Source organism: Tetrao urogallus (genome assembly GCF_951394365.1).
Source record: "Tetrao urogallus genome assembly, chromosome: 1".
In the NCBI taxonomy this organism is placed as follows: Eukaryota; Metazoa; Chordata; class Aves; order Galliformes; family Phasianidae; genus Tetrao; species Tetrao urogallus.
Window position 1 is genome coordinate 65190283 of NC_136813.1, and position 144179 is coordinate 65334461.

General features: G+C 41.6%; 5 protein-coding genes across 6 annotated transcripts; 3 read left to right on the top strand and 2 right to left on the bottom strand.

The window, feature by feature from the left end:
• Positions 1–6126: 6126 nt before the first annotated feature.
• NIPA2 (NIPA magnesium transporter 2) lies at positions 6127–10203 on the top strand (the record flags this gene model as incomplete). Of its 2 annotated transcripts, none has more annotated exons than XM_079548472.1 (5): positions 6127–6265; positions 7709–7765; positions 8140–8230; positions 8817–8977; positions 9376–10203. In XM_079548472.1, the coding sequence occupies 5 exons, from the start codon at positions 6127–6129 to the stop codon at positions 10011–10013; spliced, it is 1086 nt and encodes a 361-aa protein (XP_079404598.1). The 2 variants fall into 2 exon arrangements, with proteins under 2 accessions (XP_079404598.1, XP_079404599.1); XM_079548473.1 differs by lacking the exon at positions 9376–10203 and adding an exon at positions 9082–9119.
• A 2468-nt stretch (positions 10204–12671) lies between these two features.
• CYFIP1 (cytoplasmic FMR1 interacting protein 1) lies at positions 12672–65466 on the bottom strand (the record flags this gene model as incomplete). Its single annotated transcript, XM_079545387.1, has 31 exons — positions 65278–65466; positions 64113–64236; positions 63859–63948; positions 62685–62762; positions 61903–62004; positions 60285–60466; positions 59504–59600; positions 59236–59364; positions 58437–58541; positions 58152–58243; positions 56942–57059; positions 56197–56319; positions 54721–54846; positions 54259–54425; positions 53106–53253; positions 51072–51225; positions 49694–49850; positions 48980–49076; positions 48201–48277; positions 48007–48115; positions 47313–47432; positions 44974–45173; positions 39023–39110; positions 28530–28673; positions 26605–26695; positions 18969–19099; positions 17245–17317; positions 16041–16135; positions 14230–14468; positions 13241–13388; positions 12672–12836 (listed from the first exon to the last, which is right to left on the bottom strand). The coding sequence occupies exons 2-31, from the start codon at positions 64227–64229 to the stop codon at positions 12672–12674; spliced, it is 3762 nt and encodes a 1253-aa protein (XP_079401513.1). The 5' UTR covers positions 64230–64236; positions 65278–65466.
• LOC306953384 (fibronectin type III domain-containing protein 9-like) lies at positions 33565–34218 on the top strand (the record flags this gene model as incomplete). Its single annotated transcript, XM_079544279.1, has 1 exon — positions 33565–34218. The coding sequence occupies one exon, from the start codon at positions 33565–33567 to the stop codon at positions 34216–34218; it is 654 nt and encodes a 217-aa protein (XP_079400405.1).
• A 17913-nt stretch (positions 65467–83379) lies between the features above and the next one.
• On the bottom strand, positions 83380–105567 carry TUBGCP5 (tubulin gamma complex component 5; the record flags this gene model as incomplete). Its single annotated transcript, XM_079539983.1, has 24 exons — positions 83380–83426; positions 84835–84935; positions 86053–86141; positions 86711–86836; positions 87628–87806; positions 88712–88832; positions 88945–89029; positions 89302–89484; positions 90380–90568; positions 91784–91982; positions 92871–93139; positions 93315–93430; positions 93966–94168; positions 94395–94626; positions 94908–95001; positions 95550–95639; positions 96302–96419; positions 98497–98632; positions 99648–99727; positions 100272–100382; positions 100936–101032; positions 103085–103193; positions 103282–103335; positions 105380–105567. 24 exons carry the CDS (start codon positions 105565–105567, stop codon positions 83380–83382), a joined length of 3216 nt encoding a protein of 1071 aa, XP_079396109.1.
• A 25828-nt stretch (positions 105568–131395) lies between these two features.
• Positions 131396–132799, top strand: CHST7 (carbohydrate sulfotransferase 7; the record flags this gene model as incomplete). The annotated part of the gene is made up of 1 exon (XM_079540603.1): positions 131396–132799. The coding sequence occupies one exon, from the start codon at positions 131396–131398 to the stop codon at positions 132797–132799; it is 1404 nt and encodes a 467-aa protein (XP_079396729.1).
• Between the last annotated feature and the right edge of the window lie 11380 nt (positions 132800–144179).

Here is a 144179-nt window from a genome sequence, read left to right on the forward strand (position 1 = left end):
GCGTTTCAGTCCCGGAGCGTCTTTAGGTTGCGTGGAACGCGAGGCTGCCTGTCTCAAAAGCTCAAGGTGGAACTTGAGTGAACTTTGGTCGCGTGGCTGAGAATGAGGTAACAAAATAGTTGCAGCAGGGATGGAGGAGGTTGTGTCATTGACTGTTGGGGCCGTTTTGATAGACTTCTGGGAAATGCAGGCAGGAGGGCAGCAGCTACGAAACACGCTGTAGTCGCCTAGTTGATGAATAACGCTCTGTTTTAGTGAACATCCTGCCATTGAAGAGTGTTCTCTATATAAAAGAGGATAAGTGTAAATAGTGTAGGAAGAATAGGATGTAGAAAAAGGTAAAGAATGGATTCTTTTCTTGTTTTTCTCCCCCAGTATCTTAAAATTGAATGCTCTTTGTTTTTTTCTTTATTAATGCCGTGTTGAAGGAGTATACTTCCTCACTGTTCAAAAAACCTTCTTAAATGGGCTTTTTGAAACTGGTGTGTCTTTTGCTTTGAGCACTTGTGCCTCTGGTGTGCTATCTATATGCGCACGTATGACATCCTTGTAAAAAAAATAATAATAACATGAAGATAAAGCATATTTCCTTGTTTACCTTGTCTGTGTAATACATAAAAATAAGCATAAGACTGCGCTCTCATGGACAAGGCTGGAAAACTTTATCTCTGCTGTAGGAGATTAGGGGAAAGTTTTTCACACAGAGGGTGGTGACACACTGGAACAGGTTGCCCAAGGAGGCTGTGGATGCCCCATCCCTGGAGGCATTGAAGGCCAGGCTGGATGTGGCTCTGGGCAGCCTGGTCTGGTGGTTGGTGACCCTGCACATAGCAGGGGGTTGAAACCAGATGATCACTGTGGTCCTTTTCAACCCAGGCCATTCTATGATTCTGTGATTCATTCTGTTGGAATTAGAGTTGCGCTACAAAATTGGAGGTGCTCTTTCCTACTTTCTGGACTCCTTGGGCTCTGGATGGCATGCATCTTGGCCTTTTAAAGGTGCACGTGACTGAGATTTGAACCAGCAGCTCTGAAGTCTGAATTGTGTGTTATGTCTGTCCTTCATGTGTTCTCTGCCCCCATGTCTCAGACAGATTTTCATGAGTGCACATAACTGGACTGAGGAGGAAGACTTGGGTTACAGAGTTACCTGTACATTGCAGATTTAAGGAATCTTACTGAGAATATCTGCGTTGTTACTTTTTTCCCCAACCTAAGAGTTCTGTATATTAATATCTTCTAAAAGCTCACTGTACCAAAGCCAATGCTTGAAACTTTAGTTTTTCTTACCATAAAAGTGCTTAGGACTTAAGTTACTGAACAAATATGAAGGGATGACAACAGTATTTCAGTTCAACTTTTAGCATGTTCCCTCCTAAGGAATGGCTTGGATTGCATGCTCATTTCTTCAAGTAGTGAAGTGAAAAGCAAAGGGATGGGAGAACTGTAAGGTTCCACATGAGGCGTTTGAAGGGAATGTTGAACTGGAAAATCTCTCTACTGTGTTACTCAGGCATTTTTAAAAGTGTGAGCTCCCTTTGTGAAGCATAGGTGAGACTGTGTACGCTTCTGTGTGTCGTGTATGAAGGTGAGATTAGCTTTAAGTTATGGACATTGGGGTTTTCTAGCTGAATTCTTAATGTACCAATCAATATTCTTATTAACTTATATTTTAGAAACCTAACACTGGAGATACTTAAGAAGCGAATGCCTCTGGATTTTGGAACAAATTGGTATGTATGTAACAAGCCTTCAAAGGGTACATTACTGAACACTTGTGCTGTTAGGGGGTGTTTCTGATTCCTGTGGATTTATGCCTCTGGAAGGGAAGAAGGGAACGTATAACAGTCACTGTACACTTGTTTAAGCTTTGGTTGCTTGAACCCACTCTTCTTCCACATAAGCCTTTGTGGATGAGGGGGCATTAAGCAGGTGCACTATTTGAAATTCAGAAACACAAAATTTCTTAGGAGCTCTTACAAGTGAGCAGAATTGAAAAGACAGCAGAAAAGTTAAAAAAAAAAAAAAAAAAAAAAAAAAAAAAAAAAAAATGGTGAGCAGCTGTACCTGGGGTAACTCTTAGTAATGTCATATCAAAACAGGCCTGTTGTTTTCAGATCCTTCTGGTGAGTCAGGTAGTGTTGGTGGTGTGGCCGAAACAAGAGTGGTAATTAATGGCAGTGAGCAGGGAAGGGTTGCCAGTGAGTAAATGCTGTTGAATATTTTCAGGAAACATTTCTGTAAAAGGAGATGTTTCTGTAGGAGGAAATGAAAGTTATTACGTCCAGCCAGGTGGAACTGGCTAAACAAATGCAGTTCATAAAACAGTAGTTCTGCAGAAAAGAGTTTGGAGGTTATGCTGTTGGAGCAGTTGAAGCTGACTGTGCAGGAAAAAGACCCACTCATTTTGGATTGAGTGGAAGAAGACATCCACTGTATTGTGGAAGTGCTAATATCTCAGCTGAAATACAGTGCACAGCTTCAGGAGTCACACTTGAGAGAAAAAAGCATGGGCTGTTGAGAGAGGCCCCAGAGGGCCGCACAGCAGAAGGCAGCTAAGCGCCTGACCTGCAGTGACAGAGGGAGTTGCACGTTGTTCCAAGGCCAACGTGGATATTTGTGATAGGTTTTGATAATCAAAGGGAAGATCTAGATGAAGATCATTAGGTAATGAGAGAGTTCCTAACAAATGTCAGAACATCAAAGCACACCTGTGGTGTTTATGTAGTTTCATTCATAAGAATCTTCCTTGGAGAATAGTGTTTGAATTGCCTGTAGTGAGGAGCAGCATTAAGTGATGCTGTACTTGGGCAGATGGTTAAAGTAAATGGCTTGTTAAAGTCTGCCTTAGTTTATTGATATCATCTCATTCACAGTTAAAAAGATCAGGCTTTGGAGAGAAAATCCAGAATTCTAGCATTCAGAGATTTTAGTGTACATTTAGGCTATTTCTCAGAGAAAAGAGAGTCTACTTAGCTCTTGAGGGCTGGTGGCCAAGTAGGCAAAGTTAGAACAATCCACCATGTTAAATTTTACTGACTGTAATTATTGCTTTCATATGAAGTACAACAATTAGAGCTGATAATTAATTTTCTTTGGCTGATAACTCCCTCATACTTTCTTAAGCTTATCTACTTTCAAATGTAAAATATTATTTCATCTCACAAAATCACTTCTAATGTTTCTGAATATGTAGCTAATTTGTTACAATAAATATTTAACATCTTTTAAGCTCCATACCTTGTGCTCCTGTGGAGAGAAAAGGACTTCTGAGCAAAGAGGAAATGTTTCCTTGTGTTAGGCTGGTGACACATTGGAACAGGTTGCCCAAGGAGGCTGTGGATGCCCCATCCCTGAAGGCATTGAAGGCCAGGCTGGATGTGGCTCTGGGCAGCCTGGTCTGGTGGTTGGTGACACTGCACATAGCAGGGGATTGGAACTAGATGATCATTGTGGTCCTTTTCAACCCAGGCCATTCTATGATTCCATGATTCACTCTAGCTTGTCAGCAGCTTTGCTTGTTATTTGTGCTATTTCCCAGATATACTCAGTGTTAAAATCAGTTGTGAATTCAGTTAAAGAATCTTTGCAGAACAGTGCCAAGTCCAAATAAAACCACCACCAACCTTCCTTCCCTCCTGGTGAGCCTCTTCAGTGAGGAGCTGGATTTGCCACAACCCTGCTGCAGAAATGGCCAGTGAAGGGAGACATCAGGGTGAACTATGCATGAAAGTACGGCACTCCAATCCAAGCCAGAACAGGACTGGCCACATCTGCGAGGGCAACTAAGCTTAGGAAAAAACAGCAATGTGAAAAACAATCAGATTCTTCCTCCAAAGAAAGGTGATTTTGTCAGTTTGAGTTCTGTTTTAATAAAAAACTACACCAATAAAATTACTCTCATTGGTAATATAACTGGAGTAGCTTCTGTTGGTCTTCTGAATTCATAGAATCACAAGGTTGGAAAGGACCCACAAGATCATCTAGTCCAACCGTCTTCCCATCACCATTGCCACCACAAGCACTAAACCATATCTCACAGCTCCTCGTCCAGACCCCTCTTGAACACTGCCAGGGACAGCAACTCCACCACCTCCTTGGGCAGCCATTCCAGTGCCTGACTACTCTGAGAGAAAAAGTTCTTCCTTATGGCTAACCTAAACCTCCTGTGATACAACTTGCAGCCATCTCCTCAGGTCCTGTTTATTGCCTGGGAGAAGAGGCAGTTCAAAGCCAGGAAGTGTTTGGAGCTGTTAGTGAGGTGATTTGTTGTGGTCTGGCTCTCTCACTCGTGAGTTTTGTTTGGTAGGTGTCTTTGAGTCATGCATGAATCCACTTCAGGTTTTTTTGTTGTTTGTGTTGGTTTTTAAAGCAGATCTTCGCAGTTCTTTTATTTCACTTTTTCCTACAAAAGAAGATACTGAAACATCTGCAAGGATAATCAGAGAGGGCTGGAGCTTTTTGAACTGCTGATCTTGCAGCGTTTTGGATAGTGCTGTGTTGAGTGTTTATGGAATAAGTTTGCTTTTCTTTGCTTTTTCACAGCCTAACAGGGTGCAAACAAGGGGAGCTGTGTTCACTTTTAATGTTAACCTACCCGTGTTCTCTGCTGGGTTTTCCTAGGAGAGTAGTGAATTAATGGAAGTTGGCAGCAAGAGCATAAAAGGAAAGGTAGTATTGGAAGAAAACAATGAATTTAAAGAAACAAGAGCAGGAGTTGAAGCTATGAGCTTGCCTGGCAGACTTGCAGTGTACTTTTATGAAGTCCAAAGCTTGCATTGGTACGCCCATCTCTGCCAGAGCCTGGGTGCTTGGTATTGCACTGCCTTGATGCTGGCATTGTCTCTCAGTATTAGAATCTGAATTCCATGACTTTAATGAGCACCTGAATGGAAACATTTTTTTCCCTCCTGTTCTTTGCTCCCTTTCCCTTTAAAGTCAAAAGCTTGTTAATACAATGTGCAGCAGCACATGCAGTGCTTCTGATTATGTGGAAAATGATTGCTTGGGGAAATCAATGCAAATCAGTGATTGGTGTTCCCAGGAAATAAAACTACCTTTATCTATAGGTGTGTTTTCTTCCTTTCGGCCAGTTCTCTGAATGTTCATAATAACCAGCAGCCTTAAAATAAAAGCCTAAATATAGTTTCCATTTCCCTTCATACTAGAGGAACGTTAATCTTCTTGAAAGGACTTTGGGTTGGGTTTTGTTTTGGGTTTGGTTTTTATTCATTTTAAAAGGATTTATACAGATATCTTAAATTTAAATCTTACGTATTAGATGAAATCCAGGAGATCTTCATTGCAGTAGATGCCAGGAGAAAGGATGCACTGAAATGACTTTCTGTATTTAGCTAGAGGATGAGTATGTAAAACCTACATTTGTACTCCAGTCTAGTTAGTACTTTTTGCTAAGCTGTCATTGAAGGTCTTACATAACTAAGGCTTAGGTTGGGTGGGTGCTTTTCAGCAGAGAGCACATAGTTGCTGTAGCTGAGCAGAAAAATGCTTCATGCAGGTGTGGGAAGTTCTTTGTACAGTGCATCAACAAACAGAGGCATTTTCTTGTTCCTTGTTTATAGCTAGTACATGCACGTGCTTACATCCAGGCTCATTTGTGTCAGGCAAATTGCTGTTAATCTGACACTTGTTCTGCTCTTCTTTCACTTTCTCTAGTGAGTTTATGTGGAAGAAATGCTGTGGCTGTTCTCAGGCTCTCTGACAAACTAATTTCAATGTAAGTAATTATTTGTTTGGTGTTGTCAGTTAAGTGGTGTGCAGCCCACAGGTCTGTGTACGTAAGGAAAAGGAAAATAAATCACATCACTTAAAAGTTTTCCTTTTCTTTCTTTTCTGGGAAGCTTTTATGTTTTAAGGTTGTCGTTTTTATATTCTGGGTCAGATGAAGATGTTAGTTGCTCATCCGTGAGTCAAGCTTACCCATGCTTCTTTCTTTCCATAGGCCATTCTCAGGAAGAACTGCTGAGGAATCCTCTGTGTGTTACACATTTCTACCATTTTAATCGTGTTTGTTCTGTGCAGGTTTCAGTATTGCATCACCTCGTGTTGAGTAACAGAAGCTCTACTGTTCATTGATCAATGTGACAGTCCCCAGAAGTTTACGAGATGAGCCAAGCCCGTGGGAGATATGACTTCTGCATTGGGCTGGTGTTGGCTATGAGCTCCAGCATCTTTATTGGAGGGAGTTTCATCCTGAAAAAGAAAGGCCTTCTCCGATTAGCAAGGAAGGGCTCCATGAGAGCAGGTAAATGCATGTTTAAGAAGCTTGACAACATTCTGGTTTTACTCCTTAATAGATTACTGAATTTATGATCTCCTTCTTACTTTTAGGTATATGGAACCTAAAATATTTATCCAGTGTGTTTTTGTTGTGTTTTTTTTCCCTCTGGTGTCAAATACACCTAACTCAGCGTGTGACACATACTGCTAGATTTGCATACAGTGCCCTGTAGGGACCCTTACTATAAAACTATTCCTTTCCATGTTAGGTAAGGCTTGAATTCATTTTGCAAATTGGTCTTGGAACCAGCACTCTTAACTGTATCTGTGCTCCCAGGAGGTGGATTTAACTGCATTTGTCAGGAGATGGTGTAGAAAACTCAGAGTCACATGTAATGATATGGTGTAGTGTTGTCTGTTCTCTGGAGCTGCTGAAAGTGTTTGTCTCTCATTGTTGCCTTTTTAAAGCCAGGAACGTTCTAAGCAGTGCTCAGTTTTACTTATGGATTAATATATTACCCACACAAAAAGCCATGTTAATGGACACTTGTATACATTTCCAGCTTTATTTTGTTGAACTGAATTAAACAATATTAAATCACTTTCAGTATAGCCGTTACCATTTTGGGAATCGATTTTTTTTCATCAGTCTGTCAATGTATTGATTGGAACAATAAAATTCTGACCAGCACTACCTAGATTCTTTCTTTTCCTTCTGCCTGTTCCTGGGTTTTCTAAATGAGGCTCATGTTTGCAATGTTTAGTAGCAACCAAGTCTGAGTTCTGCCTGTAGCAGGGAGGGATCCAACTTAAGGTCTTAAAGATTTTAAAGGCCACTTCCCCACACCTCAATGGCTGTAAAGGAGATGAGGGATTGTTACAGTGCATTGGAGCTGTAATAGAATATTGGTTTGAGAGCAGCATGCGATGAGCATGCAGATAGTTGCAGAATCCTTAGATCGTTCAGAAAGCTGAATCTGAATATTTGTAATTCAGTGGCAGTCCTGTCTGCTTTTGAAAGATGGTTGATTCTGTGTGAGATACACAATTCATTTTGCCTGGTTTGGAATGGGGAAGTGTGACTGCATTTCACACTGACGTATGTAGTTGATTGTCTAAGCCACTCCTGATTTCCACAGTGTTTTTCTGAGATGTGTAACTTGGCTTTTTGTGTTGTTACAGTGAGTTGAAAGAACTGTTTTTCATTGTAAAGCCAGTAAGATCATCACTGCCACTTCTAACAAAAAGGAAATAAATAATCAGTTTTCAAAGCAGGCTGTAAGAAGCATTTGCACGTCAGTGCTTGACAATGATTTCAATTCCTCTAGCTCAAGAGACCATATAAAAGAGACAGTAAAGACTGCCTGTATTTTTAAGAGCAAACAAAAATGTTTTGGCAGTGTTATTAGTGACAGAGCTAGCTGTTTGTTGATCTGTATTTTTAATGGAGTAACAAACACTCTTTCAGGTCAAGGTGGTCATGCATACCTTAAGGAGTGGCTGTGGTGGGCTGGACTTCTTTCAAGTAAGTAACTGTGACTTAATGTATGCTGTAGCCTGTGTTTTGCCTTGTAGCCTGGCACTGCAGATTCTTCCATGCGAAAGTTCATGATTCCAGTTAGCAGGCTGGGGAGATACAACATGGACACCAAAGTAAAGCACCTCTTCTAATTTGGCAGAATTCATTTTAGGGCCTGTTGTAGTTCCCCAGCCTGTTTTGTGTTGAAAATAGCAGTGGACACTTTGTGTTCTACAAGTACTGTTAGCCCAACACCACCATTAGATTTTTCCCTTGTTCCCTTACTGCATGTTCATGTGTGCAAGAAGACTTGCATGGATTCACACGTTTGTTGCATAAGACACCCTAACTTCTTTTTTGTTATCATTACTACTCTGCAGTGGGAGCGGGAGAAGTAGCTAACTTTGCTGCCTATGCTTTTGCACCAGCTACATTAGTGACTCCTCTGGGAGCTCTCAGTGTTCTTGTAAGGTAAGAAATACTAACAGAAAGCAGTGTGATTGCAGAGAGTGAAGCTAAATATTTGTAAGTGCCTGAGATATGCTGTAGTAAATGTGGTTTGTTCTTAACTATAAATGAAGAGCAGTTGTAAACGTCAGAAGTAACTTGAAGTTTCTCCAAATTCCAAGTGACTGCTTTAAAATGGTTCTGGCAGTTTGCACTTCAATATGTGAAAAACTGTTGCCTTCTCCATTTTAAAAACACATTGTATACAACACAGGAGTATTTTCAAGATTTTTGTCTTTCTAAAAATGATTTTTACAAGTGCCTCAACACAGAGTTCAGGGGAGGCAGCATAAAAGGGTGCTGCAAAATCCTACAAGTTAGTTCTGCCTGCAGCAAGTATCCTGATAGTGACATAGTTGATTTTCTATTTTGAATAAAAGCTTAACCAGTGAAATTGCTGTAAGTGATTTATGGCTATTAAAGGTGTTCCTGCTCACCAAAAAGTGCACATCATGTATGTAACTGGCATGTATGGTCAAATCAAGCTGTAAGTCGGTGAGCAAATAAATATTACTGATTGCATGTTTTGTTCATTTTTTCTTTTTCTTAGTGCCATTTTGTCATCCTTCTTTTTAAATGAAAAACTTAATCTACATGGAAAAATAGGGTGTTTGCTAAGTATACTTGGATCAACCGTGATGGTAATTCATGCTCCACAAGAGGAAGAAGTAGAAACTTTAGATGAAATGTCCAACAAACTCCGTGATCCAGGTAAGAAAAATGCTGGCTTGATTTCTAAGTAGTTAATACAGAAAGATGTGTACTTACTCCTCTCTAAGCAGAGAGTTTTATTACCACCCTCAGATACCACAAAGATGTCCTGTGTCTGCTTCATGTTGTCACAGCGGAGTAGATTTAGGTTCTGCAGTGTGATTCCATAGAGAGTCTTCAGGCTGACAGAGTGGTAAATGTAATGTGCCCAAGTTTCATTATTTTAGCAAGGTCACACTAAAATCATTTTAACTTCAGTGTTGGTGGAGTGACGAGAAACTTGCTGTCTTTTCTATTCAAGCTGAGTCAGTCGCCTTATTAGTGTGCTTTTTCTTGTTACCCCTAAGGTGTTTGATAGAATACATAAATAACAAGATGCCTTTTCTCCCCAAACGCAGGTTTTGTGGTCTTCGCAACAGTTGTTGTCATTGTGTCTTTAATTCTAATAGTCGTGGTGGGGCCTCGCCATGGACAGACCAACATCCTTGTGTACATCACAATTTGCTCTGTGATCGGAGCATTATCAGTCTCCTGTGTAAAAGGCCTGGGCATTGCTATCAAGGAACTTTTTGCAGGAAAGCCAGTGCTGAAACGTCCCTTGTCTTGGATTCTGCTGCTAAGCCTTACCGTCTGTGTGAGCACGCAGATCAACTACTTGAACAGGGCTCTGGATATATTCAACACTTCAATAGTGACTCCAATCTACTACGTAATCTTTACGACGTCCGTTTTAACTTGTTCTGCTATCCTGTTCAAGGAATGGCAGCACATGGCGGCTGATGATATTACTGGCACCTTCAGTGGCTTCCTTACTATCATCGTGGGGATCTTTTTATTGCATGCCTTCAAAGATGTTAACTTCACCCTAGCAAATTTGCCCGTTTCCTTGCGGAAAGATGACAGAGCAGCAAATGGGTCTTTGCTGAGCACGTATGACTGCTTTAATCACGATGAAGAAAGTTCTACCTGCCTAAGTGAAATACAATCCACAGAGAGTCTCTCAGCCAGGAGAAATGGAAGTCTGTCAGCCTTCTGAAAACACCTACTTGTTAAATAAGAGAAGAACAATTCTGTAACTCTGGATTTATTTCTTTTTCCTGCTGTGAAATGTCTGAGCTTGTCTGGAACCTCATGTACTTCTTAACAGTGTGGGTAGACAATCTTTAAGTTCGGTTAGTTTGGATCACAAACACTGAAGGGGGTTTTAATTTGCCTTATTTTTACTTTACGAAAATACTAAAATGGCCTCAGACCACAGCTGGTGTTGTTGCTTAAGTTAGTTATGTAAATACTTTCATTTCCCTCTTCCGTTTCAAGATGTATTGCACTAATGACAATTTTATCCAAAATAAATGGCTTTATTTCTGCATTGGTGGTAAACGGATTGCAGTGGGCCTGAATCCTTTGTACTTATTGTGCCCCAAATGACTGCTGAATGGCTGTAACATCTTATCACAGTGGGAGCTGTCCCAGCCTTTGGCAGAAGAAAGCTATAACCAAGCAGCAGTAATCCTTTGAAAGTCCTACTTACCTAAAGCTTTGTTAGACCTGGAGGATTTACATCAACAAACCAACCCTAATCACAGAACTGTAGTTCTGCTTGCAGTAATGCACTTGCTGCCTCTGTCAGTACTTCAGGAAGTGGATCAGAAAAAAAACAAATCCAAAATGTCACTGCTTAAACAGTATTCTGGTGGTAATTTTTTTTAAGCAAGTTCACAAAGGCAGAAAATAAGTATTAGTGATGTAGTTTTATAACAACGTTCCTCCTATAGATGGGGAAGGCTAGAGCCAACTGTTTACTGCTCTCATTTTGTCAGTTTCAGTGCTTAATGTTGAAGAGTACAATTTATTACCAGGACAGAAATCAAGCACCTGTGAAACGGACTCTGCTGCCTTCCTTTTCATATGTGGAAGAGACACCAAGATGTCAAACAAGAAAAAAGGTCCTTGAAATTCTGGGTGAAGAACAGGATTTGAATTTCTGTCTGGTTTTAAGGAGCATCACATCTCTACTGTTCAGGTACAGAGCACAGCTCCCTCCAAAGACCCTAAAAACTGCAGGTTGTGCAGCAGTAGCACCAGACTGCTGACTGCCACTTCCAGTACCAAAACACCAGCCTGACTCAGGCTAAAATTTCATGTAACATTTTACTTTATACTGTAATAGATGCTTTGGATTCCAGATCCCCTGTGTTAGATAATTTAAAATAAGACAGTTATGCCTTTTGTGTGCCTTCTTTTTCCCCTTTACGGTGAGCAATTATACGAAGTGAAGAAGGTGGTGGATTTTTTTTAAAACACTTAAATCTGGTTGACGAAATAATAAGCCACTTTTGAAAGTGTGAAACTGACAGAGAAGTAATGTCTGAAAACATATTCATCGAAGGGAAAATGTCATCCTAAATCCACACTAATGCTACTATTTCTAACATGTTAGAGATCAGTCCACCTAATGCTGCTAGTTAACCAGTGAGAATTATAATTTACTTTAATTACACCATAATTAATTATTTTTACGGAGTTCTTAAGCCAAGAACCAAGCTCTATTACTTAACTGCTTATGTAGCACAGGGCCAAGATGAAGCCTCGGGTATGTGAGACTTGGCTCTAAACCACTAATGATCTCAGGAAATTAAGCATTTCTTCAATTCCTTAATTGAAGCCTGAAGCAGAGGGGAATGTGTGACTGACTAGAAGGCTTCCTGGCACTCCACTGTGAGGAAATAACAGTTTTCTTTAAGAAACATTTCTTTATCTAGTAGAAGAAATGCTTGAATCAAGGACAAGCATCTCCCACACACCATGGCAGCCATGTGTGCCTGCTTGCCATAACAGTGGCTCCTAAGCACTGACAGTCTGGGAAAACATGCATCAAAGTAAATTTACTTGCAGACTGCCTGGCAAATCTCTATCTTCTGTTTTGTGAGGAATTTTAGCTCATTTTTTTCTCCTTCCTCAAGGAGAAACAAGAACTCCTTATCACTTGTAAACATGTTTGTACCTCCAACCAAAATACAAGCTGGAGAAGAAGCTCTTACGAGGAAAAAACAGATTCCATTCTAATCAGTTAAAGTTCTGCCACTTAGAAATACCAGAAGTACTATCAGTCACCTCCATCTTAAGTAACTGTAGAGCAGTCCCCCTGAGCCAGCCTTCATTTCCACAATTAATGATCACAGAATACTTTTGTGTAGAGAAAGAAGTCGACTGAAAAAATCAGTTATTCACAAAGCAGCTGCAGAATTCATTGTTTTTTTGTTTTTTTTTTTAATAAAGGCTAATTAAGCAATTAATGCTCTAATACAATTAGGCATTGGTTTCTAAATCTTTCTACAGAGCCCAGTTTCTTAAGCCTCCGCAGCTGTTATTTTGATAGCTTGGGGGAATGTTTATTCTGATCCGGTCTGAGATGGCCACCTCAGAAAAGGAATGCAAAGAGGTTGCAAGAACAAACCCTCTACAGCTGCAGGCTTTTAATCAAAGTATATAAAATTTTAGTCTAGAAAAATAAGTATGGATTGTATACAGTTACTGTGCTTGGAGAGTGAAGAGGACAGTGCATCACTCAGATGGCACAGGAGGACTGAAAAGGGCAGATAAAAGGATTTCTTCAACCTGCTGGCATTTTGTTTTTCTCCTTTCTCATACTTTTAGCCTAACCAGGTGCAAAAAGTATCATTAGGGAGGAAATCTAGTTGCTGGCAAGGGACTGGTGAATGGGCGGCTGGAAGCAGCGCACGTGTTCCACGGGTGTGCTCTCTCCATCTCCAGACTTCAGATACTTGTCCAAAATAGCAATTATTTCATCATTCAAAATCTGGAACTTGCGAATTCTTTCAACCATTTTCTTCAAAGGCTGCAAAATGCAAAAAAACCCAACAATTAGCTCTGGAGATGAAAAGCACCAAATGCTGTGACGTCACTTCGTTACAAACGTTTCCCCATTACTGGTAATGCAATCAAGAAATCCAAGGTGCATTCTGGTTTCTGACACTGCAGCTTTTTGTACAAAAAGGGCAATTTACAACTGCCTTCAAGTAATCATAATCCAAGTGCAAGCGTAGGAGATGAGCAGCGTTCAGAAAATCCTTACAGCCAAGTAATTACAGCCTTCAGGCTCCAGTATTAGCATCTAATCCTTTGTACTCTCATTTTCAACATTTCATTCCAAAAAGCGATCAGTACATCTGCAAAGCACCTGAATACAAACAGCTCTGATTTTTTTGTTCGTTCTGGAAAGAACAAATATTTTCAACATACCACATTCTTTATAACCTCATCTTTGCCATCATGCTTTTGGACTTTCAGCAGGTGGTAGCAGAAATCCAACACGTCAAAGCGACGCTGCTGTCCCAAGAGCACAATGATCATGCAGCCAGCCCAGTGCAGGCCATCTCCAAAGCACTGCCTGAAATAGAAACCAGAACACAAAGAGCCTTCAAACACAGCTACAGGAAACGTTTAGGAATCAGCCATTATAATAAAACACATATTAAATAACTCCAGAATATGACAAACATGAATCTAAAAAATACTGTGAAGTCTAGTAGATCAATTTTGCTTTCCAGGTTCCACAAGTGATGCAAATGAATGCTTAACACACACACACACAAAAAGGAAGCCTCCACCTTCTGCTTTCCTACAACTTACAGTTAGTTACTTCAAGGACATTTACCCCCTCCCCCACTTCGGCTCTAGCAGCATTCATTTCATTTTCAAAGAAAACAAAGGGGGAATTCAGCACTGTCACTCTGCTTTGGGCTGCAGACAGGAAGGGAAGCAAAGGTCATTTCCCCCATAGCTGGTCAGTGAGAAGCACTCGACAGCAGCAGTTTTTCAAAATATGGATATGCACAAATTACCAAACCCAAGAACCGTATTAACGTGTTAACTTCCAAATGCTCATCCTTGCAGAGAGCAGTCAGATGAGAAAGTACTGGCTAGGGACGCTTGCACACGTCCAGCTATTTTATTTGCATTCAGCTTCTGTAATGGTAAGGCTACCATTGAACAACGTGTGCTAGGGCCTGCTTGTCATGGGATCATTCATTCTACTCTGCCAGCACTTAAAATAGAGGGTCATTTTCTTTAAAGATACAATCATCTCTGTGTTCACGCGTTACGAGCCCCTGCCGGCGATCGCATCGCTTCCCTTGGCTTTGCAGTAAGCAGACACACAAACAAACCCCTCTATTTGGTGCAGAAGGAACAAAGGAAGGGCTGTTGGCACAGGTGCTGCCCATACGTACTCCACAGTGAACTCGTGCGTTCCCACGGGGATGCAGTAGACGAACTGCATCGCGCTCCAGAGGCGGTGGAATTCTACACACTCGTCCACGTGCATCACACCATTGCTGGGTAGGGGCCCACGCCAGATGGGATCGTCCAGGAAGGATCGGATCCTCGTCAAGATAACCTCAAACATGGACAGGCCGCAGCAGAGGCGTTCCTTGGTCAGCAAGTCGCCTTCCCTTGCGATTGCTATTTGCTGAGAATGGAAAGTGCAAAATCCCAGTCACACAAAGCACTCAGTTTACAGGCCTTCTTCCACACTGACTTACTTCACACTGAATTACTGAACGAACTGGGGCTCTTTAGTCTAAGGAAGAGGAGGCTGAGGGGAGACCTTATTGCTCTCTCCCAGTATCAGAAAGGTGCTTACAGTGAGAGCGGGGTTGGTCTCCTCTCACTGGTGACAGGTGACAGGACAAGAGGAAATTGCCTCAAGTTGCACCAGGGTAAGTTTAGGCTGGATATCAGGAAACACTTCTGTACAGAAAGGATTGTGAAGCACTGGAATAGGCTCCCCAGGGAGGTGGGTGAGTCACCATCCCTGGATGCGTTTAAAATCTGTTTGGATGTGGTGCTCAGGGACATGATTTAGTGGAGGGTTGTTGGAGTCAGGGTAGTATGGTGAGGTTGTGGTTGAACTCGATGATGATCTTTGAGGTCTTTTCCAACCTGCACAATTCTATAATTCTATAATTTCTAGAAAAGTACCATCCTGAGCTAATAGCACAGCACTGTTCACATAACTGCTCCAGTTCCCACACTGCGCTCTCCTCTGGAGCACACTGATTGGAAAACATTTAATAGGAGCTTTAAAAAAAATAACAACCATAATTCAGTTTCATTTGGTTTATTCTAGAAGTTCCTCTTGTCCTTGAAGTGAAGTCAGAGTTCAGTTCAGTGAAAAAGCACTCAGAAAAATCTAAGGGCCTTTCCTGTCCTAAGGAAGTTTTAAGGGGTTTTGCTTGCATGGACGGATGCAGAAAACCAGAAGAGTGCTCAGTGGCCTGCTGCTAGTATGGGCTGTAGCAGCTGCAGCTGCTAGATGAGAAAGCTCCAAAGACAGTAGAAATGGACTCAGATAAAACCAAAAACTGGCAATACCAAGTCAGTGCTTGTCCCACTTACACCATCACACTGCTCTCTTCTGCAGCACAGCAGCACCCACCACCGTGCATTACAATAGAACAGACTAAAGGCTTTGCTTTAGAGCACTCTGCTCTACACAGTTCACATCTCAATGGCTTGTAACCACTATAGTTCACAGAGTATTACTGTGCCCCCACAGTGACAGAAAAACAGTGCTGAAGCTACAAAGGCAGTGGAAAAAGAATGTCCTCCTTGGTCATCAGTTTGCCTGGAGAACTCAACTCAAACGACCACTCACTTCTAGTGGTTTTCTAATTTACTGGCTGAAAGAGGAAGAAACTGTTTTAAGAAAATTACATACATTAAAATGGATCACAGTGAGTGGAATTTGCATTAGCAGCTCACAGCCTGGCCTGTACGCTGAGCATGTATTACGTAGCAATGTACATGAATAATACAATGTTCCTCCAAACCTGTCACCCCCACCCATCTCAAATATTTTAAACTTCTGGGTTACAGAGCTTTACCAAATCCACAGATCTAATACAATTCCTGTTATGTGAGCAAGCTGGGTGTGCGGGTTGAATTCCTGACACAGCTATCTGCGCTGTGTCAAAGAACAGGCTTCTGAGTGCCCAAAAATGTCCTGAATTGCCTCAGACAGAAATGAGAGCAAGATTACCTGTGGTGTTCCCAGTCTTTCAATGAGAGGGACCAAGTGTAACGGAGCATATTTTGATTCAAGTCTCTTCATTTTAGCATCAAGCCTTTCACCCTCTGAAAGAAAAATAAAAGGAGCATTGATTCATCTGATTCATTTGATTGATATCTGGCAATTTATTCAGTGCAACAGAAAGCTGAGTATGTTTTTATTTTTATAGGCCATTTCAATTCTAAACAGTTGGTTAATCATCAGTGTGGTTTTAGAAAAAAATACATATTTAAATTGTAGATTGGTACATCCAAACAAAAAAACGCCAAGTATTTATAGTGGAATACATTTAATGCATTACTAGATTCAAGACAGAAAGTAAGGCTCTGTTATGCTACTGCTGCTAACATATTTGACTCCCACTTGTACTAACCAACTAAATTGCCTGACTGTAGAAGGTGGGTTATAGTGAGGGTGGAATTCAGTGTATAGTAAGGCTTAAAAAAAGCACTTGGCAGCCCCTTGTCACTGGCAAGTAGGAAATATTCTCTGGCAAGTGGGAAATACTGCTTACAATGGTCTAACAAACGGTTTGCTTTATGTACAGAGATGCAAGAATCTGAAAATATTCTCAAAGATTTTTAGCTGATGAGATTTCTCTGAGCAGAACAGATCAGCTGCTCTGACAGTGAGAAACAGAGGAAATGAGACAGAAGAGCAGCCTGGAAAGAAGCAGAAGAGCAAGGGGAAAAAAGCTCACTTCCTAACAGTGATGGATAACAAAAGGGGATACTCAAGAAAGCAATCCTACAAACACTCAGTGTGCATCAATGTAATAGAAAAAAAAAGTAGAAAACAAACGTATGAAAAGGCTACAGGAACTGCCTGCATTTACTTTATCTGCTCCCAGGCTTCTTATACCTCATTGCGATTGACAGCTATGTACATCAGACAACAGTTTCAGAAAAGCCTCTCACCTTACCCACATTGAGGCATTACTGCTGCCCCAAATACCCCACTCATCTCTGTCAGAGTATTCCTCATCTCCCTCTTGTAGATTGCACTGCAACTCGCCACGAATATATTCTTCAGCCAGGCAACTAGGCTTGAATCGGTTACCTCTACCATAAATGTAACAGCAGTGTTGTAAAGGACTGGAAGTGGTCACCAGCAGTGCAGCAGCACGTAAGGAAAGCAGAAAGCATTGCCCAAACGGGGTGTTTTCATTCCGTACCTTTGACATGAACTCTCGGCAGGATGTTTTGGAACGGTGCTGCATGCAACAGGTCACACACTTCCTCTAGGGACTGGAACAAAATGGAAAGGAGGCAGTTAGGAATAAAGAGTCTCCAGACCACACCAGATACAAAAACTGGGCTTCCAAAAGCATGCTGATGCTGGAACAGCAGAGGGCAGCCAGCCTCTGCTGTCAAAGCTGCACACATAACTGCTCTGGTGCTTTCTGCACAGAAATTCTTCCTAAGACTATATGATTTCACCAGGTTACCTTGGATTGACAAAGCAATCAGCAGCTCTCCTCCCACTCTGAGCTGGCTGTTCTTAAAGGACAGGATATTTATTAAAAAGACTAATTCAGGATGAGTAATTTCAGTGTGAAAGTGGCAGACGGATCCTGAGCAGACAAACAGAACTGTGATGGATGACGCACAGCTCAGCTATTTTTACCAGCACTGCTCCCACAACACATTATCACGTTGGGCACGTCTCTCAATAAGGCAGGCTGAGACACCTCCCAGGAGCTGCTTTACTTCTTCAGGGATGTGGGGAAGGAAGAGAGATGCCTCCTGCTTTTTGGTTGCTATACGTGCAGAGATGACCAGCGGATGACACACAGCTTTGCTGTATATCTGTCTTTCTTGGAGCACATGTTCTGCCTATTTGCAGTCCTCGGTGCTAGTATTAGATGTTCAGCAGTCACAGCCCTACCAAGGCCAGGGTACTATGGCTATGTGCCTTTCCTAGCTCTAATCCTCGATGTCAACAACACAAAAATGGACATGCTATGCAGTAAAGATTAACAAGATCCAGCCACTAGCAGAGATGCACCAAAGACCCTAAATTTTGCACTAGTTATGGTAGATGACCACAGTGGAAAAACACTGGAATACAGATAGGACATCAGGGCACCATTGAGAGCAAAACCAAGAGAAGGGGCAGCAAGCAGGGGTGTGTTTCTAGAAAGTGCCTTCAAAGTCATGTCCCACTGAATGTGACTCCAGCACTGGCATCACTTCAGTGCACCCTCAGCCAATTCCCCCAGGCAGCAGCAGGGCCTTCACCTCTCTGGCCTCTCACCTCGTGCCCTGTTAACCTGAAGCCCACTCCAGGAATCCAGTTTCTCTCCGCTGTGACAGTTACCCCATCACAAGATATGGTTTCACTGCCAGTCACCTGGCCCTCCCATCACCCACCCATCATCCGTAGGGAGGAATGCTCTAACATTACACTGGTCTCCTGAGAACAGTGTGCCTTCATTATCTCAGCTAACATTAACAGTTTTAAACACCTGAGAAAAGGACTCTTACATGAGGATTTATGCTTGTGCACAGCAGGCCCCCAGCCAGCTTACTGAGTGAGCTAATGTCGGGCTGGTTGGCAGTCAGCAAAGATCTCTCCTTGATGGACAGCCCAGCCTCAGCACCTATATACACAGGTGGGGAATCTCTCCCCACCTAGAATGGGCAACACAGGTAAAGAAAGGGAAAACACCACTCTTGTTGCTTTCATTGCTCATAAGCAATGTCCATCTTTCCCTCTGTGAGCACCCAAAAGCATCAAGACCGAGAGATCAGCATAGGAAATTGTTTCTACCTATCTGTCCATCCACAACAGCAATCCTGCAGATTTCAACCTTGTTATTTGTGCCATTAGTAACACAAATTTGAGAGTACATTTGGAGACACAGCAGGGTTTTAAACCAGCACAGCAGGTACCTACCAGGCTCTGCTCAATAAGCAGGCAAAACAGGACAGCATTTCCCACTTCCCGCAAATTCTGGAAACAGACAGTCTTCAGCTCTGCGTATTCAACTATGTCCTTCAGCTGATGATGGAAAAACTCCAAGATACCTGAAATCAACAGAAAAGCAAACAAATGAAAGGAAAAACAATAATCAAAACTCAGGAGCCAGAAAGAAATCTAGCGATGATCACACCAGTACAGCTCTCCATGTATCAGCACGTGAGGTTGTTTTTAATTTATGGACATGCCTCCTAGATGAAACTGAAAGGAGCAGTATTTAAACATATTAACAATCAGAGGTTAATGTTAAGCCAGTGATGTGTTGATCATTTCAACTGCATAAATCATGCAGAATGGAGTGCCTACATTCTGCTGGATGGAGCTGCTAAAGTAGGAGGTAAGAGAATGATTTCCAGACGCAGAAAGACAGAGCAGGGCTCGTCTGCTATTAGTCCTGTTCCATCCTCTTATTCTTGATTCTATTTCTGTCCCCCAGCCTGCTGCACCACCCAACATGTTCAGTTCACAGCTCTTCTTCCCACAGATGACAGAGCCAGCAAGGAGCAGAGCACTGAAGGGAGCACAGGTGATGTCAAAATAGAGCTGCAAGCACCACAGCCACGATCCATAATCTCTCAAGACAAATACAAAAAAGCCAAGTCAAGCTCTGCTGACAAGGATGCACTACATCCTGGCTGACAAGCACAGTCAGATTGGTTCATCTATCAGGTTTTCAAAAAACTGCTGAAAAACAGCTAAACTGTCATTTTTAAAGCCACACAACTTAAAGAATCATCTCAAACCTCTCCAGTAAGGCTTAATGTATTGATGGACTCCGAGCTCCTTCCCCCACTCCAGAGAAAGGCTGCGCCTTCTCCTGGTTTACAAGCAATTTCAGGAAGCCCCTGGGTTCAGGTGGCTCCTGCAGGTCAACAGCACCGAGGCTGAAGAGATACGCAGGGTGGGTGAGGAAGAGTAGAAAACTGCAGTAGGACAGACAGCTTCCAGGCTCTTTATAACATATTTCCATCAGCATTTTTCCATCTGTTTGCATAAATCTGGCCTTTTCAACCTCAAGAATAGTGATAGAAGAAAATACATAATGCAAAGCTTTTGGATTGTATGCTAGATAAAGCAGTTTCCATTACACTCAATGAGGAACACAGAGAGCCTCTGGCACCTTCCCACGTGCTGCTTGGATGCGGATGGAGAACCCTTCCTATATAGAGGATGAGCCTTCCATATTCACCCAGCAAGGCGACAGCCCAGAGGGAGCACATAACACAAAATATACGCTGGAGCGTATTCATGCCAAGGAAATCCCTCAATTTCAGAAGAGCTTAAGTATTTACAGAGGAGGAAAAAAAGAGTATGGCTAACCCACGCGTTTCTACAGAACGTCTCACGCCATTAAATTTAGCAACAGAGAACATCGGTAAAGTGAACAGTAAGGGGAGCCAGAACTGCCTGTGCTACATCTCAAAGATCTGTTTGTCAACAGAAAATGCGCAGTAAAGGAGTGTTCCTCCGTGCATTCAGTGAAGAGAGGTTTCAGACCCAACTTGAGTAACTTAATGACTGAATAGGAAAACAAAACAGACACCCTAACGGAGGTCATCAGTTGTCATGAATGCTTGCTGACTTTGATGGATTCAAAGAAGAAATTGAAATGTAGCTGAAGGGAATGTTATTGATGTTACATAGACAGCTCTGCAGTGAAATCCTGAGAATAACTGATGTCACCTACAGCAAATGTAAAAAAGGAGGGCGACAGCACACAGCGAAACCAAGAGCAGCACAAAGAACAGTGACCAGCAGCAAGGAAAACTATTACCTAAACCCATAGTGAAAGTGCAACAGAAACCAAATGAAGGCTGTAAGTCCACCCAAAAGCAGCAGGAGCCAGAGAAGCAGGAGGTTCACATCATGAACACCAAGTAACTACAGACCAGTCAGTCCCACCTCTGTGCATGGCAAGATCATGGAGCAGATCCTCCTGAACGCCCAACTGAGACACACAGAAAATAAGGATGAGGTGATTGGTGCTAACCAACGTGGCTTCAGCAAGGGCAAGTCACGCCTGACAAATCTGGTAGCCTTCTATGATGGAGTTACGGCATCGGTAGATAAGGAAGAGCAAGTGACGTCACCTACCCCTACTTCTGCAAAGTGTCTGACACTGTCCTGAATGACATCCTGATTGACAAGTTGGAGAAAAATGGATTTGATGGATGGAGCATTTGCTGGATAAGGAATTGGCTGGCTGGTCACGCTCAGAGAGTTGCAGTCAATGGCTCAATGTCCAAGTAGAGGCCATTGATGAGTGGCGTTCCTCAGGGATCGGTGTCATTTAACATCTTTGTAGGCAACACGGACAGTGAGACTGAGTGCACCCTCAGCAAGTTTGCAGATGACACCAAGCAGAGTGGTGCAGCTGACACGCTAGGGGAAAAGGATGCTATCCAGAGGGGCCTCGACAAGCCTGAGAGGTGAGGGTGGTGTGACACTGAACAAGTTGCCCAGCAAGGTAATGAATGCCCCTGGACCTCCTGCCCCCTGGCCTGCATTCAAGGCCAGGCTGGATGGAGCTTTGAGCAACCTGGTCTAGAGGGAGCTGTCCCTGCCTATAGCACAGGACTTGAAGTAGATGATCTTAAAGGTCCCTTCTAACCCAAACCATTCTATGATTCATTCTATGAAAATTACATGTTGTCTTCTACAACTGCTCCAAGTTACCGAGTTCCTTTCAAAGTCCTTAGCAAAGACTTCTTTCTTCCCTGAGAGCTCCCATGGCCATATGCAGATACACAAACGCACACACCCACACACAGGCACTCATGAACAAAATGGTGTCATTATTTTGAGAACCTGACACTCCGTATTTATTACGCAGCTGTTCCAAAAGCCGTATCAACTACCTCCCTTACATGCAGAGCTTGACTTAGGGGCGAAGCAGAGGAAAGTTCACAGAAGTACACAGGCAATTTCTGACGGAACAGAAATGATGCTGGAAGTGCAATCTGTTCCACAGTGGAGACCTGGGGCAGCAGAATATTATCAAGTTTCCATTAATATTTAAACGATGGCGCTCCTGGTTACATCTACTTGTAGTGTACAGCACACAGAAGGGCACTCCTATGGGACTCCATGCGCATAATGAAGCCCTGCAGAAAGACCAACTGTCTTAGTTTCATTTAATTGCATGCAGCCTCCATCCTTCTAACTCTGTGGGTGTGAGCTGTAGGCAACTGAGTTAACATACATCTTGTATTTCGCAAATTAATCCGTTTGCTCCTTCTTTCCAAGAAAGCAACTTTAACTAAACCTCCCTATTCCTGCAGATGGGATGATGCTGGGCGCAGTAATAATTGGTCGTATAATCCCAGTTTCTGATTTACACAGATAGCAGCCTTGCTTCTGCTGAGATCAAACATCTAGTACAGCACAGGAGATTAGTAAAGGATTAGGCTCCATCTCAACTGTGCTCAAACAGCAGATGCCAAGTTTCAGCTGTGCAGGCTGTACACTAATTAATTTAGGAAGTCAGACCAAATCGACACATGGTCAGATTTCTTCACTTTGACCTTCTCTCATTTTCTATAAAACAATTTCAGTTCACACCTAGAGACTCAAATCAAGCATGTTCCAGAGCTTGTAACAAGCCTGGTACCTCAAAGATTAGCTATTGGCTATTAATTATAGACCTAAGGTGCTGACTAACAACAAACCTGATCTTGAAAATAACTCTGGATCTACCCACGATATGGCTTATTTTCTGCACAGTGCTGACTTAACAACTCTGAGCTGAAGTCTACTAATCTGCAGCATCAAAATTGTTCCCAAGAAACCGGGTGATGTAATGAACTTTATGCTCATTCCCCTACAGACCTTCAAGTGCTGTCTATGATTATTTCTTTAGTTCAGTAGAGACATCGTTAATTAGCTTTGCATCTCAGCAGTCACACCATTCCTTTAAAAGAAAAAGGAATTCTGACCACAAAGCCTGTGCACTGCTTATTTTGCTAGAAATAAATATCCTATTGGTCTTCGTATCTATTGTGTTACTCACTGTCCTTTCAAAATCATCTAGGATTTTGTTTTATGTAAATATAACGTACACTTCTGTAGTGTTTTGTCAACAGAGAACCAGGATTACCTTTTTTTCCTCATTAAGTATGGACCCGTGAAGGGCATTTCCCTCACCACCGCCTCTTGAAGTCTTTCAGTGTCATTTCTCAGCTTTCTTTCTGCTTCCAAATCAGACAGAAGGAAATACAGTATGGAAAGCTTCTGAAAGTTTGGCTTTGCTGAATTATCTGATATTGGAGCTCAGAAAATGGCCTCCCCTGTGTTTTTCTGCAAGTCCTTCAACAGCACTCCTATCTTTTCCTGCTGTGCATCTCCCCATGTCCCAACATTCTTTTCCGATGGACAAGTTTCAGAAAAATCTATGAATAAATTTCCTCCATGTTCTCCCCCAGGAGAATTCAAGACATGGCCCCCCAGCAAAATTAACCTACCCTTCCACTGATCCAAGTTCAGTCAAAATACCAGGAATACCTGGAAGCATCTGCAGCCTCTCTGCTATGCCCCAAGCTATCCTTCCCTTTCACTACTACTGCTCTCTTCCAGCCAAGGCTCCCTCCAGTCCTCATTAGATACTCCACAAGATGTACAGGGGTACAGGGGGAGGCAGTTACCTGCTGGGTTGCTATGTTGAGCAGAAAGGAGCAGCCAGCAGCACAACTGGTCAAAGGAGAGACGGCAGCACAGCTGGCAGCCACCTGGAGCCACAGAGCTCTGGGCTTCTCCCACATAGAGGGCAAACACGTGATCACAAGAGGCCACAGCCTTTTGCATGTTGTAATGCACAGTTTGCCTCACAGAAGGCCTCTAAGCCTCATCAAACAGCAGAACTGAGGAACTATTTTCCTTACCACAACCAATGGCATTCCAGAGTGGCCAGGACATGAAATACTTGTTTATGAAAAGAAGGAAAGCTGTATTTAAATTCTAGGAAAACACCAGAAGAAAAATTTTACTTCCAAGATCAAAAGTCAAGTTCAGACTTTTACAAACTATTATTCCTTTCAAGAGCTTCAGAGACATTAACAGGTCCCTTCAAGAACCCTTACACTTAATGTATTTTTAGACAAATTTTTTTATGACTACAAGATGAGCCAGTTCCCCACTGCTGTAAGATTGTTTCTATGGAAACAAATCCATTGGTGAGCAGGAGTCCTGAACAATTCTAATGCCACTGCCTGTACTCTGCTCCTTTTAGCAAGAATAAACCTCTTCAGAAATCCACAGGTCCAGAGGGCTGATCACGTAGAGCTCCCAGAACTGCAATCAGTGGAGTTCAAATAAAGCTCTCCATCAAAGTTTGGAGCACATGAAATAGCTGGAGCCTTACTGAGCAAACTTAAATTGCTTTGCTCATGGAGAATGGACTCAGGAAGTTAATTCTAAATTGATGAACTAATGTTACATCGAGGCAGACGAGAGTCTGTGTACCTAATCCATAAATTGGAGTCATAGCTTTGGTCTTTATGTGTAGGCAGCGGTAGGTACAAAGAAGTGATTAAATGAGTTAGGGATGAAAAGCAGCATACAAACATGTTCTGTAAGATGCAAACTTACTACTACAACTACTGAACACTGCTTCTGCAGCAGGCTGCCAGAGGCAGAGAAGGCAAGAGACAGCAGTTGGCATGCACTTGCATGCATTTTCAGTGTGAGCCAAGTGAATAAGGTGAACAAGTGGCAGAAACCGTACAGAGATTTTAGCAGAGAAGAGAGGACAGTTTTTGAATCAAACGTGGGTTGAGCCTTTTCCTTCCATACTATGACAATTCCTCTCAGCATGCCAGACTGCGGCTAAAATCTACAGCAGGTTGCCATCACAGAGAACATTTTCCGTCACCAATCAGACACGCTCCAAGGGCAGGCAGCTCATGATGGAAGGGCTCCAGAGGCAGCAGTGCAATTCTTCAGTTATGCTACAGTCAGATGAAAACCCCCTGAGTTTCCACACACGTTTTTTGTTTAGTAGCTTCAGTAAGAACACACAGAAAAGCTGTGACTGTGCTACAAAGACTGCCTCTGCCGCTTCTTGGAAGAAGTTATCAAGTGTTCTTTGCTAGAAATATTTCAGCACAGAAAAATACCCATCGAGACAAAATCAGCCTGTGCACCAGCCACAGACATGCTTAGGGGACAGAATCAAGTGGGTTTTTTGAGATCCATTCCAATTCGAGTTGCTGTCTTCTACCGTAACATGAAGAACTCTGATATCTCAGGACAGCAGGAATCCAATCATAGCGGATTTCTTTTCAAGTAGTAATTATGAGGTTGAAGTTGTTAGTGTTCTCTAGAAAACCAGAATGTTAAGAAGATTTTAAAAGGTTTAGGTCCTACAGCAAGAGTAGATAATCTCTGTGAATAGTTGCACAAGTAATGTTTTGTCTTTCTTATAGGATAGATTGCCTTTTTATCTCAGGAGAAAGTTTCTGTTTAGGTCCCTAATACTTCTTAAAGTTGAGGATTTCTGGCAGAGAACACAGGCTTCCTAACCTCACCTGCAGCTCACCTCAAGCCTCAGTGATGCAGATTCTGTATCTGAGAATACATGCTATTGTGGCCAGGACTTAATGAGTGGCTAAAATTCTCAGAAAGATTATTTTTAAGCTGCTAAGTACCATGAGTCATCCATTTCTATGCTCCAGGGAGAAAAACAGGAAGGAAACACTTAGTGAGTCCTCGATTTCGTTTAACATTGGTAATGAGTGTCAAGCAAGCTGTGGGAAGCAGAAAAAACAACCTTACTCCATTTGGAGTGGCATTTAATAAACCTGAAGAACTCTGAAATAATAAAGATATGCTCAGAAGGTGGGTGGCACATGGAAAGATTAAAAGATTAATTTGTGTTAATTAGATATGGTGGAGGAGGAATATTTTGAAGGGGGAAGCAGTTTCAAAATTTCAGAGAACAATGTGATAAATACTAATTAGCCAATTATTTCCCCACAGGGGCATGTAACTTTCAAAGACGTTTCTTCTTCTCCAACTGTCATACTTCCTGTTAAGAGGCCGAGGTGCTCCCTGCACAACCTTCTGACACAACTGCTCTGGCAGGACCAGTCTGCCCCTCAGCAGTAACCTTCCTTTTACCTTACATTTCATAAGGGCAAAGCAAGAGGAAATGAAGGCTTTCCTGGAGAGTCAGGATTATCTAAATGAGACATTTTAACAGCACTGGTACAAAGGGCTAACTTGCAGAGGGAAAGCTCAACGTGCTTGAGATAAAGAGCAGAATGAGAAACTATAGCGAGTATCCCAGCTCAAGGTAATCGTGTCATAAAGCTATCTATAGACAGACTGCCATCCTTTCATTTTCCCTAAGGACTGAAGTTGTAAAACACCATCTAATCCTTTATTAAGTATTTTCAGAAAGCTCAGCCCTTAACGATACTTGCTATGAAAAAAATGACTAAGTTCTGTTTAATGGGACAGAGAAGAGAGGGAGAGACAGACAGAGGTACATATAAGCCAGAAGACGGTAATTAGTATCATTTTATTAAGTTTGTAGTAACACCAAACGTGAACTAACCTGGAGAACCATACTCGTGTCTTGGCAACCTACAGATCTTAGGCATCACCTCCATCAGGGTCTTGACGTACTGAAGAATTGTCCCTTGTAACTAAGAGAAAAGAGGCACTTGTTAATGTGTCAGTGTTACTGGAGAAAAACAAAAATTGTGTTCAAGCCACATACAGATTGAATGTGGTCTTGAATTTAGCCCTGTGCCAGCCATCATCTTCAAAAAAGGTCACTCTTTCAAATGAGGACAGCTGCATTTTCCTTCACATGGTATTAGCTGCTTTTTGCTACAGGAAGAATGGCTCGACAGCTAAAGCCAGGAAGGAAAAAAAAAGTACAGGAAATCACCAACTTTTCTTACAGCCAGCCTCGACTGTCCAACCAACTTTTTGATGTTAGTAAACAAGTTCATCAGAATGTTTTCAAAAGCAGCAAAAGAATAACGCTTAGTATGAGACATGTCTGTAACAGCTTCAACTGGCTATTCTAGGCACACCAGTTAAGACACAGCTCCAGTCCATAGTCCTACCTTCCTGCCATAGACACCTATCTCCCAACATCTGAGCATTCAGATCACGCATCCCCCCACCTTGAGGCTTTTCAGCCACCTTTACTAATGCTTACTTGTTCCATGCTGCCTTTAATAAATTGAGGTGATCTGCAAAAAGTAAAAATAATCCCCCTCAAAACAATAAACCAACACTCAGCTCCAAAGCATGAAAATTACGTTTCCATCTTTCCCTGAAGATTATACCATAGAATCATATAGAATCAAAGAATTGTAGATGGCCTGGGTTGAAAAGGACCACAGTGATCATCTGGTTTCAACCCCTGCTATGTGCAGGGTCACCAACCACCAGACCAGGCTGCCCAGAGCCACATCCAGCCTGGCCTTGAATGCCTCCAGGGATGGGGCATCCACAGCCTCCTTGGGCAACCTGTTCCAGTGTGTCACCACCCTCTGAGTGAAAAACTTCCTCCTAATATCCAAACTAAACCTCCCCTGTCTCAGTTTAAAACCATTCCCCCCTGCCCTATCACTATCCACCCTTTAAACAGCCATTCCCCCAGCACTCCTTCAAACAGGCTCCATCTTTTCAGACATTTCAAAAACATACTTAGAACATTGTTGGAATGACAATAAACAATTTGTCAACTGCCTGAAGTGAGCTTAAGAATAGTACAGCTATGCACCTCTTACATTTGGACTAAGTTGGCAGCATGCTCCTTACAGAAACACGAGCTGGAGAGGGAAAAACCACTCCTGTAGCTTAAACTTACTAGCAACACATTATGATTGTATGCAAAGATGTTCCTACAGTAAACAAACAGCCTCTCAACTCCTAGTACCAAAAAAGGTTGTTTCCAGTACTAGTATCCATAGGCTGTATGGGTAACTCCTCCAACATCTGATGGTCTGAGCACTCCTCTGAATAGGCCTGATACTACCCACTTCTAGATAAAGCACTGAGATTAAGCCTTCCTTGTGATTAAGGCTCATCCATCAGTGACATTATTAATCAAAGCCCTGAAGTCACAGAAGGCAGAAAGCACACTCCAGCTGCTTTAAAGCATTCTGAGAGGGTAAATTTATGGTACATTTTTTAGTTTCAACCAACTCAATGGAAACATTTATACTTTTCCAGAGTTTATCTAGGACCCAGCAGCATAGATCTCCACAAATTGAATGAATCCCCAAAGCAGAATTCAAGATTTTCAAAACACTGCTCAGCTTCCCAAGTTATATCTTCTATTGCTTTCACGAGACACCAGGCATTCCCAAATACAGCTTGCATTGAACTTCAGTGGGTGTAACATTTTAATTTAAGCTGAAATCTTAGTTTCCTTAGACATCCTACTTCCATTTTATTTTTCTTAAGATATTTCCTACCAGAAGCTATTCGGAATAGCAAAACAGACAGACAATGGCATACCAGGCTCTTGACGACTTTCAGCAGCTCCTCCATCACCACAGCAATCCCCTGATAGCCAAGAAGCCTACAGATGACTTTAAAGTGAGGGGGGCCAACAAAATTCCTATAGTTGCTGTAGATGCTTGAATATGCCAGATTCAATGCCTGAAATGAGGAAAAACAGATTGCATTAAATGAAAAATCTAAGCTGACTGCATCTTACAAATAATCTCATTTAAACACCACTTTGTAGAGTATTAAAAACAACGTAAATCTTGTATCTCACTCTCTATCCAGAAAGTTAAAATATAAAGCTTCATTTTCGGAAGGCAGGAACTCTCTTGCTAAGCAAGAAAAGCCCATAAGAAGTATTTACAAAAAAGTATTTACTCACCAGACATTTTTCACTTGACATTTATAAAGTCACAAACATTACCTCATGTATTTTTCTGTCTACACAAGTAGAAAAGGATGATGGCTGAACGAATTTGAAGCACAACCTCTATTCCTACGCAGTCCATTTTACGTACAACACATCTTAAAAGAAGTGACTTCAATTTTCAGCTCACAACAGGTGTTGTAAACCTCTGTAAGAGGACCCCCTTACAGAAAACAGCCTTTTGCAGTTACTGCTCTCTCTAGCTAATTAATAAGGATCTCTTCTCTGCAACCCCCTTAGCTGTACACAAGATTAAAGCAAATCCAAGCACCCTCACAAAAATTCTACTGGAGTTTATAAAGAAACACAGGATCAAGTTAGAAGGGACTCTTAAAGGTCACCTAGTCCAACTCCCCTGCAATGAACAGAGACACACCTACAGCTACATCAGGTCACTCAGAGCCCTGACCAGTCTGACCCTGAGTGTCTCCACAGATGGGGCTTCCACCACCTATCTGGGCAACCTGTATCTCATAACTCTTATTGTAAAAAACTTCCTTATATCGAACCTAAATATCCCAGCTTTTGGTTTGAAACCATTTCCTCTTGTCCTATCACCACAGACCCTCCTAAAGAGTCTGTCCTTTTCTTTCTCAAGCCCCCCTTTAGATACTGAAAGGCTGTGCTCAGCTCACCAGGCTGAACAGCCCCAGCTCTCTCAGCCTGTTCTTGGAGGAGAGGTGCTCCATCCTTGGGTCATTTTTGCGGTCCTCTGGACATGCTCCAACAGCTTCATGTCTATCCTGTACCAAGGACTCCACATCAGGACGTGGTACTCCAGGTGAGGCCTCCCCAGCTCAGAGCAGAGAGGCAGGATCACCTCCCTCACCCTGCCAGTCACTCTTCTTCTGATGCAGCCCACAATTTGGTCGGCTTTCTGTGCTGATTTACGTCCAGCTTCCCATCCACCAGTATCCCATGTTTTTCAGCAAGGCTGTGCTCTATCCTTACATTCCACAGCCTGTACTGGTAGTGGAGATCAGGGCCTTGGATACACCAAAGAGTAAGCAGAACTATACAAACGGATGCTGGATTGGGATTTAGAAAATGTTTGCTAAAGCTATGGATCAAAGGGGAGTTGGCCAACTTCACCTGGGGTGCAGCAAAGGACCACAAAGAGAATTAAGGGCTACAGCATCTGTTCTACAAGGAAAGACAGAGCTAGGTTGGTTAGCCTGGAGAGAAGGCGGATCCTGTCCATGTGTAAATGTACCTGGTGGGGTAGTAAGGGAGCTGGGCTCAGCTCAGATGTGCTCAGTGCCAGGACAAGAGGGCACAAACAGGAAACTCCAGTTAAACACGTTATTACTGGAAGAGTGGTCAAACAGGGAGGCTGTGCAGTCTCTGTCCTTGAAGATGTTCAAGGCTGCAGCCCTGAGCAACTCACTAGAGGCGGCCCTGCCATGGCTGATGGCCGACGTGTCTTCTGCCACCCTGTGAAGACAATGCTAACTCCAAACTCCCAGTGACTGGACAGCACGAAGCTGCAGTCCCTCGTGTACAACAAACCTATCTGTGCAGATTTCTGCTCACACTGAGAGGATCTGGGACACTGAAGAGGATGAGAACTGGTAAAATATTAAGCGTGCAGACAAATGTCCCAACATATGAAACATTTTATAGAGTCATCCCAAAAAGGAAAGACTCCTTTTCTTTCTCCTGATGTTCCCAATCAGGTAAATCTACACATTAAACACGTCCAAAGTATTTCAGCCACAGCACAAAGAGAATTTTCCTTCACTGGCTTAAAGCATCCCACTGCCACCAGCTCTCTCGTATGCTGGTTAGAAGGGAGCTCCCTTCATACAGCAGAAATCTGTCACAGAAAGGCAAGCCCTAAAAACATGGTTTCATTATAAATAGCTCACCAATGCATACCAGTAAGTCTGCCAATCTAATAATACACCTTTTTCCAAGTAACCTTTGCAGAGAAGCACCTGACATAATCTACCTGTAAGCACGGGATCGGCAGTAAGCGAAGCAGGACCGAGGATTCAGAAAACCCCATCACACAGCATTGCTGCTTTCCCCCCATGGTTCACTAAACCATAAAACACCGAGGGAAAATGCCACTAACACAGAGGGAGGGGAAGGTAGAAAGAGGGAGCTTACGTTTGTTCAGCTACGCCTTGCTCCCTCCCCTCCTGAAAGTGAACAAAACAACAACAACAAAAAAAAGAGTTGCTGGTTGCTGATGTCATCCAAGAGCTAACATAAATCACTCACAGCACCACCAGTACAGGCACAGGAGCATATAACAGGGATGTGCAGGCAGCGTGCTGCCCAATGTGAAGCAAGCAAGGGAGGGGGGGGAAAGGACATGATTTTTTTCCTCTATGTTCTTTGAAAACCAAGGCAACAGCACCTTTAGACAAGATATGGCCCTGCCTGAATTTAAGTAGAAGAAACAAAGAAACCATGCACCAGCAGTGCCGTGAGGAAAAAGACAGGAGCGAGCAGTGAGAACTCAGTCCCAGGAATCTGAAGGGAAGAGAAAGCAAACTGGCAACAGAGAGCATGAAGCTCCAGTAACTCCTGATGAAAACGATGCAGAACGTTTGGTGCCTGTTCATTCATTTCCTCGGCATCACCACCCGACAGTCCTGGTCTGACATTTCTCCCAGGAGGCAATGGTAAGTACTGACTTCAAAAAACACCAGATGTGCTTTCCAAACATTTACTTGTCCTAATTACGCATCTTATAACAAATGATGTGTTATAATGACAGAAAAAAATAGTATTACTGTTATTTAGTAAAGCACCAAATACTCTACTTAAAAAATGCTGTGATGAATAAATGTTTCTAGACAGTATTAGGAAGTGTTCTATAAAAAATAATTACATTTTTAAATAATTGGGATTCACCAGCTAGAAAGGAGACAATTGAACAATGAAAAGGTCAGCTCCTACCAATGTTCAGAAGTCAGTTACGTGTCAAAATGTGTCTCTCTGTTAAGCTTATCTGATAGAAAACTCAGTTCCTTTATCCGGCTGCTGTACCGAAAAGAGTGCACTTAACTTGATCAGGAAGGCAGCACCATAGCATCACAGAAACATTAAGGCTGGAGAAGACCTCTATGATCCCCCAGTCCAACCATCAGCCCATCCCCACCATGCCCACTGACCACATCCCTCAGTGCCACATCCACACGGTTCTGGAACACCTTCAGGGATGGTGACTGCACCACCTCCCTGGGCAGCCTATGCCACTGCATCACCGCCCTTCCTGACCAGACTTTGCATAGGAAAGAATATTAGCAATTAAAAAAATAACATAAAAAAGCACTACAATGATAAAAGCTGTATTTCATCAACTAACCCCAGCTTGAGAAAGCTCTTCTGGAGTGCATCAGGGCTAAGCACCGTGACTGATGGCAACAGTGTGCGGCCATCACAGCAGCTGCCTTAGCTGTGGATAGAGAGGTGCAAACTCACCGGCAGGAAAGGAGAACAGCAGGGAACACGCAGTTAATGTAAAACACGATGGGAGACAAAAATACTGGCTGGTGACAGCTCTGCATGCTGTTTTGTTTTCAGTTAACCATGACTGGAAGAAATCAAAGACTTGTGGGTGGCGGAGGAATTTATCACTCAATTGCCACTCTTACCATCCCTTGCCAAGTAAGAAAATCAATTGCTCATGAATTGGATCACAGAAATCACCATATAAGTAGAATAAAATGCTAGATACTCAGTGAGAAAAACAAATGCTGCATTTCTTAAAACAAAACAAAAAACAATACATACAAAACCAACCCAAACCCCACTTATCAACACACTCATCAGGCAAGAAGTAACCTCAACAGGTAAGCAGTTCATTAGTTGGGTGGTTCATCTGGCTGTCTTCAGTCTAATGACAATTGAGACAAGAATTTCAGTTTGATTTAAGGTTCAACATTACTTTTTCGTAACAGAGTCCCTTAACATAAGATTAAGCTACGTACAAAGATTTTTTTCCTAACAGAAATGTTTGGTTTACTAACCAGAATACTCCAGCACTGTTCCAGAGAAGAGATGTATTAATGCATGCGTTTAAACTTCTGATCATTCACTTTTTCCCTGTTGGATGGCTGCATCTTTCACAACTGTAAAGGATGTTTTCAATGTTGAGGAGTTTTTGTTTTATCTCATGTCACCTGAATACAAACTCCTCTGGCCAAAATACCCACAGACTTTATTCTAAAGACTGTATCACATTTATGCACCTAAAAGAGAGCAGGCAAATTCTGAACGGGATACTGAGGGCTATTACCCCTTGCCTCCGTGTTATGAGAGCACAGTAAAATGAAAATCCCTTTGGAAGAAAGTGGCTCCCCAAAGCCAAACCCAGTAGAATACAGCATCTCTCAGAGACAAGATGCAGCTGGTCACGTGGACAGGCAGCAGCTATGGCTGAAATAATACAGGCACATATTTAGCCTTTAACCTGCGAAGAACTATGTAGTTTAAAGCTGAGAGCATTGTTTCCTAACAAATTCCTTCTTTGAATTACAGAGTGCTATGATCCCCACAGCATCCCCTGTGCTGCAGCATCTCAGCTGCCATTCTGGGAAGCAATAATTCCTTTGGGAAGGGGGATCACTGCTGGCAAAGCCAATACACCACAGCAACACCACAATGGGAATAACTGTCCAGAACATCACAGGGAACACAGCGATGGTGATTTGGCCCAGAATGGCCAGCTGTGCCGACAGCTTTTACAGTGTCATGTATCACCCCAACTGGAACAGCATGCTGTCCAGCTACTCCAGGAAGAGTTTCCAGAAGGAGGAGAGGGTGCCTGCCAGCCGCTCCTCATTCGTGGTGGAAAACCTCACCCCGCTGACCACGTACCTCCTGTGCGTCACCTGCCAGTCCGCCAGCCCTTCCAGCGACCAGTGCCAGGTGTTCAACACGCTGGAACAAGACCCAGCATCTGCTAACACCACCAAGAAGGAGCTGGCATTGGGCATCTGGCTGGCCAGCAGCCTCCTGCTGCTCATCATTGCCGCAATCCTCCTCTACGGCTGCCTGCACCTGCTGTGCCGCGCTAGGCGTGAGCAGTCACAGGGCCAAGCCGGGGCCTCCCAGAGGGAGGCACATGACTTGGAGGAGCCCAGCAGGCAGAGCCAAGTGCTGCAGGACAGACAGGAGAGGCAGCCAGATGGCATCCAGCTGGCCACCATCATTGAGAATCCTGCAGTCTGCAGGGAGTCTGGCCAGCCAGTCTCCAGCAGCCGGGAACGAGCACCAGCAGCAGGACAGTGCCCTGCTGTCAGTTGCGAACCATAGGTCACGGCAGAGCTGTACTCCCATCTGTGCCTGCTACCTTTGTGGCCCTTTCCAGTGCCCTACACAGCCACTGATGCCCAGGGCGAAAGCTGAGGTTCCCCAGAAGTTTGCTAGTTAAAAAAGAAGCATGGAGCAAGCCATTGGCTTGCATCTGGGGGCAGATTTGGTTGCTTTCCTTTCATAGAAATGAGCAAACAGACATCAAAACAAACATAGTGACCAAGTTAATTTTTTTTTCTTTTTTTTCTTTTTTTTTTTCTAAGAAATACAAACAAGAATAGAAGTTTCCACACGAGAGCTCAGTTTGCCATATTGAAGCACACGCCCTGAGCATGAGAGCTTGCTGGTACACGTGTCACTGCCCAATTCTGACCACTTCTCACTCGCTCTCAGTAGTGCCCACTCTCAGCAATGGCTCAGTCACAGCACATCAGCTACACTCATTGGGTTTTCATGGTGTCCTTTCATCTCTCAGAAATCTCCACTCGGCTGGACACACACAGTACAGCACCTCTGCAAGGACAATTCCACACAGGCTAAGAGATGCTCCAGGCTAACCTTACTTGGCACTCTGTGGCTCCCACCAGAGGCTCCTTTCCGCAACTGCAGGCAAGTGACTTCCTGCAGGGGCAATGCAGTTCAGAGAAGCAGCTCCTGGTCCTTCCTCCTTTTTTGACAACAGAACTCATCCAGCAGCTGCCAGTTTCCAACCACACTCAAAGTTTTGTACAGCCAAGGGGCAAGGAAGTAAAAACGTGCTGAAATGCATTTCCTGTTTGTAACAACCAAATCTGCTCCTCATCTCACTCTGCGTTGGACTTCATGGCAAAGTATCAAGCAAAGTCCTCAGACAGAAACCTTTGCAAAATGATGAATCTTGTCTCGTTTATGTGTAAAAGTCACCCTGCTTGAAATCTCTTTACATTCCCTAAAAATGTAGTAAATCTTTGCATCGCTGTGTAACCCGGTCTTTCTGAAAGAAGGATGCACTCACTGTGCCTGCAGGTATTTTAAGCAGCCACTGGCACAGACATCCACGTACAGCCTGCCCCACTGACACAGCCTGGCTATGCCAGCAGAGGTACAGGGTGGGCAACCACTGGGCCAACATGCATCCCAGCAGGCAGTGTGGCTCAGCAGCTGCTCTGTTTTGACCACAACTCCCACAGCTTGTGAAAAACCTCAACCCTCGTCTTGCTGGAAATAGATGCGCACACCTAAGCGTCAGGCTTCTTTACTTTTTTCTCCCAGGACAAGTGAAATATGGAGAAAGGTGTGCCAAAAAAAAAAAAGGAGAGTATTTCTTCTCCAGAAAAAACCACCTCAGAAGGCATCTTTGTTGCATTAAGTTGGCAACGTGTTCTCCATCCCTGCACAGCACCTCCTACAGCTGACAAGTGTTTGTCTGACACCAATCTTAAATAAACCATGAAGATGACAGCACTTCTCTGTTGTTTGAAGTCAGGGTGAATCATGAAATGCACTGATAAACTCTTCAGAACATAAGGGAAACACCACAGGTTTGCTTCCAAAAAAGGGTAAGGGTGGTGGGCAAAGATTTGAATTAATAATTCAGCTGATAACAAGATGCGGCACAGTGCAAACTGGTGCCTATTTGCACACCAACATAGATAGAAACCATCATCTTTATACTGAGAAGTATTTTCCAAAGGGCTGAGGTTTTTTTCACTAAATAACTCAGCACATACAAAATGCAGAAGACATACAAGTGTGAAAATGTTCCGTAAGCGTTGTTTAAGGCAGAAAGCTGACTATTAAACTCTAGTCTACAGAACCAGGCACTTTATAATCAGGTACTCTTGCCAACAATGCTCTGGAGGTGCTGCAAGCACAGCACTGACAGCCAGGCAAGGGCAGCCACCGTCACAGCGAAAGAACATAAACCTGTTAAAGAGTGTCCAAAGGAAGACTACAAAGATGGTGAAGGATCTGTAGGACAAGGTGTATGACAAGCAGCTGAGGTTGTGCTCAGCGCAGAGCAGAGGAGCTGAGGGGAGGCCTGATGGCGGCTGCAGCTCCTCACAGGGAGCGGAGGGGCAGCGCTGAGCTCTGCTCTGTGTGACAGCGACAGGGCCCGAGGGAACGGCATGGAGCTGTCAGGGGAGGGCAGCTGGGGGTCAGGGAAAGGGGCTGCACCACAGCGCGGTGGGCGGGGAACGGGATGCACAGGGCTGTGGGCACGGCCCCGAGCTGCTGAAATTCGAGGAGTGTTTGAACACTGCTCTCAGAGACAGGGTTTGATTTTTGGACTGGTCCTGTGTGGAGCCAGGGGCTGGACTTGTTGATCCCTGTGGCACCCTTCCACCTTGGGGTATCCTACAATTCTACCAGTCATTCACATGTAATGTTAGTTCCGAACGCCCAGAACAGACTATTTCTTATACCTGCATTACTCTTTCCTGCATCCAGCCAACAGTGCCAAATTTCAGCTGACATTCATTTTGCTAATCCTACACACATTTCAGTGGTGTAATGTCAAACACTCCTGCTTACTTGCAAGGCCAATAGCTCCGTCCTGTCTCCAGCTCTGCTCCCAGCTCAGCCAGAATAAGTCATACCTATGGTCTTCTGTTTTGATAATGAAGATACTGCTAAGAAAACTTTGGATACAGTAAAGAATGCGGACACAACTGTCTACGCTGAACATGAATACACATTAACATAGACCAAATGATTTAACCCATGTAGAAATATATGAGAATGAGTGAACCCCTTGAGATCAAAACTAGAAATATCATCAGTGGTTCACAAACAAGTTCTGTGCTTGTGCAAAAATTCTGCGCAGCAAGTGTGTAACTATTACAATCCCATGCACGCCTAAGTATTTGCATGCACAGGGAGCCACCATGCCTCAATCCTGACCTAAATAAACACCAACAATTGCTTAAAACCAACCAAACAAAAAATCCAGTTAGAAAAAGAAAAAACAAAAAACCACACACACATTCCTTGGGTATCTAATCAATACAAAGTGCTTACCTGAATATTCCGAGTAGTTCAAATACTCAGAAAGACAGCAAAAATAAATACACAGCTGTTCCATATTCCTCCATTACCTGTTCCACATTCCTCCATTACCCACACATGTAGCAATTGAACAGTTTAACAGTTAAAAGACTCAAAACTTGTCACAGAGTGCATCTACTGGCTGTGCAGTACACAGAATAACATCTCATGGTAATATCACTGTGGAATTTGTAGCACCCATCATGTAAGAAACACCACCTGTTACTTGCCGTGTACATAGAAATCTCCTTACAATTCCATTCTGATATTCTCAATTCCAAAACGCACTGGAGTCAAGAATAAAATATATACTTCTGTAAAAGTTCAGAACTAGTAAGGAATCCTTGCTAACACAGGTGCATCTAGTTACAAAATTTGCTCCAGAAACACATAGAACAGCTTGGGTTGGAAGCAACCTCAAGGATCACGAGTCTCCAACCCCCTGCCACAGGCATGGCCACCAACCTCCCCATGTAATACTAGACCTGGGGCCCCATGCTAGTATTAACCTAATTAGGCTAATACTAGGCTGCCCAGGGCCCCATCCAACCTGGCCTTAAACACCTCCAGGGTGTTCAACCTCCACAACTACTCCGGACAGCCTGTTCCAGCACCTTACCACTCTCTTGAACCAAACATCTAAGAAGCCCTTTGATGGCTTCTCTTCATAGCACTACAGAAAAATATTCAGATATCTAAAAACGTATGGCTTTCAGAGTAAGGATTAGCGAACTCATTTTAATAATGTAACCTTACTGATAAAATGTTCCCCGGCAAATCCTCCTCACTCACCCCACTGTGTCATCATTTAGATAAATTACGTTAACAATCTGCACTAAATTCAGTGAGCTTTCTGGTCTTTACACAGCATCTGGTGAATTCCTAAAATAGTAAAGAACACAATAACTCTAATGTAAGAGAATCCTGCGCTCCTATAATTTACCATTGCCAGCTGGAGAACAATTACATAAAAAAAACTTTTCACAGGACCAGATGATCACTTGTTACTGTTCCATATTAAAAATAAAACTAAAAGGTGAAGCTTTCCAATTCTTTTACATGCTAAAGCATGAAAATTTTAAGGGAGCAGCACATTCATTATGTCTAAGATGTGTAACTGCACAGAGTAAACAACTACAAATCACACAGGCTTCTGTGGAAATCCTGCACGAACCTGCAGAGCACCATGAGGTCAGTACAAGATGAAGAGATGAGCTGACCAGAATGCCAAGCTCATCACAGAGACTGTGACATCCTCAGTTTGAAGTTGCCAAAGATATGGTACATTTTCTCTATAATAATTCAAGCAGTTTAGTATCTGATAGTTTGTCTATAGAAGAGTGTCTATATTCCTGCTATGCCAGACAATAACTGAAGCTGTTTTTCCCACCTGTTCTTGTCTTTCCTGCTACACCTTTAGCAGCATAGCAAGGAAGTGGCCGCACTCAGGACGGGCTCTCATTCTCCCTTCCCCAGCTGACTACTCTCTGAGCCTGCTCTGCCACTACAAGCAACTGCAGTGCAAGGTGGTTGAGAGCAGGAGCAGATAAGACTAACCATCAGACTAATCACTTTGGCTAAAATATACTGTGGACTTCATGGCACAGCCTAAAAACAAAGTGTACATTGAATTCAGCACAACCACAGAATGTACTTGAGTCCATCTCTAGTATAACTTTCATATGCATAAAATATATGAATATTTTTGGTAACATTCATGTGAAACAATACCCTTAAATACTGGCAAACCATAAACGTAAAGGGAATAAACTCCAACCTTTGATCCGTAGAGATACTGGGGCTGAGCATTGGGCTGCTTATCTCTCTGGAACTCCTGAGAAAATGGTAGCACAGTCCGAACAAATCTACAATAATAAAACAAAGACGTAATTATTAACCCTTTAATTACTAGGTGTGTGTCTACTGCACTTTATCCTGTACACTACTGTTGTCTATGAATAACATCAAAGCCAGGCCAGTACCCTTTCAGACCTGAGGATGGGAAAGCACAGAGCCTCCAAACACCTAAGCACAATGCAAAACTCTGTGGCCAAACTAGTGTTTGAATGTTTCATCATACTTGACTGATGTTCTATTATGTACATAGCAACAGAAACCAGGCCTAACAAACAGCGTTACTGCTGTACATCGCACAAGGGGAAAAGAACTACAAGGACTTGGAATGCTGCAGAAGATGTGAACAAACATCCCCTCCAAACTGAGGGCTCCAAGAGCCTGAGAATCTGCAAGTCTGAATCCTCTCCTAAGCTATCAGCCCTGTGATAGTGCTGTGTAATCACAGAATTCACGTTTTACAGCAGTATGGTTTTAGTGGAGGAAGAAGTTAGTCAGCACCTACTACAACTTTAATTCTGCTTTAAATTTAAATGAAGCAAAATGAGGGACAGGATGGGGGTGCTTGTGGGTTAGGCATTTCTTGGTAAATGGCACAAAGTTGCACAGGCATAGGGAAGCTGAAAATGAATCATTTAAGAACTGCACATCAAGTGTTTGCATCCAGTCAAGCTGTTCCAGCTGACAGTGTCCAAAACAAATTACATTTAAGAAAAGGTTTCAGAAGGGGAAGTTTGCAGCATGTTATAACATTGAAAAATAATACCGTACTTGCATGTGTTTTTGTTTTAAATATGTCCAAATTGAATTGAAACGCAAAATAAATGATCCATTAATCATTTCTCCTTGTAAATACCTAGGTATTCTATTTATGACAATTTTGTAGCTGAAAACAGGAACAGCTACCTAAACAAAATCTGTTCCGCCCAAGCACGTACAAGTTGTACCATTCTGTTCAAAATTATTTGTACTACTTTTATTTCTGAGTAATCTGAATTTTTCTTCTGAGAATTTATAACTTCATATAAACCTAACTTGAATTAGATGTTAGGAGGAAATTCTTCACTCAGAGGTGGTGAGGTGCTGGCACAGCTGCCCAGAGAAGCTGTGGTGCCCCATCCCTGGAGGCACTCAAGGCCAGGTTGGATGGGGCCCTGGGCAGCCTGAGCTGGTGGGGGGCAGCCCTGCCCACGGCAGGGGGTGGGACTGAGCGGACTTTGAGGTCCCTTCCAACCTAAGCCATAAGTGATTTTTTCCCACAACACTAAAAGATATACATAGAAAACATTAAGCCCAGCATCACTTGCACTCTTCAATCTTTTTCAATGAGCAGGTATGTTCTCTTTCTGACATCCTGCAGGTTGCCTTCCTCCTGCTCCTCTTTCAAGAAACAGAAGTACCACTTTCAAGGACTGAGGAATCAACTCTCTCTCAATCAACCTATGACAAAGCGAGACAGGTTTTACCTTCCCTCCAGCGCTGCTGGCTGCAGGTTTTGGCACATTACAGGATCACCAGTTCTTTTCATTTTTAATCACTGTTGATGATCTCAGTAATTTATCCATTTTAATCAACACAGGTTGTAAGCAGCCAAAGTAGATTAAGTGGATGAAAAGCCTGCTGGCTTAACAGAGCTTTGCAGCAGTGATTGCTAAAGGATGACACGAGCCCTGAAGTATTTTCAGGATCAAATCATTTTATGTCAGTGTCTCTGTGATACTTCCCAGGAAGGAGTTCACGGTGAGCACTTTACAACCGACTGCCATCATCTATTTAAAAATATAAAGAGAAAACTGAAAAGGACCACTACGGTTAACGATCCCACTTCCTTGCTGCCACAGGCACCAGATCAGGCAACCTCATTCATAAACTTACTGAGCTTCAACTCACAGCAGTCCCTCCCTCTCTCCTCATGAAGTGTGCTTCTGGACTTCCCTGTCCAATGGATAGGGATCTTTTCAATGCCCAGCCTACCAGCTCAAAGCACAGTCCCTACTCCCTTCAGGAATGCTAGATCCAGTGCACTCTTCGTGAATGTGAATGTCAAGCATACCTATCTGCACATTATATGGTACAATGCACCTTAAAAGCATTTGCATGACATTGCTAATGAATCTTGACCCCTTCTCCAAGCTGCTGAGTAAAACAAAGCCTGCTATGGGAGCAGCACAGGGATGAAGTGATTGCTTTGGCTTGATCAAAACTGCGGCTACTACAGTTCAGCTCTGCCACTGGGACAAGCTCTCTGTTTAGGCCACGGTTTCTTTGAGCTCTGAGGATTTAAGACCACACTGCACACAATCACCACTACACAACCCTTTAATCTGGGTTTTCTGCAGCTTGCCCATCACTGCAGTACCTAAGCATGCTGCAGTGCGCTGCTGCATGAAGTGCCAAGTACCATTCAAAAACAAGACCAGACCAATTGGGAAGATAAAAGCTACAGGAGTGCACAAAACGTTTCTAAGTCATCCACACCGTCTGCTGTTTTACAGGGTTTTTTTTACAGCTGTATTGCCAGTTGCTTAGAAATTGCGTGTGTGGCAGGGTTGGGGGTTGTTATGAAGGACGTAGCGAAGAAGAACTGGCTGACACTTAAGGATGGTGCTACTGGAGAAAAAGCAAACAAAATGGGGGACATATTTAGCTAGAAAACAAGGCTTTAGACCTTGGATTAGTACAAAAATGCTATGTCTTAATCTTTTCAAACAGCAAATGCCTGAGTATCACAAAGGAAATATCAATGTTCTTTCAAAATATAGTGGTCCTGGGCTTGGTGTGATTAAAGTAATAGTTGGACTCAGCCCAAAAAGAAACTGATAAAGAATTTCTGTTCCAAAATCAGGATCACATTAAAATCCATCAGTAACTTAAAGGGTCATTATAGGCTTATGTGAGATTCCCCACAGAATTCAGGATTTGTATAATATGTTGAGAGGAGATAGGACACCAGGACTGATGGCTATCCTGGGAAGCTTGCATCAGTGTTTCAAGAAAATTCAGAAACCCTTAATCCCAATAAGCATCCAGATTGTCTTACACTTGTCTCACTTTCTTAACCCTGAACATGAAACACACTGTCAGCTCAGAAATAAGGTAGAAAACATGGCAGAAAAGGGAACACTAGCAGCAATACTTGAAAAGGAACAAAAAGGAAAAATCCGTAAGTTGCCCCCGAGCCTTCTAAATCTTCTGGATGGCCCAGTCATCCTAGTTCCACAAGTACAGAGGGAAAAAGCACAGGCATGGGCTTAAAATATGAAACAATTTCATGGTGCAGAAAGCCCTTTGGCTTGGAAAAGCAGGGGCAACTGGGAGCAATCATGAAGAGAGCTCTTAAAAGAAGTCCCAAGCAACACAGAAAAGACAAGTGAGAAATGGCTGCTCATGATCACTCTCAGAGTAAGAACTGGCCAGAACAGTTCCAGAACAAACTGAAGAGAGATCCCTTTTCCTACAGCATACAGCTTCCCTGTGAACCCCTCACAAAGCATCTCATGAATGTGAAAGCTTCACATAGCTTTTAAAAAGGACTGGATAAAGCAGTAGGAAAAAAAATAAAAAACAGTCTGCAAAGGGTCAGAAACACAATAACATTCAGAAAAGCAGCAACTGCAAAAATTAAATTCCTCTATCTTTTGATAACAGCTTCATTGTTTTATCTCAGTATATTATCACGTATGAAAATATTCCTAAATCCTAAATAATTAAAGATGCCACATGTTTCAATTACTTCTGCACGAATAACGGCAGTCTGAACAAAACCCACAGGCTCTGCTAACATTTCAACTCTTACAAATGTTTGAAATCACCAAGTTCCAGCACTGCTAGGAAAAAAGCTTAAAAAAAAAAAAAAAAAAAAAAAAAAAAAAAAAAAAAAAGATGCTGGGCACAAATCAATCTGCCAACACACTAACTTTAAAGGAACAATCCTCATGCCTCAGCTCCACTCAAATTAACAGAAGGCAGGGCACAGGGACTTCATTGTCTAGGATCTCTGCTTCCAGCTCCTCACCCCAAGCACCTCCATGTCTATTGTCCACCATACTCACTGCTCTTTCTTCCAACCTTTCACTGTTCCATTGCTTCCCTTGCTTCCTTCCTACCTACCTTCCTACCTTCACTACCTGTCAAGAGTTTAACTGACAGCTCACACAGAGCATGTCGCTGGGTGCCCATGTACTTGTGCACAATTACTTGTGCTCAGTTAAATACACTGATAACTCATCAATCGAAAGCCCATGCAAGGCAGTAACAGAAATAATGACCATGCTGGAAATGACCTGTTCCTCCACCAGCAAAAATACCAATGGGCACCATAGTGTGTGTCTGTAATTCTCACCACACTCCCATTTTCGCCTGAAACCACAGCTACTTTGAGATGAAAACAGATCTGCCCAAGATTAATAACTAATAATGTAATAAAATATTATTATTATATTATTAATAATAATAATGTAATAATAATCGGGATACATTAATTATCCTGAATTAACTACCTAACCAGCCTGAGGACCAGCCTAACTCAATTTGTGTGCAGTTTTTAAATAGGCAAGCAGCTGTCCTATCGGTACCATGGTCTTTATAGCCAAAATGAAAAGAGAATAACTAATTCTAGGAGCTACCAAACAAATTTTCTTAAAGCTGCCACATGAAATAGTACCTTTTCATGAAAATTTTCCTTTAATATTATGCTTATGTGATTCTTAACGCACCACACTGAACATTCCAATACTGATCTCCAGACATATCAACATGCACAGTTCAACACTGCTGTGCAAACAGATGCGTGAAATAAAAGCTTCTTGGTGAAAACTTAAACACAGCATTCACTTTTTTTTTTCCCCAGACAGAATGTTGGCTCTAAACCACAATAAAACCATCAAAAAGAATATGTCAGACAGAAGAAGCATTCCAAGGAGAGCAAAAGATGAGAACAGGCTTCTCTTCCTGCCATAGTTCAATATCAGTATTGCTTTACTGACTCTTCACAATGCTTTAATCAGGTTTTGCTTAAAAGCCAAAAGCAAACACAAAATCAGGATGCCCAAGTGCTGTGCCTTCCACTCATTCAAACTTTGAATCCTATCATTTGCTTCCTATTTCCATTACTCACTCTCCTTCAAGGCTGCAACAGCAGGAAGGAAGTACACCTGGAACAAAGCTCTAACACTACAGATACACACTGTTCCACTGCCATAAGCTAAGCAAAACAAGAAAAGCTCACCAGCAGAGAAGATCTTTTAAAAGTAACACTAGCCACCTGAGAAAAAGAAATGAGAAGAAATACAATTTACAGCTTCTCTGAATGACCTAGGATGAGTTTCCTCTGCTCAAAAAGACACATGCTTCAAGGTAAGACTTCCCTGGCTAACGAAGGCTTAGTAAGACACAACCATCGGCCACGAAACAGCCACAAGTTCCAGAAACATGGCAGACAGCAGCAAGGCAGATAAAACCATACTGAGCAAGCACTGAACTCTTCCCTTTTTCTTCTTATCAACGCGGAAACAAGGAATATAATTTTACTTTCGTCATCGCACAGTTGAGGATCCTGTTTACCAAATGTCTTTCTGACATGCACGTAGCAGTATTTTTGGACACACTTTATTTTCAGCATATCATAGCTAAGTCATAAAATGTCATAAAATGTAACCTCAGCAACCAAATTCTATTTCTACTGCGGACTAATAACAGTCTTTCATACATTTGACAGTACTTAGTAAAATGACTCATTTTACCTCATTTCAAGAAAAGCACCAGCAGTGAAAAATACACTAAATGAATGGTGATGGAATTTGTTAGCATTTGCTGTGAGAGAAGTTGCAGGAGAGCAAGAGAACTGCTGCCAACAAAAGGCTACACCATGCCAACCTGTTAGTGGATCCATTGTAGCAGTAGTTTGGAAGGAAATCGTAATTGAGTTCCCAAAATACATGAAGAGTGATTCGTCCGTAAGGGGCTGACACATTGTGATTGGCTTCCCTGAACATGGCATCGAAACTGTCCAAGGTCATGTATCTGCTCAGAAGTTTGTGAGTCATTTTGTTTATTTCTATCAAGCCGTCCAGCTCCTACAAAAAAATAAATCAAGAGGAAAGAAAACAAGCAGTAAATTTAACAAAGGAGAGAACCTCAGCAAAGTACATAAATAGCCTTAATTGAATAGGAGACTATCAGTGAAAAATGGACAGCTGACTCCTCTCCAGTCTCTTAGTTCAGTGGCAAAGCTGGAAGGAATCTGTGTTCCCAAGACTGCTCTGTGTCCGTATCCCACCAAACCCTCTGAGATGCTGAGGGCATGACCTGTCTGCACTGCTGGCAGGTGTCTCAAACACAGACATGGGCCAACTAAGCTAAAGTTAGAATTCTAGCACTTAACTGGAGTCAGAAACAGATCGAGAAACAGCTTCTGCATTTCCTACATTACAAGCATCTGCAAAGTTATTTCTGCTGGGCAGAGCAACTGGTGACCGAACTTATGTAGTAGTACTGCTAGGGATAATACTAGATTTATCATAAATCCTTCTCGTGGTTTAGTCAGGTAAAGAGCTTACTAAGAGGCAACAAAAGATGAGCCATTTACAAATGGAGTGAAAGTACCTACAGAATCACAAGCTGTGGATTATACATATGGGCACTGCCTTTCATAATGTTTTTTCTGTTGACAAGATATTTCCAAGTACGGTTTCTGGCACTTTCTTTTAAATAAATTACAATAGAAACAATGCATCTTTGACACCGGACACTGAAACACTCCTACTTATGGAACAGAGCACTGAGCTCATTAATGACCAGAGTTGATCTAGCAATTCCAAGGCGAGTTACAGCACAGCCTCTAACCAGTATGTACCAAGGAAAAAAAAAAAAAAAAGGAAAAAAAAAATTAAAAGCAGAGAACACAACCTTTCATTCCAAAAACCACCAACGAGCATTGCTTATAGTTGTGCAATGACATATGAAAGAATAGCCAGGGGAGACTGGTCTTCATTTGGCTATGTAGATATATTCCCATACAGTGCTATCTGATTCAACTGCTCCATTTTTCAAAGGATTTTCAAACTTGTGAGTGACAGTTAACTTAAGAAGACAAAAAGAACCACTATTATGGTTGCAACAGCACTGAGTCCAATCTGAGAGCAGAGATAGATTGATCTTTTAATTGCCTTCATTTATTTAGCTTCAAAAACAGCAGAAGTTATTTACAAGTTAAGCTATTAGTACCAGTTTCTCATAGAGAAAACTAAGCAGTTTTCAGCAGAAGTGATTCTGTGTAAAACCAAAGAAAAAAAAGGGAAGATGGCAACAGGGCAATGGATGGCAACTTAGCCCTGTCAATCTCTACCTCAAAGAAGAGTAAGAGCCTATGACCTAAGAATCATCAGTGGCTTCTGTTCACTTAGCCAGTAACAAAACTACATTTAAGTAATTCAAATGTTAGAACACCATGCTCCGAAATGTCATGAAAAACCTGACTCCTACCCATTTCAGGGCCTTAGAATTCTATTTATCCCCCGTAAAGGATGACATGAAATTGGGTGAGTTAATACATGTCAAAATCTCACAGGTGAAAAAACAAACATATTACAACAAGACTGACAGTAAACTTTCATTCCAGCAGAACAGAATATAGCTTACAGCTGGCATTTCTGACTGAACATAAAGTTGTCAAATTCATGCAGTTTAGCAATAAAAATTGCCCACTAACATTTTCATCAGGAAACTAACTCAAAAAGACACTTCAGTATTGCACAGATGCTCTCCTTTCACATGCCAGATCTCACCCCTTCACAAGAAAAGCTTACCTTGATTTTGTCATGCTACAAAAAACAAGCTGGTGGGCTAAACAAACTCCTTTTGATTCTACCAGGCGCAGTGTTGTTTTGTTTTGGTCTGCAGTATATGTACAAGCACACACAGAAGTGGGCATTTCCAAAAACTTAAGTCATGAGAGTGCTTACTCTCCTTGCCTGCTCATAGCTCCTAGAATACACTTTCTCTACAGGTGCTGTTTACACTTACAGCTCCTGTGGAGCTCAGCCTCTTCCCCTCTCTGCAGGTGTGACCGTGCAGTTAATCACTGAGAGAACACCTAGAGGGCTTCCAGCCAAACTTGAGATTGCTTTTTTCTTTTTTTTCCTTCTACCATTAAAAAAGGAACACATGCTTTTAATGAGAAAAGTAAAAAAAAAAAAAAAAGGTGGAACACTCACCACAATGGAAGTCAAATCCTCACTTTCAAATCGACCAATTGCCAGCTCCATTGATCTGTACATAGCTGCTGAAATTCGCTGAGTGATCAATCGGTTCAGGTCTATTGACCTACCAAGAAGCTGAGGAAAAACTGCCATTAGGCTTTGAACTGAACATCAAATCACAAGACAAGCTGTACACGAACTACAAGGTTCCACAAATTAATAGACTTTTAAACAGTGGATTTGCATTCCAAACACACAGAAACAAAGTATATGGATAACATTTATAAATCCATGAATAAATGAGGTGTTAATTTTATATCTAATTTCTCATAAAAAGAAGTAATACCACATGCGGTATTCTTATCTAGGTATATATATATCATCATTTAATGCCTTCATTACATTGTGCCAACAACACATTAAAAAAAAATGTTGAAAGATGTTATTAGGAAGACAACATTACTACACACATTTCTCCTATTTGGCTTGCATTTGCTTAACTTCAACACATACTTGCAACTAAAATGGGGTATTTTAAGATTTTAGTTAGTTTATTCCTCCTACAGACAAAAAAACCTTATCTCAAATGTCACTTCTGCCACTTACAAAGCAGAACAGAAAGCACAGAAATAGTTTTGCGTATCTACATAAATCAACACCGCTGGAAAAATGCCGAGCAATGCAAATACAAGAACATGAGTTCACTCACTTGGACGTGTCTTTGCTTCAGCAGCGTCTCATAGCGGTTGGACTGCAGCAACTGAATGGTTGCTCCCTGATTCTTACATTCTGAACGCAAACGTTTATCCAAAAGCAGGCTATCAAGAAAAGAAAGCAAAGAGAAAAGTATAGCAAACAGCAAACCCAAGCACGAATAAAAGTTCTTGCTACTGAAATATCTACCTGCCAGCCATTGCCTTGTAGTATGCAAATATTTGGTCTGCCAGCTTGTAGACAAATTGGTCAAAACACAGGTTTACCTTAGGAGAGAGGAAGAAAAGTGTATTTATGGCTACTCAGGAACTTCTCCAAGACTTCCCACCACTTAGTAAATACAACTAGAAGAGTTAACATTTCTAAAGATCCTTGCACAAGAGAAGATGACATTCAGCCTTCATCATTAATGTGAAGGGTTTTGTAAAGATCTACACATGTCCTTGCAATGCATCAGCAAATCAATCATCCATATTCTGTCTTTGCAACTTGTTCCTCATCTGTTATTAATCTTTTGCAGTAGGTCTCATCCTTTAATTCAGCTTCCTTAGAGAAGGCTGAGGGAAAACCTTATTGCTCTCTTCCAGTATCTGAAAGGTGATTACTGCAAGAGTGGGGTTGGTCTCTTCTCACTGGTGCCAGGATGAGGGGAAATGGCCTCAAGTTGCACCAGTGGAGGTTCAGTTTGGATATCAGGAAACACTTCTGTACAGAAAGGGTTGTGAAGCACTGGAATAGGCTCCCCAGGGAGGTGGGTGAGTCACCATTCCTGGATGTGTTTAAAATCCGTTTGGATGTGGTGTCAGGGACATGATTTAGTGGAGGGTTGTTGGAGTCAGGGTAGTACGGTGAGGTTGTGGTTGGACTTGAGGATCTTGAAGGTCTTTTCCAACCTGAGCAATTCTAGGATTCTATAATTCCACATTAACATACAGACTACTTTGCTCCTGTAGGTAAGGTTGCTTTACCTCTGCCTCAATCTCATCGTAGAGGAACTGCTTCTTAAATTTAGTAAGCGCATAATGAGCACTATCATTATAAAGGTCCAAAGAATACAGAACATACCTGAATGAAAACAAACAAACAAACAAAAATGTTACATATCTGTAGAGATGCGGCTCTTCAAAATGGTTAAGTCAACATACTTAAAGCCTGTGAATACTATGACCTACATGTGTGTCATGTAAACAAGATTTTTTGTTCTTGGAGTTTATATAAAGATTCATACTTGCTGATTTAAGAAAGTCTTTCGTTAGTTTAATAATTTTTACAGATAAGTTTGCAGTCTGAAACTTGCTTTGCAGATACAGTTTTTCATCAAGTGAAACCATGCCGGCTCTTAGTACCCTAGATTATATTGAGTAGGTAATCAATTATGTTGATTATATTGAGTTATTAATAACATCTACTGCAAAATAAGCATAGAAGGAGAACTCATCCAGGGAACAACACATTTAGCTACTGCAATTACATTTATATTAAATACTTAATATTTTATTCACTTTGAAAAAAAAAACCAAACACTGTGAGTTGTGGAAGTAAGCAAAGAGGAAAATTGTATGACGGTTTAGAATACCTTCTCAGTGACTGCTTGTTAAAATCAATTAAAGCAGTAACATTACAATAAAGAGTGGCAATCATTAAGAGTAATCATTCAGTGGAAGAGCACGAGTAGGTCTTACTCCATCATTGACGCCTCTTTGGTCTCCAAAATATGGTCTGTCAGAATCCAAGGCATTGACATCTCAATGGGAAACTGGATTCTTCTTCCCATGGTCAGCTCTAAGAAGAATTCCCTGAACCACAGCTGGGACAGATCACAGCACTGCTGCAGGGTTTCTTTTGGGATAAATAAGGCAGAATTACACTTCTTACAGAAGTACGTCAAGGAGAATACAACTGTGATTCTGATGATGCAAGGTGAAACAAATAAAAGCAGGCGTTGAGTCATACACAAGCCAAATGTGTAAATTCAATTCAAAATGCAGAGCCCATGACTGTTTGAAATAGTTCTGAACTCCATGTTGGCCCCCAAAGAGGTGCCTTATTACAAAAAATACTGTGGGAGTGGACCAGACTACCAGTTAAATGGAAAAATTCTGCACACCATTATGGGGGGGTTCTAATTTAATTTTTCATTTAGGGTCTGCTCCTCGACAGTGCACTGAACTTGGGAAGTAGCTGGTGAAGGAGACAACACAGTACTGGGACCGTTAGTACTATCCATCCTTATGGAGGACTGAATCTCTGTTCATCAGACAGGTCGTAAGTGACACACAGACACATGAAGAAGGGATTAAAACAAAAAGTTTCTAAGGCCACTGTCAGGGACACAGATGTACGTTTTCCCACCTCTCCAGTAAACACTCAGCACAAGCCTTCATTTGTGTAAGGCTTCAGAGCCAAAAGAAAAAATAAATTTTTTACATTAAAATCTCCAAAACTGAATGTGCTGCTCACCAGCAACATTATAACAGAAATTAACAGGCTCCCCCTTCTTTGAGGGTAAAGGAGTCCAGTAACAAAGCAAAAATGAAAGACAACACAGCATGGTGATGACAAAGACTAAATACATTCAATGTCAGTAGGTGAATTCTTTAGGACAGCATGTTTCCGATTACAATTAACTGAATAGTAAAAGTGGTGAAATGACATCAATTTACCACAACAGAGAATCCATTTCCTCTGTACTTGGGGGAAAAAAAAAAAAAAGAGAGAAAAAAAAAGAGAAAAAAAACCCAAAACACAAAAACGACTTTCTTTTAAAAATTTCAATGCACAAAGAATTATCTGTCCCTTGTTTGCATGAATACATTCGAAAAAAAAAAAAAAAATGAGGCAACAATATGAAATTTGACCCAGTATAAATGAATGTGTTACGAGTCAAAATAAACCTACCACAATAATGAATAACACATCTCAGAAAACGTTTGGACAGACCAAGGTTTTTTGACCAATAAAACAACAGTAAGTTGGCTGAGGCAATCGGAAACATTTCCCAGGTTGTGTTAGAGGTGTTAGGACATGCTAAGCTGGACACTGATCATCTCCATATCTTACCACTGAAATTTATCAAATGAGTGTAGAAGAAAGACTCGCGATGGAATTTTTCTATGTCCAATATGGTGGGTCCCTCAAGGCTACTTCTCAAGGTTTTCTTGGAACCACTTTTGTCAGCAATGAGGGACTCTAACATAGTTCTCACCATGTAAAGCTGTATCATTAAAGGAAACAATTGTGGTGGAAGGGGGGGAAAAAAGGAAAATACACATGGCACATTAGTTGAGCAACACTGAGAATGACTATCAGTAAGCGACTGCTCCACTTCAAATTGAAAATTGGCACTGTGTGGGCAAAAGCCTTCAGGCAAGAGGAACGGATGCAGCGCTAACCTACCCAGCAGCACAATGCCTACCCATGCCAAGGGGCCTCCACCGACTCTGAGCAGCAGACCATTTGCAGTGGAACAGTTCACATCACCACAAGAGTAGAAGTAATAAGTAACGTCTTACCACCAAAGTTTAACAGAGGCGGATAGATGTAGGACTGCCTCAGAAACTTGTGTGTCATTTGCAATAGCTTTTCCAGTCCCAGAGCCTTGAGCTGCTTCAACAGCTCAGCAGAGTTTAAGGACTCTGTCATAGTGCGAACCATGTAGAGCTAAAAACCAACAGACAGGGGCAGGCAGGGGAGAGAGAATCCGTTAATAAAAACACACAGGTAAATAAGGAAGGGGAAACAGAAGCAGAGAAACTGTGTTAGTTTGTTAAAAATGAAAAGCAGCACGGTAAGCATGCAAAGGAAAATAATACACTTCTAAAGCAGAAAGGTTTCTTCCTTCAGAATAATTGTTGCCATCCAGTGCTCCCTGAGGCGAATGGAAAAATCACCATTCACCTCAGCAGATGTGGAGCCAGGCCCACAGCTGTTGGCTTCTCAGAGTATTTCACAGAGATTTCCAAGCATATCCAATTTGTAAATAGCCATTTTAGAACTGCAGGAGATTGAGAGAGAAGTACCTAGAGCGGATAGCTTTGATCTCCTCCCCTCGGCAGAGACAAACAAGTGTGCCACCCCAAGAGCAGAAATGACAACAGAACTGTATGCTCTAACAAGCCTGTAGCTGCCACTGAAACAAAGCTCTCAGACACACCAAGCGTAGAGAAACACACTGATGAATATATATATATATATATATATATATTATTTTTTTTTTTAAGGTGATTGTATTTCCCTCAGAAAATTAGAAATCAAAACAAAATCTTCATTAGAATCATCCTAGTAAAACTTAGGCAGTCTTTTACTACCCAAGAGTGTTATCCACATGGGTTCTCTTCCCCACTGATGTATATAAGAATATTTGATTTACAAACCACAGTGGCCTTCAGTTTTTCACCCAAAGTGCTTGGTACCTCATTTTCTCAGTTGGACTATGAATACTCAGGCCATACACTCTCCAAAACAAATTTACAAATAAAACAGAACAGGAAATTACACAGAGAAAACAAAAACAGCATCTAGCTATGGGATTTTGATGACATTTTTGATGCCACAGAAAATGCACTTGAAATACTATTAATAGTAGCATAATATTATGCAGATTTTAGGGAGCAGTTTCTTTATTCATTGCTGAACAAGATGAGGGATCTTGTCAAGATTCAAATATTCTCCCTTGCTTTATATTTAAATTCTAAATATAATTTAAAACTATAATTTAAAACAATGTAATTTATGAGATTTAACTGAAAGAACCAGCCACATGAGGGAGAATCTAAAATGGAAACAGTTAAGAAATAATCAAATCATTCCAAAATATTGCATTAAAACATTAGGAGCTCAAGGAGAAAATATTTCTTTGAAGTGAGTCAAATTACAGAGGTGGAACACTTGGAAAACCACACATCTGAATAGAAAGTGACAGCAACCCAGACAGATGATTTGGTTAAGTATACGTCATTCTGTAAATATAAAACTAATCAAAGTAGATTTTGAACATTCCAAAAGAAAACTGCACTTTGAAGTAGTTTAGCCAGAGAGAAAATGTGATGTGCCATCATCACTGACAAGTATCACAACCATTAGACGGGAACATACCTGAGTACTGGAGGGACCCACCGCACGCCTTGGGACTTTGATATCAAAGCCACTTTTGGGGTCTTTTTCCCCCCTTAGAGCTGGGTCATTGAATGGTTCATGACCTGCTTCCCAGTCACAGACTGTCTTTCTGATGGCCTGCAAAACACTGAACAGAATTCACACCGCTTCAGACTTGCACGCATCCAAGTGCGCAGAAACTCTGCAACGATGCTCTGGAGTTCAGAGGAACTCAGAGGAAAAAACAACTTTGCCAACAACTTCAAGATGGCCAGATCCACGTGATAATAATTCTACACTGTTCCCTCAAAAAGAATAGTCCAGAGTGCTCCTCCTTTGTCCCAAAGTTGACCTATGAAACTGGTTCAAAACCCAATTGTCAGAAATTTGCCTTTGTGATCCTTAGTGAGTGCATCAAGCCATTTTGTACTCGTGCACCATGAAATGCTGGCAAGTTAATCAAATAAAACCACACTAAAACAAGACAATTTGAGCTTGAATTGAAAAAGAAGAAGGTACTTCCTGTTTCCTGCAGAACTCCTAAATTCAGCTGGATTTTATACAAACGTTATACTTTAACTAAATTGAGAGTAAACAACTGATAAAGAAGTTAAGCTTAAAATCAAACAACTAGGGACACAAAAATACAGTGAAAAGTTATAGCAATCAGTGTGGGACAGAGCATTTGGAAAAGAAGTGGAAGGCTAATAAGGTAGAAGCAGAAGAAGTGAAGAAATAAGCCAAGATGCCAAGAGGGCAGAGAAAAGACTATGGGATGTAAATATCAGACACAAGGAAACACATGAATCATAAGGAAGGTGGACAGCAACAATTTTATTCAAAATAAAAATACTGGTCTTTCTTTAAATATTACAGTACTTATCTTTCCTTAGGATAGAAATAAACTACAGGCAATCCTGTTAGAAGAAATCGTGAGGTAGTGCAAAGAAGCTCAAGACAACCCGGACTCCTACCTTAGCCATACTGGCAGTCATCCACTCTGACTCCCAACATACAGTCAGGCAAGCTAACTCTGAATACCGTACAGACTACAAAGGGAGCGTGGATTCAAGAGGCAAAATTTATCAACTGTGCAATTTTAATAAGAGTTGGAGAAAAAAAATACAGGGAGAGATGAGAAGAAGAACATTACCTCTGAATGACATTTTTCTTTTTTTTAATCGCTTGTCTTAATGGCTCTCTAAGCGTGACCTGGGCAAAGTCCTGAAGAGCTGCATAAATGGTATGGCGAATGGCATGATTGAAAACACTTTCCATCCTTCCCATCAGCACCTGAAGACCTTTGATCATGGCAATCACCTGGAAAAAAAAACACAGTTTTTTTTTTTAATTTTGTTTCTATACTTGTTCAAAAAGTCATTTTTTTTTCAATATAGAAAATGAAAGAAGAGGAATTAACAAGTTCAAAAGGTAGAGGAGAAGATCAGTCTGAAGAGGCTAGTTTTCCTGTACCCCTTCTGTGCTTTGAATGTAGGAAAACATGCACTTTCAGAGTCAACACGGGCATAGAAAATGCTTTCAGAGAATGTTCTCTCTTTTGTATGGAATTAATCTTTGGGAAATCCGTCTAAAAAGAAAAAGGAAAATTTCTTACCTCAACCAAAGCAAACTTCTCCTCACTAGTATAATTGTATCTTGTTGCTCTTTCATACTCTTCTGCATTGTCAGGACAATCTTTATTAGAGTATTTGTCAGTTGGGTGTACCAGCTTCCATGAGTACTGCAGTTCACAAAATGGAAGAGGGAGAAGAAAAATGGAAACAAAAAAGGCCTGATAAACAAAACATATCTGAGCACAAATAATATGCTTATAAAATACTCTGATGTTTTCAAGAACATCTGAAAAATATCTGGTACTATTCTCAAAACCTGCATAAATTCTGAAACAGAACATGATGTATGTAACAAGGTTATGGATACTGAGTTACTAACAAGATTGATGGATACTGAGTGTGTTCAGAAAACCAATCAGTAAGTGAGATACTCCATGCCAGGAGAAAATCTCAGTGCGAGGGCAGAAGAACTTATGTGACAAGCACTTGAGGGAATCCATACGAATCAGACACAGAAAAGCACGGACCTAAAACTGGCAGTGGTAAGAGGTAAAACAAACAAACAAACAAACAAACAAAAAACAACCAAAAAGCCTACAAAAGTAAGCCCCAACAAAACAACTGCTGTGGTTTGTTCTGGAACTGGGAGTATAAAGACAGAGGTAAAAATGAGAGATTTCTACAGAGGTATAACAAATAGATCAAAGGATCAAATCTGTCTTCTCTCATACAATATATCACCTGTTTCAACCCCTTCTAAGTTGTGCTTTGCCATAGGTAAGACACACAGCCTTTATCTAAGTAAGAGTCTGGAATGTATGAAGCATTCCCACAGTCTCCTCTTCAGTTTCTGCATTAAACAGTTTCTGATTGAAAAAAAACATATAAATGGCTACTTTTCTAACTAGCATCTGTTTTTAAAGTAAGTTATTAAAATACAAACCACTTTGCAGGTTATTTTCTCTCCCTCATCTCTTCTCAAATTTTATATTATCTACATTTATCAACTAAAAGTCTTCCTTATTCTTCTCCCGTTGGCTAATGGAAGCCCTTCCATCTTTTCTGTGTGTACAGTTAAGACGTCCCACACTTCAGTTTACTAAGTGACAGCATCTAACCATAGCCAACTGAACACACTGGCTTCCTATGTGACTGCATGTAGGTAATAAATGACATATATGGAAAAATAAATGAAGTCAGTCTACGAAACATGCACCAAGAGCAACATAAAAAGCAACTGATCAAGGGTCACAGGTGAACACCTATCCAGTAAATGTAAAAAGTTAAATGTAGTGTATGAGAAGGCACATGCTACTGGTTATTTCAAGCAGTAACATTACTCCTAGACTTTGAGAGCTGAGGTGCCGCTTTCCTCTGGGAACAGTCTGAATCAGGAGAAAAGGAGTGCAGGAAAAAAGAGAATTAAGAGAACAGTACATAACATGCATTTTTTGTTCTCTTAAAGCAAAGCCTGTCCAACCTCATTTTCATCTGCTTTCCTTCTTCAGAAAACATACCACTTCCATGACATGTGCACTCCACTGAGAGAGAAGCTGCAAGCCTTGGAGAGAAAGATCAAAGAGCTTCCGATACTCTGCATCTGTTTTTTGAGCTTCCTGTCGGCCAGAACCAGTCACCACCTATGTTTTTAAACAAGCAAACAAAAAAAATTAAAACACCTTGAGTACAACATTTAAAGTCACATTTCTCAATATTTTTTTAAGCATTACACAGCATCACTTATCAAGACTTGGGTACAAAAGACCAGTAAAAGTTTTTTCTTTTAAAGAATTATCTCATTACATTTCACAGACTTTGGTCAAGAGATAGAAACCACAAGGACTCTGTATCACCAAAATATCACTGCAGACAAACTCAAGACACTGATTATATATTATATATGCATGTGCACTTGATTTTAGTTTTCAACTCATCTCTTAAATTATAGCTTCACTCAAAGCATTATGGGCACACATTTGGAGTAAAGGTTAGACAACCTATTCCCACAGAGACATGTCAAAAATTTCTGGGATACACAGACAAACAGAAGATGTCTGCAGTTTGTATGATGTACCAGAGTTTAAGATTTAAAATTTAAATAATATCATGCTGGGGATGGGTACCAGCCTTGCAGCCAGCTTTTCTTGAGTCAGGTCCTTGAGCTCTATCCTTTACCCAGCCTGAGATTTGCCTACTTTTTAGATGTTTTACAATAACTGCTAGTGATGTAAAATCTGCGCAAATAGCTCTAATCTCCCACACCTCACTGTTGCTGTAGCGAGCCAGTTCAGATATGAAACGCATATGGTCTTCTCTGATTTGGATCATCTGCTCACATATATTGTACTGGGGACTGCTGCTGGAAGACGTGCACGTCCATCTGTTGCAGAAGACAAAAAAATCTTCAATCAGTTGATGCAATAAAGAGTACAGCTGATACTAAAAAAGAAAGAACAAAAGACGTGTGACTCATTTTTTTCCTTAAATCTTCCTTCTTATCCACGTGAGGCCTTTCCTCTCCTCTTTCACTCTGCTGCTGCTGTGAAATACAAACTGCCATCTCTCTTCAAAAGCACACACTTAGGGACAGGACCAAAAAGGAGTGAAAGCCAGGGCAGAGGGACAAGTATAGGAGGCCATAAGATGTTTAGCTGCTTTCAGCTTGTTTTTCTTCATTCATGTTTAACTAAGAAGAGCTTACAGTATGCTCCAAATATAAAAATAGTTATTATTAAATACTATTAACATGTTATCAAGAGAGACACAAAATACATGCTACCAAATATTGTGTTAAACAGCCTCATACTTTTAGTAGCACAGCAGGTTCGCTACTATTGATTTTCTCTTAGCAATTACATGCAAGTTACATTTTTTTTTCTGCAGGAATTAAAATGCAAAGCACTACATTCTAAATTCACATAACTGCACGGAGGGAAGGTCTCAGAGGAGCACAGGAACATTTGCTAAAATAAAGCAATAACCATAAACCATGGAACAATTTATATAAAACATCTGCATTTTCCAGCCATTTTGCTGTGTTGTACTCCTACCAAAACAAAGAGGGACACAAGCTAAGTTTCTGCTCCATGTACAATATACACATGCACTACTGCTCACCTTGCTTAGTATAATCCTTCATTTCTTTTAAAGAAAGTTTCATATTTAAAGGAAAAAATAAAAATTACATTAGTGTAAGATAAATTTTACATCCTCCAACTCAGGTGAAAAACAATGCCACTGAAGCAAGAAATAACTCAGCAGCACAGAAAGATTTTTAAATAACCTGTCCTTTACATTGTATCTACTATGTGAAGTACATTAATAGTGAAAAACCCACACCAAAAAACGGACCAAGGTGAAGATCCTATTAATGTAATTATCACAGATTATCAGGTGATTATGAAATTATACTTTATGGGTCTGACCTTCCCCAGCCCACATGCTCCCCTCTCTGTATCCTCGTCCTACCTACCTGGATTTGTTTTCCTCATAATGGGCACTTGTCTTGATGTATCTTGCAAGTTCAATCTGCATATCACCAAAGAGCGGGACAACCTGCAGCTGCTGTACACAGGGAATAAATCAGATTAGATAAATGATGAAATATGCGCCTTAGTGAAAGGAAACTGCTATTTACCCAATGATAGTTTCAAAGTCATCTTTGTTTTATTTGATTTTATTAATCTGGGTGTATATTTAAAACGCAGGGGGAATTGCCTTCTACATTACATATCAGGAAATGCTTCTCTTAACCAACCTTGAAGAATTTGTCAATCTTGGCTAAATTTATCCTCTTTTTTGCATCCAGCTTGTAGATGTTACTGACGCTTCCATCCATCAGGTACAATCCAAAGCCCATAACCTGGCAAAAGGAAAAAACCAAACCTCTCTGCAAAAGGAGTTCAGGGGTATAAACATGCTGAAAATATTTGTCATGAGACAAACATTCAGTGTTTACTCCATACTTTTTCATTCACTGCAAGACACACAGTAGATAATATCAACCAACTTCACATTACCTGGCACTCTTTTATTAGATGTACTTATACCTCATTTTTTCTGCTTACTAACCCTAATTTTTAAGTTACTTGCTTCCTCAAAGGTTTGATACATAGCATTAGCTTCAGAAGCCTTTTGCACAAATTTCCCACCTATCTAGAACTAAAATTTCCTAGTTCCTTTCTGTTGTTGCTATACTTCACAGAGACATTAGTATAATCCTTCATTTCTTTTAAAGAAAGTTTCATATTTAAAGGAAATATGCAGCCTTGTTAGGAAACACAGCATTAGTTTCCTAACAAGTCTGCAGTTCAGTTAGACTAACTTCAATTTATGAAGAACAAAAATGGATTAGAAGTTTTCTTAACAGATTTAGTGTTTAAAATAAAAGAAAAAAAAAAAGAAAGACAAAGACACTGAAGAATAAAAACAAAGGGCAACATTTGAGTTACATGGTTCATGTGGTTCTGGCAAAAGGAAACAAAAATCCAACAAGAATGCAAACATCTTTGTTCTGCTTCAACCTTTTTTTAAGTTTGTACTGAAAAGAAACTCACTTTCAACAGCATGTGTTTCTCGCTGGGGGTTAGATACATTTTGTTTTCATAGTAGTCCACACACAAATTCACAATATCTGCAAGCAGTTCTTCATAGCCAACAATCACCTCCAACTGCTGCTGTAATGACTGACAAAAAAGAAGAAAAGGACATGAGTCAAGAAGTTACAGTCCCACAGGATCAGCAGCTACTACCGAAGTGAAAGGGTTTTCTTTTAAAGGCTTCATACAGCATTCGGTATTTTGGAAAAAGACAACTAAAGCTTACTTGTGTTATCTTGTTGTGGTTAGCAAGGAACATGGAGAGATTCTGGGACTCTTGAATGGATTGAGGATCTGCCATTTTCCGTAGGAACTGAGCAGCTCTTTGCAAAAAGAAGAAAACAACAACCGTACTTCCTTTCAGTGGCACTGCTTGTAAGCAAATTCATCCCCGCTCAACAGAAACACATTTGTCTCTGCATCTACCAGGTAGTCAGCAGAACTCCAAGACATCAGCAAACCTGAAACTGTCAGTACAACCAGTACAATGGCAATGCCATTTGTTGCTTTTACAAGGTTGTTGACCTTAGCATTGCTACCTCCCATCTCATGAATAAAGCAGAAAGAGAATTTGACACATAAGGCCAGTGCCTTCTTGCCACAGCTTCACAAGAACATATTAGCCAAACCTACCCTCTTATTGACAACCTCTTAAGAGCAATGCTGAAATATCATAAGAACAACTTTGATTTACAAGCATCAAAACTGGATGCCAAAAACTGGAATAGAACAAAAAGTCAGCTTTCTCTGAAACATGAAAAGCAGTACTGAGCAGTGCGTATCCAATAGATGTAGTTAACACCAAGATAGAAGTATTTGCCTGTTTTGCCTTAAAAGACAGAAGAATCTTTAGTTGCTGGAAGAGCAGCATAAAGAAAGTCAATTCAGTCAACAGTTTAGCTGCAGTAACTGCAGAAAAAGCTGCCCAAAAAGGAGCTACTGCTGCCATCTTGTGGGAGCTCTGTCTCCCCACAGCATAAATCCTGATCCCGCCCTGAACAGCTTACCTCTTGTAGGCTGAATGGTCGTTCTTCACACTGCACTTCATATTTTTCAGCTCATCCAGTACTGCAAACATGTTGATAAATTTGCCCAGTGTGATCAGATACGCTTCAGAGACAAAGTCTTTTCTCCTCTCTGCATGGCACAAGCGTCTCACCTCCCCACAAAACCGTTCAATTGCATTTCTCTAACAGAAAACAAAAGAGACGAGTCAGGGAGTAAATGCCAGGATGTTTCCAAGAAAGATTTATCACACACAACTGGAGATCTGACACCTGTCTGTCCTCCCCTCTAGGTGAGGTCTTCCACTGTCACAACGGTCCACTTTGGTGCACCTGCAAGAGCTAATGAAAAGCACCAATGAAGCAGAAAAACATTTAAGGCATGTGAGGCCAACAACACACCAACACAGCCTTTCTAGTTTCACCTCTGTGTACTACAAGTGTCATAAAGAATTTTAGCCTGGCACAACTGGAAATATGATTTGCAATTTAAAGTCAGAAAAAATAAATCCCTTTGAAACAAGTGATTTTATGTCAGAATAGTGATTAATGCTAGCACACGCCAATTTGCAAAACCATGCTTGCAGATGGTTATTTGAGGGCTTATTTCCAAGTGTACACCAGGACCCTCTGAGATTACAAGTACAAATAGAAACTTCGGACACAAAGAGGAATCTGTTCTGAGTTTAGGGCAATAACCTCAAACGAAAGGAGATTTTTGTAGTCAGTAAGATCCATGAGTTTAGGAAGATGACAGAAAATGCTACATTGCATTCATTCTCCTGTGTGCTCCATGGTTTGCAAGCTCTAGTTGCTCTGGCGTCCTCAGAAAAATGCCAAGAAACATCCTCCATTCATTGAATAAAGTGGCAAGCTGCTTGCACAGGAGGAGAGAGCAAGACAAATGGCTGTTCTCTAGTCTATATTTAGTTTGGGTGGCTGGCAGGTCAGAAAAACTGGGTTAGCTTGCTTCAAGGATGAATTTCTGCAGCTAAGTTGCACTGGGTGCTACGATGTCGAGGCTTGTAGAACCCTCAACCACCCAACAAATGGTCTCTGTACCTTGATGGCCTTATGTATACACATGAGATGTGTTTTATTTCTATTTCCTTTCCTTCCAAGTGTCAGGAACCATGTGCCATTATCTTCTATTTTATGCTCAAAGTCTTAATGGAGGAATCTCTTTTCGGTGGTGTGCAGCAATAGAACAAGAGGCAATAGGCAGAAAGTGGAACACAGGGAATTCCATACAAACACAAGGAAGAACTTATTTACAGTGAGAGTGGTGGAGCACTGGAAGATGCTGCCCAGAGAGGTTGTGGAGTCTCCTTTTCTGGAGATACTCAAGAACCACTTGGATGCCTCCCTCTGAAACCTGCTGTAGGGAACTGCTTTAGCAGGGAGTAGGATTCAACAATCCCTAGAGGTCCCTTCCTACCCCTGTAATTCTCTGATTCTTTGAAACTCCTGAAGTTGTTAAAACAGGCATTAGAAATGCTGCCCTTCTGACAGACCTTTTTTCCCCCCAAAATATAACAATTAGGTTGAGTGACCGAGCATACAATATTAAGCATACAGAATAAGCATATAAGCTTGCTAACAAATTTTCTATTCCTTTTACCTGGAAATACATAAAATTCATCAGTTTTGTGACTTCTGGCTCCAGCACTTCCACAGTTTTCTCATAAATTTCTACTCTGTTAGGCTGCTCGTTGCACTTAACCTGAAGACAATTAGAGAGATCGTTACACTTACAGCTTTCCCCAATAAAAAATTTCCCTCAGAAACTAAGATCCCAAATGACAAGCTGGTAAATGTATTATTATCATCTTGACAATACAAATTTAAGGCATCTATTGCTGGCTTTACTAAATCTATGCCATTCTTCTAAGATTCATTATGAGTTTAAATATATGAATTGAGATTTTTTCTTTATTTTCTCTATTCTTTGCGCTTTAGCATAAAAATATTTGCAAGCTGTTGCCAATTCACAGTTTCACTTTTGGTCAGTTTCCTGATGCATCTTAACATTCTTCCCATCCCATCACCATATCACCAATCCCAGACACGTATTCACAGGATTTAATTTTTGTACACAGATCAAGAAAACTCTGCATAGCTCTGACAAGAAGAGAAGAACCATCTAAAAACCTAGAATGTTTAACACAAATGCTAATTATTACATGCTATATCACCTGTTAAACCTGCTCTGAATTTAAATATCTGGGGGAAAAAAGCAAGATGTCCAACTAGTTCTCAAGTGTTAAAACATTATTCTAAGCATGCACAGCTTGCTAATTCAGGGATCAAAGCAAACTTAATTTCAGAACTCATTACTAAATCTCTAACCAAAACAAGATGGAAGTCCACATGCTGCAAGAAGGTTTAATTTTGATCCTTTACCTGGGGAATGGCTCTTGAGCAGCTCCTCCATGTATATAACATGACAGCATATTCCTGGCCCTCTTCTAACATTTCATTCTGCAAGAGAGACACTTGATAATAATAAGGCATTGTAAAATAAAGGAGTTAAACTCACTTCTCTGCCATCATTCCAAAGCAAACTATTTTTCTTATTCGAAAGTGTATGTGCAAACATATATTGCAAGCTAAATGATATACCTTACTGCATATATGTGAAGTAACATTACAATAATACATAGGTGCAAACTGGCATACTGAATGCATCAGTGCTGTTTCTACCATTAAAGAAACATAACAGTTGAATTGATCAGCTACAGATGCCCAGCTTAGGCAACAGCTAAATTTTTCTATCTACTTACAGTCATGTTTTAACATTCAATCTAATTCTGAGAAAATCCTTATCACCTGGGGACTGTATGTAATCAAAACAATCAAAACAAGTTAAGAACTTGCCAGATAATTTTAAAAGCAGATTGATGTAAATTGACGTAATTTTCAGTTCCATGTAACCTATGCAGTTTGTGAAATGGCTTTTAGAATGACAAAATGTATTAATCCTCATTTTTCAAAAATGCATAAAACAACCAAAAGTTCAAAATGGAACAGTATTTGCAACCTGCAATTTCCTTTGTATCCCAAAACAGCAATACCACCAGCAGAGGTAGTTATGAGTAAGAAGTCTCATCTTCCATTGTACAACTGTTAAAAACCACAAAAGACCTTACACAAAACCATGCCAACAAACAACTAATGTATACATTACACAGTGAGGAAGCCAACGAAAACCCTTACTACCACTAACCTGACAGAGAAACATTGGAAATTTGGGAGGATGAAAGGTAATTTTTTATTCAAGTTACAGCCGAAAGTCATCAATAAAACTAACCCATCTCCAAATACTGAAAGAAATGCACAGTGAAAGCAATAAACTTTTGAACAATACTGGTTGATCAAGAAAAAGGACAACTTTTAAAACTACCAGCAATTATACGCAAGAAAAGAAGTGCCACACACTTTTGTGTTACTGCCTCTTGGAAATGTTACAGACAACTTCTTTTCTGTGACCACAATTCTTTCAATGAAATGCAAAATGACACATCGTTCCCCTTTTATTCTAGGTAGCAGAGAAGTATCTACCTGGACACCTACTTACCATACTAGAGTGGACTGTAGCTTGCTCAATGTATCTCGCAATGCCAGTGACAAATGCATTTCTGTCCTCAAAGTTAGTGTTGAAGTTTGGCTGCAGAGAAAGCAAAATATCGAATCAAATTCTTGGTAAGGAAAATAATTCATGCATATCATAAAAGTGAACACTTTTGTGATTGTTGTTTTGTTTGTTTGCCTTTTGAGAGTACATATTCTTACAAAAGAACTGCAATATTTTTTTCTGAAATGACAGCAGACCTGGTAAAGCAGAGATGATGGTGGAGGTTCAATACACGGTTGCTGATCTGGCAATGGTAATTCTTCCAAGAGATCCACATTGGATAAGGCATCCTCCAGTGTTACTTGAGCAGTCATTTTGCACCTGTGGTTAAAAAAATACATACATATATATGTATGTATATACATATAGGTGTGTATACATACACGTACCTGTAGTTGTTTTTTATATATATACATTTAACTATATAAACAGAAAACGAACACCACAAAGAGCAGGGAACCATTACTACTGTGGGAAACAGGTAGTTTCCCTTTGATGAGGACATATCCTAGATATCATAATGGAAGGGGACACAGTCAAACCAAAACCCACTTGGTTTCAGTATGCAAGTTTAAAATGAATATTAGGATAACATCCTCCTCCTTACTTTTTGACTTCAGAAATACTTCTCTTCCTCCCTGCTGCACCAAAAACAGAGAAAACACTGACATCAAATTCACAGGAAAAAAGGACTGCCCTCAGATGTAACCACGAGGACAGTAACATCAATCTGAAGTTAAAAATAAATAAATGAAGAAACCACCAAAGCTAACGCAGTAAAAGCAAAAACCAAAGCAAAGGGAAGGAAACACTCAGAACTGATACGCCACCTGCCCTCAGAGGCCAACCAACAAACCACACACACAGAGAGCTCACCAACAATTTCTAACAACTACTGTCAGACAGGTCTGCAGGCATTTTGCTTCTTGAAACCATGGCTCCAGCTTTGCTTCGAGCCTGAGCAGGTTAGTTTTCATTACAATAAATAAATGAGCAGTGCACATGTTGTGCAACTTGCAATCCCTGTTGAAAAATGACGAAGGACAGGACTGACAGGAGTGCTTGCTGACAGAGCTGCCCACACTGAGCACAGCTCCTTCACAGCTAATGTGGTTATTCTTAAATGATGGGCAGGCAAAAGCCATGTCATCTTCCCTTCAATAAATAAACAAATGCCAAAAGAATTCCGTATCTGGGCACAAGCCCCACAAGGAAGTTGAACTGTCAACAGTGTTAGCTTGGAGGAAAACAAGAGAGAGTTGCTAAGAAGTTAGAGCACCACAAGCAAACATTACTTTAATATTTTTGTTCTGAGTATCTATAGGTCAAGCTTCAGCTAAAATAAAAACCAACACACTTTACCTGGGATAGTTTAACTGAGAGGCTTCTTCCAACTTGAAACTTCTCCTCCCTGTAGGCTCATGACCAAAACAAACTCCCACTCACAGCTCCCCTGGGCCTCACACCCATGGGACAGATGCATGCACAGCCACCCCACGCTGCCACAATGGACAGGCAAATGGCCACAAAACACTGCTCCATCCCTACTCCAAAACCCAGTGAAAAAATGGTTGCCTCTTATACTCTGAAAACTACTGCAGTTATTCACACAAAAGGGAGTTGTCATTTAATGGAACAGAAATGGCCAGGTCTCCCCTCACCAGCACCAGTGAGGCTACACCCAAAGCACCACGGCCACAGCTGGAGCAACGTTTCTGGACCCCGTGGTGGAAGAGGGACATAGATATATTGCAAAGAGTCCAACATTGGCCCACCAAAATGCTGAAGGCACAGAAGCACCTCTCTTATGAGGAAAGAGAGCTGAGACTGTTCAACCAGGAGAAGAGGAAGCTCAGGGAGATCTCATCGATGCCCTTAAACACCTGAAGAAAAGATGCACAGAGGTCAGGTCCAGCTTCCTGTCAGTGGTGCCCAGTGCCAGGACAAGATGGGCACAAACCAGCACACAGGAGCTCCCTCTGAATGCCAGGAGCACTCCTGTGTAGGTGACGGAGCAGTGGCACAGGCTGCCACTGTGGGGGCAGTGGCTGTGGGGTCTCCTCCTTGGGGGCTGGAGCAAGTGGGCCCTGAGTGCTCTGTCAGCCTCAGCCATGCTGTGATCCTCGTCCCGCCTCCTCAAACACAGCCCAGATCCCCAGTGTGGAAGAAAAGCCAAGGATGCTGATGCTAAAAAAGTAGTTAGAAAATACGAACCAAAGGATAAGCAAAACCCAAACTCCCTCTCACTTACTCTGCTGTCTTTTTAACAGCACTAGTCTAAGAAACTCCCCTCAGCAGGATGGATGCACAGGCTACAAAGAAAAGACTCCCTGCTGCCCCTTACACTGTGAGAAGAAACACAGGAGAGTACATTTTTTCCAAGCCCTTCGGCATGATTTCACAAAGATAGAACGGCATTTTGTGAACTGGAGAATGTAAGCAAATGGGTGCAGACTGTTACAAAAGCCCTCTTGTTCTAAGGTTGCTGACAGATTCCCTTGGTAATTGCCATCCACACAGTTGGTGTTTGACTGGCCAAGCCATCATTTTGGCACGCCAGCCCTTCACTTTTCCTATCCTGCTGTCTAGCAAGACATGAAAGAAGAAGAAACTCCTTCCTGCCCAGCTTTGACACATTTGCATACGTTGAGAGCAGCAGAGGAAGGGCAGCTGGAGCTCAGCTTGTTCTCCCCACCAGCCCTGAGACCTTGGTGGGAAAGATTTTCTTCAAGGTTCCTTTTCTTTTCCCCCCCTAAGTATAATGAAAAGTCATTTAAGTAAACTAAAATTCCCAAGATGCAAAACTGAACAGTTTTGCCTCCTTGAGACTGATCAGTATGAGTTCTTATACGTGAAACTACTGGGCAGCAGCACTACTACTTCAACAGACTCCCTTCTGGCAAAGAACACAAGAAACTTCAAAGACCTCCTTTAAAAAAATCACAAACCACTGTCTGATTATGAATTCATCTCAATGAGAAGAGATTAAAACACTGTAGTTACACTGGTAATTATAGCTACACTGGTAAATTTATTCAAGCAGCAAGGTTTACTTTCTTAATACAGTCCTCTGATGCTGTATTTTCAGCTGAGCACTCACCTAGGATTTTCCAGGACTGATTCGCTCAAGCAGAAACATATGAATTACTTCAAAACAATCCTTTTTTTTTTTTTTTCCTTTTTCTTTTTTTTTTTTCCTTTTTCTTCTGTCTTTGCATCACAACCCATCATTACAGCACTGAAGTCAAAACGCATTCCAGGAACACGCTTTCCTGGACATACACAACTTAATTAAAAGCCATTTGTTATCTTACATCCTCCCTCCAGGAGAATCACACACATCTGCATGTTGGTTAGCTAAGTTTTAGTGTTTGATGAGCACACCCATCTTCCTAAGCAGTAGAAAGCTGTGTCTGTGCTGATTCCCAGGCTCTCTCCAGACTGCAAAGCCAGCAGACAAGAAATCCCTGTCTCCTGCACAAGCAATCATCTTACCATGCAAATTCCCACTGCATCCAAGGGTCAGATGTATCAATCATGGGGTGGTTTTTTTCTTTTTTTTTTTTTTTTAGGGCAACACCACTGACTAACTTAAGATATTCTTCTTTCTCTTCATTTGTGGAGGAGACAAGCACCAGATGGGCCTGACCTGCTCAGAACAGTTTGCAGTACAGAGAAGCTTACTGTGCCATCCCCGTAACATTTTGTCCAGGTGAAAAACAAAAGAAAGGCACCAGACCCTGAAGTTCCTGTAGCATTATTTACATCTTAATCTAACTTCAGAGCTGGCTTAGTATTGCAACATACTCAAACAAAAGATCTGCCAGTCCTTTTTAAATGTTATAATTCTGTATCATTGTTAACAGCTATGCAACTGCATGGCACACAATACTTTGCTTAGCGTTGCTCTGCTATTTAGAGGTGAGGGTCAATCCTAAGAGATAAACTATTTCCACATCTCCATCTTAACAGAATAACGTCTTCGCTAAAGATTAATTCCAAGCATACCAGAAAATGCACAGTGTGCATCTTTCAGCCTTGCTCTTGAAGGCCTCTTGATAGTTGGGCAGCCTGGTCCACTGGTTGATGACCCTGCCCACAGAAGGGCAGTTGAAACTAGATGATCTTTCAAGCCTTTTTCGACTCAGGCCATTCTATGATTCTATAATGATTCTATGATGATAGTGCAGACTGTTTGAAAAAACATATACAAACAGGAACACATTATGGGAAAAAGCCTTTCAAACAAACAAACAATCCACCTACATGAGTGACCAGAAGAACATTAAAAAAACATTGTAGGTAAGGACTGAGAAAGCAGAAGGTAGAGGAAAGAATAGTAACTTCAGAATCACTATGATCTCAGTAATCATTTCCAACCTTTATGTTTCTATGATTCTATTTCAGAATGGAAAAGTATCCCCAAAATGCCATTTCTTGGGTGGAGGAATGATGTTTCTGGGCTGGTTCCTCTATAGAAATAAAGTTTTTTTCTTCTCATTCTTGAGGCAAGGATGTAACTCTCCCAGCAGGGGCATGGATACGGCTGGACTAGATGATCTTAGAGGTCTTCTCCAACCTGAACGATTCTATGAGTCTACAAAAAAGAGGACTGCTGTAATACTATTCCACTCTCAGAATCAACTTTTTTTTTTTTTAATCTCCAACACCCAAGGGAATTAAGGGATTTTTTTTTTAAATGAGGGAAAAAAAGAAAAAAACACTTTCGAGTTTTTAAGATATCTTCTATTGACAGTTACACGGGTCAAATTATTTATCAAAGAAGAAATCAGAAGACAACTCACTCACAGTCTATAATTACCTATAACAGGAAAATGATGTTAGATATTGGGAGATAGTTCCTAAGCGTGTTCAAGAAACAGCACACAAAATCCTGCAGACGTAAGTAAATTTAGGTAACCGTATGTTTCTTGAGACCTCCTTGTAAGTACAGAAATCACCAAGCATTTCCTCTTTCACTTCTTCTTCCAGAACCAAGGCTTCCACAGAAACAACCTCTAATGGCCTCAAGGATCTATTCAGCTGAACTTGAAAAAAAATTTGATTCTCAGTGCAAGAAGTTCAACCTCATAACTGGGCTTGCTAATCTCTACCTATTTTCTTTTTCATCATTCACTCAAAGTCCTGAAAATCCAGAAATCTTTATGGATTTATCTGCACAGGACCATCAGAGCAGTAACCCAGTAGCCCTCTTGCTTAGAAGAGGGGAACAGCAGCAGGCAGTGGCCTGGACGTGGTGACAACTTCCAGGTGGTCTCTGCCAGCAGCTCCTTAGAGCAAATCTAAATCTTTACCCAGGACAGAGCAGGTGATGCTCTCAACTCCATCTATTGTGCCTTATGCTCACAGCGTGCTCTAGAAGGAAAACCTCCCTGAAAAACAAAAGGTTTAGCTGATAGCATGGCACAAAAGAGATCTGACAAGTGAACAGGCAATGCCACAGAGGGAGAATCTGTGTTGATCACTGACTGGGGTTAGAGAAGCAGACACAGCAACCAAGCTCAGGCTTTCATGACAGGAAGGACTGCAACAAGGAACTGTTGTAGACATGATAACCCTTCTGGACCTTTACTTCAAGGTGATGCCATTTATCTCATGGTTTTACACAGTGTGCATGTCAGACCACAGGTATTCACCTGTATCACCATTTTTTGACACCAGTATCTTAAATAACCATTTAAAAAAGAAATTCCCAAAGTATGTATTTTCATTAAACCATCATTCCCAAGCATACCTGAAGTTTAAATGAGCACAAATTCAATAAAAACACAGAATTATGCTTTTAACAGCCTGAAAGTTATAAAATCCACAAATGCATTAAAGAAAAAAAAAAAAAAGAAGTGACACCAATGAAATTTTTTTTTTGGAAAAGCATACCCTATTGCTGGTATAACTACAGTACGAATCCCTGCAGCTCTACAGGAGAAGCTGCACCAGCAGCTCTGAAGGCAGCCCAGGCAGTCAGAGGATGCAGGCAATGTACAGCTGCACCCACAGCTATGTCTTAAAACCCAATGAACCCAACCCACGTGCCAGGGGCAGTGTGGGGATACTGCAAAGAGAAGCAAAGGGGTCTGGGGATGTTCAGGGAATTGGTTTTGCTAAGGTCATGTCCTACACGACCCAAGAAGATCTCAAGCATTGAAATTTCTGAAAGAAATATTTTTTACTCGAATTCCAAAATCCTTAAGGTTGGGTTTAAACAATATATTAAAAAAAAACTGCTGGATTACAGAAGCTCTAGAATATTTTATGACTTCATACATGAGAACACTGTTTAATTTGACTGAAAACAGGTGCTGGGAAGAGTTTTTCTCTGTCTTTTTGTAGATCACTGGAAGCATTTCTTATTTTGTGTTTAAATAGATGCACTGCATTTCCAAGTGCTTGTGCATGTTCCCAGGCTCAAAATAAGACAAAAAGGAAGTCTGTCTGCTCTTTAAACAGCACTTCCTCTGACACTCTCTTCTCTCCCAAGTTTGCAAAAGCATCTTTGAATTTCAAATTAAATGAAGAATCTTAAATTAAGCCTAGCGTGGGTACTGAAAATTACAATTGCATTGCAACTCAGGAATTTAAACACACGTCTACGTGTGGGTTTTTGGTGCTGTTTTTTGTTTGTTTGTTTGTTGTTTTTTTTTTTTAATAAGCTTAAATAAGTAAACGAAAAATAAGCAAATCAAAATGTATCCTACTTCTTAGGGCAGGATACACTGATGAAAATGAGGGAAATTCTACATTCTCTGTAAGTAAGGCATTGAAGGAAGGGAAAAATAAGTTCATCCCTGGCTTGTATCAGAAATAGTGTTGTCAGCAGGAGCAGGAAGTAACCATCCCCCTGTGCTCAGCCATGGTGGGGCTGTTACCCAAGTGCTGTGTTTTGGGCCCCTCACCAGAAGAAAGGCACTGAGGCCTGGAGCATGCACAGAGAAGGGCAGTGAAGCTGTGAGGGGTCTGGAGCACAAGTTTACAAAAAGCCGCTGAGGGAACTGGGATTGTTCAAGCTGGAGAAGAGGAAGCTCAGGGGAGACCTCATCACTCTCTACAACAACCTGAAGGAAGGTTGTGGCGAGGTGGAGATCGGCCTCTTCTCCCTTGTAACAGTGATAGGACTACAGGAACGGCCTCGAATTGCACCAGGGGAGATTCAGGTTGGACGTTAGAAAATACTTCTCCAAGAGCACGGTCAGGTACTGGAACAGGCTGCCCACAGATGTGGGGGAGTCACCGACCCTGGAGGTGTTGTACTGAGGTACATGGTTTAGTGGGAAATAGTGATGATAAGTAGACGGTTGGATTGCATGATCTTGGAGGTCATTTACAACCTCGGTGATTCCATGATTCTACGTTCTCTAAAGAAGAGGAGCAAAAGCATTCAGCAGGCCAATAGGAATAAACTTAAAAAGAGGACTGAATGGTCAGTTAAACTGCAGTGTGTGGGACCAACCGCAGTGAAATACATAGGAAACGACAAAATTCCCACAGTAACAGGCTTGGTCTACACAGCAGAAGATGTTTAGTTTTATCTCCGTAGCAATGCAACATTTCATTATTTCTTTTGCTCCCTTGTGTCATTCTTCTATGTTACTGGCTTGCAGAAAATCAATTAAACCATTTTTCCATGAAGATAAATTGTTTCAGTACTCCTTGCAATGTTCCTACTCAGGATAAGTCATGAGACTGATCACAAAAGGCCCCTGAAGGTAAGAGTTGATAAAAAGAATTGATCGTCCCTTCCTAGAGCAGCACAGCAAAGATCACAATGTTTTGTTGGTTTTTTTTCTCCCAAACTTCCAAGAAATCTCCCAAAATTTCACTTTTGTTTTATGTTAATTTATGGTCTGATTTTTGGGTGGTCCCGTTTGGAGCCAGGAGCTGGACTTCTGATCCTTATAGGCTCCCTCCGACTCAAGATGTTCTACAATTCTATGAATTAAACCTCAAAAGCAGCAGCTGATCAACTGTATATTCTGAATACGCATAAACAATTTTATTAAATAATAAGCAAACTGCTTCAGAGATAAGCAATGTGCCAGATCTGCTCTGTGTGAATGCTCTTTTTCAGTGCTGGGTTGACAGAATCTGCCTTTTTGTGATGGGGATTAATGCAGCGTGGTATTTTTGTGCAGGAGTGGAGCTATTCTGTGTTCCTAAGCAACAGATTAGCATAAACTGAAGAAGCAAATAAAAATGCTTTTCTCTTCATTTATTGACCCACCTTATTAAAGTAAGGGACCAAAGGCAGCAGGCAGCAGCTGACAACCCTTTATGCAACAGACCTGACATACAGCTTAGCTTTCAAAAAGCAGTTTGCATTTGGAATAAACAAGGCTCAGTAAACATAAAAGGGAAAACTAAAAATTCCAGTGCTGAACTGTGTTGCAATTCCACCCGACAACACAGCAAATCCCAGAAGGGTCACATCAGGGAAATGGTTCACCTAGAACCAGGCTTCTGAGTGCACACAGCACTTGACTAACTCCCCTTCTCAAGCTGCTGGAGTTAAAGGAGCATTTGGACACTGCACTCAGACACTGGCTTTGAATTTTGGATGGTGCTGTGTGAAACCAGGAACTGGTCTTTATGCTCCTCCTGGGTTTCTTCCACCTCAGAATATTCTATGATTCTGTTCTTTTCCCTTCACACAATTCACCTCACCCCTGTTGTTTAATCTTTTCTCCTTGACTTGCTGTGCTGTCCCACTGCTCCACCTGCTGCAGCTGTCCTCAATGCATTTTCTCCATGCCTCCATTTCAGATTCTTCCGCTGCTGCAGGAGCTCTGCTAACCAGTTCCTGCTGTGCCACATGGATGTGCTCAGAGGCAACACTGCATGGCACTGCTTTGGGAATGACTAAGAAAGATACACCTGTGTATGGAGCGTATGCAGTGACTGGTAGGCAGAGCACCTGTCTGCCAGTTATAGATGAGGGAGCCACAGGGACTGAAAGGCCAGCCTGAGTCCTTAGATGCTAATACAAAAAACAACCAAGTTTTCAAACTCATTTCACCAGAGTAGAGGAAATAAAACAAAACATAAAATATTGTTGGGTTTTTTTTCCAGCTAATAGTCTTTACTAGTGTTGTAAGTTTTCCTTTTCCTTTAAATGGGCTCATCACCTGATGAGTTTTATTCTTTCATTTTCATACAGCAAATAAAAATATGCAGTCTCAGTAAAAATGCTTCATCAAAAGCTCTACTTATGGCATCACCCAAAAAGTATCTACATGTGAATCTTGAGCAACGTATCCTAACAGTTCACCTGAACTTAACATTCAGAATCAATAGGAGAGCGTGCTGAAATCAGTAGATGTCAGTGAACCCACCTGAAATAATTGGGACTGTACTGAGAGAAGAACAGAAGTCAAGCTCAGGTCTATAGCACTTTTATTTCCTGCCAATAAAGTGCCCAAGCCCTCATCAGAACTGAAGTACGTTTAAGTATTGTGTAGCAACACTACATTTTTATCAAGATCTTGGAGACAGATCTCTTGCATAGCTGTAGTGCATTAAGGTCAGCATTTCTGGGAGCTCCATGTCCCATTCTACAGCTGGAATCCTACCTAGCATGTCAGCTCTTGAAATGCATGTGCTAAAACAATGTGCTGGTTTTGAAAGCTGGCTATTTTTACTTAAAAACAACAGCACTGCTTTACTTGCATTCATTCATAAGAGCATTACAGAGAATCAATTCTGGTAATTATTTGTGAGAGACAGTCATCTAAATAGTGCTAAGTCCACCCTTTCTCTAAAGTATTAACATACCTTTGGGTGGAGAAAGGGAAGGAGAAAAGGCATTTTGTGCTCCAAATGAGTAATTCTTGAGTTTACGAACTTGTTTGCTCATTCTATTGCAGACCTACACAAAGCTGTTCTATGAGAGGCTGCTGAAAGAGACACCACTGAACTGGAAAAAATCTAACTCCAAGTAGCTGCTCTGAGTATGAAGTAATTGTGCAGTTCCACTTGGAACCACAGAACAGCTTCCTGGCCCAAAGATCATCATATTCACCTTTATTTTTCTAAGAGAAGGAACACAAGTCACACCAAAGCATCTTACGTTTGTTGTATCACTACAATGACAGATGTTGATTAGTGCAAGCACACTCACAACAAGCAAGCTGTACTCTGAGCTATTGGTACCACACAGCAAAGTAGTGTACCCTGATTCCTACAAACATAAGCTTCTAGGGACAAATGTACAGCACAGAAGTGTCCTAAGCTGATATCTGTAGCTTAAAATACCATTTCTAAAGTCTCAATGAGTTTTTCTGGGTACACAATCCTATTTCACAATGTTGAAATGTCCTTCTTCTCTGTTCCCAAGACAGAGTTACACACACACACACACACACACACACACAAGCCAAATATATGTGGGTTTTTTACACAGTCAAGTAACAACATAGCCAGATTTTGAAGTTGGACTGGATGATCTTAGAGGTCTTTTCCAATCTTGGTGATTCAATGACTCAAAACCCAACAAAAAAAGGAATGAGGTTATCTGATCTATCAGAGGCCGCCTGTGACAACTTTCACATTCTAAATATCATAAGTTTCCAAATCTGTTACATTTACTACCTGCTCTCAAATTCTAACAAAACTCAGAAGCATTTAAAGGAATCACAATCCCACGCACATGCATGGATTCATCTGAAGCACCTCACTGGTGCACCATTCACACTTAGCCTGTGTCAAGTTCCTGCAGTTTCCCTACAAAAACAAGCACCAAATCTGGTTCAGGAATAATTGCTTACTAAGTTGGGGCTTGTCATAGTAAGTACAGCTATTTAAGATCATACAACTACAGTTCAGAAACCCACACTGTCATTGCTGAAAAAGAAGCCAAGTCAATCATGTGGCTGACTTCTGCTATGACATAACGCGCTGCTCAACACTGAAGTTTACTTTTATTTGGTACAGCAAAGGAACCACAAGAAGAATTTGCCCCAAGAATGCAGAGCAATGACAGTAAAATGAAGCTGTCTTGACTCACATATAAAATATATACGGAAATTATACTAAAATTCATTTTCTTTTGCATAACAGTGTAAGTGATCTTAGCAGTTTCAGGCCAGCAGATGAGTAAAATTGAGCCTGAGGAGCATTATGTGGGCTTTTTGTTCTACTTTATGTAACTTCATAGCTCCCATACAACTCCTCCGAAGCTTTCAATAAACCTCAGCCTGAGTATCTCAAATCTCTGAGAAGCAAAACAAGAAATAAAAGTCTGATGATCCTGAGAAACAGGTTATGGAAAGACTGTGACAACCACTCTCAGGAACCAGTCACCTTCCAAAGACAGCTCTCTCTCCGAGAGAATAAACAAACCACTAAGCAAAACCAAGGAGCACATGAGACAAACTTATAACATAAATGATGCAGCTGGAACTGATATCCGTTAATTACATAATTACACTTTAAGGTCTATGCAAGTTAAGGGAGTTTGTAGGTACAAGTCCCGGGGCAGATTTCTACCTAAAGCTAACTTAAAACCCAATAATTTTATTAATGAATACTTTAGATACCGAGTGTATGTCATACAATATAGAAATACAATTTCTTCTATGTAAAACAAGCATAGAGGAATCAAACAATGAAAAATTCAGACTGTTTGTGAAACATCCCCATTCTACAACACCGATTTTTTTAAAAACAATTTTTGTAACTCAGATTCACTCAGTAGATATATGATTCTGTGAGCTCTGGATGTCACATTGAGTTGGAAGGGACTTTTAAAGGTAGTCCAGCTCCCCTGCAATGAGCAGGGATCGCTGTCAGAAGCTTTAAGGTAACCCTGCTGGGCACAGCTCAGACGCTGCTCCATTCTCCTCCTTGTGACCCTCAGCAGTGTCCGTTCAGCACCCCACATTTTGCAGGCTGCTTTCGAGCACCACCTCCTCTTTCCTGGTCCTGGCAGCTACAGAAATACTGCTGCCCACACCAGCCAGACCTCACAGACTTCTTGTTTGGGAATGCTTAGAAAGCCTTTCGCTGAAAAAGCCAGGGTTTTGGAAAGGATGCAGGGAAAAGTGAGATAAGGACAAGAAGCAGAAGAGCGCTGATGTCAGGACCAGCACCAGTTTCAAGCACGCAGCTTACAAACCCAGTCTGAACATAAAAAAACTCTTTGTACAAACGCAATTGTTAAGCACAGTCCAGGAAACAGAAAGTTATCTCACGATAATTATCAGAACCTCCATTCTAAAAAACACACAGTAACGCACGGGGAAGTTTTCAGAATATAAATCGTAACAAGCAAGCAGAACGCAACAAGGATCGAAGCTGCAATTAGAGCCCAAGCTTCGTGCCCCCCACAATCACCGTAACGCTGTGTGACCTCTAACTAAGGAAAAGCCCCCTCAGACAGCTTTCCTCCCCGCCGTGCAGCCACAGGGCTCCCTGCCGTACATATCGCGCACATGCCCGAACTCTGCCCAGACCCCCCGCCGAACGCCGCTGGAACACGGCCCCCACCGTGGCAGCGGGAGCTTACGGCCCCCGCCCCAGCAGCCCCAACCCATCGGACGGCACACAAAACCCAGGGCCGGACACCGGGAGGAGCGGCGAGACGCGCCCCGAGCGCAGCGCTCCGGACCGGGCAGGGGGCGAGGCCGCACCCGAAGCGCCGCCGCCGCCGCGCTGGGCCCGGCAGAGCCAGGCCGCTCCGCCTCCCGGGAAGCGCTGCCGCGGAGACTGCTCACCCGCTCGGCGCCGCCGGCTCCCGGGAACGGCGCTGCCCGGCGGCGGTGACCCGTCCGGGGCTCGGCTCGGCTGAGAGCGGCGCTGGGCCGGCTGCTCGCTCCTGGGCCGCGCCCGGCGGGGAGTTTCCTGTATGAGTCACCGGACTGGGAGCCGCGCAGGGAAACACCCTTCCTGCGACCCAGCCCCTCCTCCCGCCGCCCGTCCCAAGCCTGCCGCCCCTTCCCTTCCTTCCCACCCGGGCCAGCCCCTCCTCCCTCCCTGCCCGCCGGCGTCTTGCTCCGACAACGGCGGCTCGTTTCGTTGGTACACGAGAGGCCGTGCCCTGTTCGAGCTGCACTACGAATGGCGGAGAGGATAGCGGTGCTGGGGCACCCCGGTGACATTTGTCTGGGTGGAAAACTAACGAGGTTTCTTTCCTTTGCCTCTCCGGCAGGACGGTGATCCCAGCAGTAAGGGTGTTGGTTCTAACCTCATGGAACCAACACAAACCCGTCTAAAAGTATTTCCTCTAGGTGGTGCTCATGTATGGCTTTTTTTCGTAGCTGAAGCGCTGCTGTTAATTGAGACCGAGCCAAACCAAGAGTATCTATTTCCCCACCTTTGATTTGTCTATAAAACACAACGAACACATAAGTACTTCCTCCATTTAATACATGCCTACTTTTTTCAGTGCGCTCCTATCTGCAGTTCTGCTTTCCTTCTATTTCTTCATCCTTCATCAAATGAACGTGGAAGCATCAGCACAATGTGAAACTGCTGCTTCTTCCTTAAAGGTTGTCAGGATCGCTGTGAGTGAGGGTAGGGTGGGTAAACAAACATGCCGTGTGTAGGGGTTACTGCCAGCTTACAGCTTGGAAAGTTCCAGACCATCTTCGTATTTCCCCAAAGCCTGGTTGCTTGTAATTGGACTAAGTTGTACCCAACATTTTTCACTACTGAAATCCTCTACAGTCATTAGCAAACGAGGCAGTATTGATGTAGCAAGCAACTTTCTGCCTTTGCTTTCAACAGCTGATGGTTTGGGTTTGCTGAGAACAGAACAATTATTCCTTCAGTTGGTATATATATATATATATTTTTTTTTTTTTAAGTGAGTTTCCATTCTACTAAGCTTCCTTAAATAGCCTTCTTGTAACAGCCTTTGGAAAGTGGGAATAAGTTGCAAAGCCCATCATTCTCAGTACTTCATCTACTGTCTTATCGAATTATTCCACCCGTTCCACATCATCAAGAATTCCGACAGTTTGTGGAGAAATTCTGCATCATTTCAGACCGTTGCCATTTCACCATGTTCCTGGCATATCTTCAGTTATTTTTTCCAGTGCTGTACCCAGAGCTGCAATCCAGTGCCGGTCTATTAAAGTTTATTTTCTAGGATGGGGTACTTACTCTTCTCTGATAGGATATTTCCATAATATATGTTGGGTGCATACGTTATAGAATTGTTTGCATTGGACGGGAGCCTTAAAAGCCATCTATTTCAACTCCTCTATGAAGAACGGGAACATCTACAGCTACATCAGGTTGCTCAGAGCCCCATCCAGCCTGACCTTGAATGTCTCCAGGGATGGGGCATCCAGCACAGCTCCGTGCAACCTGTTTATATTGACAGAATGAATTTCACCCATCATAGCCCATGATCCCTAGGCTTCTTAGCTCAGTGAAAGCTGCAGAAGACAACCAGAGCCAGATGCTTCCATTTCTAGCTGCTACTGCTCAATACACTTCATCATAAACCTAGTGCAGTGAGGTTGTTAAATTAAAAAAAGAAAAAAGAAAAACTCACCTTCATAATGAAGGATTGGTTTCATTTCCTTGTCCCAAGTGAGCACAGAGTTGACAACAGCCCTGTCTTAGTGCAGCACTTGGCCTACATCAGCACTGCGACCTCAGTTCCTAAGCCACAAGTGAAGCAAGGGAGACTTGAAACATGCTGTGTCTGCAAGCACTAGACAGGGAACTTACTCCAAAGCTAAAAGCTCCCAGTGAGATCTGATCTACAGCATTTTGCCTCCAGCAAATGCTGGAGTGATACTACTTAGGCTTCTCGGGAGTACAGCTCCCACCTTTGCCAAAAGTCACCCAGTGCCAGGAGCGGCTGCTTCACCTTATCCTAAGGATTGGCTGACATCCCAGGGTCTTCCTATGCTCCTTCTGAAGCGTTTGAGTGATTGAGGTATTTCCCCACTAGTGGAGCAATCTGCTCTTCACTGACATTCCCATACTCAAATTTATACCAACCCATGAAGTCAGATAAAAAATGCTGATATTTGATTACATGCAGCTTTTTTTGCCTATCAAGATCTTTTCTACTTTTTTTTGTATATTGCAATCATAGAATGACCTGGGTTGAAAAGGACCACAATGATCACCTAGTTTCAACCCCCCTGCTACGTGCAGGGTCGCCAACCACCAGATCAGGGAGCCAGAGGAATTAGAGGACAATCCCATTTCACCATCTGAATGTCTACACTACCATGTAACATGAGGCATACTTATCAGTATTACATTCTGGAATGCCCCCATGACTCCTTGCTTTCCATTTTTGTGCAATTTAAGTACTGCAATGACTGTACTTGATAGAGGGTTTCAGTGGGTCTTCATGACCAGCTTCTCCTTGTACTGTATCATCCCTCTTATTCTTGCACCACTGCATATGGACCTTCTGGGCCTGGCTAAAGATATACATATCTACATATACCTGATCATCACCAGATGTCCTACCCACTAGAAGGTAGGTGTGGCCTCTATGATGCCAATGGCTAGAATTAGAATCTCAAACAGACCTTTCTCGGGTGGTATTTATTTAAACTCAGTATTTAACCTGTCACCGTTATCTTTACTGATATCTATAACACCACTGTGTTATGCTCCTGACAATTTTTGTACCTTACATCTTTATCAGATGAACACCAGACAGTAAGACAGCACAAGCTTAACCCAATTCCCTGCAGATCAGATAAAGACTTTTTTCAATGCTCTATGCTAGCTACGCTAGCCACAGATACCCACAAGACTACTGCCTGAATTCCAGCTGGGTTTGTTCTATTTTGAATTCCTTTCTTTCGGCTGTACAGTATTTATCCAAGCTCTATGAATGAAAACCATCTGCAAAAGTCCAGATGATTTCCATGTCATTCCATGTGAAAGAAGAGGTTAGACAGAAGTCTTGAGGCCTTGCTTATGTGTTTCTAAGATGCTTATGTACTCCAGTTTTACACCTTTCCACCCAGATATCTTAGTGATTAAGTTTAATAGCATTCCTACCTCTCAGTTTGAGGTGCTGAGTCCATACACTGATCTTTTTATCCTCACAAGGGAGATAATACAACACAGAAACGTGCTATGATCTGTCATGATTCAACACAGAAAGGTTGTTATGAAGCCATCACGAACAATGGCCACAAGGACATCCATGCAAAACTACAAAGAAAGGTGATAATTATCTCTAAATTAATTTAAAAATAAACCTACACCTGCAGCAAAAAGTCAGACAGCTTTCCACACTCTAAAAGACTGAGGAAAAAAAAATCTGACATTAGGAGTCAGTACACACTTAATTTTGTATCAGATATGACAAATGGTTTAAAGCAGAGCAAGACTATGGAGCTATTCCATACACCCACACATAAAACAGAGCTGTTGCTGGAGATAGGCAGAGCACTTGGAGAGTGTTTGCTGTGGCCATGTCCCATCTCTATCATGCAAGCAACAGCTCAAATATAATCCCTCACTTGGCCTCATCTAAGGCCCATCTAGTGCTGGTCATTTTATGAGTTATCTAGATGCCACGACCAACAGCCCCATACAACTTCCCCAGTAATAAAAGCAGTGCAGCAACAAGCCACAGCGTGATCCAATAACTACAAATTGCAGAGATGTGGGAATGTTTCTCCATAAGCAAGCAAAAGAGTACAGGAAGAAAGCTGGCAACATGTAAATCTGTAGAGTGAATAAGATTAAAATGCAGTTGGGGAGTGGATATTTTTATGTTTTTTATGGGCATGCAATTCAGAGATGGTATCTTTAATCCATGCTGCCAAGGAAACCATGCAATCAGCAACTGCTTGTTAACTTTTTGCTATCAATAGCTTGACACAGCAAAAGTCCCCAAGGACCCAGTTAATTAGGAGGTTATTAAACTAAACAACAAAGAAAGCGTTAGAGAATTTCTGAAATCTGTTCTAAAATGGACCTAGATACAACAGAAGATCACAGGAAAGAGAAGGAAATGGAAGGGAAGTACTGAGGCTGACAGATAAGGGCCTCTACACTAACTTCTGACAGCGCACACAGAAGTTAGAGAGAAGAAAACAGATTTGCAAATAAAGCGTAGATTTAACTGTGACAGCATCCAATAATGCTGTTTGGTTTTTTTCCCAAAGATTCTTAGACATCAGATTTAACATCTCACCTTGAACATTATAATTTTTCTAAGACCATTTAGCCAGATCCTTACTTTTAAGTTCCTAAATCCACGCTTGCTGTTTCACCCAGATTAGTGCTCTTTATAAAATCATTCACTCCTCCATGCACATCATTTAAGTACTTGTTTTTCAAGAACCCAACGCCTTCTTGTGGCTTAGCATAAAATTGGATAACTTGGCTGAGAGTAGGATCTAACAGTATTTTTGTTTTGTAGTTTCCATTTCTCCAGGATGAGAACAATCTGGCTGCAGCTACAAATCAGCCTGAGCTTCCTCTCATTCAATAATTCATGAAGACATTATCCCCATAATCAAGAATCTTTTTTTTTTTAAATAAGTTCCTACTTCTAACTTTAGATCAGGCACATTTCTATCATAGGACATACCTCTTTTCACTTCAGTACACACCGACCTTTTAATATTATGAAACCAACAGCACAAAAAGATCAACTTTGCAAAATCAATTCCTTGAAATTTTAAAATCTGCCACCTAGTGGGCTTTTTTTTTTTTTAACAACAAAAGTTTTAAACCAGAATTTATCCCTTAGAAGCTTAGAAAGATCAGTTTTCACATGCTCAACATCCCAAAAGTGCAAATAAAGCTATACATATAAATGCAACATTTCCATGTTGAAGAGAAGGATCCCAAATTTAAGATTCAAATCAGAGATAACTGATGGAAATTGGAATTTGCAAGCAATCAGAATCATCCAGAAGAAACGGACAGGGGGTGAAATCCAACTAGCAGCACTTCTCTCTAAAGAGATCAGAAAATGCTAGACTTTTTATTTTTTTTTTTAATCTGAAATTTGAGCAAATAGCTGAAATACCCAAAACCTCACCAAAAACCTCCTTTCTGAATAGATAAATCTTTACTTAGCCACTGCTAGGAGGCCGATGAAAGGTCTTGGCAGCATCACAAGGCATACACACCAAAACTGAAGGACTTATTCTTCAGTTAAACAAAAGACTCAAAAAAAAAAAAAAAAAAAAAAAAAAAAAAAAAAAAAAAAAAAAAAAAGCCATAACTTTGCAGGAACTTGTTGAGATCTCGTTTAACTTTGCAGGAACTTGTTGAGATCTCGTTTACACAAACCAGCAATATTTATACATGTAAAGTAATGCAGCAAATTCACAGCTCCAAAAACAGCTTTATAACGTGAGCCACTGTTCCACAGCTATTATTAATATACTGCACTTACATAGCAGAAACACCCCTCTAACTTTAGTAAGTTACCACTGAGATTCAAGCAGAAACTCACACACAATGGTCTAATTCCAATTATTTAATCTTTTATTTACTCAAGTAAAAAGGCAAATGGCTGCAATTTTCTTCCTTTAAATGTAGGTGTACTCATGTCAGAATGACAAAATTACGGGGATGTAGCAGGGTTGTAGAACAAGCCCTACATCCACCTCTCTAAAAATGTACCCTTATTGGTACAAAATCCTATGATTTGATCAAAATCAATCAAAATCCTAAGTGTATTATGATCTACCTCTTTACAAGAAATTAACTATTAAATGAACGGTTTCGTTTGCAAAAAGCTTTGAAGGAGAATGATCAACTTGTATCTGATGACCTCTGAAACATCTCAGCAATCCAACAGGTAAAAGCAATGTATTTCACACTGTCATCTTCATCATGCTTAAACTGCCAACTTTACCACCAAAATGAGTATGCTTTCATCATTTAACATCAAAAAATATCAGTATTTTATGGCCTGCAATAATCCAATTAAGTTAATGTTGTTGTTTTTTTAATATTGTATTAATATTAATTTATTGTAACAGTCATAATTGTTCCCAAAGAGTGCTTCAGAGCCATTAAGCAAACAAGATAAATGGCTCTTAGCTTCTTTCTTTTTTTCCCCAAAATGAACTCAACCAACCTTTTGAATAATAAGAACTGAGTCACACCACTGCACAGTGCCCTGTGACCTAGTCACAGCTGCAAAATTAATGGAAACAGTAAATCAGCAATTATTCATAATAATAATAAAACCAAAATATTTATACAGCACAAAATACACTTCATATATTTCAGGCAAGACTGTTCACGCAGGATGCATTTTACAATGCACATTTTCTCATGTTAAAGCATATACATACAGAGAACAATACAGCCACAACCAATACACTTAAATACCTGTACATTATTTACATTTGAAAATACTTTACACAACCCCAAACCATCAGTATAATTTAACTATATACGTTTCAAAATGGAGTGTAAAATGCTTACAGTTAACAAAGGACATTCAACATAAATGCTGCTTTCAGTTGTTCTGCAGCTCAGCAGATTCAGGCACTAGCTCTGTTCCATGCCAGCCATCAGTGACAGAGCTAAAGATTCCACTGTGAATCAAACCATTTTAGAAAGTGAGTATCTGCACTTAGATCAGTCTGCAAACATTCACTGTAATATTCAATTTCATAGTTTAAATGGAAAATACTAGTTTATTTTTTAAATGTTAACACTTCAGGATTTAAGATGCTAAAACATTTCAAATGTTATGAATTTCTGACATTTCTTAGTGATGATTAACTGATAAGAACTGGCAAGAAGTAAGATCCTTTGTTTAAAACGCTAACAGCAGCAAATGGCAGCAAACAGAAAACTGGATAAAAGTGATAAAAGTTGAGGGGAATTATGTGCAGTTAGCCATTCTCACTGACAGTTCTTGCAGACAACCTCTTGTTGGCTGAAGTAAGATATAACCCTCTTTTAGAAGCCCATCTCCTTTCCCTATTGGAAAAAGCTGATCTCAGAGGAAAAACAGGTGAATGTGCATCTAAAGCTAATCTAAAGCATCCCAGCTAATTTCATTCAGAAGTCACACCCTAGCTCTAACTGGCATTGACAACCCATTTAAGCTAGTATCAGGCTGCAAGTAGAAACACAAATATCCTCTTCTGCTGTTTCTGGTACTGAGTAACCTCCAGCAGGCAGTCAAGAGCATAAGGGCAGCTGCAGCTAAGGCATCAAAATATTAAAATGTTATTTGTTCAAGCTATTCCCCAGCTGTCACCTAGCAACATCAAAAATGATTGTATACGCTCTTCAGGTCTTTGTTTTAATTACCTATTCAGAAGACTGCTTTGGCTGTATCAGACAAGGGATACAGGCTAAGGGAGCTGGGCTTGTTCAGCCTAGAGATGAGAAGGCTGCAAGGAGACCTCAACTGCCCACTTTCAGTATTTAAAAGGGGATTATAAACAGGAGGGGAATCAACTTTTTACAAGGGTGGACAGTGATAGGACAAGGGGGAATGGTTTTAAGCTCAAGGAGGGAAGGTTCAGATTGGATGTTAGGAGGAAGTTCTTTACACAGAGACTAATGAGGTGCTGGCACAAGCTGCCCAGAGAGGCTGTGGATGTCGCACCCCTGGAGGCGTTCAAGATGGGGCCTTGGGCAGCCTGGTCTAGTGCCAGATCTGGAGGTTGGTGGCCCTGCCTCTGGCAGGGGGTTTGGAACTTGATGACCCTTGGGTCCCTTCCAACCCAAGCCATTCTGTGATTCTGTGATCTTCTCTTCAAGCAAACAGGTAAACTGAAGATAGTTGCCATGAAAAATAAATTATGGTACATATATTCTAAAATTAATTAATTCAACTTATTCGGAAGTAAGGCTTTAATGTTTCTCTGAATGCTTCATTTATTATTTTCACAAATTAGACTCTTTAATCTGTACTGACAAATAGATTAAAACTTAAATACATTTTGTGTGACCAGTGCAGGTATATGAAAAGCATCATGTACTTACAGTGAGGAAAAGAGCCTCGGCAGACAGCTTTGTTGAGGACAGTTACAAGAAACATGTGGCAGTTTTTAAAATCAGATTCCATTTTCTCTATGGATTCCATCCTACAAAGAAGTATAAGGGAGGTACACTTACCAGTCAGTCAACCTTACTTATATTTGAAGTTACCTTCAAAATATAAGCAAAATTTCACAGTGAACAACCAACATGTTTTTCGCACTGCATTCTGTCTTGAACTTAAAATATTTCAGTTATATTTGAGTATACCACTCTAGAATCTAAACTGTGGCCAATTTAGACTGGAGTGCCGAACACTATCAGAGTGGCATTACTAGTGGTTTTGTCATCCCCCTTGTAAGTATTTGCAGTTACTAGGAGGAACTTCGTGGTTTCAGCTGATGAGAACTACTGTTCTGAGGTACTCAGAACAGTTTTCAGGAATTTCAAGACAGCCATTCCTGGTCCCAAGTGCTTTGGAGCTCTTTGGGCCAAACTTACACTACCAAATAAAACAAGGACACACAGCAAGTTAAACAGGGCCCCGATCACCCACACTGTTTCTTATTACAGAATCACAGAACAACACACAATTGTAGGGGGCAGGAAAGCACCTCTGTTTCACCTAGTTTCTACATGAAAATCTTCGCTCCAAAGTTAACTTTCATAGACTTCAACATCTCCACATTTTTGCCCTTGAAATTTTGACAAAGGTTTTATAATGTGAACAGTCTAGTGAGAAAAATAATTGGATTTAGATTTACCTACACTTATTTTTAACCTACATTTATTTTTAAGAAAGACAAAAATGTACTGCCTTCTAGAATGAAAGTCATGCAAAACAATCTCGCTTTTCATGAGCCAAAAAAATGTCAGCAGCTGGCTGCCTATAACTTTAAACCTCAACAAGAAAACAAGATCATAAACAAAACCTATGAACATCCCATTTTATCACTGCGAACAAATATGGATGAAAACCTCTCTTTGTTGCTATGCTGTACAACCTTTTCAGATACTTTAAAGATACACACGAACCATACTTGCAATTAGAAAATACCAAATACACACTCACAGAAGCATATGACACTTGTTATGTTCTAAGATAAATTTCACTTCTATTAAGAAATAGTGATTAGCTTCTGGCATCTACCATTAAACATCTCAAAAGCACGCTTCTGAGCTGTGAAATCATGACTGGGTTTTATTTTAGGTACGTATACTTACTTCCAAGCCCCCAGACCCGCCTGCCAACGGTCTGCAAACATCAGCACTAAATTTAAAACTTTCATTATAGCTTCTTTGACAAAGCTCACCTAAAGTAACAAAACAAAAGGAATAACAGTCAGAAAGTAATTGTTAATGAAGGGAATAATCATTTTCATTATTAAGGACACAAATGTATCCTACGCCCTCCAATCTTATCTGTAAAAATGGTCTCCAAGGCGTAATACAAGTCTGCCCAGTTAAGATATGCTTTGTATTTGCCCTCATTCATTTCATGATTATTTCAACGAGGATTAGTCCAGACAGTATATGAGACAGGCGACTGTGACAACAGACATGTCTCCGTTTCCTACTACACTAGCGTGAACAATCCTCATTACATTTCCAAGCCTGTTAGTTCAAATACCAGCATCTCTAAAAAACAAACGTATGTAAACTCCAGTAGATAATTTAATTTTATTTTCTCTCCTTTACAGAAAGCTGAGACTTGCAAGGGAAACAATATCAGTGTTAATCCTAAACAAGTTACCACTTCCTCAAGAGGATCTATTTATTACAATGCACATATGAACTACAAAATAGGCACAGCATCACTAGTACTAAACTATTTTCATGTCCTGCTGAACTCAGTACATCAGATATTCCATTTTTTACCCACCTTTTCTCTTAGTAAGCAACGATCATGGATTGTAGATAGATATCTGTAATGAATCTTTATTAATTGATCTAAATCTTTAGCTTCTTCTACCTGGTGCTGAAATTCCAAGCCGGTACTGTGAAGAATCTTAAAGAGAAAACCACAGTTATTTAAATGCTATGTTGCACACAAATCCTTGTGACTCATTTCCAAGACTTCCTTTTTGAGAGCCAATAATTGCCTGATACATTCACTCTTCCCTTTTCAGTCTCAACCTGGAGGCTCAGCCTCCCAGCTACTATAAAGTAAAAACTCTGAACTCATCTCATAACTCAGTGACATTTTATATACTTTGCACAAGTAGGAACATTATCACTACACACAGGCGGATATTAGCTCTGGAGGAATCAACTTGGACTGTATTATTTCATTAAAGGCCAAAAAACAGCAATTGAGTAGATATGAACCTTCTAGATGTTACCTTTATTTTTGAGAAGTAATAATTTTGGATCTGCCTGGCAGAGATTTTTTTTAGAAGAATCTAATTGCAAAAAACATCTGCAGCAACACTTTTATGACCATAATAGCTCTTGAGAGATTGTTAACAGCTTAAAGAAGCCTATTTTGGCATGCATTGCACACACAGCTCTGGTACAAACAGCCAAAAAGAAAAAAAAAAATATGAAAAAAATAATATCCAAAGATCAGTCTGCACACAGAGCTTGTGAAGCATTTTTAGAATTGATTTTGACTGCCTAAGTGAAAGCTGAAAGTTTTTCTAGCTTAAATTTTAGATTAAAATCACCTTGCAGAACAGACATTAGAAAAGGATTTTGCTTTATTAACTTATATCTCTTTGGTCTGGATAGTTTTAAATAAAAAATAACACTGCATTTTACAAGTTCTTAGCATAGATGAAATTATGACATAAGACAAACCCGAGTCATGATGTAGTTGTGCAGGCTGTTAACAAAATGCATAAGTTTCACTCTTAAGAGGAACATGCGATGTATTTGTTGTTTTATACTTTCTGTTTGTGGTCCAAATCGAGGAAGTGTTCCGTGTTCTAATAAAGTTCCCTCTTTAACCTGTGAGTTTTCTGCAGCACATACTAGTTCTAAAAATAAAACATATTAAAACCTTTATGAAAACAAACTGTAGCTAAAATGTTACTTAAAATTGATTTATTTCTCATTACTATGCAAGATATGCTGCTATAAGATTTTTCTTGCAATTCAGGTGTTTTATTAAAATATAGCAGCAATATATTGTATTTTGAAAATGTGTACAATATAATTTGATAAATATGAGAACAGGAAATGCTATTTAAAGGTTAATTATGTACAAAGATAATAAATAAATAAAGTGCATACTATCTCCACAAAGGGGGAAATACTTAAAACACATAACCTTATCTGTAAAGTTTTAACAACAGAAAATCACATACTTTCAGGAACAGAATCTAGCTGATGTACAAAACACAGATGAAGCACCAAATTTTCTAATTTGATTTTCCAGGACATGAATCACATATCAACTTCATATACGAAAGGAAAAGCATTATTACAGTGAAGATTAAGATCTCATCAGCAGATCTCTTTCTACAAACATCAAATTATTAAACTGTAGCTTAAAGTATGTATTCTTATCAAGTGTACTGTTTCAATCTCAATTTCAGTATTTTTTTCATCTTGTTTTCTAAACTTGCTTGCAAAATATTACTCACAAAAAATTTGGGCTATGAGTAGAGGACAGATCTTCCTACAACAGCAAGGTAGGAGATCATACATAAACCAACTAGACCTGAATCAAAGAGGCAACAAGAATGCAGGAATAACATTGTTTATGAGGCTGAGAAGATGTAAAAAGCATGTCCTATTTAATATATCTGAATTGTGAAGCTAAAAGAGATTAATATTTTACAGATTTAATCAAACTGCTCACTTCAGAAAGCAGCAGACCACTTACATCCTTAGACCCCAGAACAAGTTTTTAGAATCTCTTATTCGAACAGCTTCTTACCGTCAAATCTTAGAACATCTAGACTATACTTGGCCCACTTTATTTGTAATAAGAGCAGAAAAACTTGGTTGTAAATCTTTTGGCACTCTAGGCTTATAACTATGTCCACAGGCCAAGGAACCTAAGAACAGCAGAGGATAAGACAGACAGAAAAGGTAAGTCACATTAATACAACACTTCAGATCTATTCTAGAATAAAAACCAGCAGCAATATTAAAGTTACTACACCCTACCTTATAACTTAATGTCAAGCCATCTAGGGTGTGGACAGGCAGTTTCTTCTTTGCTGTATCAACGCTTTCAAATGATATAGACAACCTTCACAAGGAAAGAAGTGATTTTATTGGTGGCAATCTAATTCTGAATTAGTGGCTACTTGCATTAGAGATTTTTTTTTCACTGTCTTAAACATTGCCTAATTTAATCTGATAGAGCTGTGTTGAAAAGGGGACAACAGCTCAAAGCTTCACTGAGATTCTTGCAATGAATGTGCATTAACTAGTATTGAACTATGCCAGTGAAATGTACTAATACAGGCAGATGTGAAAGAAAATGCAACTGAAGTCTATTTTACAGGATTTTGCATTTACCTTGAGCTGTCCTCTGGATAGCGCTGTCCTACTGCTTCTTGAAGCTGAACATTTAAGAAGGCAACATTCTGCCAAGCTTCCTTTTCTCTAATTTTGTCAAAAATGGATGTATAGAAATCATACATAGTATCTCCAGCTTCAAGTAAGAAAAAGTTTCTCATAGCTTGCAAATATTCTACAAGCCTAGAGAAGGAAAAAAAAATATAGAACATTACGTAAGCCTTCATCATACAAGTGCAACCAAACCTTAACAACTCTTCATTATACGTACTGAACAGAAATGTAATGAAATCCACTGCTCAAGAAAACCTCCAAACATGTTCAAATAAAACAAAATAATCAACTCATTTTTTCCTGTCAACTTGAAAGGCATGCTGTCCTCAACAGACGTGATCACAGCATTCAGCCTTCTTACAGGCCAGGCAATTCTCCAAAAATAGCTGTGAGTTTGGCAATCCCGTCCTTTCTGAACACAACTTAAGAGAGTTCTGTGTAAAAAAGGACTCCAAAATGGAGTTACAGAAAGTGATGACAGTGATTCTTCCTCTGCAAAGCAGTAAGAAGAACAGTACCTCTGCATTTCTTTCAAAATACAACTACAAAAATACATTAAGTACTTAAGGTAGCTTAAAAGCATGACCTCTTCTGACCACCTAACAGGAATAGGCCATTTTATTTCATGTTGTATAAAAATACTGCGTAACAGTGTTTCACGTAGTATAAATTTTTATATCAACAAAACCAAATTTCAGACTATATAAATACATTCTGGCCTCCTAAAATTCACCTTCCAGTTTCAAATGACAAGACTACTAAAAATCCTGTCCAAAACAACTTCCCTGTTTTTCTTCAGTGGGTGTTCAACAATGTATGTGCTGTTGGTTTAAAGCAGACAGACCAAAGTTTCATCGTGACCTTCTTAGACCTCCCCTTTTTTGTTAAGTATTTCCTTGATGATTCCCCTAGTACAGAAAGGCCTTTAATTCACATTTGTGGGTTTTTTTTAGAGAAAATTCCTGCTTTTACTTATATAGCATAACACTGATAATTAGAAATGCTAAACACATTACTTTCTTACCTATAATCCTTCTTTAAAGTTTGCATTAGATTACCACAGCACTCCAAGTATTGCTTGTCTATGTGAGGATAAAGGCAAGACCTCAGTGTCAGTTCAAAAGTCTGGCAGGTGACCGATTCTGAGGATCTATCCACACAAACATCCCCACCAGTAAACTTCTCATGAAAGTCACTCTGCTCCAAATATAATCTTAAAAATTAAATATAATAAAAATGCTTAGGTTAGAATACATGTATATTGTGCAAATTACAGAAGAAAAATGTCATACCTTAGAAAATTTTAATCAAAATTGGAACCTCTACTCAAAAAACAGGATTGCAGAATAAAAGCTGTTTGCAGCTATTAATTGTAACTGTTACATTAAAAGTTATATTATTACTATGTAATGTAGAATTATATAATATTACAGTTGCAACCATTAATATATTAGTTTAGTTTCACCTAATATAGTGACCAGGCATAAGAATACTGAAAAGGATGGCATACTGTAATCACTGCTAAAGGAGTAATTCCAAAGAACAACCTCAAGTTTGAACACTATCCAGCTTAATAAACCCTTTCTCATTGGAACTTTTAAAACTATGTTACTGTTATGCACACACAGTAGCCAGATGAACTTCCCAGTAAGGAATTTTAATTTTTTTTAAACCAACAATTTGGGAAAAGAATAAAGTTTGTTTGAGGCACCTTTAGTATAAGATACCTGCATTATTTGCAGGCAGCCTACATTTGTTAATTATTACTGTATCAGAAAAGGTCAACTTATTATAATGATGTTTGAAAAGCTGCTCAGTAGTTGAATCCAGTGTAAGAAGCCTGGTCCACTGCAGATATCGCCTTGATAGACTGGATGAGTCAGACACTGAATTAACTTAATATCTAACTCAAACAAATAGTACCAACGAATGAGAGAAGTGATAGTTTTATCTATTAATAATTATGACTTCTTTAAAACGACTTCCTCTGAAGTCTGAACTGAAAACACAGAAATTGCCAACTAGTATTTAGGAAAAACCTCAATAGCTGTTTCTTATTTGAAATGACAAAAGATTTTTAGAGTGTATATTGCACACAAATTCCAAGCAAGCATATTTACAATTTAGATTTTACCACAGCATTCATTACTCAAACACTTATTTATGTGCAAAAAAGGTCATGAGAAAGGCTGCATCTATTTACTACACTGATAGAAGCAGCCGATTCCTCACTGATTTGTTTTTCTCTAACTAAGCAGAAGGGTAGTATTTATTGAGATACTGCCACTGATTATTGGTGTTCCTTTTCATTCTGTTTGCTTGTTTACTGCAGCAGCAATAAAAATTTGCTTTACCAGATGTCACTGAGCAGAACATTGCTCTCAACAACACAGCAGGAAGACCATTCATCTAGTGGGTATTTACTTACCTGGCGAAATTAATAGCCAGCAGTGGGTCATGGACATCATCCAGTTCCAAATGCCTTTCTGCTATAGACTGCATCTTTATTAGGCTCTGCTTGGTGGCCTGCTGCTCTGTAATAATATCTGGAACAGATTCTTCTCCGTGCCTCAGGCGAGACTGCACGGATTCCAGGAACAGCGTATACAAACTCTTTCTTTCAGCATCTAAACTGGGCAACGTGTTTCATGGTAAGATTTCATTCTAAGAGAAAATACTGCCTGAACTACAAGACCAACTGCAGAATCTAACATACACTTGATACATTTTAAACAAAATGTAGGCTACTTCTCAAGTAAGTACTTAGAACTAAATACAGCTAAATCAGTGGGGCTAGCCCAATGCTTCAAGTCGGGCATTTGGTTAAACACACTGCTAATTAGAGACTATAAGAGAACTTCTTTCTCATAAAGGCAATTCTCAGCACCTAAAACAACCATGTCACAGAGGGAAAGAAGCCTATAGAGATACCAACATAATTCAGCAATCACTATTAACCCCACAGAAATTGCATGACCAAAAATTGCATTTCATCTCCTCCAAAAAACAAACAAAAAAATAAACAACCAACATTGATTACCTGCTACACTATGTTTTACAATCATTGAAAAAAGTAACCTGGCTACAGATACCCATAAAAATGTCAGTATAAGTTTCATCTAGTTATTAGTAAACTTTTTTTTGTTGAAGTACCATATGTCACCTCAAAATTACTCAACTACTGAAAAACAACTATTTATTAGACCAAAACACAGTTTTACTGTTTACCATGTTTGTCTAATAACAAATGAAATGTTCTGAAAACAAGTTTATGAAAGTTTGAAGCAGTAAGATCTGAAGGGAGTACTTGATCACTGCTCATTGTTTGCTTTGTTCTTGTCACTTGACTGCATTGGAAGAGAAAGTTTGCAATCAGAAGTGGAGTTACAAACCATGACACTGACGTATAAGGAGGACAGTGAAGTTGTTCCATAACCACAGAAACACCATTATATAAAATATTCCCATGCTGTTAGTTACCCTATGGATTGATACCCCACCAACTGACAGCTCACCCCTGGATGCGGCCTGCTGTGGAGAGCCATCTTTGCATTGAAGATTCTTCAACAGCTGCATGGATTTTCCAGCCATGATGATTTGCTTTAGCACAGGTTTCAGAAAAGAGACCATAGTGTGTTGCCTGCTTGAAGGGGCCTGATCACTGCCAGAACTGGCACTGGCATTATCACTCATCTTCTCTTCATTCTCTGTTTTTTCTGACACACTATATAACGTGTAGGTAGCATACCAAAAATCTCTGTGATTAACTGGAACGTTTTTGTTCCTGCAGAAAAGAAAAAAAAGAAGAAAAAAAAAAGGCGTTGAATATTTTCCTTTTTAAAAGATGGAACTTCTTTACAAGAAGGTTTATCATCATCTTTCTTCTATACGTTGCCTTTCTTTCAGAACAATCAAGAAGTTTCTTTCAAACTATGAGCGTCCAACATCAGCAGCCCTACCTCTGAATGATGAATTCCTTTGCAGGATCAAACAAATTGCCGTGGACAATCCACTCATCCACTGTCTGTAAGTATGGCCTCACAGTCTCAACCCAGAGAGAGAACAGAAGGGACACCTGAATTTAAAGAAAGAAAAAAAAAAAAAAACTGAACATTTTTTCCAGTGAATATTAAAAGCAACATGGCAAAGTCTAACCCATTAATTGTATGACAGTAAGTTTATAAGATATATTTAACTATACTTAACGATTTTTAAAGATCAAATATTCAACTAAAAATACAGGCCTAGCACTATAAGTGAAAACGTGCATTGTGCAAGTTTCCCCTTATTACTTTTGTCATGGCAACCAGACCCAAACAGCACCTTTCATTACTCTCACTCCGACATTCCTTAAATGATAACTGATAGTTGTAACACACCGTAGTTTTATAATGGACACAGTGACATGTACTACACTTTCACTAATGCTCATCTCCTCATTAATCTTGTATGTAGTTTGAGTGAAGTCTCATCAGAAAACAGTAATTCATTTTGGCTACCAGATTTGTCCCCAGTTGCTGAAGGACAATGTACTCAGTCAGCAGAGTGAAACCTGCTTTACCAAATATTCTAGAGTCTGATTTCATTCAGGATGAATGATTTTTGCGTACCGTTTGCTCAGATGCTTCTCCAACGCTGTCATATTCTAGAATAGCTTTGTAAAGAGTATTAAGCAGATGAGATGCTCGTACAACATTCCTGGTGTCAGGTGGCACTTCTGCTACTCCTGTGCTAAAAACCTTGTGAAGTACCTTCAGCTGTGCCAGGCGGGGAGACAGCTTATCTATCACTATCGAAAGTGTGACTGTTTTGTCTGGGGAAAAAGAGATGGGGGGGAGGGGAAAAAAAGATGTATAAAGGCAACATGCAACAGAAAATCAAATTCTGGTAATGCTATTCATGAGGTTTTAAAATGAAGAATGGCATCTTTCACAGTTTCAAAATGCCTTCACATAATATTTTGCATGCTTCCCTCATAAAAATTTCCTTCTGTGCCTCCTTCTTGTAAAATATCCCATAAAATTTCCCTTGCACTGTACCTTTGTTGATGATGCATTTTTCAATTTCGGTAAGTTCTTCTTTGAAGCTAATGAAGTATTTGTATAAGGCCCACATAAAAGCTTGGTATGTTCTGAATGGGGCTTCAGTGGTTTTCTTTGGAGTAGAAACATTTTCCGGGCTGTGTCCCATCACCTCATCAATAAACTTCTGCAGTCTAAACACAACTTGACCATATGCAGCTATCTGCTCCAACACAGACCTTAGGCAATTCTAGAATAAAGATATATATATATATATATATATATATTTTTTTTTTTTTTCTAATGAAAGCCTAACAATTAAATCACAAAATATTTATCTGAATTAACATGCAATGAAATTCTGCCATCTTTATTGCTTCATCACATAGAGGAAAAGCCCATTCCACTCGGACTAAACGAAGAACAATTACGGAAATGTTACTTTCCCACAAGCAGTGTTAACTTCCTAGTCCCAAAAACTACACCTTCCTACTGACAGATACATTCAGCTGAGATTCAGAAACAACTTACATGGGTTAAGTGAGTTACAATTATATCATTCCGCACAACCACTTTTCCATCATTCAGCTGAAATATAAAGAGCTTTTTCACTCCTGAAAGTAGCCTTGAAAAGAAACAAAGATTAATGCTTTTTCTTTGCCTTTATGAATTCACAAAAACATTAATAAAAGAATCAGCTCTGCCTTGCTTACATTTCTACTTTCAAATGAAAGGTGCTCAAAGATCAACTGTAATGCTATTCATACTGTTAAGCTGTTGCTAGAAAAAGAACAAAACACTGACACTAGGCAAACACATCCTAAAGTTCCTCTCCAAACAAAACATCTTCCAGCCATGGGATGAATCAAAACCTACTTTGCAAAATTGGACACTATATTAAAAGATTCTAGGGCAAGGTAAGAACAACTTGGTTCTTCTTCTCAGTAAGACTTGAGGAATCAATACATACAAGCAGCATTTTACATTTTCTTTGTAAATCTCAATGGTTAAATATAAACTAGCAGCATCTGTGTTGTCAGCAACACTGGAAGCTAAAAGCTCTGTAATAATTCCTTCTTCAGATACAACTTCAAAGGTAAATCTCTTATTTCCTTGAATGAGGATACAAAAACACACAGACTTAAAATGCAAGCTTTTTGATATTGCTCTTACCAAAGAGTTTCCCTTATAACCTGGGTTTCTGTGACTAGTGTTCTCTCTTCTGGTACATATAAAGGATCACTGGTGTACAAGTGGTGGTCCCTAGTAAAATGTGAAAGGAAAACAATTTAAGGCCTGAAATCGAAGATCAATAATCTGAAAGAAAGGATGAAGCAATACTCTTAAGGCTCAGTGTTGCTCTAATTGTATATGAATAGATAGAATGTTCATGTAGACATTTTAAGTCAGAGCTTGTTCCCACATTGTTAAGTAAAATACTATGGAAAACATTCACTATCATCTAGTTGTACACAGCAGGGCAAACAATTAGGTAGGAAATAAGTAATGAATTTGAGATTATTTTTCTGTTTTTAATTATTTCACTTTCAACGGTATGAAAAGTTATGGAGTTAATCTTTCTATTCCAAAAACTAAGCTAAAAAGTAAAGTTTCCATTTCCTGAACTCATACCAGCAAATTCATACTTTATCTCAAAAGTTTGCTTCTGAAACCGAAACTTCCCCAGGCAACCACGACCTTTTCCCTGTAGTAATGCACAATTCTTTGTAAACCTTCCACAGTATTTTTCACATTTTAGGACACAATGATTATTAGTATTTGCAATGTTTGATTCTTTATCAGGGGCAACAGTTACACAAGCAATAACTTTATTAGCTTTATACTTCATAGTAAAGACGCTTAATTAAGTCGTTATTTAGCTTTACGTGCCAGCAAGGAAGATGCAAGTGACATTGTTTTCTCACCAGACTGCAGCTAAGTTGGAATGCAAGTGCAAACTATGAGAAAAACGAGGAGCTCTTCCTGTCCAGTACTGAGGAACGACATGCTGCTCCAGCCAGCTGCGGGCATCAGGCTCACCAACTGTAAAAACACATGACTGCGGTGAGGTATTTTATTTCTACAGGAAATGCCTATGATAACGTTTCCATGTGTTTTTAATAAGCCTATCTGCTCAGCTGCAGAAGCAAAGATCTTTTAATATATATCAGAGTTTTCAACTGCTTACATTTCACCTTGATCATGTGACTTGTGCATCGTGCATTAATTAACTCACACAGAAATGTCTCACCTCCTATTTGTACTCACCTCAAGTACTGTGTTCAGTTTTGGGCACTCAGTACAGAAAGAACATTGAGGTGCTGGAGCAGGTCCAAAGAATGGCAATAGGGCTTGTGAAGGGCTTGGAGAATATGCCCTATGAGGAGAGACTGAAGGAACTGGAGCTGTTTAGTCTGGGGAAGAGAGGCTGAGGGGAGACCCTATTGCTCTCTTCCCGTATCTGAAAGGTGATTACAGCAATAGTAATACAGCAATAGTGGGGTTGGCCTCTTCCCACTGGTGACAGGACAAGGGGAAATGGCCTCAAGTTGCACCAGGGTAAGTTTAGGTTGGATATCAGGAAACACTTCTATATAGAAAGGGTTGTTAAGCACTGGAATAGGCTCCCCAGGGAGGTGGGGGAGTCACCATCCCTGGATGTGTTTAAAATCCGTTTGGATGTGGTGCTCAGGGACGTGATTTAGCGGAGGGTTGTTGGAGTCAGGATAGTATGGTGAGGTTGTGGTTGGACTTGATGATCTTTAAGGTTTTTTCCAACCTGCACAATTCTATGATTCTATGTCTTAAAAAACAGACTCGGAGATGTACCTAGTTTTTAACTATTCCTCAGAGAATGCATTTTTATTTCAGGCAATTGTCACATTATATATACACGTCATGGTTTTATGATGCTTGGTTATCAGTATTCCACATCATAACATCATGTAGTGCACTGGGAGTTAAAGAGTTAATCCTTCAGGTCCTGGTATCTGTCCATGAAGAGAAGAACTACTACATACAACAGAGACTGTTCACTGTTCTGTTATTATTTCCACTCAGGGGAAGAAGACAAAAGCCCTTGTAGGTCACCTGATGGATCATCTGGCTCATGTCTGTTGCTCGTCTCATCTCAGCATTAAAGTAAGGTATTCAGCTTTTGGACACTCTCTCTCATATTTGATTTATTAGCTTAAATTCTAATTACAGTGTGTTACAGTGTGTTACAGTGTGTTACAGTGTGTTACCTTGCATTCTGATATCTTGTTTAGCAAAGTAGTTTGTTTCTCCTCAGGTCGATGTTGCTGTTTTGTTCTAGGGCCCATCTCTCTACCCTTTTCCCTTTTCCAGGGCACAGATCCATGTGTCCCTCTGTCCTACTAGTCACAGCACTGGGCCGAACCAGCCCATAAGCCATTGGCAATACAAAACAAAGCAGACTTCAAAAATAAACAGCCAAATATCACCATCTTTATCATGCTGTTCCTTTTTGCTGTGCATTCAGTACATTACACAAAAGTGTTTTTTTTTCTTAAATGTGGTTACTAAGAAATCCATAACGGATCTCAGTAGATAACTACTACTTATACAAATTATGAATATTACAGACTTCTTATACAGGATATCATAAATCCAACAATATTCTATGTGAAAATCTACTGCTATAGTTAATATTCTGTGAAACTATTCAAAAATAAGCCACCAGTATTCTAATGACATAAAACTAATTTTTCAGAAGTGTTTTATACCTAGAACTGAGTCAATCAGTTCTGTTGCCAATTAAATATTATTTTAGCATCCTGATAGTTAATAATAAGCATTTACTTTATACCCATAAAGCTGCATGCTACATCTACTTTGGAAGTTTTCATTTCTGTCTTTGAGTATTTATGCCTATTTCCACACAAATAAACAGAAGCCTTCTCCATCAGCATCAACAGAAATTAAATCAAGCTTTCCATGTTGAAAAATTAAACAAGTAAACACTAAAGTGAATTACAGGTCTAAAATGCAGTATCTCACTAAGTATCTTTAGTGTCTCACTAAAGAATAATAAAGCAGTATTTGTTTGTAAAATCTGAGTACGTATGATTAGATTAGAAACATTTATACTTAAACTAACCTTTCCAGGAAACATTAGGTACTGTTTTCTTGTTTGGATCTTGGTCTTCTAAAGGTGTTCTGTCTACTTGAATACCCGAGTCCTCCCTGCTCAAAGGCTGAGTATCATCCTCCTCCTCACTTTCTCCAGACCAATCCTAACAAGGGAAACAAAACCCCACATGTTCCATTACAACATAACGGACAGATCTATACTCAGTTCCTATTGACTTGTTTGTAGCTGAACGTAACAATTTTCTTTCTTTCATTACAAAGCTAATTCAGGACATTAAGACTAACATAACTGTCTCACAGAGACTAGTTTAAATTATATTAACATTAAAGCTGCAAGTTTTAAGTGGAAGAAGCATTTGTATTTATCTGCACAGAAACTGAGCACTGTAGAATAAAACACACGCTATTGATTTTTCAAGCTATATTCCACATGCCCATTACCAAGAGAAGGCTCTGATGATGATACTGTGCTTTTCAAAGTTACTGATAGAAATTCTCCTGAGACTCAAAAGGTAGCATGACCTGAACTTTCTCTGCTTCTTACTTACCACCAAAACTTGCCACAATACTGGCAAGATTGTAACTTTCAGAAACCCATGTTAGGATGATCTGGGAAAGCCACATTATGTTCCATTAATTTCAACCTGCTTGGAAATCTGCTATAGTCCTCACCTCCTCTTGCCATATACATTCTACTCTGATGCTAAGAATTTCACATACTCCTTTATACTACACCTACATTATAGTTATATAGTATATACACCTATATATACCTATATTAAGTAGGAAAGAGGTCAAAAAAAGTACACAGGCTGCCAAAGAAAAGCAATTTACTTTCTCTGAAACCTTTCAGGGGAATCACAATTAAGGAGTGGAAGAGTTTAACTACAGAGCTAAAGGAGGCTTTGATCAGTAGCAGACAGACGAGGCCAGCTCAGTCGCAAGGCTAAGTCAGAGCAGAACGAAGAACAAAAGCATTTCTATTGCTGCTACTCTGAGTATGCCTGAATCTCGTGGTGTCAAGAAAGCAACAGCATGCCAGGGAATCCTTTAAGAATCAATGTAAACAGAGCACACAAGTCAGGGTAATTTAACCAGATCTCCAGCGTACTTCAGAACAGTTTATATGCTCTCCTTTTACTTTAAGAAATTACTTACTGGTGAATCTATGCCTCGGCCAAAGTAAATTTCTTCTCCTTCCAACAAATACTTTCCCCAATCAAATTTTTCTTCCTTTTCTAGGAGAAGTATAAATAAAATAAAATAGTAAGTATCACTTCACTCTGACTTCCTTTGAAAGCAAATTCCAGAGCTTAAATTACCTTTATACTTTAAATCTAAAGCAAAGACATAGTCATCCACTTAAGGTTACACCACTGTTCTTTTAACAAGGTTATACACTTTCAACATGACACACAAATTGTAATATTGATTACATATATTCTTTATCTCTGAGTTCTCAATTTTATTGTTTATACACTCAAAATATGCAGCACGGAGTGCTTTCAACACATTTATATCTGTAATGTTACACTACCCTATCCTTCAGTCCTGGAAAAACATGCAAGAATGCAACTTATCACTGACTGTGACTACTCAGTGGAGACAGTCCAAATGTGTAACTTACATATGCACAAGCATAGTGGACGATAAACAACAACAAAGCAAGAATTGTCTTACTCTCCTAAAGACACCACATATCCACGATGTGATGTGTCATATTTTAAAAGTAACAAATCACACTTAGAATATATTATATCTTAAACATGAAGCTTACTCAACTGTAATTAGAGCTGTTTGAGATAACCTCTTCATATTCACATTCCTGGAATGGGCTGAAAGTGCATTCAAAACACCGCCGAGGGAATGTGCAGAGATCATTCAAAAAGGAATCTTAAGATGCAAGATTTTCTTTAGGTTAGTCTGAAATATTCTTCTTTCAGTCTACGATACAACACTGCAAACAAATGGGGGATGGTATCCACTCAAACTTAAGCACAAGCCTCATTTTAGGCACTGAGTGAAATAGTCCTACTTCAGAACGCAGGCAACTGGGGTCTCCCTCTGGGAACCTTCAAAGGTATTTACCTTTCCTTGACTACATTGGGAACACAGGAATTTATATTACCAAAGTTGTTTCAGTACATATCCTATTAAGGTGCAAGACAGAGACTGAGGATAGAAACCAGCTGTCTGCCTTTGAGCGTGTAAGAGCTCCCAAGGTACTTTGCTGGCTGGAGAACTCAATTATGGAATGCAACATAAACAGGAGGTAGGAAAGGTTATTTGCAGACTATTTGAAATGTATACATTGTAAAAAAGACAATCAATAGTGCACCTTGATGTGATGGGAGATAATAAAATGGAGAGGAAAAACAGCCTTCTTATCAGCTTGTATTAACTGAGTGCATCTTTTGTTAGCAACACAAACATCTTGTAAACTTACCTGCTTCTTTTTCTCTTGGCTTTTCCACATAGGTGGTGTTAGATGGAGAATCAGACAAACATAACAGAAGAGACAGTATGGAATAGTGTGTATCTGTCTATAAAACACATTGGAAAAAAAGCTAATTAAAAAGAGATTGAAAAGATTTTGGTTCAAAACAACTTCAGCCTATTATCTTTAAGAACGCTCACAATTAATTCCCTCACCTCAGTCCCAAACTAAAAAATAAGATCTGCAACACAATATTAAATGTTATCTGCTCTCTTCTGCCCACCAGCTAGCTGATCAATATGCAAATACTATGAAAACACTCTCAGCTGCCTCTTACTGAGCAGCCAATCAGGTGATATGGAAAAGAGATAAGAGGAACCCAGAACTACTGTGAAAGTAAGAAGTCAGCTGAGGCCAGATAAGTGCACACAGCTATATCAACATGGGCAAAAGAAAAGGCCCTGCAGGTATCTAAGTCTAATTTCCCACACTCCTATGGTTTGTTATTTCAAGTGGTGGCTAAATCAAAGTTAGCTAAAAACATTTCACTAAAACTGCTCCATTTAGATATCATCTTCACATCATCTTCCCACATCTGAAAACCTACGCAAAGTGTTAAGGACACATTTTTAACTCTGATATTGTGCTAAAGCAGTTTTGAAACAGGCCTTCAACTAAGCTAGAATATTATAGCAACAGTGGTATTTGGCAAAGATTGGTGTTACAGTCCTAATTCCTAATACTTGCTTAGAGGACAAACACTGCTCTCATTAGTAAGCTTTTTCTTTCTGAAGCAAGATTTTTCATTGGCGTCATTCTGACCTTCCAGAGTTCTTCAGCAGAACGCCTCACATCTAGCCACGTGGATATTCTGCTATCTACATTACATATGCATGGACTTAAAAAAGAAATACATGAAAAGCTCATTGGGAATGTGATACAAGCCCACTTCCAATAAGAATTCTCAATTTTTCTGTAGAGCAGCATCACCCTCAACTAGTGTACATGGAGTATAACATGTTCCCACTGAACATTACTGACCTTAAGGGTTAGTCAAAGAGTTTTGGTAGGTCATCAACAGAGCCACAAATGAGAGCGGGCATTGCGCTTAGAAGGCACAAAACTGTTAAATAACCAATCTTCCCAGTTATGTGACACTGCTGAAAACTAAAAGCAGTTTAACTTCCAAGTATGAGACATATAATATCTCCAGCTGTATTCTATTCACAATTAAAAAAAAAAAAAGTAAAAAGTCTTAGGATACTTGCAACATTTAGAATGCTTGCTTGGATTTTTATTTTTATTCGACTCTCAAAATAAGTTAAAGATTTGTAATTAAAAAAAACCTAAGGAGCACAGTACAGTAACTCAAGATGTGCAAGCTATTGAGGGCTCCACATTTTTTTTTCCACAAAGTAGAGGAAAGCTAAAAAAAAAAAGTCCAAAGAAAGGTATATGACAGCAGTTCAATGAGAAGGAGAATTGACTCCAACTACGAACAGAGCCTTGTATTAAAGAATGACATTATATGGAGCAACACCTCTCAAATTGCAAGCTCAAACCTCCTAACAGCAGAAATTCCCAGTTTTCAAAGGTGAATTTCATAATAAACGACCACAATGGAAAATGCCCAAGTGAGACAATTTTTGCCATTTCCACTCAGGCCACATCTTAAACTGCTTTGATACAAACTGTATCGAAAGCCAAAAAAACCCAACCCACTCCAAAGCCACAAATGCAGTCTCATTAACAAAGCTACAATCCATCACTGTTCCATTTGGGAATAATAAAAATCAAAAGGTTCAGATTCATTACCTAAGGTAAAAATTTGGGCAAAGGGCAAGAATTTCTACTCAGCCAACATCTAGACAAGGGTTCAGCTACATTTGTACAATGCTGACCACAAAACATTTGCTTGGCAGTGAAAAATATATTCTGTAAGTCATGAAAATGAGCACACTGGAACACTGAAAGGATAATAAGACTGCTTCTAAAACAAATAGGGAAACTACAGAATACAACTCTAAAAATACATGATGTGAACAGCAACCACAAACTCTACTGCTAAGCCATCTGAAATTTCCAACATGACATTACAGTAGAAGCCCACTGCATCAAGAAGAGTGCAAAAAGCAGAAGGAAACTGTAACATACGTACTTTTGTTTCTTCTATGCTTGGGAGTGGTGAATTCAGAAATTTTTCTGTTAATCTTTTCCAGCTTGCTGCTTTTCCCAGGTCAGAATGAACTATCAATTTTTCATGTATTCTAATTAAAAAAAAAAAAAAAAAAAGTACAAGCAATGCTTCAAAATAAATTAACTAATCCATTATTAATCCATAAACACATAACTCACCCTTCTATAGTCCTCTCTACTTTATGACTGTTCACATCAAGAAAACGGTGAAATCTGTATAAGAAATCTGTATTAGAATATGCTTGATAAAGCAACTTACGTCAGAAAGAAAATAAAGTCAATTTACACGATGGCAATTTTTTTTTTAAATCTTATTTTCTGTTTAACAAAGCCTGCTTAATTCAGCAACATCATTAAACATCAACAAAATTTAATCTCCGTGCCTCTTATCTCAAGGAGGATTAAGGGCAATCAGCCTTAAAGACAGAAAAATGGAACGCAGCTTAAATTTAACCAGCAATTCCAGATGAATGGAAAATTACTGCAGTAACAGCAAAATAAGTAATTAAAGTATGTCATCAGTTAAGTCAAGCAGAGCAAGGAAATAAAAAAAAAAAATTACTGTCAAAGTCATCTGTGTCAAACACACAAATTATCTGGGACCTGCACCACAAGCACAGACAAAACAAACACCCACATGGAAAGGTCTGTAAACCTAAATGAAACTCCTCTGTAAATGGCAAAGGACAGTGCTGAAAAGAAAAGACAACCTCATCCAAACAAACAAAAAGATAAACGACCAAAAGTAGCATGTATAGGGATAAAAAAACCCCAAACTTGTGAAAGGTACAATAGACTTCGCAGAAGACGTCAAAACACAAATAAGATTCTTCAGTTAGGAATAGAGGGAGAATAAACAGGAAATGGGATGTAACAGCACTGAGCACATGAGCAAGATTCAAGATACCAAGAACACAGGCCTGAAAGCTAGCCTAAACTCATGTGACTGCAGAAAGAAATGAAAATCATTGCCTCTGAATCAGAGGCAAAAGCCAAGTTTAACCAAGCGAATTTGGAAAAAACAATCTAACATCACCTCACGGTCAAAGTAATGAGCTAAAAAAATCAAACTGCAAGCCTAATAGCAATGCTTTTTAATAACATCATTGAACAATAAATATTTAGGAAACGAAAATGAACCTTTTTGTTAACCACGGATCTACTAGCCTGATTTTAGCTGCATCTAAGGCTTTGGAATAAATACCAGATAGAACAACTAGAAATGACAGTAAACAGTGGCAAGCACAAGAACTGGAAGACTTAGGGGAAAAAAAAAAGAAAAAAAAACGGCTGGAAAGAAAAATTTAAAAATCCCATCCAAGGCAAAGATAAGTTATTAAGGAGAAAGAAAGTTATTAATAAGAATCATCAGAGGTTTTGAGAAACTCTGGGGCCATGAGTGACATTTAGCCTCAGCATGACCACTGTTACAAGCAATGCTTCTGATGCGGCTACAAGAGGATTAAATGTAGTACTGTGGTATGTAACACAAAATACTTCTGGTAAATAAAAAAAATCACAACAGGATAGCAGTTACACCATATTCCCACATTCCTGATGCACACAAGTGGCCTCCTGAATATCTATCCAAGCTGAACTTGTCAAGCCTCCACACTGTTGTCCAACAGCTATTCACTGTTCTGTATAAATTAGCCTTATTTGAGCCTACGAGGTGCTGATTCCCTGCCTCACTGAATGCAACGCAGTAATGCAACTGCTTACTTAAAAACTGGATTTAAATAGCAATAAAGCATGGAGCTTTTTTTTGCATAAAGCTCAGCAAGCACATATGGCCCAGCAGTGGCAGCAGCCAACTGGTGGTGAGGGAAACTGGAAACGGGTCATGTCAGGAGTGGCAGCAGACAGTGAAAAGGTGGTTGTGATAACTGAAAAAGCAGCGTGGGGACGTTCAGTAGGAACTGGCTTGCACTGTAACACAATGAAAGGGATGCTGCCAACGCAGGAGTACGGGGAGGCAGGTTAAAATACACCATGTTTACGACAGGCTCAGATGACATTCGGCATCAGCAACGCTCCAGGCCGGCAGCTCGCTCCCCTGCTCGCCACGCACAGCCATTACTCTTCATTCCCCTGCAACCAACAAAACGCTGCCCACTGAGGCGAGGCCGCCGAAGGGCACCTTCTCCCGCGAACAGCGCAGCAGCGGCTCAGCTCTCCTCCGCAGCCGGCCCATAGCGCAGCCCACACATGAGCCCCGGGGTCGTGCAGCGGTACTCCTCAGTCCGCGGGCGCTGACCTGAAGTTGGACCAGGCGAAATTCAGCGCCGTCTGGAACCGGCCGCCGCCCGACTCCTCCTCCTGTTCCTCCTCATCCTCCTCCTCGGGGAGGCCGGTGACGCTGCGGATGAGGGCGCGGACGGTCCGGTCCTGCTCCTGCTCGAAGCGGCTCCGGCGGCCGGGCGAGGCTAGCAGCGGAGCCGCCATCGCCGCGGCGCGGGAAGGGGACCTCCGGGAGGCGCCACGGAGCCTCCTCCCGCACCTCTCGCGAGATTTCGCAGCGACTCCTCACGAGAGCACAAACCCCCCGTCAGTGGGGGGAGGTGGGAGTCAGGCGGGAAGGGAGTGTGCGCATGCGCAGGGCGGGTAGGGAGGGTGAGCGTGGACGTGCCGAGTGGTCGTGTGGAAGTGGGAAGGTTCCGGGGTGTGAAGGGCTCCGGGTATTGTTGCTGAACGGTTCAGTGAGCGTCGGTTGTCTCAGGGTGGTTGCCACCACAACCACAGCTCCGTGGTCGGCGGGTGTCACTTGTTCACAGAAGCATAACACAGGGTGGGTCAAGAAGCATAACACAGGGTGGATCATTAACTGCTGAGTAGCAATCCTAATAAAGAGTCAGGGCTGGCCCACGTTACGTAGTTCATTTCAGTAACCCAAAATTGCACGGATCCATAGGGTTTGGAGGGAGCCTGTGGAGATTGTCCGCTCCAACCCATCTCCTGTTGGGCCTGTTTTGGCAGTGAGGAAGGTCTGAAGTCAGAAAAGGGTGCTCCACCACAGAGGTTTTCCCTAGGGTTTTGTGCACAGCGTCTCATCATCCGCCCTGTTGTCATGAGCAGTAAATTGGATTCCAGCCTTTTCCCGCGTCCCTGGCAGGTCCAGCTGTCAGTGAGCTGTCCGCAAGCAGCTGCATCTGCACCTCCCCAACCAAGCATTGCTTTGCATAACTAGAGAAATCCACTGTGTATATTCTGTAATAGTACAGGGTAATGTGGAAGGAGTGGAGTGATAAATCAGCTTCAGTTTTGTCCTCATTCTGTGTTAAATGTTCACAGTTATGGCACTGAGCAGCCTACAGCACTTCTGTCCTTCACAGTAGCTTTGTAGCACAGCAACAGCATCCTGAGCATGAGCTTCCTTCTGGAAAGCAATCATCCGAATCAGAGGGAAATGATTACTGACCTTTTACTGCAAGTCCTTCCTTTACTGCAGCTGTCATACCCCATATCCTTTACCGTTAGGTTTTGTTGTGCCTGATTTCACCAACAAATACTGGGTGTAGCCTTTCCTCTCTCTCTCTTTGCAGTGAAGAGGAATGACCTTCTTCTTTAGCATTACGACATTGAAACTGGCACAACCAAAGGACCAGCCAGTGGGTCACAGTGAGCAGTAAAAAGGGGCCTTGGAAAGAAGTGTCCCTTTTTAAAATATACAAAATTTATCAACAGAGCAGTACAGCTTTTACATTTTGTTGATACATTTAATGTATTTTTAAAAGGGCATTTCTTTCTGGGGTGTTCTTTTTTTGTTTGTTTGTTTTGTTTTGTTTTCCTGTGAAAATACAATAGTCAGTGTAATTTTATATTCCTGACAACAGGAAAATAAGATTGAAATTCTTACAAGTTATATTAAGGAGCACTAGTGCATTTTTATGTAGATAGGCTAAATCTTAAGTTTCAGAGTACGTTTGCAAGGAAGTGATGCTCTCAGTGCACCTGCAGGCAGGAAATTTGGCATGAGCCTGAGCTCAGATGGGCTCCAGGGCCTTTCCTGTAAAGCCTTAACTTACCAGATACTCAGAGGAAAATCTATAAAACTTCATTGTAGTTCCTCTTTCTTCTCTGATATTACATTTCTTACTCTACATTAGAAGCAGCATTTTCACTTTTTAGTTGAACAGCATTAGCCAAGCTGTATGCTGAGCCATCATCGTTTGTGCTAGGTCTATGCAGTCAGTGGTGTATATCATAGCAATTAATGGTTGGAATGCTATGAACAGCATTTAAAAAAAGTTATTAGACATTAAAGCTTCAGATGTTCTTTATACAACACTGCCGTGGTTTTTAGCCTATCGCCTACTCCTGTGTACTTAAGCATATCTGTGCCATTGCTTTAGTTGTTGAGAGGGGAAGTTCCAGGCTTTGCAGTGACTGTGGCATGCATGTGTCTTCTGTGCCCTTTGTGGTATGCTACACTTGGCAGCCACCCACTCGATACACCATCAGAATAAAAGGGATTTTCACAGGGAGGTTCCAGATCTTGTTAGATGCCTCTTGACAAGCTGAGTCCCACAAAACACAGGCTTTAATAACAACACTGTCTGAAAGATTTCCTGCTTCCCAGCTGCCCTGTACAAGTCCTTTCCCCTCACACCACACCCTCAATTGCGCTGTTTTTGGAACTTCACAGTGAGCTGCAGCAGGGGATTGGTCCCATTTAAAAAATAATCTTGTTCTTGTTTTGCAAGGAGTATTTAACCCAGGCCAAATTGCCAATCCCTTCCATTGGAGGTGTCAAGAAGAGAGGGAAGAACCACACACCCTAAAGCCTCCAGGCAGTAAAACTAAACCCTCAGTAGCTGGTAAATCAGAAATCTGTAGCTGGCTTTCAAAACAGGATACAAGGGCTGGGACAAATGTATAACATCTGTGCTCCCTCAGTCATAAAAGGTTTTAATGCTACTTTTTTTTTTTTTTTTCCTTTTTTTCTCATCATAAACCTCATTTTCTATTTTTGACACTTTACAGTAGCAAGGCTTGGTGTCTGTTTTCAACTTGGGGAGGGAGTACTGGGCAGAGAGAAGGCATGAAGGCCCTATCTAAAAGAGATTTCAAATTTTTCTAGTAAGATTTAAAGCTAGGAAGCTTAAGAGCTGTCTGTCCAGATCACACTGCTATGAACTAGAAGGTTTTCTTCCAACACTTTCCTTGGTCATAGAACTAGGTCATATCTGTGAGGCACATTTCTCCATATAAAGTCATATAAACATCTGTGTCCAGTTACGTGCTGGAGGATGAAAAAGCAAGTTTTAAAAGTTTTTTGTTTTAGAAGCAAGTTTTGTTGAAGTTTGTTTTGTTTTCTTTTAGTGAGATTGTTGTGAGTTCTCCCCTGCTTTTCAGCTACAACTGACAAGCTAATTTGTCAAATAGGATTTGAAAGCAAAAGTACTGTATGATATGAACCATAACAGGTGAAATCCTGACTCCAATGGATAATTCATCAGCTCAGCTATGTGAGGTCTTCAGTTCATCTAGTTCCAATCCCCTGTTGTGGTCAGGTCTGCAATCTAGTTTGCCCAAAGCCCCATCTAGCCTGGCCTTAAACAATTCCCAAGGTGGGGCACCAGTTTCTCTGGGCAGCCTGTTCCAGTACCTCACCACCCCCTGAGTAAAGAATTTCTTCCTAACGTGTAATCTAAACCTGTCCTGGTTTAGTTCAAAACCATTATCCCTTGTCCTGTCGCTGTACTCCCTGACAGAACCCCCCTCCAGCTTTCCTGTAAGTCACCTTTAGATACTGAAAGGCTGCTATACGGTCACCTTGGAGCCTTCTCCAGATTGGGCAACCCCAGCTCTCTCAGCCTGTCTTTACAGAAGAGGTCTTCTGATCATCTTTTTGGCATTCCATATCCTTCTTGTGCTGGGGGCCCCGGTCTCCTGCAGTATTCCCAGTGGTGTCTCACAAGGGCAGAGTAGAGATGGGCAATTACTTCCTTCATCCTGCTGGCTGCTACCAGAAAAATCTGCAATAAATTCCAAAGGTCTGAAGGAGAGCATATTTAAAATACTATGTTTAGAGAAGTATTTAATATTTTAAGGTGCTTTTTTTTTTTTTCTTTTCATTCTCAGTGTATCTATAGAAATAATGATTTAATAATTAGTTGGAGGAAGTTAGAGAAAATAGGTATTATATATTATAAGTAAGATGTGGCTATATTTTCCTTTAACAATAAGCATAGGTTGAATGAGGCTAATCTGAGTGCTGAACTATCATTGTAGAATAAGGCCTGCCTTTACAGTCTTGCAAAAGTTGATCTGGATGACTCCTACCAGAGGAGGCTCTAAGCTCTTGGAATTTAGCTAATGATTTGCACCAGAAGCTGCACAAAAAGTATCTCAGAAGAGCAACAGGAAGATGGTGTACCTGATCTTTATCCTTAACAGGAAGGAGGTCATCTGATAACTTTCTTCTACAGTAGTTTTTTGAGCACGCTATAACATCTTACTCTGAATTCTTCCTCTGGTGGAGTTTCACAACAGAGTAAAATGTAGGACAGATAAAAAACTGCTGAAACTTACTTTTAACTCTTGTGATTTACAATTGCTTGTGTTTCCTGTTTAAATAGATATTTCAGGACAGAATTTAAGCTATCATAAACTACACATCCAGCAGTCTTTTATGCTAGACTGATAAAGATTTGGTATAAGTCCTAGAGGGGAAAAAAAAAAAAAAACAACCCTGTAATTTTTAGCAGTCATAAAAAGCTGTAGGGGTGCAGATAAGGGTGCTGAACTGACTAACTGGAAAAAAAAGACAGTGGGATAGTAAGGCTGATTGGATGAATTTCACATCATGTCAAAGTCTTGCTAATCTTAAGAATCAGTGTTTCGTATGCAGGTTAAGTTTCCACTCGTCTGTTATTCAAGTTATTCATATTGAAACGGAATGCATACTGCAAGTCTTCTGATTACACTATTAACACCAGCTTCAAAAAGATCATTGTATAGTTCTGATGCACCTAAAGCATTAATTTAACTACACATAGAATAATAGATAAAATTCTGACTTGGTGTCATTTTTTCTTACAGGTCTTGCAGGACAGTGCGGGCCAACAGTCTCCCTTCAGCTATGCACGTTGTTGAAACCAAATCAGACTCATAAGCTTTTCCTTGTCAATTAACCAAAGCACACAAACGTGACACAGCGGGTGAAGAAAGAGCTAGAAGACTGATACTGTGACTTAAGACTGGGAATCTTAAAGGATGCACCCAGCACACAGAGAAAAAAATAAAACAAGAAAAGCTGAGCAGAAGACTTCCAAAAAGGGGAAGGGGAAAAAAAGGCTGTAATGCCTTGTGTTGTAAAGTCACAGAAGACAGAAATCACGTTGTATACCAGGTCACTATTGCACTAGCAACAGCAAATCCTTGCTGGAATACTGAAAAACCTCCAGTGTTCCTGAGTAGTTACACTTCAACAGTTACGTGGCAGGTTGGTGAAATTTTATTTGGGTGCAATGCATTTTCCTTCAGTAATATAATTCCAGAAGGTCACGGAAGCTGCCAATCCCCACATTTTCTCACCTGTTTGTGAATGAGGTTGAGGAACCATTCTTTAATTTTCTATGGGAACTGCACTTGATCTTCACAAATATTAACAAGTATTCCAGTTTGTGAAGTTTGTCACAGTCATTTATGTTTTGTTTCTGCGTTCTTCACTTTTCCTACCCATTAAAGCTATCAAGCTTTCTTGGACAATTTTACCATATGCTGCTTTCCTGCTTGCTAAAACATATACATGTTTTCTCTTCTTTTTACCCTTTCCAACTAAAAATATTTTGCTCTTCTAGATCAGGTTGTTTTTTTTTTTTTTTTAATGGTAAATGCACTGATGTAAGTTTCCATCCCTGTCAGGTCCTTCTGGGAGCACGCTGTTCTTCTGTTCCTGTGTTCAGTGGTATTACAATTTAATGGACCTGTACAGTTGCTTAGTATTGTCTGCTGCAGTAATGTGAAACCTATTTAAGAAAACAAAGCAAGACTGTGATAACAGGTCATTCCCTTGTACAGGAAAAATACAACACCCAAACTTTCAAGTTCATCTAAGTATCAATCCATAGGTTTCACTTAAAAACACAGGTGTGAAGGGACATACAAGGAAAACAAGCCAAATGAAGAAAAAAGCATCATGCATTATCTTCTCTTCATAACACACAGTAGTTGCCTTACACTTCTTGAAGACCTCCGAAATTTTCTGAACTGCCTTTCCATGGAAAGCACCTCCTCATGCTTCCCTGGAAAAGCTTACATAGTTTTCAGTTCCAGACTTAGAATATCACTTAGATATCACTAATATCACTTAGATGAATCTGTTATTAGTCCTTGGATGTGCGAGTATTCAGCAAATCTGATGTCACTGTATACTGGAATAAGAAATGCCTGATTAATGCAGAAATACTTCCCACTGCAAGCTGTGGAATCAGCATTGTTGAGGGTGTTTCTTTTTATTCATCTGAGAAATGTAATTGCAGTAGGTAGCTGGGGCTTCTTTGGTGATGGCTTTGAAGCTGATTTCCAAGCATAGGATGGAAGAAATTGAAGAGTTAAATTAAAGAATAAACAAAATATGAGAAATGAATTTCTGTTTGTCCTTGAGCTGAGAATTCCTAATGAACACACAGCAAATGATGTAACTGCTATATAATAAGCTGAATTATGTCAATGCTTTATTAGCAGATCACTAGTAATTGTGTATGATTTCAAGCTGGATTAAAGTAAGTTGATATAATTGGGAGCAACTGTAATTTTACGTTTCAGAGAATTACAAGAAAACTACAAGTTTCTTTATGTGAGCTGGCAGCAGAGGTTAAGTCAGTGTTCATACCCAAAACACAGGTAATACCTCCGTTTAAAAGAAAGAAAAAATGACAGCTCAGGAACTACCATGGGCTTTACTAAGGTCTGCAAGGATGAGAGAGAGTTCAGGTGGTGAAAGTAGGCAGACCTCAAAGCAGTCTAAACAAATACAGCAGCATGATCCTAGGAAAATATATTTGTGGGGTATTTGGTGAAAAGGAGCTTGGTGATGAAAACTGACTTGATTTGTCTGATGTCCAAGAGAGCAGAACTTGCACATTCTTGTTAGTATAGCGAATTGTACTGGAGATGAGGATCCTTCATGATTTTTCTTTTTAGAATCAATCAATCTACATCACATAAGCCTTTTTCACTAGTAGAAATGAAATTGATGGATGCATACGCATCACTATAAAAGTAGTTTTTGCATGAGTTCATGACTGCATTTTTACAGATAAATTAGCATTTGCTTTGTGCCTTACAATATGGTTAGCTTACACATTTTGCTGAGCACAGCAAACATCCCTTTTGACATGCTAAGCAACCATTTGGGAGCTATGTGTTTGCATCCAGCTCATCTAAAACTGAGTCACAAAAAGTAAAAGTGTTAGAGGGCTGTATTCCCGGGGAGAATGTCTATTCAGTTATTTATATGATTTTCCATATGGTTTCACCCACAATGACTTCTCATAGAATTCCTAAAAGGCACGGTCAAAGAGTGATGATTTGGAAGAGTGGTTTTTCAGCCGTTACTTCAAGTGATAAATTCCAGACAACTCTATAGGAGTGTAACATTTTTTTCCTCACCTAGTGCCTTAGAGGATTTCCCATTGCATTTATGCATTTCCCATTGCACAGAACAAGTCTTAATGCTGAATTACATACTGGGAGCCAAGCTGGCCTCAGCAAGAGATCAGTTTAATCTGAAGAATGTGATGGACTTCTGCCAAAACACAGAAGAAAGCCAGGCGCCAAAAATTACCTGTAAAGACCAAGCCAGTAATAAAGATTGAACTTAAGAATGTGAGATTAATGAGGGAAACTGGTAAAATGTCAGGTAAAATAGAGAGCTTTTAACATTCTTAAAACTACTATGAGTAGGTGGCCCAGTTCATGGAAATTACATACGAGGACAAAAATCACTGTTGTCCACTTCCAGAATCTGGCACAACCATCTTGGTGCTGTTGGAAGCAGTACAGGCACTGACTCAGAAAGAACTACTAAAGTTTATTGCTAGAAAAGAAAGAAAGGAAGGGAAGGGAGGGAAGGAAGGGAAGGAAGGGAAGGAAGGGAAGGAAGGGAAGGAAGGGAAGGAGGGGAAGGAAGGGAAGGGAAGGAAGGGAAGGAAGGGAAGGAAGGGAAGGAAGGGAAGGAAGGGAAGGAAGGGAAGGAAGGGAAGGAAGGGAAGGAAGGAAGGAAGGGAAGGAAGGGAGGAAGGGAGGAAGGGAGGAAGGGAGGAAGGGAGGAAGGGAGGAAGGGAGGAAGGGAGGAAGGGAGGAAGGGAGGAAGGAAGGAAGGGAGGAAGGGAGGAAGGGAGGAAGGAAGGAAGGAAGGAAGGAAGGAAGGAAGGAAGGAAGGAAGGAAGGAAGGAAGGAAGGAAGGAAGGAAGGAAGGAAGGAAGGAAGGAAGGAAGGAAGGAAGGAAGGAAGGAAGGAAGGAAGGAAGGAAGGAAGGAAGGAAGGAAGGAAGGAAGGAAGGAAGGAAGGAAGGAAGGAAGGAAGGAAGGAAGGAAGGAAGGAAGGAAGGAAGGAAATAGCAATCAAATGGTATTGTAAGTCTACTAAAAACAAATAAAATCAGGAAAGGTGAAGTTTCTTGTCACAACTTGCTACAGGAGGCCTTTATAGGGATGACTTCTATTGCTTAGGTAGTGATTTTAATGCAAAATAACAGTGATTGTTTGTTGTAAATCATGAGCATGTTTGGACTGGTTTTGTCTAACCAAAACGGTGAATGATTAAGTTGAATTTAGCTTTGTGAATATACAGTTGATTCACGAAAATCTACTTGTAGATACATAAAATACAATGAAGCCCTCCAGAACGTGCTGCATTTCTGGAAAATTTAACACTTCTAGGCAGAATTGAATGCTGTATTGTCTAGCAAGCATGGTCATGACACTAGCATTTAAGTGGAAACTAATTCAAGTGGAGAGAGTGAGTAGACGAGTCTCCAGCAATCCATAAGTAAAAGACAAGCACTCAGAGAACATTTCAGCTGTAACTGAGAACCCAGTGCAACTGCAAAAAGCCAGTCACTTCAGAAAACATGAGAGAAACTCTCATGAAATGGGGAGCACATAAGAGCAGTAGTAAAGCAGCTTAACAGGAAGCTGTAGAAGAAAGAAGAACACCAAAACAAACCTTATGAACACAAAGGCAGAAAAAATATCCTGAGCTCTGCAGAGCTGCTAAATAGACGATGAGAAATGGCTGGAAGGTATAGAGCCACCAGCATCTGCCACTGACGGCCTTCCTAATGTTGAAGTGTGGTGCACATTACCCTAACTGCGGTATTATTTCTGCAAGACTAGCCAGAAAGAAGGTAGCCATAGTGAGTGCTCAAATTTCTTTGGATAATTTAATTACTGTGAGTGCTTTGATCTGTTAGAAATATGGAAATCATGTCTGTTCTTCAATAAAATGTCAAACTATATTGCTACGTGCATTCAAAAATGTCTGAATATACGTATAAAGACAGTATTACTGAAAGAAAATAATGTTACTGATCTGTATAGGCAACAAGCAGTGAGTATCTAAACAATAAATAACCTTCATAAATTAAGAATGTCCCAGAAATACATGTTTTTGATGCTGACATTGTACTTTTTGGGTGTGGGGGCATGGAAAACTGATAGATTTATTCCAAAGTACATACAGGAAATCCTCAAAGAATCATTTTACAGCACCAAGAATTCTAACTAGGACAAGCACACATCAGCATCAAGGATAGCAGGAAGATGTTGACAGACACATTTAGGACACCATCAACATGACTTTCATAACAAGTGGTTATTTGGATGCCATCTGGAAATCACAGAGAGGGAGGTGGATAAGCTTCTGTCAAAGTTGCTGTCTATTTTTCCTGTTATTTTCTGTGTAAGTTCCTGACTGTGATTATTTTTATATAATAAGAATTCTTTCAGCCATACATGGTCTTATCACACTCCTAGGTGGAGGAGTTCTGAAAGTGAAGGGCTTTGGAGAAGCGCATGTTTAGTTCTGAAGGGTTTCAGGGAAGGGCTTTGCCACCATTTGTTGTGATGGATCTTAACAATTCTGAACCACCTTTTTTGCTGCCCTTAGTAGTAGAAAAGCTGTAGAAAGGTTGTGGCCTCCAGAGCATATTGCAGTTTTTTCTAATGGTCAAGCATATAGTATATACTATACTATAGTAGTGCAACTAATATACTGATATTAAGGCAAATCAATCCTGTCCTGCCTAGTTGTATAAGTACGACATTCCTTCTGAGCCTGGAACACCTGCATATTTTCCTTGCTTTCAGTGGTCTCACTTTTCTTTATGACACTGAGATGAGAATCTAACCCTTTTAAAGAAGACCATTTCACGTATCCCCCCCAGATTCTTGCAGTCCCCTTCAAATTTGTCATCAGTCAGGAAACATGGATCCTGAAAGCAGTGATCAGGATGATCCCCATCTCACCATATTTAGTCTTCATCTGAAGCTGTATTTCTTGATAGCACTGAAATGGTTGTCAAATAAGTAGCTGTTGAGGTCTGCACTACAGAAAATTTATATGCTTGGAGCATCATAAATCTAGCTCTTAATTACCCTACTTGTCAAAAGGGATAGATTTGCACTAGGCGAGTGAACTGCCTATTGACAGTTGGTCAATAACAGAACACAGGCCACGTGGCCCTGTCTGACATCTCAGAAGTGCCACAGCAGATCAAAAGCTAATTCTGGCTCAGACCATGCTTCACAAACTGAGGAGCCATAAATTAATGCCCTATTTAAAGGAAGTGTCATGGCCGTAGCATACCGGATGTCTCCAAAAGTGCATTTATATTCAGCAGTTGGCAGCACCTAGAGAAATTCATGGGAAGAGCTTTGCTGTAAACAAGTTTCTAGCACCAGGGGATAGTGCCAGGGCATACAGCTCGTCAAGGGAACCAGCTCCGTGCTCCAACAAGCTGCAGACGTGTCCCATCAGCTCCCAGCTGAACAAAACCCGGAGAGGACTTTGGGAATCAGACCAGTGACAGACAGCCAATAAAGTTTGTTGTTGCTTGTTTGCTTTTTATTTGTTTTCCGAATCTACTTCCTAGTTTCTTAATCCATTTTACTTTTCATCTGGTCATCTGGCAAATGTCATCTGGTCTGGAAAACACTTTCAGCATTTGCTGGCAGTAGCTCAAGGTAGCCTGTCTAAGGGGCTGAGGAACAGAACAAAAGTCCGCTAAAATTGCACCTTTGTATTAATTTGTATTAAAGCAAATTATGCTTAAATTGTCCTTCTCTTTTCTGGAAGAAAGTAGTAAAGCAGGAACTGTGAAAAGAGAGGAAAAGCTGCCTTCTAAACAAATCAAAGTAGGACAGAAACCAACCTAATCCTGGCTAAATAAAACGTGAAACAACCAAAAAAAGAGAGAGAAGAGGCAGAAAGTGAAAAACTGGAACAAAGAGCTACAAAATCAATCAGCAATGCCATGAAACTGTTGATGAAGCAAAAGGCAGTGCACTGAGGCAGCTTCCAAGAAGTGTGAAACCTAAATAAAAATGCCAAACATCAAGAAATGAGGAGATTTCACATTTGAAGGCAGAAGTAACTTTTTTCAGGTTACTAGAAACTTGGAGAAGTTCTCATCACAAAAGGGTCACCTGGTCACTTGAAGTTTTAACAAAATACCCAAACTACTATGGTGTTCAAGACAGCAATGCTAATACTAGGATAACAGGAAAAAGGCTGAGGAGTGATTCTCCTTCCTTAAGGTGAGTTTCCACATAAACCAGCAGGAGCTTAGCTCAATAATGAACAAGCTGAGATGTCCATCTCTCATCTCACCCCTGCTTTCTGTGTGCAGGGGAGTCAGAGAGAGTCTTTCTGGGAGCAAGAGGAGCATCTTGCATCTTTCAGTCTATGGCCATCAACTCAGTGTGAGTCAAAAATACAGGTACTTCCTCGTGTGCATAGAAGATATGCAGAAAGACATTTGGTAAAAAGAAAACAGACACTTAGAAAAGGCTCTTAGAAAATAGTGAAGTGCACAAACTATGTCTAGATGTATTTAGTAAAACAGGTTTTTTCAAGGAAATACAAATAGAAACAGATTACTCTGAGTTGAAGGGTACTGAAAGAAGTAGAAGAACTGGACTCTGTTCCTTTGCACTTAGGAAAGAATGTCTTAGCTGGAAGAGGCAAGTGAATGATTGAAGGCTCACTGGAAAATAAGTAGGAAATGACATACTGGACAGGTGATAAGATCTTTCTTCCTTGCCTACCAAGAGCTTTCTTGGTGTCAGCTGGACTTGTTTTCCTTGACTTGTATATGGGCAATACACAGTACCTGATTGATTTAGTTGGCAACCCTGCTCATGTCAGGTGTGGAACTGGATGATCTTTAAAGTCCCTTCCAATCCAAGCCATTATGTAATTCTGTAATTCTATAATTTGATGACCTTTTGATTTCTTTAAGGACTCCTAGTAAGTGAACGTTGGATCTGAAGATGCGTGGAAAAAGGTCTGCCATCATCCCTCAAAAGAGATTTTAAAATACTTACATGAACTAATTCCATTTGTATTCTAAATTCATAGTAAAGGACTATTCAGATTCAACCCAGTTTTTGCGGGTGAAATTTTAAAGTTCCACAGCAAGTAGGAAGAACACAAAGAATGCATAGAACCATTAGAACCATAGAACCGTAGACTTTTTAAAAAACAAATGCACTGACAGTGGGCTAAGCATGCTCAGATTAGATGCTTCCCGTGCGGCCATCAGCTTCAGCATTAGTCACCTTGGGTTCTCCTTGTAGCAAATGGAGAACAGCAGATGTTTCTGGGCATGAGTCATCCTATTTGAAAGCTGATATTTGAACTAGATAAAACAAACACCACGTTGATATTGCCAGTTTCTCTCTTTTGACTGTAAAGGGTTGACAGGGTGATCAGCTCAGCTGTATATGATTCCAACATGGATGAATAAAACCAACTCAGAGAAGTGAGAAATGGACGTCCAGAGGTCTCTTACAGCTTCCATCATCCTGAGATGCTGTGAAGCCCAGGCAAAAGTGTCTACATGTAAAACTGGAGCAGACAAAGGCAGCTATCCCCAAGGCCTGTACCCACACCAGTTGCAAGTCCAGTCTTTTGCACATTTGAAATAACAGGACAATTGTGAAGGGTCAGTGATACTACTGCTCCATTTACTCATCTAAGTAAAAAATGCAAGTTTTGAAAAAATTGTACGTGCATATGCTCCTTAACAGATTGCCAGGAAAGCAAAGGAGAACTTACTGAAGGGACTGATTTTATTGAGATGAGGATCTTTGTGCTGTCTGCCACTTTGAAGAATGGATAGGCATGAACCAGCAGCCCTTTTTGAGCTGAAGAAAGATTTTACATGATGAGAGTTATCCAGTTACTAAGAAATTGTTTTATTATCCTTGTGTGGACAGAGCAATAGACACTGAACTGTTGTCAGATCTGATGAGGAATGCAAAACGCCTGGGGATGAGCTACGTAGGAAAAGGGAAGGATGGAGGCCTGTGACTAAATTGGCCAATTTTTGAGAAGGTTGTGATGGCCAGAGAAGCAACAAGCAATGGAAATGTCACCTTGTTTGCCAGAAAGTCTCATTCTCCCATTAATTACTGAAAATAGATTATCTCGATCGTCATCTCAGTGCTGTTTATGAGTCAGAGATTATAGTGGGCTGGGAGGGTGTGAAGAATTATGGAGGTGTGGAGGAAAAGTGCTCCTCTGCGACTGCTGTCAAATGCAGCCCGTAGCTGCCACACAGATTCCTTGCACAACAGAGGGAAAGAAACTCCCTTTGTAATCATCACACAATTTGTTTTTCAAAAGTCTCCTTCTCTGGAGATATTCAAGTCTCGCCTGGATGCCTACCTGTGTGACCTGGTTTAGGGAACCTGCTTTGGCAGGGGGGTTGGTCTTGATGATCTCTAGAGGTCCCTTCCAACCCCTACAGTTCTGTGATTCTGTGAAAATATTTTAGGTTTAGAATTGCCTTGAGCTACGGTTGTCATAAAAAGAAAAAAATAAAATAACAAAAAAACCCACAATACCTTAGAATGTAATCCATACTTTTCCAAAACAGCACTAAGTACAAGCAAGCAACCTGGATAGAAGGGCATCCACGGCAGCATTCATGGCATAGCATCCATAGCATCCTTTGGCTAACGGCTGTGCAGATTCATTTGCTCAAGTAATTGGTGCCGTGAGCATCACTTCTGAGTAATGAGAAGTGAGAGAGGACAGAAGCAAAGCTGAAGGCATCCCATCAGAATAAAAGAATACTGCATCACAAGAAGGGACATGATCACAACTCCATAGCTCAAACCAGTGCGACTGGGAGCTTTCCCTCTGAAGGGTCTACAGATGAAGAAGGGTTTATACATAGCAGAGTGCAAGGATGGAGGAACAGTTCATAGAATCAGAGTCAAGAATGGCTTGGGTTGGAAGGCACCTTAAGGATCATCTAGTTCCAACACCTTGCCTTGGGTGGGGTTGCCACCCTTTGCCTTTTCAGCACTTTCAGCTGAAAGAATTTTATCAGTAAACATGAGGAAAATGTTCAGGAGTTAAGAGAGAGTACAGAATTTGTTTCTCTGACTCCCTCACCCCAGCAAACTTACATACCACACTCAAGAGCTGTATCCCTCTCTGGGCTGTGAGGTATGCATTCGTCTCCACAACATGGGTTTTATCTCTAGTGTGGTTAGCATTCTTTTCTAATCCATTTCCCAAAAAATAGTATTTTGCTATCTGAGCAAATTTTGTAATGAGGGCAGGAATGTGGCTGAGAGGAAATTGAGGAGAGAAGGAGTAGAAGGGAAAACAAAACATAATTCTGATGATTATTGAAAGCACTCATCTACCTCAGGAATGGATAGTGAGAGATGAATGCATTCAGTTGGCACTGACAATTGTATATTTAACCTTTCTATTGCTTTTTGATGTCTTCAGCTCTTGAGGAATCTGATTCTCCAGTACACTATGCATTTTTAGATCAGAAGCTCACAGAAGGTAACGCGTGAATCTTCCACTGTACTAAATGAAGCAAGCCAGCCTATGAGGCAAAGGAGTGAAAAAATGAAACAGTGCTGTTTGCTCGAACATTTAAGGTTAAGCATGTTTGATTTCTTTGTTCCTCACGTAAGTATTTCCTCATGTTTACATCCTAAAGAAGTAGAGCTGGTGTGAGCAGGCAGCTGACATGGCCAGTCAGCTCTTCCATGTCCAAGGTGCAAGGTGAGCTGAGGGGCAGCAGGTGGGACTGCATGGGCAGCAGGCAGCTCCGAACCAGGAGGAAGATTTAGAAACACACAGTGCTGCACACAGCATCAGCAAGGATGCAGGGAGGAACGCCAGTGATGGTGAAACACACTGTCGTGTGCTGCAATGCCTGCAGAATATCTGCCACTGAACAAGCACAGCTTGTTATGTAGCTGGTTTTCCATCTCGTCCAGAAACATACCTCTATCCATGTTCAGTGATTTCTCTCCCTCTGGGATTTGCTGTGCTGCTGTCAGCAGTTCCATGGCTTGCAGGTGCCACATCTCATTCACACATTCTTGGCATTCCAGCCCTTTTCAGGTGAATGTGAGGCCTGACCCCTTCTCCCCAGGAACCCTTCTGCACTTCCCTCCAGACCCACAGAGCTACTGTCTCCCATCCTCTTGGCTGAGCTCAGATTTACCACTGCAACCCCTTACTTCCAAGCAAGAATTTATTATCATTATTATTCTCTCCTTCTGTGCTGGGTGAAGTGGCTTTGGGCTACAGACCCCCATTGCTAAATTAAAAAAAAAAAAAAAAGTGTTGTTAGGTGCCTGAATGGTGATCCCCTGCTTTTGACACTGCAGTGAGTTCTGCAGAGGTTACCCTGCATGACTGTTGCAGATCAGCAGCAATGGCAGGAGCTGTACAGACCAGTCCTGTTGCCCCGTGACCCATTTTAAACACACAATCACTGATTCATGGCAGCAATCTCATTATGGACTTCTGTTTTTTTTTTGAAGAACTGCTGAGCAGCGGATAACAACATATCTTCAAGTTAAATCCAGTTCAATAAATAGTGCAAAATTAAATCATTCAATGTCTGGTGTGCCTTGAGCTGTACTTAAACTCTGTGCATGATTAACAGATTAGAATGAGAAAAAAAGAAGCTTAATCTGTCTGCTGCAGGGACGCCTCTATTCCCCTGTGCTGCAGATTGCTGCGTCTCTGGATGCTGCGCCAGCCAAGGTCTGCCCTTAGGTCTCAGCAGATGGTGTGGCCAGAGGAGCACAGCATTTCCAATTTAGCCTAAGACCTGAGTGTTGTGTGTGTCTTTATAATGAAGCAGTGACACGTGTCCTTTTCAATTCTTCTAAAGAGGTATATCTGACTGTGCTGATTATATTTATTACAACAGTGTTCCCAGTGAAGATCAATATGAACACTGAGAAATAAGGCCAGGAAAATAACCTGTCCCTGGCCATGCAGTACTTCAGTACAAGAGGAATGGCATCCAGATGTCCTGAATCCTATTTGAATGTCTTCCCTGTAACAACACACTGCCCAGAATGTGACTGTAGGATATCCTTTGAATTAGTGCTCTGTACTGGAACGCTTACAAAGCTGGCACTCCCTACATTTGTTTTCTTAAATTGAGCCTTTTGAAAAGGCTTCATAACTGTATGAGTACGCCACTGCACGTAAAATATAAGTACCTTTATCAGGTTAACAGAAAGCCCAATCCAATTGTGCCTAATTTTCCTGGTGTGGTGGGAGCACATTTCACTTCAGCTGAAGCAGAGAGGGAAGAGCATTTTGTGTTTTGCATGTACTGATATAGCACTGATGGCTGAGTGTATCAGTCACACATTGAGATCATACTCAGAGGTCAGGAATATCACCACGTAATCTTCAGCACCTAAATAACCAGCACATCACTAGCTCCATTTGCATTTCCTAATAGCAGCTCACAGAAATACAGGGACATATCTACCAAACAAAGAAACATGCTGGCTTATTCACATATTTTTAAACACACAGAAAATAAAACACTGCTGTTCAAGGTGTTTTGCAGACTGTTCTGATAGAGAGCCAGTGCGTAGGGAACAGCTCCAGTTGTCTGTGACTATTGGCGCCTTCCAACTGCCTGCAGAACCACGATATGGTTCTGAGCTGTAGGTGGTGCAAGCTCCCATTATCCACATCTGCAGGCACCATGCAATCCCATGTAGGACTGGGACTGGGTACAGATAAGGTCTGTGGTGTGCAGTTCACGTTTCCACATCTGTGAACACCTTCCAAATGCTTGAAGAACCAAGACACGGTACAAGCTAGGACTGTGCGTTTCTCTTTATTCTTTGATGACTGTCATTGTAGAAAATTGCAACACTATTCAGCTGAGTGATGAGGAAGAAGAGGACAGGAGCATGCCATACATATGGCTGCCACATCACTAGGGCTGGTGCCAGGAGCTGCATGGGGCTGAGCCCTTGGAAATCTAGGGAGAAGGGTGTGGATCACAGAATAATAGAACCACAGAATGGTGTGGGTTGGAAGAGACCTAAAAGACCATCGCATTCAAACCCTCTTCCACAGGAAGGGTTGCCAACCACTGAATCAGGTGCCAGTCCAGGTTGCCCAAGGCCCCGTCCAACTTGGCCTTAATGTCTCTTTTGCTCATGGGTAGTTCTGGGCACCCTGCTCTGGATGGCCCTGCTGCAGGTGGGCCCTGAGGGCTCTGCCAGGCTTTGCCATCCTGTGAGTCTGTGATTCAGACATTTTCTACCTAAGTGTCAGAACAAATTAGAAAGTTGCCAGCAGAAGGGATTTTTTTGAAGGAGCAGCTGTGTTTTAATTTAGAAAGTTTAATTTATTTCAGTGTCACGCCCTGAAAACACCCATGTGGGCATAGGAGCCAAGTCAGACTGTGTCCTTGGTACAAAATCCCAGTGGCAATTAGCACACGCCAGCTGCACAACCAGGGTGGGCTAATGAGCACTACAACATGGTAGTGGCACATCACTTGCAGCTGCTGAGACACTGAGCAGGCTGCAGCATGGGCCACCAGAAGCTCACAGAACATCAGCAGAGAACATCAGAGAATATCTGGCCAAAGCTGCAGGGAGGTCCCAGCCGTGTGAAGTGGCTTTGTTGAGTTGAAAATTGTAGAATTGTGAAAAAAATAGAAGGGTGACACTAACGCCACAAGTGAAGGTGAGAAAAATTCCCCCAGATTTAACATTATTGTAAACTGTTTCATAAAGGCAGCCTCTATGCTTTTTGTACATCTAAAATCAACTACAGATCTGAGACTGTCAAGTGCTCTTGTTTAATTAAGGGCTGCTAAGATTGCTACTGAAATGATTTTGCTGGTGTTTGTATTATAAAGGCACTGTGGCAGTAATATGAGAATAACATGAATATCCTGTCATCATAGCAAAAACCCCTCACAGCAAAAACTGAAGGGAGTTCTGTAATTGGGCCTGTGTTTCTGGTGCAAAAAAAAAAAAAAAGAATAGTTCTGCTTTTCTGTTCAGCTGCATCTCATATTTACTCACTAGAATCCTCCAGTTCTAGCCTAGGTTTCTTGATCAAACTCAAGTCATGTTTAGAGTTTATATAAAGAATGCTAATCTTGGTATTAACTGGTTGGTTTTTGTATTGAATTTACTGCGCTGGGGATAGCATAAAAATAATAAAGGAAACGATATAAGACCTGATTTCAATTTCATTTGAATTTTAATTGTTTTTATTGCAACTTAGCTTTTATTTTAAGATGCAGCATAGCTTTGGTGCCATCTTTTCATGACTTAATTTTAGTCTAGTCTGAATTTAGTACTACAGCCTCTACATACAGTTTTCTGTATCAGAAATACGTAATAATTCACATTTCTCTCAACAGGTGACGTGTTACATGAGTACAGAAAGGCTGAAGGACAGAGAGACAACAAAGCCATGTAGCTTGGTGTTGATGCCGGTTACTTTCATCATGAGACAGATGGAGGCATCACTAATGAAATCAGGAAAGATGTTACATGCTTTATGCTTTAGCATATCATGGAGAAGAAACTGTGGTCAAGGCAGCAAAATGCCTCAGTCCTGCAAAACGCAAGGTTGGCACTCAGGTCACAGTGAGCTCTTATTTGGGTCACACTGGGTGGAAAACAGGTTTCCTAAGACAAACACAGATAATTTTAATTAATTGTTTTTTCAGGAGCTATTTAAAGAGAGATTCCATTTTTTTCAGGTCTCCCACAGGATAAAGATAAATTAACCAAGTAAATAGACACAGGACATCTTAGACCCCAGGCAGAACATTTAAACAAACTAATCCATTTGACTTCCTTGCAGAGTAAATATCACGTTCCCTAGCCATCATATGGACCCTGTGGAAGGCAGTAAAGCTAAATGACTGAAAAGCCTTGGTTTACAGTGCCCTACAACAGACCTTTTTGTCAGTGCCATAAGGTGAGATACATCAAAACCCAGAGTACTCCTGGGTGGAGAGAATTGAGGCTGTAAATTAGGCAAGTTAGTTAAAAAAAAAAAAAAAAGTCTTGAAAGAAAAGTGACAAACAAAATATGTCAAGAAAGGCATGGAAACTAAAGTTTCCCAAAGTGCCAGGCATGGCTCAGAGCAATGCCTGTGATGACTGGCAGTGAGAACTGTTTGTACACCAAGGATGCTAAGAGAAGATACACCCATGTGATGCTGATGTTAAGCTTGCTTTGGGAATGTGAGAATATACACATTCATCAACTGTATGCTAACCCTGACAGTAACACACTGGGCATTTCTGTTCTTTAGCAGTTATTAGCAAGCACAGGTGGGAGAGCCTAAGCCATAGAGCAGTGAGTCAGCTCAGATGTGAGTGGGTATCCAGCATATCCCTCAAAGTGCCTGGTGGCAGAAATGAAAGCCAACAGCACAGAAAAAAACACCATTTACCAAGTTTCACACCCTGAGAGCACCCACAGACCTCCCTCTCCCTGCCTGCCCCCCAGGGCTCTCTGGAACCTGCCCAGGGCCATCTGTAGGACACATCCAGATCAAAGGCATCCTGCCTGAGCAGCATATAAGAATGCAGATGGATGCTGCTGTGGCAATGATTTCAAATATTTAAAATATTTGATAATTTTGTTAACTTTTCAGGCTTAGCAGTTTTCAAAGTTTTACTTTGTTTTCAGGAGGTATTTCTTAGCAGATTGAAGGGGAAATATAAAAAAGAACAAAACAACACACAAACGAACAGTAAAACCACAAAGTGTGGCAATTTGTCAAAACAAGATGTAAAACCGGCGGCTTCCTTCCATTTCACCCCAGTATCAAAACAGATGTGGAAAACCTGCTTTTGGTGGAACACGGCTCTTTCCTGGGGCTGGGGACTGCACCCTTCACCAGGAGGATAAGCAGACAGTGTCTGCAGGCGAGAGGGCTAAAGAGAGTGAAGGAAAGACAAAGTTTCTTGAATTCAGAACAGAGGCATAGGGAACATTTTAGTATCTGCTTGGCTAATGATTGTCATGGACAGCAAACTGGAGCAGCTGGATTTGACCCATTCGATCCTACTGCCAGTAATGCCTACACACTTTTCTGCATATAACTAAGCCCAGCAGCTAATGCATGATGCAGGAAGCCTGCCTGGGTAGAGGATAATTCCAGGGGCTGCAGAGATCAGGTTTTCCCAGAACGTTTCTTTAGACAACCCGAAAGCACAATGGGCAGGAATTTATCCTGAGTGAAGAACATGAGGAGCATTGCAGAGATTACACTGAGACCAGCCTGAATTTAGGTGATTTTATTTGAGCTGAACAGATCTCATTAACTTGCACAGGAGCTCTGCAACTATATGCAACTTTTCTGTCGTCGCTGTTCAGCTGGAACATTAGTTGCACCTCATCTGTCAACCAGCTACTATATCCTGTAATTTTATAATGACCTTTTACTTTGTGGTTTTCTTCTGCTCACCCAGTTGTTCAATGAGTTGAGTTTGTGGGTTTGCTCTTCATTTTTCTGATAGGTATGATATGAGTGAAGATAATGTGAGAGCAAAAGAGCAGATGACATCTGTACTAACGCTTTAGTAAAATCTGTTAAGACAATTCTCAGTGTTTTGTACAGCCTGAAATTGCATTAAACTGTCTACAGAACTAAAGCAGCATAGAGCCTGACAATTGAAGTTTGCACACAGCGAACTGCCTTGGGCAAATTTAAGAAGTCCACCCTTCACGGCAAATGACTGTAAGCATGTTGTCCTCCTCTGTGTTTTCTGCCAAGGTGCTGATACATACTGCAAGTTTTACTTCTTACTGCCTCTTCAATTCTGGCTACACAAAGCGTGGCCTTCAAATGCCTGATATATTGTATACTGTCCATGAAAGTGTTGAGTTACAAAGCACAGAAGACCTACACGTATTTTGTAGCAATAGCTGTCAGAGGAATTTTTGGAAAAAAAAAAATCCCCTGTTAAAAATAGTCTCAATTTTTCGCTTGACTGAACTGTAAAAGATTTGTTTCCCTAATTATACAGACACAATGGTTTAACTTGAGTTGCAAAAGCTTGCTGTTATTCTTCATCAGCATCTCTAATTCAGCAATAGCATGTCTGCAACATTGAGAGAAAACAGAAAAAGATTTGTGGTTTCTGCCATTATCAGTTATGGTATCAAATCCATTTTAGAGCTGAGGTGAGACCCTACACATGTTCCTGTTAGAATAACTCTTGTTCAGCAGATACTGCAAACTGTCGGGCACAGAGAGGCTTTCAGGAGCTGCTGGCTATGCATGCAGCAGATGCTGGGCTGCAAGGTTACTCTGTTGCTGTTAATGGGATAATAGGGCATCATACTCTGCTATGAAGAACCTTAAGTACCTCACATTAGACTCATTCATGGAAATACTCAAGCTGTATTAGCATTGAGTTTGAGCACAGAATACATGCTCATTCTTTTTTCGTTTCTACTTAACTGGTTTTCCTGAATTTCCACTGTAAGAAATAACAGATTTCTCCTTTGACCTTCCTGTTGAACCTCCACCAATACGCATCTTGCTTTGCTTTGCCTTCCACCTCCTGCATTTTCTTGTTCTATTTCCTAATAGCATCTTCTATCACTTTCAATGAGGACATTATCTTCCTTCCTTTCTTACAGGAAGAGGAGCTCACAAGATCACTGGTGTCAGAATATGAATCATTATTTTTCTTTTTTAAAACTTTCTTTATGACTCTACCAGTTCTCAGCCAGTACCGTAGCCCTTTGCTACAGTCTCTTCACCTTTCTGCTACTCCTTTTCTCTCACTTTCCACTTTCAGCATCTCCTCTAGTTCTCCACCTAGTCTCCCCAACACCCTGCAGTATTTCAGGCCTCCTGCAGACTCTGCCTCTATTCTGCTTCAGGGAAATTCCACAGCAGCAACCCCCCGTGCTGATCCACCTGGCTCTCATGCCACCAGGCATCCTGCTACTCTCCTTGCACTCCTTCCTAACCATGACCCGTTAGGACTGGTCCTGTATGCAAAGTATGTAGTGCCTCACATGTTGAAACCCCTGATGACAAAGAACCTTCAAAAAAGTAAAAAGAAGTTACACAAAAACATTGTCCTAGCTTGTTGGCTTCCTTAAGCTTTGAAAGCTGTCGTTAACTACGGGCTTCCTTTTGGCTGAAGTCTGTAAGTGACAATGTTTGCAAGCATGGTGCTCATTAGCAGCCAGGATGTGTGAGGCCAATGCTCCTCTTGCAAAGCACATTTAATTTTATCAGATAATCAAGCTATTTTTAATCACAAAGTGCTCTTTCAAAATGACAAGAGCATGCATGATCCAAAAAATGAACAGATACAGAGGCAACCAGTTCTATTTTAAAACCTCTGCTGAGAAGATAAAAATGATTCTGGGGCTGAAGTGCTGTGTTCCAACATTTACAGGCTTTCTTGTCAGTTGAAGAGCTGTGGGAGACGGAAGAGCAAAAATCAAGTTAGAGAGATAATACACAGGAAGCCAATGCTACATCAGGTTAAAAACAGCCAGTGCTTTCAGTGACAAACTTGGAAACCAGAATGGAAATACTGCTACACTAAACTATGCAGAACACGTCTACTCTGTCCCTCTTTTTCTTTATAAAATAGCATGAAGCAAAGAATTATCACCAAGAAATGGCAGAAGTCAGATGCCAGCCAAGCTGCTTCACGTATGAACAAAGAATCTGTCTGCCTTTCTCACACACTGAGTTATCACGCTCTTGGAAGAAAATGAAGATCATCTATTTAAATAGTGTCTGTATGAATCATAGGAAAAAAAAGGTTACTGGGGAAGATCATCCCCCTTATCACTACTGTTAGTGTTGAAGACAGAACAAATTCAAATCAAACAGAAAGCCAAGACAAGCCAGGGCTGACCTCCTCCCAGCTCTCTGAGGTTCTCAAGCTCTTTTAGAATCCTAAGTTTCTTCACCAGAGAGTGGTCAGGTACTGGAACAGACTTTCTGGGGCAGTGGTCACTGCGCCAAGCTGGAGTTCAAGAAGCATCTGGACAGTGCTCAGACAGATAGTCTGATTTTTGGGTGGCCTTGTGTGGAGAAAGGAGTTGGACTTGATGATCCTTAAGTATCCCTTCCAACAATACTCTATGATGCTAGCTGTAGTGAGATTCCTGCTCTCTCTCCACTCCAAAAAAGCTCAAACCTAAAAGAACTGAAGTGACCATTTTCAGGATGATCCTGCTTCAACACAGGAACCTCACTATGAAGGCACAGGACAAAGCATTCATTGTGATTCTTTTTTTGGTTTGATAGTCTTTCAAGAACTTCCTATGTTTTTATATTAGTGAAAACATAGTCTGTGGTAAAGTGATTTGTGCCTTCTGTTTTCCAGAACAGTTGTCACAGACGTTTGTAGCTCCATTGTCTGAAAGTTCAGTGCAATGCATGTGTATTGTTATTTCTATGGTCTCTCATAGATCTAGCAGGCTGTCTTACTCCTACATGTCCTACAAAGGGACAACCTCAGTAGCTACATTTATCCATTTTCATCTGCATCTTGGTAAGTTCATAAATCCTCCAAAATTTTTATCATGCCACACAAGTCAAATGTGCTAGAGCTCCTTGAAATACTAGATGAGCACATTCTTTGCATAGGTCAACGTTTTTCAGCAAGTTCATGGCCTAGTATTGACAAATGTGCTTTTATTCTGTCATCCTCCTGTACTTAAGAAGTTCTAAATGAAATTCTGGCTGTAACACAGCAGGAGATGATGCTTAGACTGATTTAGCTTGCTGTTTAAAAAGCCCAAAGCCACAGTGAACCTAAATAGGGAAATATATGTTGGGGCAGAATTTCCTTTCAGATTTTTGTACATTATTCTGCTCTGGAACCCAGGAGTCTTGTTTGGCTCCATCTCCTCACTCAGCACACTATAAACTGTGGGAAGCCAAGTCTTTAACACTTATTTAGCAGAGGAGAGTGTTAGCAGGCAGGTGGCTGGCTCCCCACCTGGGCAGGGCAGACACATGACTTTTCTTCCGCATCACTTTGTATCCCTCTTATGTAACCCAATAAATCTGAAATAAGGAAGGCCACCAAGATGATCAGAAAGCTGGAGCACCTCTCCTATGAAGAAAGGTTGAGGGAACTGGGTTTGTTTAGCTTGGAGAAGAGAAGGCTTTGAGGAGACCTCACTGTGGCCTTCCAGCACTCGAAAGGAGCATATAAACAGGAGTGGGAATGACTCCCAGTATGGATAGTGATAGGACAAGGGGGAATGGTTTTAAACTAAGACAGGGGAGGTTTAGGTTAGATATTAGGAGGAAGTTTTTCACACAGAGGGTGGTGACCTCTGGAGGCACTGGAACAGGTTGCCCAAGGAGGCTGTGGGTGCCCCATCCCTGGAGGCATTCAAGGCCAGGCTGGATGTGGCTCTGGGCAGCCTGGTCTGGTGGTTGGCGACCCTGCACATAGCAGGGGGTTGAAACCAGATGATCATTGTGGTCCTTTTCAACCCAGGTCCTTTTCAACTATGATTCTTTGATTCTAAAATACATACATTATACCTACACATCCAGGCAGACAAATGCACAGCAGCTATAAGCTCTGTATTTATACACTTTCACTGTACACAGAGCATTCTTAGAACATCTATAGGTAAGGTGTCATTTCCACACAGCTATGTGTGACGTTGGTGATTAATGCTATGCCGTGTGCCTCACCACAGGTGAACACACAATGCAGAGACTGCTCTGGAGGTGAAAACATCATGTATGTGAGAGCCGTGTTATCGTGGCTGAATTTCACTGTGTGCCTTGCTTATATCTTGTTCTTTTTCTGCAACACCATCCACTGCCACGCAGTTGGCAGGACGGGGATGTCACTTTTCTGCCAGATGCTCACCTTAACCAGGAACACGGGATTGGGATCCGCCTGTGAGCACCTTGCAGGTGTGCTGCACATTTTGATGCCGAGTGTTGGAATTAAAGCACTTGAATCACAGAACTGCAGGGGTTGGAAAGGACCTCTGCAGCTCATCTGCTCCGACCCCCAGCTGCATGCAGCAGGTTCCCACGAAGTCAACATCTCATAGACTTCCATCTCGAATGAAGAGATGTATTTAATCTGTTCTTAGCAGCCTAAAAGAGGCGACATCCTAAGCCGGAGGAGGTAGCACCGTGTCCCCGGCTAGTTAACCAGACATGGGTACGAGGGGACACCAGGAGGTCCGGACGTGCCGCGGCGGTGCCCACTTGAGGCACAGATGTCCGCGCTCAGCCGCCGCGAGCACCGAAACAAAAACGCGGCTCAGACTTCTGAAACCCACAGCAGACTGGAACAGCCGCCTCTCACCCGGTCCCGCCTCTAAATAGGCATTCGCACTCTTCCCATCGCTGCGGCGCGCTCTCTCTCTGGACAGCTAACAGAGCCAGCAGGACCCAGCCCGCCTCCTCAGCTCCGGCCGACACTCCCCCCGTGCTGAGGAGAGCGCCGCAGCGCTCCTCCCGCCGGACGAACGTTGGGGCAGCGAAGAGGCGGCGAGGAGGCACGCCGCGGCTCGGCACAGTCCCGAGGTCGGGGCAGCGCTTCAGGCGGGTCGGCGGGGGCAGGTGCGGCGGTTCCGCGCGGCGCCGTGAAGGCGGCGGCCGTGGCCGGCGTGCCCGTGGGCGTGCTCCCGGCGGGAGGGCCGCCCCGAGCCCACACCCCCGCCGCCGAGCGTTCGCCTCCTTCGCCGAGAGCCGGCGCGGCGGCGGCCGCTCGCTCTCGGGCCGCTCCCCCCCGCCATGAAGGGCCGTCGGCGGTGGTGCTGGCGGGGGGAGCACCGCCGCTTGGCGCTGCTGCTGGCGCTCTACACGCTGCTGCTGCTGCTGCTGGTGCCCTACGTGCTGGACTACGGAGCCCGGCGGGCGCGGGCGGACGAGGAGCCGCTGCTGCGGCGCTGCCCCAGCCTGGAGGAGGCGCTGAGCGAGTGGGGCTGGGAGCAGCGCCCGCCGCCGCCCGGCGACGACGACGACGACGACGAGGATGCGGCGGCGGCGGCGGCGGCGGGGAACGGCAGCGGGGCGGGCAAGCGGCACATCTACCTGCACGCCACCTGGCGCACGGGCTCGTCCTTCCTGGGGGAGCTGTTCAACCAGCACCCCGACGTCTTCTACCTCTACGAGCCCATGTGGCACCTGTGGCAGGCGCTGTACCCCGGCGACGCGCTCAGCCTGCAGGGCGCCCTGCGCGACATGCTGCGCGCTCTCTTCCGCTGCGACTTCTCCGTGCTGCGCCTCTACGCCGCCCCCGCCGCCCCTCGCGACCCGCTGGGCGCCGCGCCGCCCGCCGCCAACCTGACCACGGCCGGCATCTTCGGCTGGCGGACCAACAAGGTGATCTGCTCGGCGCCGCTCTGCCCCGCCGCGCCGCGGCCGCGCCGCGAGATCGGCCTGGTGGACGGCGCCGCCTGCGAGCAGCGCTGCCCGCCGCGGGCGCTGCGCGAGCTGGAGGCCGAGTGCCGCAAGTACCCGGTGGTGGTCATCAAGGACGTGCGGCTGCTGGAGCTGGGCGCGCTGCTGCCGCTGCTGCGGGAGCCCGGCCTCAACCTGCGCGTGGTGCAGCTTTTCCGCGACCCGCGCGCCGTCCACAACTCGCGCCTGAAGGCCAAGCAGGCGCTGCTCCGCGAGAGCATCCAGGTGCTGCGCAGCCGGCACCGCTCCGAGCCCCGCGGGCCGCCCCGCCCGCAGCAGCCTCCGCTCCCGCCCGGCCTGGGGCTGCTGGGCGCCGGGCGGGCCCCCGCGCAGCACCGCGCCGAGTTCTTTCTCGGCGGAGCGCTGGAGGTGATCTGCCAGGCGTGGCTCCGCGACCTGCTGCTGGCCCGCCGCAACCCCGCCGCGCTGCGCCGCCGCTACACGCAGCTGCGCTACGAAGACCTGGTGCGGGAACCCCGCGCGCAGCTGCGCCGCCTGCTGCGCTTCGCCGGCCTGCCCGTGCCTCCCGCCATGGAGGCCTTCGTGGTCAACATGACCCGCGGCGCCGCTTACTCCTCCGAGCGGCCCTTCCTCATCTCCGCCCGCGACGCGCGGGAGGCCGTGCACGCCTGGAGGGAGCGCCTCAGCCGCCAGCAGGTGCGGCAGGTGGAGGCGGCGTGCGGCGAGGCCATGAGTTTGCTCGCGTACCCGCTCAGCGCCGGGGAGCGGCGGTAGGGGATGGATCGAGATCCTCCGGCAGCCAGCGAGGGGCGAGGTGGCCGTGTGCGGCGCGGCCGTCGGGCGGCAAGATCTGAGCGTCTGCTCTGAAGGGGCGTTGGGGACGGCCGCCAAGCTTTGAGGGGACAGCAGGGATGCGCTTCTGAGAGTTCTGAGGTGTTTGGTAGGAGAGGTCCTCACTGGACGGCATCGAGCTCCAAGGCCTACTGGACATGAAACTGACGTACCAAGAGTTGTAAGTTCTTAAAACTTGTATTAAATTGATAAAGACTCTGAGCAAACACTCAGAAAACTCATGCAAGAGCATCGCCCTTTCCAGAGCATAAAACATATCTGGTTACACACTGTTACAACACGTGAAGAAAGCATTTGTGGAACTCCCTGTGAGATTTGGCTGCCCACGCCTGGCGGGAGCCGCTGTGCCCATGGTCTAGTTACCCTACAGTCACTGCCCGTACCTCCCTCAACTCCCACCTGCAGCTGTGCCCTCCGAGCACTGGGAGGAGCAACATGAGCATTTGTCTGCTTCTGTGTCTTGAGGACATCTGTTCCAGAAAGTCTGCACTTTTCTAAACTAGACTGTAATCCTTTTTTAAAGAGAAGTGTTCTAAGAAACTGATAGGTGTGATACCAGTGGCGAACGTGCTTTTTGCAGATTCCTTTAGAAGTGACATTATCTGGGAGGTAAATGCTTGACATTTCCATTTTGTTTTCTCCATCAGCTGAGAGAATGCCATTCTATCCCAGCTTCCTGGCTGAGACAATGAGCTGCACAGAGCTCCCATGCTCACATCCCCTCCCAGCGATAACATCCTCTCAGCTGTAGCTCCTGCATGTGGGCAGAGCAAACGCTGCCACACAAGGCTGAGCAATCCATCCTGGCAAAAGAAGTCCCCAACTAAAAGTCTGTATTTATTAAAAAAAAAAAAAAAAAAAAAAAAAAGCAACACATCCTTAAGTTTCATTTTGGGTTTTCAGATGTTGTTTTCCTGTAGATGTTCTGGGGCTCGTATGAGGAGGGTGTGCATGTGTGTGCATGCAAGTCTCTTTTTTTCCATTGCTTACTTGGGGACAGAAGGTTGAAGATTTGTGGGCACTCACTGTAACTTTTTAGGAACTGCTCTTGCATCTGTTCTGATCTGACAGCAGCTAAACGGTACCTTGGGAGTACATAAGGCTGTGGAGATGCTGACATACAATCCTCAAGCGCAAAGTGAGAACATGAGCTTCAGATGGAGGATAATCCAGGCTCAGAACAAAGCTGTGTTTATATAAAGTGCTGGAAACGAAGGCAGCTCAAAGAAGTCACGTTATCTTACAAGACACGTTTGCATTGCGTTGTAGTTTTTCATGCTTTGGGTGTTGCACTGTAAAACATGTCAGTGTGTTAGGGCCAACCGTAATTTACTGTAGCTCTTTTTCTTCCTTGGCCTTCCCACCCAAGAGCAGTGCCATTAGCATTGACACAGATGCAATCAGGAGCATGCTATTTGTGCTGGTCTGTGTTCAGCAAGTTGCAGTCTAGGAACTGTGCGGTGCAGCTGTTAAGCACTCACTTCACTTGGCAGAGAACCTCATCATGCCAGCTCAGGATACAGTGGTGTGACACAAGGAGCTGTGGGAAACACCCTCAGGTTCACTTTTACTGGTTTGTTGTGAGAAGTGTTGTTGTCCAACTGAAATTCATGCTTATTGCTGATAAAATCCACTAATTGTAAACTAGTCTGTTTTCTGAAACAGTTCCCACACTAGACAGATGTGTTTTCTGTATCAAGATTTATTTTTTCTCCACAGAAGTTTCCTGTTCTCTTTGTTAGTGGTTCATTCAATTTTTTTCTCACCCCAAGCTGTTCTCTTAAGACCCGATCTAGTTCTTGTCTTTTTGTGTGTGTGTGTACCATGAGAAGGGCTCTGTTCTGCAAAGTGTATAAAAATACAGCAAGTGCAATTTCTGTTTTGTGTTCAGGGCATGAGAGTTTATTAGAAGGCCCTGTAAAAAGATCAGCGGGGAACAAACAAAACTGAAAAATGAAGAAGTAGCAGTGAGAGTGCAGGATGTGCAAGAGCACCAAGGGTTAGACAGCAATTGCTCAATGGCAGATGTTGTGACTGCAGCACTTCAGCCCGGGCAGGACCTGCTGCAATGCCACCATCCCAGGAGAACAGCTGAGGCTCACCACCTACTTTGCTCCTAAAGCATTGTGACGGATGTTTACAGCACATCCTTGTTGGCCTGGTAACCTGAACCTTGTAGGAAAAACATTGCAGTGTCAAACAACAGCATCGGTCTGTGCCTGAAAGGACAGAAGAAATGTGTGGGGTTGGGGGTGGGTGCTGGAGCTTTGTGGGAAGAGCTCTCTGGAAGGGCACCCAGCCTGCTGGGTGTTGGGTGCAGGACAGCCAGGGTTAAGCTGCATTTTGGCAGTGGCTGCTCTTCTGTGGCTTGGTTAATGAGCTCTGCTGTTGTGCTGGGCATCTTCTAGAACACAGGGGACCAGTAAGCATGCTGCAGCTGAGCTGAACTTGGCAGGCTGGGAATCAGTCGGTGCTGGGCCGCAGAGCTTTAGTGGTTTAGACTGAGATTTGGGAACAGTCTATGCTTGTGTCACGTTCCATGTAATGAATTAACAGGTTTAATCTGTTAAGTCGTAGTTGGAACTGGGAACAAAACCGACAAATGCTTACACCATTATTTCTGTCATCTGGTTTTACTTTTTACTTTTTACTGGTTTATTTTTTGATCATGGTGCGTTTGCCTTAAGGGAGGTAGAAACTTGAGTCCTCTAATCGTATGTAAAGTGCTTTGCTCTAAGCGAGGTATTTCCGTGCTGGAATTGCTAATTGCTCTGTTCCCATCTTATATCTGTACTTAAACTGCTGGGCAACAACTGCAGTGACATGCTTGTGAGAAGCAGTGAAAGCGCAGAGTGAAGAAACACACAGCCCCTTGTGTTACTTACATGTGCTGACACATCACTTGCAGATCCCCATGCTGTGTACTCACATACTTTAGATACCATGGAAATGTTTTCGTTGCACTGAGGTGTTTATTTCTTCGGTTTCTGTTTGCCAGCACAAAGCTCTCGCTGATGCAGAATCCACCGAGGAATGCTGGAGCAGTTGTGGAGAATGGTAGCAAAGCCACTTATGGAAGAGCTGTGGTGTTGCATTGCTCTGCTCGGTGTTGTCCCTGCTCACTGAATATGGTGAAAAGTTCTGAGTTTCTACATGAAATTCTCTTCACACATCACTACTGCAGCTTTCAGTAAGCCAGATTATGAAAACCAGTGCAGAACCCCTGGGTTTATTACAGTCATGCAATTGGACAACATTTTGGTGAGGAACAGAGCTCTGTAGACCCAAAGGCATTGAAGTGGTGGTTTCTGCAAGCATGGGACTTGAAGGACATGCCTTTCGGTGATGCTGTCTTTGGCACAAGGCAAGTGTGGCTTCCATCACCAAGCTGTTGTGCCCTGCTGATGACCTGCACGCTGTTTCTTGGTGTTAGTGAACAGGAATCAGGGCTTTCCCGATGCTGCCAAGTTTTTCTCCCTGTTTCTAACTGTCTAACTTTGACAAACTTTAACTGTATTTAGGCTGAATCTTTTAATGTTGGGCTCAAGGTTTAATTCTCTTTGGGGAACTTAATTCAGTGGAGTGCATCTTCTTTAAAACCAGGGTTGGGATGTGGTGGTGTTGCACCCACATCCAGCTGCTCTCAAAGATGGCTCTGTGAGGTCATTTTGTCACTGTGGCACTGTGGGAGAAGTTTGGGCTGGGGGAATGACTTCCATGTAAGCGATGCACGTGTTTGGTTTTTACTGTTACTACTCTCAGTTGGCCAAAAAAACTGTTAGCATGTGCTAGTAAAAGTGGTTTTTGTATGTTTACGTGTCTTTATTTTACACCAGAAAACATCTGCATTGGTCTTACCTTCAGTGAATGCTCTCAAACCTCTGTGTTCTCATGAAAAAGGCACATGTATGATGGCAGTACCATGCTCTGTGTCTTAATTACCCATGCTCAGGGTGAATTAACTCAGACTTCAAGTAGATACAGAGAAATATCAAGTGCAGTAGAAGCCCTCTACCTTGGAGAAGACAGAGCTGTTCACTCCATTTAGCCTGAAAGGAAAGATGGAAGGAGGACAGCAGCGTGCAGCAGAATGAATAGCAGAGAGGCGGAGAGGTAGTCATGCCATGGACAGTTTTGGCATGAGAACGGGGATTTGTACATGAGTAGTGAATCACTTTAGCCTGGCAGCTGGAAGTGTGGTTCTGGAGCAGGCTTCCAAATGGATTTTGTTCCGGAATACTCTGTAATAAGTTCACACCATTTAAAAATTCTGGTCATTTTGTCTTTACCACGATTTGAGTACAGTTTGCCAGAGCTGTACTATAAATGAAAGTGAGAGCAAAAACCACATCATTAACTCAGTAATTTTTGCCCTGTTTTCTCGGAAGTCAGGAATGCCCCCAGCAGCCAGGATGCCTGCTGATAAAAGTGCTCTCTGCCATCAGTTAGAATCATTTCTTGCTTTAAGTCTTCTTATTTCTCCCTGTGGGTGCAGAGAACAGTCTGCCACCATTTCCTTCTGGAAACTTTGTTGCTTTGCCTTAGCAGAAGCACATGTTATACGATTGTTTATTACACAACAGCAACAAGAAGCACAAAAAAACTCCATGTTAATCAGCTTTAAAGCTTATTAGCTTCCTGTTCAGCTGCAGTTGTGCCATTCTAGTTCCAACACAGCACTCTGGGGCTCATTCATCCTTTTGCACTGAGCAACTTCCATGCTCCACGTGACTCAAGCCACAGAACTCCTCCAAGTGCTGCCTTAATGCCGCCATATCAGATAACCAGATAAATGTTTGTACAACATCAAATTCATGAAGAGAGGTGTTCTCACCTACCTGTCATGCCTTGAGTTGCTTCTTTCTGATTGAGTCACTGTTACACTCCTGAGGAGTGTAGTATGAATTTCATTTTCCACCATGAATTGTAAATTGGAGCCATAGCTTGCAGCGATTCTTGGTAAATCCTTACCAGAATATTTATGCAGGTGGACTCTTCTGAGAACTTACAATCAAAGCTGCTACATTCACACTGGAAGCATCAAGCTGATATTACTCAAACTTTGTTCCTGGGTTGAAAAGGAGCTAACCTTTACCTTCTGACAAGATTTTATGTGTAGTTGTCTTAATACTTCCGTGGAGAATAAACTTCTTGGTGCTCTTGGCTCCCTGCTCTAGGTTAATGTGTTCCCTGTAGACTGGTCATGGTAACCTTGAAAGAAATCCTAGAAAGCAGTTTTAAAACCAAGCAAACTCAGATCATTTTATAACTGACTTACAAGTGGCTTGCTGTGGAAGTACAGCAGCTGGCTAAAAAACAGTGCAGAGGAAAAGGGTCTGTGAAGTGTTAGTTGACAGCCTTCTGAATATGAACCAGCAGTGTGCCCAGGTGGCCTAGGGCATCCTGGCTTGTATCAGAAATAATGCAGCCAGCAGGAGCAGAGAGGTGATCATCTCTATACTTGGCCTTGGTGATGATGCACCTTGAGTGCTACATTCAGTTTTGGGCCCCTCACTACAAGAAAGGCATTGAAGCCCTGCAGTGTGTCCAGAGAAGGGCAATGAAGCTGTGAGGGCTCTGGAGCACAAGTCTGATGGGGAGCAGCTGGGGGAACTGGGATTGTCAGCCTGGAGAAGACGAGGCTCAGGGGAGACCTTACTGCTCTCTACAGACTCACATCCCCAGAGGTGTTCAAGAACTGTGAGGATGTGGCAGTGAGGGACATGGTTAGCAGGCATGGTGGTGGTTTGATGGTTGGACTAGATGATTTCAGACATCTTTTCCAACTTCAGTGATTCTATGATTCTATTGCGTGGAATATGCTTAAATAGGAGATAAGTCTCCTGTGATGTTATGAATCCGACAGAATAATTTTGAGGTAAGCATTTGGTTAATAACTTCTTCTTCTTCTAATGATGCTTTGATATGGTGAATGCTGAAGCAGTGAGAGGTCCCACAGAGTAATTCCCAAGACCGACTTTTGAATGTCTGCAGGCTTTTATCTACCTGTGAGATGGTAATTCTGCATTTGATGGCTTTAAACCAACGAGGGTAAAAAAAACTTCTGGGAAAGTGGATAGCTCCTCTTTAATGCAGCTGCAGCACTATGAGCATCTTTAGATCTGAGCACCAATTTGAAAACTACTTTGTAATGTTGTGGCTGCGACTGGTAAGATGCCAGCTTACCATGCTTCCATTGCTCAGAGTAGACGTAATCATGTAGCATTTAAATACATTTTCTTGTCCCATAAGAAGAGAAGCAGGCTTGGTTTTAACATTCTTAATAGATGTGAATTTGATAGATTTCATTAATCAGATGGTTCAGAACACCTAAACAGTGGATTTAGAAAAAATTACATTTCTAAGCACTGCACAAATCTGAATGTGAATTTTGTTTACGAAAAGCAAACAAAACTGAAGAACCTCTTTGCTCCCAGCTTCAAAAGCACACACGGCTTCTGGTACTGTGAGTGTGCTGCAGAAGTCAGTGGGTCCTATGTGTGTGGGTTAGGCTAGTGGGAATAACAGCTTTCACTTAGTGATCCCACTCTTGCTTAGGGAAAACAGGAGGTCAATGGATGAACAAAATTCAGTTTCTTTGCAAACACTGAACTTGGTTTAAACACCTATGATATCTTGCAACAGAAAAGCGATATTAGGTTGGCAAACACAAACATCTTTATTGTTTATATTAGGGAATACACAGAATGCCCGGGACAAAGAAAGACATTATCGAACTTCCACAGCTCATCAGACACGGTTCCGTTCTTATCAGCATCTCATACCACTATTTCCACTCCTCCCCTGTTTGATCTAGTTCAAATATCCAGCTGGTGTTTGCACACTGAGAAGTTACTGAGAACCCTTAAAAAGCCTAATTAGTCACAACTTGAGAAGGATACTCCCAGCTATCTGAGAAAAACGTAATGGAAAAGAGCAACAGATTATTTGGATTGAAAGAAAAAAAAAAAAAAGGACAGAAGATCTGAAAACAAGTAGCATTAAAAGCATCAGTTGCTCATTGTCCTGAACAAAGAAGCCCTGTGGTTGTAGGCAGGAAGTAGCTGTAATCTTCTTAGGGCTTTGCTTTCCAATATAACACTTGGTTATGTTGAAGAAGAATTCCTTTCTCATTAAATACCAGATCTGAACTTCATCCCTTACCCGATTACATGGTTTTGCATGTTCACATTTCAAATGCCCAAACCTACTGAACTACAGCAAACCATGACTTCTCACATTCAGATTTACTGCAGAGCTTCCTTCCCTTCCTGAGCGCTGGGTGAACTGGAGCAAGAAGGGTGGCTTGCCCTCACTCAGAGCAGGTAGAGGAACTGCACTACCTTGTCTGGAAGTTCCTGCCGTGCATGTACAGTGTGATATTGGAAAAGTTACACTCTCAAGCATAGAGCAGGTGTAGGCTTCAGCCCAACTTCATGACTGGAAAGGATCAAGAAAGACTGCTATCTAAAACACGTTCCAGTTCCAACCTCACCATACTACCCTGACTCCAACAACCCTCCGCTAAATCACATCCCTGAGCACCACATCCAAACGGATTTTAAACACATCCAGGGATGGTGACTCACCCACCTCCCTGGGGAGCCTATTCCAGTGCTTAACAACCCTTTCTGTACAGAAGTGTTTCCTGATATCCAACCTAAACTTACCCTGGTGCAACTTGAGGCCATTTCCCCTCGTCCTGTCACCTGTCACCAGTGAGAAGAGACCAACCCCGCTCTCACTGTAAGCACCTTTCAGGTATTGGAAGAGAGCAGTAAAGGTCTCCCCTCAGCCTCCTCTTCCCCACACTAAACAGCCCCAGTTCCTTCAGTCTCTCCTTGTAGGGCATATCCTCCAAGCCCTTCACAAGCCTTGTTGCCCTCCTTTGGCCCTGCTCCAGTGGCAGTCCCTCTATCACACCCATATTGATGTACATCTACATTTTACTGCTGCTTATAATAATATTTACTGTCAGCTGTTTGTGGCCCTTTCTTAAATAACAGGTAATCTGAGCAAGTGTTGAATACTCTTATGAGGGAATCATTAATTACATTTAAGGATGGGAACTCCGGTTCTGCGTTGTGAGGACACAGCTGAGCTGCTGGCATTAACCTCAGAGAACAATCCACCCTCCTGACTTCTCAGCTGAAGTACAGAACATACATGCACGTGCCAAGCTGCTACCATCACCAATCAAATCAGAGGTTTGATAGATGACCTGAATCCAGATGGCATGGCCATGAGTTCTCCTGGTGCAGCACACAGTAACTCCACGTAACTCCAGTGACCTGTACAGAAGCGGTAGGAGCACACACATACCCGCTACTTCTCAGCAACTCCAAGGTCTACATTGAGCTGTGAACACAGCGTGGGAAGTAAAGACAAAGCACTTGGCTGACCTATAACAGGTGTCTGTGTTCACAATGAACCTGAAACTTTTAACAAAGCAGGAGCTCCATGCAACACGCAAGCCTCTCATTTTTGGAAAGGAGTGCAAGGACGAGGAATTAACCTTGTGTTCAAACATAGCCAGGAGTACCAGCTGTGGAATTCTCTTGAAAAGGCAGGGAAAAGAAAGGGAAAGGCATAATTAGGTAAGGGATGGAAAACAGGACCAGCTGATGATCTGGTAGCAGTTTCCTGCCTAGTCGTCTTGTTTATCCTTTTGGTATATAGCCTGCAGCAATTATGTCACTGGGAGAACCAATAAACCTGACTCTGCCCCTTCCAGTCATGGCCTAAACCAATGTCAAGAGCCCAAGCCAGCAATTTCTGCCTGAATGTACTGCCACTCTGTTGTGTTGTTTCATGTCAAGTCATGCTGCACCAAGACAAAACATGGGGCAGCACTCACAGGTGTGGTTTCATGGCTCTAGGCTTAAGTAAGCAACTCTTGTAGAACCCAGGGGAGGTCTTCCTTGCTTTTCTTTTTTAATGAAGCAATCCACACATAGTTTATCAGACTAACTCCATACAGCAGACGCAGGGTGCACTGTAGCAATTAAGTAATAATGTCAGTAGAGACTATTCACTAACAGAGTATAGGATCATAGAATGTACTGGGTTGAAAAGGACCACAACGATCACATGGTTCCAGCCCCCTGCTATGTGCAGGGTCACCAACCCTGTCTGCACCGACCATTGAACATCAGGTCACATTATCCTCCCCAACAAGATCTTGAAATCTCCCTTCTTTCCAGGGGATGTTGGTTATGGCCCTCTCTCAAAGAATTTGGTCTAATACTGTGCTTTGAAGGAATGGGCGGACTCCATTACCTGGCAGCTTGTGTAGTGCACTGTGTACTTTTGGGCTTTCCATGAGTTACCTAATGATTCTGTGGGGAGCAGGGGGTGCGTATCATTTGTCGTATGCTTTGCCAGGACTATTTGTTTGTTAGTGCACATTTGGAATTGTTGTCTGTTGAGCATTTGCTAACTTAAGACCGTAATTGCTTAAGGACAATGTATTCAGTAAATATATATTTAACCACCTGAGTTGTGGTCAGTGAAGTGTGTTAACTGAAATCTATTCCACGTCTATCTACTATCCCTAGAACACAGCTTTTACAATACATTTTTATTTTTTCCTCTCTTCTCTATCTCCTCTGTTTAGTTAAACAATAACCCATTGCTATTTAACATCATCAAAATACTGTGACCCCCTCATGCTGGGAGCTGCTATTTCACCATGGTAATTACCCATCTCCTGGCATCCTGTTTGCTGCCATTACTCTGTGCTGACACCAAGACAAGTCAGGCAATCTGGGAGCAAAATTTGGAGTCGTTGGATGACAGCTTCTTTGATTAAACTACAAGCCAGAAATAAACTTCATGAATATGCTGTAACACGGGACTGCACGGCCTACTTCTCCCTGCCCCAGCAATAGCAATGTCAGAGACGTTATTAGTGAAAAATACATTCAATCTATTTATTATAGGCTGAAATCAAATATTTTAACAGTGTAGCAAAACCCTTTTAAGTCAAGCACTCACTTTCTCTGAGGGAACACATTTTTTTTCCTCCAAATAACTACATCAAAGTGGGCTGCAAGTGTAGTATTTCCAATTACTGCTATCTAATTGACCAGATTTCCACAAGCTGCACAGCACAGCTCTGGCACTGTACTCAGGCATAACAATGAAGCCTGAATACTTCCACCATTTTTTATTTTTTATTTTTTTAACTTGCATATCGAATGTTCTTATATGGGATGCCTTCGAGTTCAGAAACATTTAAGAAATGACTTAAGAAAGCAAGAGACCAAAGGCACCTGAAAATTAAACAAAAAGTATTATGTTACCAAACACTAAAGCTAACCTGAATGTTTGTTTCTCCAGAAATATGACTCTGGGCTCTGCTGCCCATTTACGTGCACCAATACACGTCTTCTCCAGCTCTGTACCACAGAATATGGGCCTGGGAGGGCCACTGCCTTTACCCATACCACTGCAACAGGGCTTCCCCCCCCCCCCCCACTGGCACCTATCATAGAATCATAGAATCACCAAGGTTGGAAAAGACCTCCAAGATCATCCAGTCCAACCATCCTCCTGCCACCAATATTTCCCCAGTAACCCACATCCCTTAGTACAACATCTGAGTGTTCCTTTTACACATCCAGAGATGGTGACTCCACCAAATCCCTGGGTGTTCCAGCTCCTGACTACTCTTAGTAAAAATTTTTCCTAATATCCAAACTGAGTCTCCCATGGTGCAAACCTACTGAGGGTGCACTCAATCCCCTCGTTCAGGTCATAAATAATGATACAGAACAGGACAGGCCCCAGTATCGACCCCTGAAGAACACCACCTGTGCCTGGTCACCAGCTGGATTTAACTCCGTTCACCACCCCTCTCTGGACCTGTTCGTGCAGCCAGTTCTTTACCCAGCAAAGAATGTACCTGTCCAAGCCATGGGGAGCCAGTTTCCCCAGGAGAATACTGTGGGAAACAGTGTCAAAGGCTTTGCTGAAGTCTAGGTAGACTATATGAACAGCCTTTTCCTCATCCACCTGGTACGTCACTTGGTCATAGAAGGAGATCAGGTTGGTCAATCAGGACCTGCCTTTTGTGAACCCATGCTGGCTGGGCCTGATCCCCTGGTTGTCCTGCACGTGCCAAGCGATCTCTCTCGAGATGATCTGTACGGCACTGAGCTTGCCAGCACAGCATGGGAAAAAGCTGGGAAGTCCTTTACTCCAGTATATATTACCATAAACTGCCTGTTCAGTTTTGGTCCCCAGATAAAGCTTCACACTTCAACGGTATTTTGAAAGTCCACAAACCCACCCAGGTAGG